The sequence below is a fragment of the Anastrepha obliqua genome, chromosome 4 (genome assembly GCF_027943255.1).
Source record: "Anastrepha obliqua isolate idAnaObli1 chromosome 4, idAnaObli1_1.0, whole genome shotgun sequence".
Lineage (NCBI taxonomy): Eukaryota > Metazoa > Arthropoda > Insecta > Diptera > Tephritidae > Anastrepha > Anastrepha obliqua.
In genome coordinates, this window is record NC_072895.1 from 63,399,270 (window position 1) to 63,503,899 (window position 104,630).

Sequence of the window (104,630 nt, forward strand, 5' to 3'; positions counted from 1 at the left end):
TATACCTTTCAATGAATATGTGTGCGTATTATTTAATTGTTCATCTTAAACTTCTTACTGCATTAATATTGCGCTCATCACAATTATTTTCCCCATTACGAGCATTATTCTCAATATTCACCGGAACATAATAAGCTAGCTACCTAAACTCTTTCCGTTGCCTTTTTTTCTACATCTTTGGCTACGAACGATAAGATTTGGCTGCAAATTTGTTTATACTTTTATGTATAAAGTGGGTGGAGGAAAGGCATATTAACTTACATATTTCTTATAAAGTTCAACTAAAACAACAATTGTTCACGAAATTCGTTAAATGAGTATATACTCAAAAGTAAAAGAAGTCAATTGGCTACTTGCACCGGTTTGCAGTGGCCAATCGGCTGATCGTTCTAAGCGACCAGGTAGAATGCTTGTAAATCATGTAGTTTTATTGTATGTTGATATACGCGTATATATAGAGTCTAAAACTTTCCAATGAAACTATTATTAGCTTCATATATTAGATAGTATTTCACTAGTAACGCAATCAGAAATTTTTGTGTCGAATGAATTGAAAGCAAATTCAGATAAACTGACGATAACTTCATTTATCAAAAATGGTCAGAATGACTTGATTTAGCAGAAATATACCGTAGTCGCTTAGTGACAAATAGAAATATGAAATTTTTTCGGCTATAAATGAATTGTAATATTCAATTCATTTGCAAATACGTTCCTCATTTAGGTGTTTGATCGAACTTGCTTCCAATTGTGTGGTGTGGGTTTTGATGTTGAATCTACAGTTCGATGATAATTGTGAGCTAAGTATACTCGCACCGACAATTTCCGATAATAATGGCAAAACGACATTTTGTTTTCCAATTACTGCTGTAGTAAGTACTGCTTTTCTAAACTGTGAGTTAAAGTTCCTGGAAATTATTTACATTATGTAAATTATTGTGTTTTTTTACTTATATTATGCAACGGTATATTTTAAAACGGTTTCAAAGTCGTGGCCGAAGGTCGCACATTTATGGCCGGCATGCATTTTAATATAATACTTATTTTAATATAAACTTTTAGTCTTTGTTTATATTAAGGGGTTAGGTGGGTTACAGAGGTTCAAAAAAAGGGTATTTTTACTATTTTTTTTTAATATATACAATCATATATTTTATTTAAACAATTCAGCATATCAAAGATACATATTTAAACAGTATTTTGTGAAATTTTTATTTAAAAATTCCGAAAACTCAGCCGTTGGTACCTCATCTCCCTTAACGTCTCACAAAAAAATGCTCTTGCCGTGGACAGCATAACTCATTATTGGTTCATTTAAAATCAAAAAACCAAAAATATTTCGTTAGTACATGGATAAATCTCGTTACTGGACGAAGGAAAAAAAAAAATTTAATTTGAATTTTTGACAGACTTTGAACAAAAAAACACATTTTTTGGTCAAATTTTCGTCATGTGTTGGCTCGAAAAAATTAGTTGTAATAAAAATAAAAAAAAATCCTTCGTTCAATAACTTGATAATGTTATTCCAAAGATGTGTGCAAAATTTGAACAAAATCGCTTCATAACTTTTCGAGAAATCGTGTCCACCGACTTAAAAAATCGAGTTTTGAGATAAACGCGTATACCTGCGAAACGCTGCACTGGCATGGCCTGATGGGCGGAACTTCTGAAGGGTCTACCTCGTAGAATTTTACTCGGATCAATTTGAATTTTTAGGAGAATATTTTAAACATATTATACTATTTAATAAGACAAAAAAAAAATCGATTTTTTGAAATTTTCAAACCCACCTAACCCCTTAAAATGCAGACCGAAAATAACTGGTCCACATTAAACACAATTTTTTTTATTTCTATCATATACCATTTCCTGTTTTTGTTGTTGTTGTAGCAGTATACTTAACCCTGTCACCGGTATTTCGTCTAGCTCATATAACGGTAGGTCCAGGAAACTTGCTGTTTCGGCAGGTTGGGTTCAGAGAGAGAAGCGTGTTGAACGGGTTTGAAGGGGAGAAGATGGTTAGTGTCGTGCGGGGTGCCTTCACATACTAGGCATATGTTAAGTACACCGGGCAGCCGGTTCTACGTTACCGGAATGACTCGGGTTTTTCCCGACCAAGGGTTGCCGCTCCAGTAGACTATATATCATTCAGGAATGTTTTATGCGAGAGATTTTAAATTAAATCACTAACAGAAATAGAATCGGGAACAATAATAAAAAGCAACCGAAATTAATTATGAACAATTTTAGTAGAAAAGGTTAATTTATAACTTTGATTATAGAATAGAGAAATTATACATATGATGAAAAACAATGAAATAGAACAAACTATGAAGAGTAAGAAGTAAAATAGCTTTTATTCCACATTAGTCTTTTCACTAACTACGAAACTTAAATTATTGAAAATCACAACAACAAAATGCAATTCGTCAAAATCTAAAATATTCGAAAAAGTGATTAAAAACACAACCATGCGCTTATAAATAGAAAACAAAATTAATTTGATTTTCGGCCCGCCTTATTCTCTTGAGGTAATGAACTATTCTAATTAGAAGCAGGCTCGTGAAACACTTCACTGTATTTTTCTCATACTTACCTGGATATCGTTTCATATAAAACAAAAAATAAAATAGAAATATTAAAAGCTCTTCATTTAACTCAAACACAGATGGAATACAGATTTGTATGCCATACAAAATTGTTATCGAGAATTTTTGAGAAGTCACAGGGCAAATTTTCAAATCACTCAAAATCAAATAAAATAATGCGACAATTAAAAAATTGATTATTATTAGTTTATGTATTAGCTTATTATGTTATAATTAATAAGTGCAAGGAATAAAACTACCAAAATTATTTTAAGAAAAGTGTACCTAAATCTATGGTGAATTTAGTAAAACATTGGAATTTATATTGGAATACCATAATTTAAAGTTTTGATGTGCTTTCTTATGTACTACAAAACTCTGAACTTAATGGCGGTTGTTGTTGTTGTAGCGGCATAGACATTCCCTGCTGCTGAAGTGACAGTCCTAGGCCGAATATAAATCCAGGTCGTTCCGGTTACGAAGAACCGACTGTCGTGGGAACGTGTCGGTCGTCAGCTACGCTTCAAAGAAAAACGTGACTCACATTCCTTGCGCAGTATCAAGTAAAGGGTCTCTCAAAAATTGCGCCTAGATATCAGTAGTAAATAGACGGTACCGGACGTTATTGAAACTTCTTATGAAAATTATCGAATTTTAAGAGCAACATATCGCAAAATTCGTAATTTTTTAGTAGAAGTAATCGTCGAATGAGTCGACAATTCGAAGTTTGGTAAACAAATTTCAAGAAACTGGTTCCGTCGAGCATAGAAAAGGGACTGGAAGACCAGAAATTGGGCATTCTGTTGAGGATATTTATTTATTTATTCAATTAATAGTCTAAAAAAATTCAGTATTTCTTACAGACTATGAAAAATAGATTAATGCTAAATAATTTAATCAAAGTTAAATTAAACTTATAATTATCTAGTTTCATTGCAATGAATGAAAGTAAAAAGGTGTGTTTTCTTGTAATTTACAGATTTTACAAGATTATTAGATAATACTAAGAATTTAGTTCAACAATTCATTTAATACCCATTTTAAGTGGTTCTTTGTTGAAGAAAAATCTGGGCAATATGATTTGAAAGCGAATTAAATTCTCCCGAAATTCTAGAAATCGCAGCATTGAAGCATAATTACTTCTTACCATTCTTAACCAGAAAAAATCCTGATTCTGTAAGCTTCGCTGAGGAATATTGAATTAATTTGCTCGAGTAGCAATGTGGAGTCAATGACCGCACTTATCAAATTTGGAAAGAAAAGTGATGGAGAGAATAGTTCTTCTAATATCTAGTGGTTTTAGTTTAATAGGCAAGCACCGACTTTTATAGGATGGAATTGGATCAGTAAAATTTAAAGAATGCAAAGCATAATGCACAAAAGCTTTCAGTAGTGTTGCTGAACAACCTTTAACATTGATATCTCGATGTTCTCAACAATTCGGCTTTCATGAATTGACTGCTTGACAGATTTTATCAGTGCGTACTTGACGTGCTTATGAGGGGCATTTAAATGATTTCTATTTTTCACATTTGGATACTTTTTAGAAATGAATAAGAATAGTGAAAGCTGAAAGGATCTGAATTTGTACATGTTTTATTTTAAAACAACATCTAGACGCGTCTTTTGAAAGACCCTTTATAACTGAATGGTTGATACATTTTTTTTTTTTTTTTTCAAATAAAGATGAGTACGTACTTCTATAAATGGTTAATAATTTTTCATGTACTTAATATTTTTCTTTCCTTTTTTCAAATATATTCTGGTTACATGATAGTTTCCGTACAATTCATCATTAAAATCAATTAAATCTTTTTTGCTAATTTTTTTAATTTTTTGTTAAGTTTTGAGCTTCCTAATTATAGTTGATTAGTATTATTTGTAGATAGTTTTTCGTGACTTCAATAAGAAGTAAATCAGTAAATAAATATATATTATATGTAAATAATATCCAAAAATAATTAAAAAACTATGCCATTATTTTTTAATCATTTTTAATTTAATTATTTTGATTAAATTTATTGTTATTAATTTTTTTTTTTTATTTAACAAACTTAACTTGTTTTGAGGGCAATAGCTAAATTCATAATCTTTCCAGCAAATTCGGCACAAACAAGCAAAAACACCAAATTGCGTTTCTTTTAATTTAAATAGATAAAATACTAAAGATAATCGAATATGTTCAAGAGTAACCAAAAATAGTCCCATAATCAGTAAATTGTCAAATTAATACTTCTTTTACCTACTTCTGATTACTTGTTTATAATTATTTATTTATAATAATGGTTATTTCTAATTATAACCGATAACCAATATGGGAAAAATTTATTAGTAATTATGATTAATGAAAGCCCAAGACGATAGGTAATCATAGTTATAATGTAACAGCTCTGGCACGTATGCATGTACGTACATATACGTGTACATAATTCATAGATTTTTTCGCTTAGTATATATTAAATAATACAAAAATATTTGTGATATAACACATCACCACAGCAGTCGGAAGGAGACTAGGAGACTAATGACAATGTCAGCAAAACTGATCTTCCGGAAGCATATCGCGTTGAGACGTGTCCAAACTACGGTTTTTCACAAGCCGCCCGCGAGCCGCCGTTTGTGTATTCGTGCCCGTCCGCGTAAGTCGAAGCGCGCATTCTGGCACTAAAAAATTAATTGTAATTAATCCTTTTCGAATTGCACGCTTTTTTTTCCATACATAAATGCACAGATGTTTATTACGTTAATATCCTTAAAAAATTTTCATCCCAGAGGCGCAGAAATTAGTCAAATTTTTAATTGTTTATTAAAAAAAACTTATTTACAACAACAAAACATCAAGTTTCGGAACAAAAATAACGTTTTTGGAAAATATAATCCTTTATCAGTCTGCAGTTGAAAAATCATTGTAATTGGATACTTACTTTACGAGAAATGTGATAATTATTCAAGCGCTGCAAAAAACTTCGACTGTTAATAAAAGAAAAACTATTTGGAATTTTACAACAAAATTTTCTGAGTGTACTTCTGGATGATAGAACTCAGTCCTGGCTGAATTTCATCGCAAAATATTCACTTTGGTAATTTTGTGGCCCACTTGAGAAAGCCTTACCCATATATTAAATGATACAAGAATATTTGTGAGCTACTAAAAGTTTCAAACTTTTACAAAAACGCGAGTCCAAAAAGCCTTCAAATCCCATTGGATTTATCCCGTAATCGCCAGTAAGCCAAATAATTTTAGAGCCTATTTTAAGTTTTTATTTTTGTTGCTCGATCCAGCTTGTGATAACACGAGAGCGTTTGATTAGGTCTGTTCATGTAAAAATTATTCAGTAACTTGGCAGTACGTTAATTTCCGAGAATTCGCTCTTAAAGAGAAGAATATCAAAGAAAGTAGATGAACGCAAAACCAGTAACAATTTGCAAGTTTCACGAACAGCCAATTAAATTGTTGGCGGGAAATACCACAAAAATGCAGTTGAGTTATCTCGTATTAAATGAAAAAGAAAATAAAGCAAATAAAATGCAAAATAACGAGCTTAGCTATTTTCTCCACAATAATTTGTTCCATTCCATCATCGCTGTCAGATGAAGAACATTTTATTAGCAAATTTTAATTCGAGCTAATTTTTACTTTGCGATCAGCTGTTTTTCTCACTTGGAAATTCTTACAAGTAAAAATTTATTCAGTAAAAATTTGCAACTCCCCTCAAAATGAAATGTCATTTTGTTCTCTCACTTTCCCTACTTTGCAAGTTTTTTGGGTACATGAACACCAAAACCTGATAATTTGTAACAATTGTTACAAAATATTTGCTTCATGAAGAGTGGAATGTTCGTTTAATGTCATTTAACACGTGGATGTCTGCGTGGGGTCACTCGGGCGCCAAAACGAGTTTAAATGTAAATATCTTAGAAAATGTTCACTAAGCTACTACATTTGAGGATTATAATTTCTAGCCCCATATTTGTACAAGTGCTACAAAAATTAAGTTCAGCCGAACGGCGCTGGCGGCAAAACAAAGCATATGTGCCACTTTTTCAGACGCTAAGTGTGTACATGTCATACTGAACAAATATAAATAATAATTCAAGGATCTTTTAAAACTTAAACTAGTGGCAATAGGAGCAAAAAAGAAATATTCATTTGGCGATTCAAATAGGTACGAAATAGTTATGATAAAAAAAAGCTTTGTGATTTTATAAAAAGTGCTGTTTAAATTATCGAAGTTTAATCAATAACCACTGTGTCCACCCTGATTGTCATTCGATTTGGCAATGAATGTATACTCCTACGCCAGGTTTCTATGGGAGTGGAATACCATAGTGCTTGATTTTTTGCCATAAATCCTTCTCATTTTTTAACATTTCCTTCCCGTTTCGCTTCTTTAAATCTCCCCAAAGGTTTTCAATGGGTTTAGGTCGCGTGACTGGCCTGGCCAATCTATAACTTTAACGTTATTTTGTAAAACCCATTCACGTACTAACATTGAGGAGTATTTTGGGGCATCCTTCTTCTTCTTGATTGGCGCGACAACCGCTTAAGCAATTTTGACAGAATTTAACAAAGTACGCCAGTCGTTTCTTTTTCGTGTTAACCGGCGACAAGTGAAGTCAAGTCCTACTCCATCTGGTCTTTCCAACGCAAAGGTGACCTTCCTTCCACCAGCTGATACCGCATGGAATACTTTTGGAGCCGGAGCGTTTGTATCCATTCGGTCGACATGACCTAACCAACGAAGCCACTAGATCTGCACAATGTCAGTGCCGTCGTAATGCTCATAGAGCTCATTGTTTCATCGTCTGCGATACTCTTACGTACAAAGGTCCAAAAATCTTTCGCAGAATCTTTCTCTTAAACATGTCATAGTCCAAGCTTCTGCCCCATATGATGGGACGGGCATGATGAGAGCCTATAGAGGGTTAGTTTTATTCGTCGTGAGAGGGCTTTACTATTCGATTGCCTACTTAGTCCAAAGTAGCACTTGTCGGCAAGAGAGATTCTTCATTGGATTTCAAGGCTAACATTATTATTAGTGTTAATTCTGGTTCGTACATAACGTCTGACATTTCGCCCAGCATCCGTTTCAAATAAATTAGTTTTTGTTTCACCACTCCAAAGTATGTTATACCATTTTTTCATACCTCTGGTCCACACCATGACTTGTGCTCTTGAGCAAAACTTTACCTCTTCCATATATTTGCTGGTTTCAACAGAGGAACTTTACGAGCTATTCTGCCTGGTAGGTCCATGCTGTACAAAAGACGTCATACAGTTCTCACTGATACTGTAGTTGATTTCAGCTGCAATGGCCTTGATGACTAAATTATCAGTAGTGCAAGCCGTTTTCGTTTTGCCAATCAGTAGATTTTTTGGGCTAAAGGGCATTTAAAACAAAGTTTTTGGAGCATCCAAGTGACTCGGCGATAAATTTGTGCGATTGTTTTTTTGTTTTCGATGATCGACAACAAGCCTGCCCTCCTCAATTATTCAATGCTGCGCACGACACATTTTTGAAAGACATCCACTTAATTAGTTAAAATGCCTCTTTTAAAGTCCACGCAAAGTTACAGTTTATGAAAATAACTGAATCTGTGCAACCAATAACGCAACTTAATATAACGACTCTTTTAAATTCACAACGAAGCAGTGATGCCATTTATAAAAAAGCGAAATATCAATAATAGATAGTTTTAAATTTTCCCACAAAGAAATCGATCAATAAAGGCAGCGTACCTATTTTAATGGCAATAGGTGTATGTATGTCTGAAACTATTGTATATTAAGCTGATATCCACTGCTTACAGAGTAATATATTTGGTCGTCGTTGGTGTCGCTGCTGATACTATTTTTGTGTTCGCTATAGTAATATATAGTGATTTGTAGGTGTATATGTGAGGTCGTGATCGCACTAGTTGGCATTCGTTTGCAGCGTAAAGATCGTTTTTTATCTAACGTCAAAAATGTCTACGTTCGTCCCCAAAAAACAGTATTTGCGTGAAGGCATGCTTCATTATTACCTTTTAAAGAAAAGCGGATGAAGACGCATGTCGACATGTCTAACCCTTGATGATATGTCTAAGAGTTGGATGTTGACAGATCAACTGTCGGTAAACGTTTGCATGCGATGGGAATGGTCCTGAAAGCAGGTAAATGGGTGCCACAGCAATTGAAGGAGAGGGATATCGAGAGACGTTTGGTGACATGTGAGATGCTTCTTGAACGGCAGAAAAGAAAAGGTTTTCTGCATCGCATCGTCACTGGCGATGAAAAATTGATTTATTGTGATAGCTCCAAGCGTCGAAAATGTTGGAGCCGAAAAAAATATTCATGTTTCAAAGGAGTTCAACGCAGTCATAACATTGATTTGTAAAAGTGAAAAGGAAACATAAATGTTAGCCAAATTCAATAATAAAGGGTGTTTTTTTTAGAGGTTAGGTTTTCAAGATGAAATGAAATGTATATAATTTAATGTTATGGCCAAGAATTTAGCTTTATTATAAAGATAAGGGTTTGCCATTATGTTTTAAAAATGATTTCGGGCAAGTGACTCGAATAAATTCCAGCCGAGAGGCCCAATTTTCGACCACTTTTTGCAGAAATTGGGGCCGTATGTCAGCAATAACGCGCCGAATATTCTCTTCCAAGACGTCAATCGTCTCGGGCTTATCTGCGTAGACAAGCGACTTCACATAGCCCCACAAGAAATAGTCCAGCGGTGTTATATCGCACGATCTTGGAGGCCACGCCACAGGTCCACGGCGCGAGATAATGTGCTCACCAAAAGGTTCCTTCAATAAATCGATTGTTGCGTTGGCTGTATGGCATGTAGCGCCGTCTTGTTGGAACCAAAGGTCGTCCACATCAACATCGTTCAATTAAGGCACGAAAAAGTCATTAATCATGGCTCTATAGCGCTCTCCATTGACTGTAACATTATGACCGGCTTCATTTTTAAAGAAATATGGACCAATGATTCCCTCTGCCCATAGAGCACATCAAACAGTGACTTTTTGAGGATGTAACGGCGTCTCAGCAATGGCTTGTGGATTATGTTCACTCCAAAAGCGACAATTTTGCTTATTGACATACCCATTCAGCCAAAAGTGAGCTTCATCGCTGAACAAAATTTTCTTCGATGCGTCGCGCGAACCGAACCATTATTTTCGTAATAAATTTGCACGATTTGCAAACGTTGTTCAGGTGTAAGTCTATTCATTATGAAATGGCAAACCAAACTGAGCATAAATCAAGTGACAGCTGTCAAAAAGACCATCTACGAAAAAAGTAGTGCCAACTTGAAAACCTAACCTCTAAAAAAAACACTCTTTATATAATACATTTTGAAATCATGATGTTTACGTAAAGCTGCGAAAACATATTGCAAATTTTCCTTTTAATAGTAAAAATGCATAAGATACGACGCCAATCACGCCAACGACGAAAGTTTTGGGTGTGCGAATTATATTCAGATTGACGAAAACATGGGCACTTTCAGCTTTGCGCAAACTTGCAAGAGACGAGAAACAATTCAATAATGATACAGGGTTTGATTGAAAAGTAATAATTTTTAATTTTTTTTAGCAGTTTTATTAAACCTTTTGGCTTATACAACTAATATCCTTCAAAATAGGACCCTTGAGCGTCAATACACCGCTGGTAGCGGTCCTTCCACTGCAGGAAACATTTTTTAAACTCATCCGCGGGAATCGCGTTCAATTCGACTGTCACAGTTTTTTGGATCGCCTCGAGGGAGTCGAAACGCCTCCTCTTCAGCTTTCTTTTCAGGCGCGGGAACAAGAAGAAGTCCGGAGGGGACAGGTCTTGGCCAATGCAGAGGTGCAGAGGAAGGCGGTTCACATCTTCGTCTGTTTGCGTCGTCGAATGCCTTCCAGATCGCTGTTCGTCTTCGACGTCCTCCTGGCCTTCCTCGAACGACTTGTGCCACCGTTTTACCTGAGCACTGGACAGAGATTGGTACCCGTAAGCCTCCTTGAGTAGCCCAATGGTTTCGGTACTCGTTTTGTTTAGCTTTACGCAAAATTTGATCGAGTAACGTTGCTCCAACGATCGCTGCATTTTCGCCACTGCAAAATCCTAACACACTTTTAAAACAGCTTTCACGTGCGGTGCGATGTTGACTGCACCGCTGTTGCCAGCGAACTGGGACCGGTTTCTAGTGGAAGGGGAAGGTCCAACGATCATTTTCCTCCACCAACCGATTTGGTTTATCGCTTGGCAGACGCTCCGTGCGGGAAGGCTCATTACTTTTCAATCAAACTGGGCAAAAAAATCGTCCATTGCTCTGTGAAAATCATATTCTAGGGATCAAAGTAAGAAACTTTGCCGAAGGAATCATACCTCTAAAACGAATTCTGATGTCCCCCAATTTGGGTCGAACGAAAAATCCCACTTTGACCCATTTAGAGTGCTCCAATCGAATACGATTTTCACATAGGAATGAGCGATTTTTAAATCGACCCGCCCTACTGTATATATAATACATCTATTATTTTCAATGGTATTTATTAAATTTTCTTCAGTTTTGAAAAGCAAATGTAAGTAAGCAATCCTCTACTTAGCCTAAAACTCTCAAATGAAGCTAAACCAAGTCAAATTAAATGAACGACCGTTTCATGTTCAATTCCCAATGTCAAAAGCGCTGCAAATAGAACATTGAGCTATTTGAAACATCGCCGTACTTCAAGCGCTTCAAGTAGAACGGCTATTTGGTCTCATTTCATATACTTGTATTTTAGTATTGTTCTATTCATTTTTGACAGTTATCGAAGCTAAGCATCTGTATTGCGTGTGAGATGCGCTAGCTGTCGAATATGTTGTTGTTGTATCAGTTTAAGCACTGTGAAACTCATCTAACGGTAGGCCCAAGAAACATTCTGTTTCGGCGGGATGGGCCTAGAGGGAGAGTGCTGTTAGATAAGTAAGTTCAAGGGGCAGTAAATAAGATGTTACATGCCGATCATATCTTGAGTATACCTGGGCCCATTCTGGCGAAGTAGTAGTTTATCCTGCAAAAACATCCGGAGCGTAGTTCTGATCTGTAGAACGTAAATCTGTTCGATGGGCCTCATTTAACATATTAAACTTACTTTTCTTTTTTAATGCTGTAAAATTTGTCTAAATTCGAATTCAAAATATTTCATATACATACATATGTATGTAGATATCTATGTAGGTATGCCCTCCGCTTTCGTTCAGTATTAATTTATTTTGTGGTATTTCGACGCTATATAACGACATTCACACCACTATATAATAGTACGTTAGTCAACTTTTTTTAAGACACGAGTGCCAAAAATATAAATACATATGTATATGTGTATGTATGTGTACGTATTATCAAGTTATCAAGCACCTACGTACATCGACTGAAGAAGTTCTGTTGCTACTCCACTTTTTGTTGCGGTTGGTAGTCTAGACATAATAACCGACCTGATTATCTAAAATTTCGGAATACAATAAAAACAAGCGTCAATAATAAATATTCCGCGTTGTACCACGCTGTCTGGACGTGTTTGATCTGCTTTTTTGTTTGGTGCTATATTCATAGGGGGTACAGACGATGATCATCAGTGGCGGCTGAAATGGACTTTTTCAAAATACCGAACACTTATTAATTTAGCAAAATACTTAGTTCGTGTTGTATTTATAACAGTTAATTGTGCATTACTGCAAAAAGTGCTACATATGAGTATACACTCGTATATACAAACAAACATATGTTTGTATGTGGTGAAACCCTGAAAAGAGTACATTTTTTTCAATATCAAAATATTTATTATTACACAGAGAATGTTTCATTTTCAAATTTGTACGGAACCAATTGGATCAAGTTTTCGCATCTTAAATATGTATTTATTTTGACTTTTAACACGAAAACATTCAGAACGTCTTCTTAATATGAAAATCAGTATTATTAAATTAAACTGAAACTTTTGTTTTATATACAAGATGGCATAAAATTAATCATCCAATTTTCGTTCTCAATAACTTTTTTATTAAGTAAAAAAAATGATTTTCAGACAACGAATATGCTCGGCGACATGCTCGCTGTCATTTGCCACAGGCAGCTAGCGGCTCATATGTGGATTTGTGCTGATAGCGTAAAGATGGATAGTAAATACGCGGATGATGCGATGGCATTGTTTGTTATTTATGTCTGTTTAAAAAGAAAACGAGGGATTATCCGCTCCGATAAAGCTGGCCACAAACACGGCACAACTCCCAGCGATTTGTTGCAGTTCGGAGAAAATCCATCGTGTTTGTGGATTTTCTCATTTTTTTTACTGACCGTCAGAGTAGGCGAAAAAATGACAAGTGTTAATATAAAAATTGTATACTCCTCTGGAGCACTCATTTCGATATTTCCTTACAACGTATGTAATATGAGAATGATTGCTCCTATTTTGCAACCATTAATTCATCCAAACCTGTTTTTTTCTTTTTTTCGTTTTTTGCATCATCCGCTTTTTTATTTCGCATATTAATAGTACGACGATCGCAGCGAAATGATGGTTTATGGATTTGTGTACAGTATGTGCTGGGTATTGTGCCCTGTTTATGGCCAACTTAAGATTCCTTGCCCCAGTGCAAAGCTACGAGGAGTTGAAGTTCTTGACAAATAGTTCACCAATTATTTCTGCACGAAAGCCATTTAATCCTATAACTCGCTCAGATTTTCTTCCCTTTTTATTTCTCGGTTTTTTTTGCTAATGCTACCTCGTTTCAGACACTCAATTAACTGCACTATTAATTTCTGGCTCAAGCTTATTTTTTTCCGCCGGTCTGCACTTTGCTTGTCTGTTTGTATAAAGCAGCAGTCTAATTTACAAGTGTTAAATATGATTTGCAAAAATTATAAATCTTACGATAGGGTGATTAATTTTGCGCCATTGTATATTTAAAAACGTCAATTTTAGAATAGATTTGTTTTAGATAAAACCTTATTAGAAAGATTAAAGCTACATATCAGATAATTCGCACTGGCGGAAATGTTTTTTCCTCCATTTATTGGAACTGGAAAAGGTTTTCAGAAAAGTTGGTAGTGCCATAAATGATTTAGCCATTTAACATTTAATATGTCCACTTCAATAAATGAAAAATGAAATGTAAAGATGAAAATTAAAACTCGCATACTCTAGAATGCTGGGTAAATGACACACCGCTGGTACATGCAAGAAAGCCCTGCCTTCATCAGTGCATGGTTTTCTGAAAATTGCACAGCTTGACCTCATCAATTTTAATTTTTATTAACAAATAAGTGGCATTTGAGTTCACGTAAAAATTCTTAAAAATTTAAGAAAATAAAAAACAAAGTTGCAAATAAATAATATTTGGAAAGTAATAGCGATTTTGCCACCTAAAGATATCTCCAAAGAAGCAACACATGAAATGTCCAACGAATAAAGACAACATTGTAAAATATTATATAAGGCAGCCGAATGTCCCAAAATGAACAAACAAAGCTACCTTATTAAATCACCCTTTATTATTTTGCTATGGCAAAAGCATTAAAACGCCATCGAGCTGGCTTTGTGCTAACAATTCAAAACATAGAAAAAAATAAATGTATGCCTGTATGGATGTATGTGTTATATACATATAGAGTTATGAAAGTTTTGGTTTGAAAAGTTTTTTTTTAAATTGTGTTGATACAGTTTTATTTGAAACCTTTTTTTAACACTGAAAAAAAATCCATTATTTAAAAAAAATTGCAAAGTTATGGGGAAAGAACGCAACAACAGCGTTGACAAATGTCTACATACAGACCGAAGTTCCAGGCTTGTCCACTGATATGCTGTGTTGTGATAAGGTAAAGTTCCGTTTTTTCTTTCCTTTCATTATGTTTGCTGCTGTATTAATATGAAATTCAGTTGTGATTTGGACACTTAAGTATATGTTGATGTAGAATTGTATCCATCATTGTATGTATGTATGTAAAAGTAAATTATAATTGCCTTTCCTCCAAGGGAACTCTTCTCTTATAAAAGTCAATGGCTCTAGTAACAATATCTTGTATGAATTCGCCTTGGCAAGTGGCAGAAAGATAGCCAGTTTCGTATAAGTTTGAGTGAGAATGAAATACATAACATCACAACAACGCTTACACCGGATGCTTTGGATTTAGCCGAATCCCTCTTCCTATTTATGGTGTGCATCTTGCTGTTTTTTCACAAAACACAGTTTTATACCATCTCCGTCCGGCTGATGGTTTTTTATGAAGAGCTTTTTCCATTGCCTGCCGCAGGTCGACCCGACCACCATCAGAAAAAACTTTCTGTCTTATGGTATATCATGACCGAGTTTACGAACCGGACATTTGGTCTCTGTTATTCACACATATGATGCAAAATTGCTCAAATTTGGAATAAATGAACCCAAAAAAAAACTATGCCCATGCAAGAAAGGCGGTGTCACGCCCTCGATAACGTCGTATTAAGATTCGCCCAAACTTGGTGCACATATTTCTCTCAACCTCATTTCGATCCCACATAATTTTTATTGAAATCGAATAACCACTGCCAATTTGTATATATTAAAACTAAATTTCCGTTCGTCCGTCTGTCAGATGTTACAAGCTAGAACTTTCATGGTGCCAAAAATTAACAGCCAGCCCAAATTAAATTTTACTAAAATGTGCGAAATGTGTCTGAACTTTTTTGGTTGTTCAACAAGTTTTGCGGTTCGGTAAGAAAAACACAATTAAGGGCTGCAAATTACGCTTCCATTCCATTATCATTTGATGAAAAACGCTTTCCACGCATGAATGTTTTAGGTCTGGAAAAAATGGAATTCGCTAGGGCTCAAATCTGGTGAATACAATGGATGCTTCAACAATTCGAACTTTAATTCATGGATTTTATCCATTGTCAAAATGCTCTTGTGGCACGGTGCATTGTCCTGATGAAATATATTTTTTTTCTTTTGGAAACTGGGTCTTTTTTCACGAATTTGCTCCTTCAGCTAGTCTAAAAGGTTACAATAATAGTCAGAATTTATTGTTTTACCAGTTTGCAAGTAATCAACAAACAAAACTTCTTTCGCATCCCAACTGATGGTAACACTTTCTTGGCCGATTTTTGGATACGAACAACCAGGTTCCCACCACTCTTTAGCCTCTTGTCGCTTAGTCTCTTGTCTGAGAATGTCGCATTCGAATATGTTTTTGTTCCATTGTTAGCGAACGCGGCACCCATTCTGCACACAAATTTCTTAAACTCAATATTTCAGTCAAAATATTGCTTACACTGCCCAAGGAGATGCCTAGGGCTTATACTAAATCTCTTGCAATCACTCGACGATTTTCCAATACGATATTCGGTATTTTTGTACTTTTGCTTGTACGACCTCGTTTAAATTCAGCAATCCATATTTCTACTGAACTAATTGATGACGAAAAGCCCTTATACACTTTCAACATTCGTTCATAAATTTCCTTTGCTTTTGAACCTTCCAAAAAAAAAACAAATACTGTGATATGTCGATTCTAAATGGCTTCTAAACAAAGAATGGATTGACAAATTGAAATGAAATGAAACTTCACCTACGTTCATATGAAGAGTGTAGAAACATAATGAAAAAAATGTTGGCTAGCAGCAATACCCTCTCTTATCCAACCGCAAAACTTATTGAACAACCTAGTATATGGTCCCGGACCGAGTTTAGCCTCCCTTACTTGTTTTTCTCTTACTTGTTTTCCTCAACCCAATGCAGGTAGTTTCTAAACGCCTCGTTCAAAAATTACGTTTACCAACTTTGCGTTTTAAATTTTGTATGAATTTTTGTTAATGCTCATTTTAGTAAGTACAGTGCATTTTGAATACGACCACAATTTGTTGTGCACTTGTACCGACCTTTATCCTTGAAACGAATATAGGTACATTGATAACCTTAATTTTCGAACCTTCGTCATTCGAAACTACAATTAACGAACCTAAGTTTGGCATTAAAACAGCGCGAAAAATATTTCAATTTAATTTCTGATATGTGGTGGAGCTGGGGTGCGAACACATGACCCTGTGTTGCTGATATGTCTCAAGCATGACCAGACCTGTAGCCAGCCACCCGTGCTTTGTTGTTTTTATGTCATAATTGAACATGCACACAAATCAAATTACCACTTAAAAATGTACCAAAATTTGATGACAGATTTCCAATCAAGTGGGACGATGGCTAGACTAGATAGTATCGGCAAAATCGTGGGCATGTTTTTTTTTCATTTTTATCATTACTGCTGCTATTTATTTATTTATTATTATTTTTTGCCCACGCTGCTGTTTTGTGAGCTGAGTATATGAATGCAATAAAACCATATCACCGTAATTTACATACATACATATGTATGTACCGGATCAGGGATCGGCGAGAACTCAAGAATATGTGTGTATGTGCAGTCATGCGCAGAGCAGTTGGACTTTGTCCGTCTAGCCAATTTATTCTATTGCGTAAGACTCATTGGTCATAGCACTTGGTGTCTGACTGAAGCCATCCATGTCCCACATACGCCCTCGCCATTGGTTCGAATCCTGGCCGATTAGATTGTGGAACGGCGATGGCACTACAGCAGCTGGGCTACATTTTACCGCACCGCCAGAATGATAACACGCAGACCGTTGTGAGTCCTTGATAAGCACAAAGTTCACGCGAAGCAGGCGCCCAATACGCGAAGTCAGAAATACCCGACACGTCGATCAGCCACTACTACACGCAACATCACATGTTCATTCCCATGCGCACGTATGCATTTACTCTTATGTACATATGTACGCATGTAGTCTTATCAATGTATTTGGTAATACCACCAGCAACGGTCGGTTGCGGCGTAAATGTTCGCTAGTCGCTATCGTCTGCGAGTAGACAGCTAACCTAATCGTCTGCATATACGCTGGCAGTCTCAATTGCGCCACACCACACTCTACATACTAATTGGACTGTAGTTATCGCTGAGTTGAAGTGCCGGCCATTTAATCTATTGGGATTGCTCATTTCTAATCAGCACACCAGCGAACTACTCCGAACCGGTAGAAGTGGCTGTCTGAGTGATTGTCTATTTATATACTAGCAAATTTGTGGATTTGCGCTAAGTCTGTTCAAAATCGATGTTTCTGCACCAGACGCGATAGGCTGCTTTATAGAATAGACGAGCTGAAAAAAAATGTATATAAATACATATGTATATGTATATGTACATTATTATAAAGATGTACAATGTTAATATGCTTGTGTTTCGAAATTATTGTGAGATGTTAAAAAGATGTCCACAGAAAAGTCTGGGTCCGAGCTTTTTTTGCGCAGCGTAAGATTAAGCGAAATGTTTAAAGTAACACTTTTGTTTTATATGTGAAAAATGAACATGAATTGGTGTTTGACTTCCAACGGGTATTGACGCCAACGGTATAGTAGATTGGACAGACAGTTTGGTATATATATGTATAAGTATTTGAATGCAGGTTCGCTGTTTTGTATTTAAAGAAAGATTTAATGATGCAGAAAAAACAGTGACGAAGCTGTATTAGCATCGTTACTTTTCTGAACTCACAAAAAAATGTTTGGAGGAATAGACAAGGTAACCTGTTCCTTCTGAATACATACTTTCACACAAAGCGCCTCCTTAAACTGGTGAAAGAAAGCCTTCTCCAAACAAAAGATTATGGCTGTACATATATTACAGATGTACCTATGTGTGATTATTATTAATTGCCATTTAATTCAGTTAAAAATTAAAATAAATAGGAACTCCAGCTGTTAGGGCTATCAGCATTATATGTATTGTGCTTCATGATTTTTTCAATCCTTCTCCTACTTTTTCTTCTTCATTTTGTGAGCTTTTACTACTAGTACGATTTCTGTAAATAGTTCGGCTCCAACGTAACCGAGTACTTCCTAACGAATTCAGATTCATATTTTTTAAACAAATTTCTTTTTAGGTAATTAATAATAGAACTCTTATTTTCGCCAAGCGTTAGCAAGTGGCGCAATAATGAAGCAACTGGTATAAATAAACATATCTTGACAGCGTTGGAAAAGAGCTGTCTTAAATTACATTTGTTTGTAAAATAGTGAGTTATACCAGTTTTATGGAGTATAACCATTGCTCGATAACATTGTTGTAGCTTTCACATGCAAACTTTTCGTCAAGTGCGCCAAGCAGAGAGATAACGAGCAGAGAAATGGCGAATAGAAGAGGCCTACCATGATCCAAATCAGCCTTTAAAATGAGTTTTCGGAATATCTCGACCAGAGGGCAAAGTTTTTCCAGAAAGTTAACATATTTCCCGAATATGAACTAAATCGGACCATAAAAACGATTATTATTTATAACTCAATTAAAGCGCCACCTAGGAGCAGGCACAATTTTTCCAAAACTATTTGTTTTTAATACAGGGTGGCTGATGAAAGCCGCTACCAAAAAAAAATTGAATAACTTTTTTTCTTTTTAAGTTATCTATTCCATTTTTGTTTAGTTTGCAGATTGATCTTTAAAATTTATTAAAATGGATAACTGGGACACGCAAACAAGAATTTGGATAGTCCGCCGCTATCACGCACTGGAGTCCGTAGTTTTGGTACAGAGAGAGTACAGGCGGATGTTTGGCGGCGATCCCCCGAGCAGATGGACCATAATGAGACTGGTGAATAATTTTGCTGAGCAAGGAACAGTCGCAAGAAGACCTTATCATCGAAACCCACCAGTTCGGACGGAGGAAACGATCGCTGCTGTAGCTGCAGCTATACAAAGCAATCCAAGGGTTTCAACAAGAAGCTTATCTGCTCAACTTGGTGTTAGCCGACAGTCTTTGCAAACAATAATGCACAAAGATTTAGACTTATTTCCCTACAAAATTCAAATGGTTAACAAACTGAATGCAGCAGACTTGCCGATTCGCTTGGAATTTTGCCAGAAGATCCTGCAAATGGTGGAAGAAGACCAAAACATGTTAAACTGCCTTTTCTGATGATGTCTGATGAGGCCCATTTCGATTTAAACGGCAATGTGAACAAACAAAATTGTCGAATATGGAGTACTTCTAACCCACAGATACTCCACGAGACGGAATTGCATCCTCTTCGCGTGACAGTGTGGTGTGCGGTTTCTTCACGCTGTATTGTCGGGCCTTATTTTTTTGAAGAAAATGGTCACACCGTTACGGTTACTGGAGACCGTTATTTGAAAATGCTGAAAGAATTTTTCTATCCAGAACTACGCCGAAAGAGAATTCCTTTCAACTCTGTGTGGTTTCAATAAGATGGGGCAACGTCTCACATAGCCCAGACTGTTATGACAGAGTTGCGACGAAAATTTCCCAATAAACTGATTTCAAGAAACTCCGAATTTCGTTGGCCCCCCAGGTCGCCTGACCTTACTGCACCTGACTTTTTCTTGTGGGGTTTATGTAAACAAGAAGTTTATAAAACAAAGCCAACAAATTTGGATGAACTAAAACAATCCATTCGGGCAACAATTGCGGCTATTCCTGTCGCAACTCTCAAAGCAGCAATGAACAACTTTTTACTAAGATGCCGCACTTGTGTCAACGAGTATGGGGGCATTTAAATTCAATTATTTTTAAAACTAGTTAAGCTACATTTAATTAAATTTAATGACCTTCAACTTGAAAAAAAATAAATGAATTCCATACACTAAAAAAAAGTTATTTGAGTTTCTTAATGTAGCAAAATTCATCAGCCACCCTGTATTAATTAATTAATTATTAAAAAATATTTAATATATTAAAAACAGTTAACAATCAGTAAGTTTCGCTGATTTGTCACCTTAACGCTAATGTATTTCTTGATAAGAAATTTATTGTATCAATCTGAAGAACTTCTGTATATCTACACGTAATAATAAAAAGAAATCCAATGCTAATCCTCCTCACGAGGGGCGCAGTCTGCGTGACGTACATACCAGTATTTCTTGTTTTCGTGTCGAGTTATGAAAAACAAGATTTAGTGGAGGTTTAGAAATGTTCAGCTACCGGAAAAATTCATCGTCAATAATTTAATAAGGTAGTATAGTTTTCTTAAAAGCGAAAAGCGAGTCTAATATACCTACATACCCTAAATAAAACGTTATCTTTATTTATTATATTGATAAGTACGAGTATCTATCCGTGGCCGTCATAGCTGCGTCGATTTTTTCTGATTACAAGCCATTCAGTCATTAACAAGTACGACACCAAATATGGGCATGAATCATTAAATGAAAAGTAAGAGTTTTAAAAAAGGTGTGACAATTAAATAACGAGACTGACGCTGTTACACAGTTAATTTTGATTTTATATACGTACGGATCGACCCCTTTGCGCGAAATTTTCTCATGTGTCAAAAACCCAATTTTACGGTTTTTTTACTTACCAACTTTATATGTAATTAGATAATGAACTAATATGACTAAAGTAGAGGTTTTCCCTTTAAAATATTATACTTTTGCGAAGAAAACCCAATATTTCGTCTATGAGAAAATATGCATTGTTACATACAATAAAACATTAAGTAAAATTTTGCCGCAAATGTAAGGATTTAAGCTGCAGTATTTTCCATCTGATGCGTTATAAAATGTAGAACAAATTTGCGTTAAAAAGTTAAGGGGGTCTTCTGGTCTCGAGGCCCTGAAATGAAGGGTTTTTTTGGGGATTGATTGTGACAAATCCTGTGAATATTTAAAAAAAAATTTTTTTTTATTTTAAAGGTACATGTCTTGGCTTTTAAAAAATCGTTTTGACTTTGAAAAAAATTAACACCCGCGACCTTGAAATGGCGCTGAAGACGTCCACCTCCAAACGAAACAGGTCTCCATTTTGGTCACGGTTTTTCCACCTGGGTAATCAGAAAGCAAAAATTAGATATGCGTTGTCTTCAGAGTTGCCCTGGTTAAGTTTTCCCGTGACAGATTTTTTTTTTTTTAATTTTTTTCAAAAGTTATGCAACAATTTGCAAAAAAAATTTTTTTTTGCTCATTTTTTGAACTTTAAAAGGTTATAAAAATGGAATGAAAAAAAATTTCAAAAATCGTACACGGGGAAACTTAGCGGTAAGTTTTCCGAACCTTTTAAGACCAAAACCATTGAAATCGGAGTATAACTACTATGAAAAGTGTGACCAAAATGCTTAAAAAACACGATTTTCGGGGAAACGCGTTTAAAGATAAAGTTTATGATAAAACGGCCGGAGGAGGGTACACTTCGGTGCCCAGAAAAATGTGAAAAAATGCGATTTTCAAAAAATCCTTTCTGTGGCGTATTCTCGCATACACATACAACAAAATTATGCAAAAAAAAAATCGATTTTTTTTTCGCTGGAGACCAGAAGACCCCCTTAATATCGAAAAAGTGCCAACTACGATAATTTCGCGAAAAGGGGTCGATGTGTATGTATGTATGGTATATGTGCATACTTACAACAAACATACAACCCAATATGCGAAACTCCCACTGGATGGTTCAACACTTGACGGGGAGCAAAAATACCATCACCTTTTGACAAATTTATGAACGAATGGTGATGGCCTTCTTAATAAAATACCATACGTATGTAAAGCGTATTAAACAAAGTGAAATAATTATTTTTGTGGTAACTTTTATTTAAATGGCGGGAGGAAAATCCACAAAACGCCAGGGTACTCCACCGTCTGGGAGATCACTGGTGTGTCAGGCAATGCTAAAATTCAATGTTAGCTTCTTTAATGAACGAAATCGAATTTAATTTACTGTATACTTTTCATTTGCATGTGATTACACTGATTGAGAGTCTTTGTAGTTATCGAATAGTTCATATTTACACCTTATTGGGTCTCATTTGTTTCATTTATTTCTTGGTTTACTACTTGCCGCGTATGCATAAGAGTTCACCCTCTGAATCGATGGCATGAATCATGTGTAAGTAACTGCCGTCGTAAGTGCTCCCAACCAATACTCTGTTGATAAGTTTTATATCTTTAACATCGAGCTTACAGTTTTTGAACCAGATCTTTGCTGATAACTTTGTGAAAATTTGTGCAAAAAGGTTAGGTCGATTTCTTGCAAATGACAGAAATCCATTGTGCCATTCCGAGAAAATGTTACTGCGAATCATTCTCAAAGCTTCTTCAACAGGGTATTGAACTGCGATGACAGTGCCATTTTCTGCTGCTTCTTTTGCGATTTGATCTGACTTTGCATTAATAAATAAGTATTTTACGTACGCTTATTTGACACCATGACAATATATAAATATATATATATATATTAATTGGCGCGTACACCCTTTTTTGGTTTTTGGCCGAGCTCCTTCTCCTATTTGTGGTGTGCGTCTTGATGTTGTTCCACAAATGGAGGGGCCTACAGTTTCAAGCCGACTCCGAACGGCAAATATTTTTTATGAGGAGCTTTTTCATGGCAGAAATACATTCGGAGGTTTGCCATTGCCTGCCGAGGGGCGACCGCTATTAGAAAAATGTTTTTATTAATATTGGTTTCACCGATATTCGAACCAACGTTCTATCTGTGAATTCCGAATGGTAATCACGCACCAACCCATTCGGCTACGGCGGCCGCCTATGACAATAAACACTTTATTTATTTGTTTACATTAACCCGTACCTGAGGTATCAAAAGCGACTTGTTTTACATATTCAAAATATGTTATACGAGTATAGATATTAGTACGGTAAAATATAGGCAAACATTCCATTCACAAGGTCATAATTATTTTAACAAGTGTTCGGCATTATTTTAACTTTTTTTTCGAAGGAATGCTTTTTTCATTTTAAAATTTAATTATTTTTAAATTTCAAAAATGAAGTTTTTTATTGGAAAAACAAAGTATAAAAGGGTTAAGTCAATGCAGGCCGAATAAAGCGCGATCCACACAAACGTGCCGGTCAGGGTTCTCTACCTATTTAATATATTAGCACGTACGAACCAATGTACGCATTCGTACTATCGGTAACAGTCCCGTTTCACTTCGATCCCGTACCAGCCCCGATTAGTCTCAAAGAAATTTTTGCTTGAGCGAGACCGGACCTGTAACGCATGGTCGTTAGTGTGAATGCCCTACTTTGCCGTTCAGTCAGATTTTACCTACCAAAACGTGCTAATAACGAAAGAAATGTAGACTTTTGAAAAAGGTAAATATACGTCAAATATAGGATGGGCCATGTAAAATTTGCTTTTTGAATCGGCTATAAAAAAAACGAATCAATTTTTTTCAAAATTTTTTTTTTATTTTGAAGATTGAACGTTCTCATTTATGAATGAAAAATAATATCGTTCAAATGACTGCTTTACAGTAGGCCATTCGATCAACCAAATTTTTAAGCACATTTTCGATTGTTTGGGCTCCAATTTCATGAATGGCAACTTCGATTTTGTGTTTTAAAGCATCAATCGGCTCTGGATGGTTCGTATAGCATTTGCCCTTAACGGCTCCCCACAAAAAATTGTCGAACGGGCTTAAATCACAGCTCCGAGGCGGCCAATTGATATCGGAATTTCGGCTGATTATTCGGTTTTCAAAAACCGTAGCCAAAAGCTCGAGTGTAACTTTGGCAGTGTGACAAGCTGCACCGTCCTGTTGAAACCAAATGTCGTCCATGTCATCCTCTTCAATTTTTGGAAACAACTCATTGAGCATGTCACGGTAACGCTCGCCATTTACTGTAACCGCAGCTCCTCGCTCATTTTCGAAAAAAAAATGGCCCGATGATGCCGTCAGACCAAAAACCGCTCCAAACAGTGACTCGTTGTGGATGTATTTGCTTCTCTACAGTAACGTGTGGATTTTCTGAACCCCAAATCCGACAATTGTGCTTATTGACTTAGCCACCGATGTGAAAATCAGAAAAGAAGAAGAAGACTCACCTCTTTGGAAATAGGTTTTCAATATTTCCCAATTTTGTTCAAGCGTATAGCGCCCCATTTCGTAAATGTCAAACCTTTAAGTAAATTATGAACACATTTGACATATCATTTGTGTTACCATTCTCAAAAAAATAGGTGGTTCAAAAAGCAAACGCTATATGGCCCACCCTGTATAAATACGTGTATAAAGAACTTATTTTACTTAAAATTATGTGGATGCATATCCAGTTACAGACTTATGGAAAAAACTACATACTAATTATGTATTTATATTAACTGAAGTAGTCGGAAGTGCGTAGGTTCAAATATCCATGCATGAATCATCAAATGGTAGAAAGATTTTAGTGGTCAGCCAATGGCACACTTCCGAGAGTATTTCTGCCATGAAAAAGCTCCTCATAAAATATATCTGCTTTCGGAGTCGGCTTAAAACTGTAAGTATTTCCATTTGTGGAAAAACATCAAGACGCACGCCACAAGTAGGAGGAGTAGCTCGGCCAAACACCCAAAAAGGGTGTAAGCGTCAATTTTATATATTTAAGTATATATGTACATATATAATTTTATCTTCTTTATCAAGAATGAGAGATATAATAGCTAATTCTTCAATCAGAAAGTTAAACGATACTTTCGGTCGCAAAAAATATGAGCAACCAATTAAAAGACTTTTGTCTTGATGGAGCGAAACTGAACTGTGAAGTGAGTGAGAACGTATACTCGTACTGTGAACGTGATGGCACTTTACCAAACCGAGAATGGACCGAAACCGAACCGTAACCGGCACGATGGCGTGGATCGGGCCTAAGCGTATAGAAAAATTAATTGTCATATACTTATTTCACTTTGTTTAATACACTTTGTATATACAATATGTAAATAAGAAGAACAACAAAGCGGGTACAAAGTACACATTGAAAAAGTTGCGTGTTTCTTAGCCGCATTATGCGCCGGTGTGAGTGTACTATATTGGCGCTGAAGTGCGAGCTAAGCCTAAGTCAAACGATTACTATGATTTGTTTACAGAAGCGAGAATTGCTGCCTTCGAAAGAAAAAGCTTCACCTTAAGCAACTGGCGGTCCCTGGCTTTTGGGCATACGTGTTTCTTCTATAGCTGTCTCAGTTTATCTATTTAAAAGCCACAGCCCTACAAGTGAAAACATTTATTGTTTTATTTAACAATAATACTTCCGATTTATTTTAATCAAAACTTTCCGCTTCGAAACTCGGGTTTAAAATTGATGGTGATTGAATTTGTTTAACTATAATTTAAATGGCGGAATGAAAGTCCACAAAACGCCGGGGTATTCCACCGTCGGTGAGATCAAAAACTGTATTTTGTCACAAAACTGTACTCGTCTGTATCGTTATTACGGCAGCTTCTTCCTATTTGAGTTTATATAGCCCGACGTAAAGATGTATTTCGACATGGAACTGTACTTATCTATGCCGTTACTACGGCATCTCGTTATTTTTATTTCTAGTTTTATTTCAGTTGAGCTGAATTGTTTTTTATTTCAAATCGTTGGTTTGATATATTTCTTTTTCTTGCATTTCGTTTTCATTTATAAATTGAAGTTTCTTTTGATTTTTAAAGTGTTTTTATGTTGTGTCGTGATTCAATTATTAAAGGTTTGCTCACTAGTGACATTCGATTTTTGACACTCCCTTACAAAAGGTATTTAAGAAGGTGAATAAAGTGAAAAATATTAAATCTTTTGTAGTAAAAATGGTACCAAAAAAGAATTTTCTTACTTAAATGGAAACAAACTGCGAATGATTCAAAAAATTAATTTTAATTAATATTTGAATGTAATGAATTTATTAGCGGAAATTGCCAAGTCTAATATTATATTAAAACAAGAAATTATTTCACTTACATAATCCAAGATTTTATTTTGTGAACTAATTTTTAAATTTAAAATCGATCGCAAAGTTGCGAAGTTTCGCCAATATGAAACTATTTTGTTAAAAATAAATAAATAATTGGTTCGTACAATTCTGTTAGGTATTTGACCAAGATCCTGCTCCTATTTGTAGCGCGCGTTCCACAAATGGAAGGGCCTACAGTTTTAAGTCGCTTCTGGTAGATGGTTTCTTATGAGAAGCTTTTTCATGCTGGTACTGTGCTTTGCTAAGCCTCCTCTGCACACTTCATCCATCCATGGGAAGGTGGGCTCATTGGAAATAAGTTCCGTCAATCCCAATTTTTTTATAATAAGGTATGCAATGTTATCGATCGCGTCGGGACTACCCAATTATTCTCCCTGTCGTAACTCTTTGGGAAATGCTAGCTCTTTGCAAAACATAAATTCCGTCTAAATCATCACATCATAAGAAATAAAGCTTTGTAAATTCACCACTCATCGATCTCGGTTAAGCGGTATGTATTCCATGTCATACTACCATAGTCCTGAACATATCGATGAAAACTCTTTAGCGAGTTGTTGCTCGTAAGCAGACCATTTTGAAAATGAAATGTGTCTTCTAAAAATTTTACTTTTCCTCCACTTTTACTCAAAATTAGGGCTAGCTCACTAGGGCTAGCAGCAACCCAGTATCTTGCTAAGGGAGCCGATTTGTCAAGAGAGAACGAGAAAGCTTTTTATCACTGAATCATGATCTTGTCTGAGCTCGGCTTCGAAATTAATTAATTTAATTATTTTTTAACCGATACTTCTCTGCGACCTTCTTATCGAGATGCCATTTTGCGGCTGTGTCGAAAGAACCTTTTAGATTATCGGCCGAACGTCGTTTTGCATGTCAAAACAAGTCTTTGTGGTGGCTTCTACGTCCGAAAAAAAAATAAAATTAAAATAAAACTTTCAGTTAAAAACTTGCTCACAACTTAACGACAATTTTGATGAAAATTTTTCCTTAAATCCTTAAATTATTGTAAATTTTGTACAAAGTTAGGAACTAAGATTTATGAGGTGTTTGTTATATGTACAATGAACTACGTATTTTTTATAAAAAATTAACGAAAGAGCTTAGCATGGAAAGCATGGAAAATATTTAAAAAACGTGAAATGACTTAATTATGTCACCACAAGTGTACACACAGACATAAATACGTATGTACATATAGTTATGCTACAAATGCTCGGTAATCAAGACAACTTTATGGCTGGCGACACACTTGAAACACGCGTGTTTGTTATAATTACTACTATTATTATTTATTTATTAATGTTTTTTTTGGGAGATTAGCATGCGTATCCATGATAGTCGCTATATGACTACAATAAAATATTATGGGGTTAATTCGAATTCAATGACATTGTTTTAACACCAGAAATGAAAATTTATTTTTCAATAAAAAAATATATGAAAAAATCACCGACTGCTTTGCACTTTAGTACCACAGCGCTGAAAAGTTCTATACTTGGGGTTTTTCGCCAAACCATAAGATGGGTGCCGTAATGGCATGCTTGCCGGCTTCATTTCCATATTCATGCATGTATGTATGTGCGTATGAATGTTTATGTTTATGTATGAATGTACCATCGTATCAGTCGGGGGTTGTTATCAGTGGCAAAGTTCAGATCTGGCAGCTGAAAGCGCAATTTCTATAAACTCGCCTGAACCGGTTAGGCATTCTGAAAATACTATAACGGTACCGCATAATCGCAAACAAATAATAAACGCCTGTGCATATGTATGTGCTATTTACAAATTTATTTACATATGTACATATCTATGTGTATATTTTGTAACTTTAATATTACAGGCAGCTTCCTATTAATGCAAATCATCATAGTCATTAATTTATAAAGCATTTTCAATGACAATGCCCAATATGTACTTACATCCACATGTACATGCATGCACTTCATCGCTTCGATGGAATCCATGAACATTAAGATTTTGCTACGAATTGTAAAAGTGGTCTATTATAAATACTTATACATATGTAAATACTTATACAAGTATGTAAAGAGTGATCAATTTAGAGGTATCGGATTTTAAATTAAAATAAAACAATTAAAATTCAAATTATTATTATTTTTGTGTAGAACCATTAATGGCATTCATTTTTTAAAGACAATCCCTTTCAAATGTTGGCCGCAACGGCACCATAATTCGGCCATCCGTAAACACCAATTTTGAATGACTCGTTGGAGGACTTCGGTCGGTATCTCTTGGATAACTTTAGTAATGTTGGCTTCCAATACCTTAATCGAAGCTGGTTTATCCGCAAAGCATTTAGAATTTACATACCCCCACAAATGACAGTCCGAAGGTATGATATGGCACGACCTTGGTGGCCAATCCACTGATCCGAGACGGGAGATAAACTGTTCACCGACACGACGACGCAGTAAATCCCTTGCTCCACTAGCTGTAATGGCAAGTAGCGCCGTCTTGCTGGAACCAAATGGTGTGGAGATCACGGGCTTCAATTTCCGGCATCAAAAAGTCGTTTATCGATTTTGTAAACTATATTATGTTGAGGCGTAAGTCTTTCCATAATGAAATGTCAATGAATACTAAAATAATTATGTATTTAGTTTGACAGTAGTCACGAGTTATCTGTCAAAACACCCTCCAATCTGATCCCCCTTTATAATAAAATCCTTGTCATCGCATCTAAAATTCTCTATTTCAAAACAATCAGTATTGCTGTTATTGGTTCCAAAGGAAAGATGGTATTGATATACTATAGGTGGGCATGGGAATAAGTGGTTCGTACAGACTAAAATCATAAAAGCCTCATTATTGGTGCTCATTTAATAACTGTAGGAAAAATTTCATTTTGGGGTTCTTCTGCATAAATCTTACGTTCCAGAGATTCATTCAAATCAGAGCTGCAAGATGGTGATTACGCAAACATAAACTCATCAACTTATCTTATGGATTTGTTAAGAACCCAACGTGCACAAATGTAAATTATCCGTTACTGCCTATGTATTCTCCCGTTCGCCACATCTATTAGAACAAAGTATGAATAAGTCTCACTTTGGTGGTTAGCTCACCATATAAGCAAGTGAATTCTAATTGCACTTGATTTAAAAAGTCGACATAATTAAATGGAAAAACGACTAATAAATCATCGCATGTGCACATCTCAAAATGGTATTTTTAAAAGTAGTTTTAGTCGAGAAGCCGTTGACACTTAAAAAATACATTCCTACACTTCCAATGCGTACCGTAAGTCAAAATTCTTCTTCTTCTTGATTGCGACAGCGATAACGGCTGAAGCGACTTTAGCCGAGTTCAACAAAGCGCGCCAGTTGCACACACCCAGTGAAGCCAAGTCTTTCTCCACCTTCCATCTTTCCAACGTAAAGGAGGTCTTCCTCATCCTCTGCTATCACCAGCAAGTACTACATCGAATACTTTCAGTGATGGAGCGTTTATATCCATTCGAATGGCATTGCTTAACAAGCGGAGCCCCTGGATTTTTATTCACTGCACTATATCTACGGGCGGCCGCCGTAGCCGAATGGTTAGTGCATGACTACCATTCGGAGTACATAAGTTCGAATCTCCGTGAAGCACCAAAATTAAGAAAAAGTTTTTTCGGTAATATCGGTCGCTTCTTGGCAGGCAAAGGCAAACCTCCGAGTATATCTCTGCCATGAAAAATCTCCTCATGAAAAATCTCTGCCGTTCGGAGTCGGCTTAAAACTGTGGTCAGAAAATTAATTTTATTCTTCCGCTGAACGAAAAGAACGCGACCACCCAATGCGTTTTCGCTTCGCTTCAAGGGCTTGGGATCGACTTGAAGAAAATGAAGACTTTTACCGAAAAATCATATTTTCGGATGAAGCTCATTTCCATCTCGGCGGGTATGTTAACAAGCAAAATTGCCGCATTTGGGGCTCAGAAAACCCGCCACACTCGAAGAAAAGCCGATACATTCACAACGAGTCACTGTTTGGTGCGGATTTTGGTCGAGAGGCATCATTGGTCCATTTTTCTTCGAAAATGAGCGAGGAGTGGCCGTAACCGTCAATGGAGAGCGTTACCGGGCCATGTTGAACGAATTTTTGTTCCGAGAAATTGAAGAGGAGGATGTTGGTGGCATTTGGTTCCAACAAGAGGGCGCTACTTGCCACACAGCGAATGCTCCGATAAATCTTTTGCGCACTGTCTTCGAAGATCGCATTATCAGCCGAAATTCTGATATCGTTTGGCCGCCTCGGAGCTGCTATTTGACGCCGTTGGATTATTATCTTTGGGGTGCCGTCAAAGACCAATATTATGCCAACAAACCAGCAACAATTGATGCACTGAAGAGCAACATACGCGATGTCATAGCTGAAATACAGCCGCATACAATCGAAAATGTGTAGAAAAATTGGACCGATCGTATGGGATGGTGCATGGCTAGCCGAGGCAGCCATATGAATGAAGTTGTGTGCCATCATTAACCGGAAGGATTGTACTTCAAAATAAAAAAAACAGTTTGGAAAAATATTGAGTAGTTTTTTTTATAGCATTTTTATTCCGTAAAGTTATATGGCGGACCCTGTATACACTATATATAGGCATCGCCGTAAGGCTCATACAGCTCATTTTTCCATCGTCTGGGCAAATCGCCGTCGCCAACAGATAAAGGTCCAAAAATCTTCCGCAGAATCTTTCTCTCGAACACTCCAAATCCTAACGCTTCATCTGATGTAGTCATTGTCTATAGAGAGACTTATAAAGTATGATTTTTGCCTGTCGTAAAGGCAATTGAGTAGTAAAATTGCCTACTTAGTAAAGGGTTTTCCAATAAGAGGTGTTATTTTGATATTCAAAGAAAAATGATATTTTTTAATATAAATGATCGGATGTTTATTTCATTATAAAGAGTGGAAAATAATGACAAAATGACCACCACGACCAGGCTTACAGGGCAATGTCCTTTTCATGAAATTTTCCTCAACCGAATTGCAAAGTGGCTGCCCGAATTCCATCTTTGAGGTCTTGAATCGACCCTGTGCTGTTGGCGTAGACCTTCTCTTTCACGTGGCCCCAAAGAAAAAAGTCAAAAGATGTTAAATCACAAGATCTCGGTGGCTAATTGTGATCAGCTCTTCGAGAGATAACACGGTCCGGAAACTTTTCCCGTAAAAGATCAATGGTTTCGTTGCTTGTATGGGACGTAGCGCCTTCTTGTTGAAAATAAACGTTGTCCAGATCAATACCATCCAATTCCGACCATAAAAAATCGTTAATCATCTCTTGATAGCCTTTTATATATTTAAATAACACCTCGCAAGCAATTTCTCCCAAATCTCACTGACTGCTCGTTTTCGACTGTACCTGGCAGCAGTTTTAGCAAAGCGAGCTTGTGCATGATTACCATTTGGTTGGTACCGGTTTCAATGCCCGCTGCAAATATGGAAAATTAGGAATAGGAAGTGTTTCTCTTATAGCAAACGTCACATTTTGGAGGGGAAGCTCGGCCTATTTAAGTCACAATATATTATTCTAGCACTAATACTAAAGATTATCAATTTTTTATTACCTGCCTACTGGTTCGCGAAGCTTTGGTGCTAAAATGGTGCTAAAAATAAGCCAATTTTATATGTCTGCGAAAATAGACGTAGCAATTATGGCCGTCTGCAAAAACAAAACGAGTTATACAAAGAAATTTGATAAGCTCAAGCGCTGGAGACGGTAGACGTGAAATCCAGACAAAAAATCTTGTTTTCTGAAAATAAAATTATCTTTAAATTCCGTGAGAGTGAAAGGATTGAGAGGGTTATGGCAAACCACCACCTGTTGGGCTGACTGATTACATCAATGGGAAAGTGAATGTATGTACATATGTACATACATACATATGTACGACTACGCATGGATTTGCATTTGCATCGCAGAGCGAGAGATATGACTTCGTTGCAATGATTCATTATTAAATCGTACGGAAATTTACGAAATTTAACGAGGCGACACGGCACATATAAACGCAGATCGTATGCGTCGGCTACCAATAACAATCCCCTCAGCCGCAGCTGGTGTTTACTTTCTACGATCAAATACTCCGCGTGGTTCGACTAAGAGTTAAAGCAGACGTATGATAAGACTTCTAGGTTGGTCTACGCGTGTAGCAAACAAACAAAAAACCAGCAATAAAAAAAGTATCAATAAACAAGTGTGCGACTCGCAGGGGTAAGGAGCGTAATGCCAATTTTTATGGTCGGTGTTATTTTATTTTAATATACTGTCTGGGTGGTTACTGGACTATGGCAGCGCGTTGTTCTTGTTTAGCTTTTTGTTGGTAGTTTGTGAATTTCAAGCTCATTGCCGTCACGTAGCGGTGTGGTGTGTTATCGGAGATCAGAGTTACGTTATCGTAGATCAGCATACACAAAACGAACACACGCACGGACCGCATTTCTGCGCTCAACCGCCCGCCACCCACTCGAGCAGACACCCCTATGAATTCCTGTGTTCTAAAAAGTCAAACACAAAAATCAAATGACAGACCCACATACACATTCATACATAGTCTCATTGTAGTCATGTTTGTTACCTTGTCGCCGACCCCTCATCGCTCTACCGTACCAAACCAGCAGCAAAGCTTTAATTTGTGCTTAAAGCAGGCTGAGGGCCCCTCGCAAAAATGACACTAACAACCAATGTACAGCAGATGACAACAACAATGCCAACAGTGACAAAGATGCCAACTTATTTACTCTTGGCCTCACGTAGCGCGATAATAAGCAAAAGCGACCGCACATGCGTATTCATACACGAGCTTGCACAGTTAAATTTGGGTTTATGTACATGGGCAGCCGCCGATAAGCAGATAAGATCGACCCACCATTCGATGCGTGAACAGGTGAATTAGTTTTGAAAGGAATGCGATGGCAAGTGCGTGTAATCAGCTGCCTTTCCCGCAATGTTTTCGCATAAGAGTTCCCGTTAAGAATAGCCATTCACCCCACCCTATTGAATGTCTGCCTGATAGCCATAGTGCTAGCCTCTCGCCACTCGCGCTCCCCCGCTGGCCTGTCTGATTTAATAAACGCTCCATACATTCTCTACAACTACTCGCCGTTCAGTATGTAGAAGGTGGCTGATAAGATGTATGATTCTTATCGCATACGCTCGTGCTTACCCATATATGAGAGCATTCGCTAACAAACGCACTCAGTTGTCGTGAAATCGCCCCACACAACGGTTCTAAGAGTATAGTTAAAAGAAAATCAAATCAAATTAGACTCCAAATCGCAAAAAGTTGAAAACTAAAATAACTAAAAAAATAAGCAAAAACTATAAAACCTGCTACACGATGGCAGTACAAAATTCTCAATTTCCCAGCAGTGGCCTTAACTCTGTCTTCGTGCCAACGAGCGCTTACTACCAGCACCTGAATGCCGCCTCTGCCGCTCTAGCTGCCTATGAGGGTTGGACCCATTTGGACTTTCTGTCGACACATATAGCTCACTCGCCGTCCGCGCCACCTGATGAGACGCTACAAATGCACCACTTAAGATTCCCAACACCGCCAATAACACCACCATATAATATTAGCGCATACAAGCTAGCCACCCGTCCACATACAACGGCCACACGTACGCGATCGGTCATAATGAAAATTGGGCAGGATCAATCGGATAGTAGTATGCCACCAACACCAGATCATGCCGATGATATTGCTGTGGATATTGTTGGATTGGATGACGCCGCTGCTAACACTGAAGCGCTGCACCATGAAACTGGTATAACGATGACGACGTCAACCACTAGCAGCGCCAGCTCGACCCCAAAACGCAGTGAATACGTCTGCGAATGGAGCGGTTGTGACAGGTGAGTTGAAGCAATAAAAGCAACAGTAATAAATTAATCATTTTTCGCTTACTGCACCTTGTAAGAAATTAAACTACTTCCTACACTGATAAGAGTCGTCATTTTTCGACTTATGTATGTATTTACATACAACCATAACCTTACCTGTGCATCGACACACACACTATGTAGTCTGACACACACTACAAAATATTTTTCATTGACGACTTGAATTCCTTGATATGGACTATAAAACATATACATGCAGCTTATGTACATACATATTTGCATATACATATATTTGGATTTAGTCATTCGCCGTTAACTTACACTTTTTTTAATTACATCTAATAAATTCGTCCATTCGCTTTTTCTATAACCAATCCATATTAAAAAAGCTACGTTCCTTTCATATTTCGATATGAATATTTACTGAACCTCAACCTTTTCCGTTCTGCTTATTTTATTACAGAGATCACAGCACCCTCGAAGCATTAGCCGCTCATGTAACCAAAGTTCATGCAGTCGCTTCCCCCGTCGATGGCTTGTACTATTGCCGTTGGAACGGTTGTACACGCATGCGCGGCTTCTCTGCCCGCTATAAGATGCTCGTACATGCACGCACCCACACCAAAGAGAAGCCCCATCAATGCCATCTCTGCACAAAAAGTTTCTCTCGAGCAGAAAATTTAAAGATTCACATTCGTTCACATTCGGGCGAGAAACCATACCTATGTACTTATGAAGGTTGCCATAAAGCCTATTCAAATTCGTCGGATCGTTTCAAGCACACCCGCACCCATGCTATGGATAAACCGTATATGTGTAAAGTGCCCGGTTGCCAGAAACGGTATACAGACCCATCATCGTTGCGCAAACATGTGAAAACTTTCAAACATGCTATACAATTGATTGGTACCGCTGCTGTTACACCCATCAATAGAGCCATTATTGGTGGAGCAGAAACGGCAGCAGCTCCATCTGCTCTACAGACACATAGACCCTGCATAATTCCAACTCTTACACAGAATGCCGTAACTGTAGCAGAAAACCACCATCTGCATTCTGATGCCTATTCAAAAGGTTACAGCGACACGACAATACCGGTTTGCCAACTCTGCGCACCGCCACCACCGCCACCTCACTACTATCTACATGCCATGGAAGAGGATATTTGCAACATCAAGGCAGCTCAACTCGATTACTATTATGCCACAACAGATCATTCTCCGGCCACTAACAGTACTGCATCCAGCAATTGCTGCAGTTCCAATGTACATGGCGATCAGAGTACTGGGTTCCCCATGGAACTAGAAACTCCCCTCGACTTGCGAGTGAATCGAAGTTGAAAGCGAACAAATTTGGATACAATTCGAATTAAAAAGCGCTAACTCTAGTCTAGCAGATTAGTCTGTAATCAAATACACACACACACACATACATGTGCATAAAAGATGGATTAAGGGATTCATGAAATTACAATTTTTAATTCTCCAACAAATACTGAATACTGCTCACATAATACGAGTACTACCAATACTGTTGTTTTGTTATTGCATGTGTTTTTTTATCAAGACTGTTTTATTTTGAAAACAAAATAAATTAAAATAAGAAATTAAATGAAGTGGTTGTACATTTTCTTTATTACAATTTTTGAGGAAGACTAATCCAAGTTACAATAAATTAACAAAGCATTTGTTTATTTGCTTTCATGACACAATGCTTAAACAATCATTAAATTTCATTAGCTATTGAAATGAATCCGCCACAAAACTTTAACACATAAAATAAAACAAATCTGAGCCATGAAAATGCGGCCAAACAATGAGAGATCTCGTTATATCACGAGAAGACATATCTCAACACCATAAAACATTCCTCACAAATTTTAGGAGGAAGGGTGCTTACGTGACAGTCCTTGGCTGCTAAAACACCGGGTCTTTCCAGTAACGTATAACCGACTGTAGTCTGGCTTGCTTTAGTGTTTTAGGTAAACAAAAAACAAAATCACTTCATACTTTTATAAAAACCGAATATCACTATTTGGGGACGAAGCCAAGCCGAACTGAACTCCGACCTATTTTATCGATACTCGGCCCAAGTCGAACCCGATCTTCGGTCGATCCTTACACATTTTCCTGTACTTCACAAACCGCAATAAATAATTTGCTTCAGTGTAATTTAATAAAAATTTTATGTTTTCTACCCTTGAGTTTTCAATGGAGGTAGATGGGTAATGCGGATAATTGCTTGAATTTAATAATTCATTAATGTTAAGATCATACTAAGATAAAGCCAAAGTATATGCGTAAAAGTAGGCAGTGTCAAGAAGGCATTCGAAAAAGTTTATGTGCTATGTATCAAGTTTAGTAGTGTATGGGAGTGTTTTAGATACACATACATATATATTTGAAAATGGGATATCTATTTTCCAATATACACCAAAATGGTCGCAATTTTTCGTTTCAACAAGTACTTATGCTTTCATATTATTTGAATTCTTTGAAATTAATGTTTTGCGGTTATTGTCGTCCTTTGTCATTTTGAATACAGACAAAGCTTGGGCCAAAGCTAACATGAGTGTCCACCTACCATCGTTCCCACGACACCCAATTGTACGTTACCGTAATGACACTATTCCCCCAAAACATGTGGTTGATGTTTTATGATGTCACAACAATAAACCTACTATGGGTCAAGCCGGCATGAGAAACAAGTTTCGAATAGACATGTATTATCACTTACAGGTCGCATGCACTCCTCTTGTCCATATTTTTAAAGTAATTTTTACGCTTTACTTTATTGCTGCGTATTTATGAAGTGCAAGCCATCATCTCTGATCTCCACAGGCCTCTCATTAAGAAAACGCTCGCCATTCTTTCGAAATTGCAGATAAAGCCTGTGTTCCACATTCACATTTGTTCTCAATGCAACGTGACCAGGAGCATTGCCTTCAACTCCACCCATTTTTTTTACACCTAAATAGTTGGTGTCAACAGTGTACGCACAACAGACACCATGGCGCTCACATAAATTTCGTATCCGCTCTACATTCCGCACGTAATGAGTTTGCATACGTATACGGCGCACATATGTGTCCAACCAATAGAAACGATCCAATCCATCAATTGCTATCATTGCACAATCAGAATGTTTCATCAGCAATCCGTCTGCAAATTCCAAAGCTGCATCGAAGTCTTTTGAGCTGTAACAATTCAATAAATGTACCGATTCAAGGGACTTTTCCACCACTTCTTCCAATTCAGCAGTAGTATATTGTTCTCCAGAAGAAATCACCAAACGTTTGATTTGCCGTGCAAAGTGTTCCATATCGAATTTATGTTGTAAATCAATAAAAATAATATCACAATTACGACCACCAAAATAGGTAGGCGTGAGGCAACGCGCCATCAACCTCCACAGAAGCATACTTTTACCCGCTTCCGATGAACCAGAAATTTCAATCAACGATTTGCTGAAAGGTGCGCCACTGGGAAATACCTCTGGATCCATGTCATGCAGCGCTGGTCGCTGATAAGCTAACTCCTCCATACACCCTTCAAAGGCATTAAATATTTTGCAAGCCATTTAAATCTTTTTAATATTGCCGCCTATAAACTCACATACAATGTGCCCAATAATGAAGTCAGCTGTGTTTGACAGCAAACAAAACATAGTGCTTCAGTTTTAAGACATGGCAATAGCAGAGAACGTAAAATTCATGAATTTACGTTCTCTGGCAATAGTTTAAGTTTTGCACAAAAGGTACTATATAAATTGAGGATTTATTGCAGAACTGTGAACTTTTAACAAAAGCAATTAAAGTACGTTCAAATATGCAGTGATTAGCATAACCCACAAAAATTAACCGTTCTCATATGGAAGATTAGACGTCAAGAAATTTGTTTGATAAAATATTATTGTTTTTGGTTTATTTATAATATAGTAATATAATGCAGAGAACACAGGGTCGTACAGCGAAAAGTATATTTATAATCTCGGATTTCGGAAATTTTGTGTAGGTAATGTCGCTTTTTAATTACGGATTGGGAGTTATAGTACGTTCACGTATGTATTAATCACCTATAAATCCACCAAATTAATCTACCCGTTCACATATGGCAGATTACCTGCAAAAGTGAGAATCAGCTGTCATTACTGCTTTGAGAGGTTTTTCTTCATAGAAATTATTTTGGTGGAATATTTCGATGTTTTTGGTTTATTTAATTATTATTGACGATATGAAGAAAAAACACAGAGAAGGAATAGCTAATTTAATTGCGAAATTGGCTGCTAATAATAAACACTTGGAGGAAATCCGTAAACGACGTTTACTGAGGTTGCAAAAAATTATGGCAGCAATGCGCATGGGATATTCTATATTCCATTTTATAATAAGTAATAAGAGGACAAAACTTTTATGGGCACACGCTTTTTTTCTGTAAAATGAATCCATATGTAACTAATAATATTTAAAAAAAATGTATTATAATTATGTTAACAGACCTGTTTTCTTTGCCGGCATCCATTACATTTAGTTTTTATTTTGATGTTTCTCCTTACATTCGTAATAATAATTATGGATAACACAGAAAACACAGCGTTGTATGCCAAAAAGTATCGTTATTATCTAGGATTATTTTATAATCTCAGATTTTGGGACAGAAATTTTGTACGGGAAATCGCGCTTTTTAATTACAGATTTTGAGTTAAGCGCGAAAAAGTAGATAATCTATTAGTTATATGTAAACCTATTATTATGAGGTTTTGCTGAACTTTTATTGAATTGAATTTTTATTAAGACTGTTAAATTAAATATTCGAGAAAAACTAAGTATTTGACTAAAAACTACTAAGTCGACTTTAGTTGTTTTATCAAAAGTACATAAATATATATTATAATTTATACGAATTAACCCAATTTTATAAATTAGCTGTCCCAATAAACTAGAAAAGAAAAAAGTGCAAATAGGAATTTTAGTTAAAACAAAATTGGGGTCCTCGTTGTTGTTGTAGCAGCATAAAAAATTCCCCATATATGGAAAATACTGCTGAAGTGACAGTCCTTGGTCGGATATAAATCCGGGTCATTCCGATAACGTAGAACCGACTGTCGTGGGAACGAACGTGGGGTCCTCATGCCTATTGATGGTTGTATACAGAGAACGTTGATGTAAATATAAACACGTCAATGTTTTCTGGTTCATAGCTACTCAACTTGGTAATACTAAGCATGATTTTGAAAAGTAATGAAATCGGGCAGCCATTTAACAGAAAATTTGATTCATGTCGTCCTTCTGTGACATACAAGTTTTTTTTTTAATGGAACGTATGGTTAAAAACGAAACGCGTCTTCGCTATAATATTAATTTGGCTGGAATTTAGAACAATGCCTATTTTGGAATTTCTGGCAAACTATAATGTTTTTTTTTAATGAAACTTGGTGGAGATGTTAGTGAGGTGTTAAGGAACACTCTTTATAACTTTAAATTAATCGGGAAATAATAATTTTTTAATTATTTACATTCAAAATGCCCTTGGGAACATCAGTATAATTTGCCACATTACACTCTATATTTTTTAACATTTCACTATAAATCACCAAATATACACTCACATGCGTGTTTTTACCGATTTTTATGCTAATATTCTAATTATATCCATTAAAATTAAATGCAAATACATTTGCCTATGCAATCACATTCCAATTTTAAGCGCGAATAAGAAGAAGATTGGAATTACAACAGTATGGAGTTGCCGGATGCCTGCAAATGAAAACAAAAATTAAGTACTTGAGTTTAGTGTTAATGATGGGAATGGGTGTTATTGTGCCTGCTTACTACATACACGCATATGACGTTTTAATTTTGGGTTCAATGGTTTTAACACGGAAAGGAGTTTTACGCAAAAATACTGTGGATTGCGTAGCCGAAGTTGGACTGATGAGGGTTATTTTTTTGAAGCGCGGCCGAAGGCCACCTACGCGATAAAGAGTTCCACGCAAAAATACTGTGTTAATTAATTTAATTTAATTTTAATTACTTTATTATTTTTTGTGATACGCTTAATATCATTGTTTTTAAGTTTAAATGAGTTGTATGTTTTTATTTTCAAATTTATTTCTCAACTTTAAATTACAGCAAAAAATACTGCAGTTTTACAATGAACCTTCCACTGAACATCCCTGCGTGCGAACTTCGTTTTCATTTCAGGTGTATGGCAACACCAACTTTTCGCTAAATTATAGAACTTTAACATTAAATTACTTAAAAACTATAAGCCTCCGGCAGGTTCTGTTTTCAGTTTTAAAATGGGGATACACCCCTCTATCACCCCCTTTTTACCGTTTTTTCCAAAGCGATAGGCATTATACTAAATTCTAGCCATTAATTTAAATAAGGTATGCGTATATATAATATAATGGATTGTTAAACTCAAAACTGTGTTCAGTACCTTGTATAAAGGTGATATTATTGATAAGATGTTTGTTAAAAAATAGGCATAGCACCGATCAAAATTTTCTGGCGCAAAGTCAGCTAAATTTAATAACGCAATATACCTGGTTTCATCATGATCTAAACGAACGAATTAGACAAAAACACCGCACTAAATCTCTCTTAAAGAAGTTTGGTGTTCTATTCACACGCCCGTTTGTACCAGAGTACGCCGGACAAAAATTTAAATACTTCAGCACTTTATCAAGAAGGTTTCAACAAAACGATCTTTTTGGAAACTGCAAGAAAAAAATATTTCCGTTACAATATATTTTAACATTATATAAAACTAAAAAATCCTTTCCAAAACTGGTATAAGGTACGAAAACAATACTTCCAAAAATCAATTTTTTCAAAATAAATCAATGATAGTACTCGTAAGTTGTACGGACTTCCAGTTATAAGTTAAAAGTTAAAATTAACTGACGGTGAATTGAAATAATATTAAAATCCATTAGAAGCATCAATCATAATCTAAATATAATACAATATAATCAGTTATATGTATTTATTGTATGTATCGCATTTTTACATTGTCATTACAATAAGAATTATTTATGTACGTAAGTGAGTGTTTTATATTTTTTATTTTGTTTCTATGTTAATTTATTGTATTGTATTGTATCGCATATACTAGAACTATCGGGAATGTTTTCAATTAGTTCATTGATTACACAAAAAAAGAGTTGTACTTCTACATTTTTGAATTCATATATGTATGTATGTACATATGTACATTTGTACATAAACATTGCAGAAAAGTTATTATTAACAAGATACTGACTGACTACATTTTACGTCCTAACTAAAAATATATATGTAGATATAGGACATATAAAAGTACATATTATTTCATTTGACATCACAAGGAGTGCACTGCCATTTAATGGTAAGACTCTTATTTTATTTTGCACTGCATTCATGGGATTCGGATAATTGTTTGCTGAGCAAATAAATATATATAATATAAAAAATTAGTGTTCAAAATACATGCATTGAAAGCCGAACACACAACAACAAAATTTATAGGTTAATCTGATCATGTAAAAATTCCAAAACAATTCAAAAAAATAATAATAATAATTTTAACATAAAAAGGAACTAATTCACAAAAAATACTTTATACTTAAAATTTTAAACCATCAAAAGACATTGAACAAGTGATTGTTGTTACTATTATTTTACACAATATTAGTGGTTTCTAAAATGTACATCCGGATTTATGGAAAACATGACAGCGGGATAGCAAGGAACGCCCGCTTCTACCATCATACTTTATTCTGTTTTGTTTATTTGAATTTTTTTCGCCATTGCTGCATTCACTTGCTTATGTTTTACTGCTTTTCAATAAACTAAATTCCAGGCAATTTGACTTTAAACTCGGCTATGCGGCGAAGATTGGTGACTAAATTAGTAATGAAAAGTGTATTTTAATGACAAAAACTAACTCTATTTTCAATTATTCCACATCCTCACCATTTAATTACGCACGAAAGAAACGCACCACACGCACAATATACTGACGACAAATAGGACATTCGCTAAGGACTTTTCCACAACTAGTGCAAGTGGCCATGTGTCCACATTCAAGAATAACACACTCAATCGGTGCGTCCATGCAAATCTTACAGAGCTCATCGGTTGGCAACTTATCGACTCCTGTAAACGCAAAAAAATAAGAAAAATATGGAATACATCACAAAAAGAAAAAATTTTAGTCGCACCTGGTGCTGATTTGAGGTTCTTCCATAAACGTTGTACACGATCTAGTAGTTCTTGCTTCTCGCAGCACCCTTTATAGTCAACTCGATTTAGCATTAAAACCTCTTTGAGCTGCTTCACCGATAAGGCTTCAAGGTCCTTACTGCAAAAACCATATTAAAATAATTATCTTATTGCTATGTATTGAAATATATGTATCTACTAATACACTTAATATATAATATAGATATTCCTGTATTACTATATTCTGCCCCGTTATATATATTTATAATAACTTACATAGTTTCGAAGTCATCGAGGTTAATAAAACGAGATGATTGACGTTTGTAATCGCTCATTTCTGTCGTTGAGCCTGCGTACACATGAATACCCTCATTGTTGTCCAACTGATACTCCCAATGTGGCATGCTTGCATCTTCCCACACATGCTGCTGTTGTGATTGTGATTGCTGGTGTTCCGGAGATTGTGTGACATTTCTTCCGCTCAATGATGATCCCACAGTCTCCGTATCAGAGTAATCCATTGACTTAGTGCGCTGCTCAAGATAACTGAGAAAATCTTGGAGTTCTTTTTTAATCTCTGGTTCAGAAAGTTGAGCACTTTCCAAATGCCGCCGCATCTTTTCGACCTGTTTACGCAGAGATGCCTTATGCTTGCCACAACGATGGCAGCTACCAACACCTCTTGAAGTAGTATGTTTTTCTCGCAAATCAGTCTCACCTGCATCATCTGCTGACTCCACAACTTGTTCGTGCAGCGTTATTAGTGCTTTACGTGCCGAGTTACCTGTGGGAGAATCGTCTTCACTGGTTGGCCGCTGACGTTGTCTGTTAAGGTAACTGTCCGAACGACGACGCGTTATTTTCTTCGCGCGTTGAGGCGTAGGAGACTGCGGTGGCGCTTGTTCCTGCCGTAAAAATGGAACTGCCACCTGCAGATCTTTTGATGAATCTTCTGCAGTGTCCACACTAATCATATTATTGTTTGATGCGGGAGCTGTTGGAATACACGCCACCGTTAAACTCTGCTCGCCAACAGGACTTCCCAAGGCTTGGAGCGTAGCATTGTCTAAGATTTGCCATTGATCCATATTACTACTGTTAGTGTCAGTTGCAGCTTTACTCTCATCCGAAATACCACCAATAGCCCCCAATTCTTCGAACGACGATTGCGAAGACATTTCAGCGCAGTTTATGTCTGTACTGGCTCTTGATTTGTTGCCGATGCGTTCATCTGGCTCAACAGGTTTAAGCGTATCTTTATTTGTTACTTCAACATCGTTCTTTCTTGCTAACGAGCGACCACTGAATGTCGCTAGCAATTCGTCATCCGAACATTCACAGTCAGAGTTCTCTTCACCAGCTTCTTGGCGAGTAATTCCAATGCGCTGGCTATTCAAAGACGTAGCAAGCGGATTCTCCACCCCCTCCGCCCGATCAAGTGAGCTAATACTTATTTCAGGACTTGCAGAGGTCTGACTGCTACCTTTGGTAGTTACAGATGATGTGCTGCTACTTACCAATGTGGGGGATGCAGCAGTCACACTAGTTGTTGTTGTTAGCGGTGTTGTCGATGGTCTATTTGTTGTTGTCGTTGATTGATAGTTATTACAGTTATTATGGGTTTGCTGCTGAAAACTAGCATAAGTGGGAATTTCTCTGGTTGACACTGTGGGCTGATCAGAAATATGTATAGTTGCACTGTCTGTTGAACCTCGTCCAGAACGTGAATCACCTCTGGTCTCTTCGCCAACTTTCGCTGAGCTTTTACTGTCGAACGAATTCAGAGAGTCACTAATATTTTCAGTAATACTTGTAAAAAAGTTTTGGCACGTCTGTTTTAAACTATCAAACGAGTTTGCAGATGGATCTGTGGGGCTGCGCGCACCTCCATTATCCGATTTGTCAGCTGTTGCATCAACTTGATGTACATGCGTCAACACCAAACCAACTAATTCATCCTTTTCCACACAGCCAGTTGTTGAAATGTGTTTGGATTGTAGGTAGAAAATCAGATCTTTGGGTTTCAATTGTAGCAAATCCGTGCGTAACAAAGGGCGCTTTGCGAAAATCACACATCGCTTGCACAATTGCACTCCGGAGGAAATATGAACATTGCTGGCTGTGCGACGTTTTGTTGTCGATAAGCAGTTGCTGCAATAAAATCGTCTTTTTGCCGAAAAGATAATTGATATTAGTTATCAAAAATACAATTACTAACTAAAAATAATTATCTACACACTTGCAATCCGCACAGCTACGCTTCCGGCGAAATACCGTAAATTGTACATGACACGACTCACAGGGCATCACTATTGTTGATCCCGAAAATTATTGTATTTTGTTGTTGCAACTTTCGAAAAGCTAAAACTCAATGAAAATTTGTTCTTTTCCTTTAAAAACTGCTTCAAAATTGAGAAATTTACTAGTTATAACTAGGTTATGGATTAAGACTACTAAATTCTGGACTTTTACTCTGATCATAAACCATGAATCACTCCAAATGTATGTGGCTATCGCTGACACTGAAACCATTTTCAAGGTCTTACGCTTGAAGAACCTCCACCCCGCTTGTCTGCTGGAATCTTGTGGAACTATTCTCGACAATTTGAACTATAAAATTAGATCAAGAAACGAATTTGCTGTTTTAAATGTCAATCCCAAGATTTTATTTCTGCAGTTTATGTTGTTTCGATTTAGTTGCAAAAGTTTTCTTTGATAGTGTTTTTGATTGGCGATGTGTTAATCGACAAAATTCCTACGACTAAAACTGATAACTGGCAAGGCAATGCCAGACATATTCCATCTCTGTCAAATTGCATAAAATCGATTAAACACTGCAGAAGTACGAAAAAAAAATTGTTGAATCATATTTTGTAATACCTACATGAGATTAAGGACAAATGAGCAGACATGTATATGTATATATATATATTGGTTTTTTTTAATCATAATAAAACATATGTTTTTATTATACACATTTTGCTGACCAAGTGAAATATTGCATCTATAAAAGTCATTAATAAGTCCATTGAAAATGTTAGCTACAACGTTCCACGGTTGAGGCAAGCAGAAGATTGCGTAGTGCGTATACCCCAACCCGGCTTCACCGAATTTGATATAATCAGCTGATTTGATTATTTAATTACAGAGTTTTGTTCTTTTGCTTTTGTTTACAAACAACGCTATCTATAGGTGCTCTACAGCCAATTGCGTATTACGATCTCGAATTTTAATTGAACATTTTGCTTAATAATTTGTGACCTCTACGTTGTTTTCTATAAAAACTTATTATATCAGGAGCGCGGTATTGAATTGTGGAGGTCAAAAGGAAAGTAACACAATTGCAACAAATAGTGGTAAGCTAAGAAAATAGAAGGATGCTGTGGACAGGAATGATAGAATACGAGATTTCGCCACCTTCTTCACATCGTGTATTGTTGAAATGAACACTCTTGGTGGTGGTGCGCAGGCAATAATAGCATTGCGCACGAAAGAAAAAGAACCGCTGCGGATGTACCCAGAACTTATAAAACACTCGACAATGGTTAAATTAGTTTTAGTCAATATTTGTTATCTATAGCTGGTTTATTAAGTAACTTCAACTATAGCGAAAGCGATCTCGCTAGTCGCAAAAGAAAGAGGAAGACCGTTAATAGCCGGAAGATGTAAAGGGTTTTCCAATAAAAGGTGTTATTCAATGGCTTCAATGGCTGCTGATTACAAATAGTCCCGGAGCCAGGGGTCGATTTTGGACTGCGTTTTTATAGCGTTAAATTCTTGACTATACTTGTGATTTAGATTTCATGAATTTTTCCCCCTCTACGGCGCAACTGACTATTTTTTTTTATTCTAATAAATGTCAACAATACACAAAAAAATTTCAGCCGGTATTAAATGAGTTGTTAAAATTTTTTTTTCGACATGTTTCGTAGCATCCCACGCAAGTACCCACCGCTACTGGACCAGATGACGGTTGGTTTCGTCATCCATTGGATGGCGTCTGCCTTCAGTATTAAAATCAGTCGGCATGAAATGATGAGGTCAAAATGACGCCTGGCTCCCGGACTAAAAGGTTGCATATTAAACGAAACAAAACATTTAAAAATTGAAAACAAAGGCAAATTAATTTGCAGAGTTCTGTTGGGTATTACTAAAAAATTGAAAGTGGTAAACAAATATACTGGGATCCAGTAAATAAAATAACAATAAAAACAACAAATAAAATAAGTCCATATAAATCGGTTAATTTGTGGAGTGAAGACAGAAATTTATACAAGGTGATGTCAAATTGTGCTCTCTCCTCTTTTTTCGAATAAACGAACGCAATTTGATCAAATTTTGTACAAACTTGTGCGAGTTATTTGCTGTTACAAATGCAACTTTAGTTAAAAAAAACTATCGGTAATAATAAAAAAGATCACATCGATGTATTAAATCAGCCCTTAGCAAAAATAAAACAAAATAAATGAATTGAAGTCATTAAACGATAGTTAGAATTATTATTATTAATATTTATTGATCAATACAAAAACTTTAATGGATTATAAAACTGCATACCCAGAAGTTTTCTGAAAAATCTCACTAAAAAGTTTGAAATTTTAATGAACATTTTTTGATTTTTTTTTAATTTTGCTCTAAGTTTGAAATTTCGAATTACACGGTTTTTGGTTGTAGTATGAACTATACCCTTATAAAAAAAATAACTTGAATGATAAATAAATAAAACATTCTTGTGTGATATTCTATTACGCGTAACCACGCCCAATTCTATTGTATCAACCATTATAAGGCTAATGAAAAACTTAATCATTTCGTATGTATGTATATAACATTTTAGAGTTGCTCAGTTTTCGTAGGCGGGTTCGTAGAAACGCGCAGTCGGTGAGATGTTCAGAAGAGGAACAGCACAAAGTTTATGTACATACATACATATATAGGTATGTATGTGGGGCAGCTGCGAGAAGAAAAAATTACCAAGAAGACGAGTCTCCGCTATACCCGAACGTTCAAAAATTTTACATTTGCGAGAAATACCGGTAGAATGCTAGCCAAACTTCAATTAAGATTGCTATAAAATATTAAATAATAATTCAATTCGTTAAAATTTGAAATTTGGGCTATTTATTAATTTCTGCTAACTAGTATAAAATACAAATTTTAAATAGAAGCACAAGCTAGTATGGAAAAAGAAGTGTCAAACGTGTACAGTTTTGGCCGCCAACTTCAGTTCAGAGCATTTATTGATTAATTTAAAACCTTATTATTTTAACCAAACATAAAATGAGTCTAACGAAGCGGGTTTTTTTGCGGTTTAGTGGTTCCAGCGTTAGAAACCTATATATGCCTACATAATTACTTAAGGGGTTAGGGGTAGTCAGAGGCCCGAAAAAATGATGATTTTCACGAATTTTTTTTGCTACTTAATTAATTTATTTAACAAAAATAAAAACATAGCATAAAAACATCATGTTTTAACTTGACTTCACCAAAATTTCAAAAAAAAAAATTTAATAATTGCAAAAGTTATCGCTGTTTGTGTGAAGCCCGTTTCTCCAGAAGTCCCTTGCGGTGAACATCACAAGTCCTTGCAGATTCATCTAAAACCAATCGGACAAGAAAAATTAGTTTTATTAATAGATAATCTTGTGCCTGATCGAAGCTTTTTTTTTCAAAATGAACAAAATGGCGGCCTCAGAAAATTTTTTCCAGATTTTAGAAAAAAAAACCAATTGTTAAAAAAAAATCGAAATTTTTGAGAAAAAAAAATCCTTCGATCAGGCACAAGTTTTTTATGTTTTTCAAAAGCTGTATAAATTTTATTGAAATCTACGTAGCGGTTTTTAAGTTACAGTGTTCACCAGTTTGAAAAACATAGTTTTGAGAAAAACGCATTTAAAGTTTTGCTATCGGCTCCGGAGCGGCCGAGCGCCCTTTGTTAATTGTTGAATAACTTGAAAAGTATTTGTCGGATTCACTTCAAATTTTTACACAATATTTTTAAAACATTATACTTTAAGAAAATGCAAAACAAAAAAAATCGATTTTTTGAAAATTCTGACTACCCCTAACCCCTTAAGGGGACAGATAACTGTAAAATTTCGAAAAAAAAAAATTTTTTCATAAAATGTTAATAGGTACACTCCTTTAAGAATATGTCAAAAAATTTTTAGAACGTAAATTTAAGTATTTCTTATATTATAGATCGGCAACCGTAACGACTCTATTCTTTGCGTTCGAGCGCTGGGAGAGGTACATATGTATATGTAGTTATGTATTCAAACTTTAGACGATTTTTTCTCAAAACTATATTTTTCGAATTGGCGTACACGATAACTCGAAAAGTTTTTGACCGATCGCCCTGAAATTGTGCACACATCTTTTTTATGATATTACTTTCTATGTGAATTTACAATTTCGAAATTTTTCGACAAAATAATTTTTTCGAAGCAAAAATAGTAGGAAAATTCGTCCTAACATTGTTGTTTTTTTGTGAAGCATTTTATTTCGAGATTTTTTTCCCCCATTTTTTTAATTCATATAGAAATTATGACATTAATAAACAAAAAAATTTTTTGTTTTTTGTATTCAGGTCACTGACACCGATGCTACAATGCCGATTGAGAAGCCCCGCTGCGACCTTCCTGGAAGAATTGAGTGTACATCCGCCATTTTAAATGATTAAAATAAAAAAAAAAAAAATTTTATTATTTTAATGTATAAATAAAATGTATGCCAATTTTAAACAAAAAAATATATTGACTTCTTCATTTAAAATAATTTTAATGAACATCAGGGAAAATATGGCCGTTCAGGTATCTGTCCCCTTTAGTGGATATGTATGTAAAAAGATGAGCGCTAACGAGCCTGGAAAGCTAACTCGTTTTCACATGCCTCCTGTGAGGATTGAACTCACGACCCCTGGTTTACAAGACCAGTGCTCTGCCACTGAGCTAAAGAGGCGTCTATTAAAATCGTGCCACATTATACATTTAGCTTATCTGCGAAAAAGTTTCAATCGTTTTTATTCACACATACATATTTAGTTGCACAGTGGCTGCCAAACTATGAATTGATGGTGGTAGTGGAAATTTACAAACCAATAACGGAGAACTTGAAAAAAATGGAAAGATGCAAAAATGTGTAAGTAAAAAAATGTTTTAACTATTTTAAGCTTAAAAAAATTATTTTGTAATCCAAAGTGATTTTAGAATGAGAAAGACGTAGGCTTCCCTGCATGATCCTTTGTTTAACATTTCTTTTTTAATAGGCAAATATGATACTATAATATCCATTAATCTACCTATGTATATAATTTCAATCAAAGAGGTGATGCCCAAAATTGTTTGAAAGTATTTAATAGTCTGCGTGAAAGTAAAACTTTTAAATTAAAATTTAAAGCACAAACATTTTTTTATATCTTATTTATTTACTTTTTGGCCTCAAATGTACATATACAAGAAATTTAACTCAAAATAAAATTCTTTTCTACTCAATTCGGTTTGAGAACTTGAGCGTTTATGCTCTTCATGTCATTTGTTTCCAATTTCGAATTTGCGACCGATTCGATTGTTAAATTATGAGTACATTCACTGGTACACCGTACATTTGGCAAAAAAACTCTATGCGCTAAATTATCTTAAGGCAAGAGGAGTACAACAAAATGAACAGAAAATAATTGGTTGAATAATTATATGAAATAATTATTTACAAACTATTTTATTTTGTAAATTATCCAATAAAAAAAAAATTGTATCATTTCATTTCAATAATTATCAAAAAATGTTAACTTTAAAAATTTCATTTAGTTTATTTGATAAAATATGCGCAGTTATATAATATTTGCAAATGTAACAAGGAATGATAAACAATATCTAATAAAACGCTGTGAACATAAAAGCATTACTTATAAGCAAGCCGTAATATTAAAATTGCCTCAGTGAGGCTGTCCATTCAACTCGGCCTTATGTATGTATGTGTAAATATTTTAACGTTGAGAAAGCGTGTTCTACGCTAACTTGAGTGGCGGAAGCTTCCTGCACTACTTTATATAAATTGTGTAATGCTTTCTGCGTGTATTTCTTTGCTTCCTAATATTCCGCTAGGTTCGTTTTAAATCGCAATTTTAAATAATGCATTTGCATGGCTTGATTCCGAGTGACATGTCTGATTCCAGAGTGCTCCAAGCAAATTGTCGTTGTCGTGAGATAACTGATTGGCAGAATTAGTTATTGAAGACTTTGTTTAATTTGCGTTAAAAAAATGTAATACTAATGCTCGATTTCACTAATCAATATTAAATTAAAATAAAAAAAATAGCAAAGTTTCGTACCGAAATTGTACAACTTTTGAAGATTTATGGGTGAAACTGAGCATAATTGTGGTACAAGGTGGCGCAAAATTAATGACCTTATTGAAGATTTATAATTTTTGCAAATGGCGTGGTACATCAGTCATATTTGACACTTGTGAAGTAGACAGCTGCCGTATACAGACTGACAAGCAATGGAGTGTATTGAGGTCAATATAAATATTTCCATCACTCAAAACCTTTTTTTTTATTTAGTGAGAAAGTTATTTAAAAACAAAGCTGGAAGATTAATTTTGCGCCCCCTTGTATTTTGGAACATCAAATGTTACGTTTATTTATTTGTTGGTTTTTTATATGTATATCATATTGGGTTAAGTAATCATTGAAAATTCTTTGTATTAAGAAAAATTGATGTCACATTATATTCAGTTACAAAACTCGTGCATTTATCGCGCTTATCATTCATCTCTTTTTTCGCGTCGGAAAAGTTGCTGCTGTTCATTTGCTGCTCTCGTTTTCAAAAGCATAACGATGCTTTCTACACAAATAGCTTTTATAATTGGCCAAATGATCCCTTGAATATTTAATAATATAATTATTGGCGCGTATATTTCTGTTAGGAATTTGGCCAAACTCCTCCTCCTACAGTTTTAAGCCGACTCCGAACGGCAAATGGTTGTTTTTTATGAGGAGCTTTTACATGGCAGAAATACACTCGGAGACTTTCTATTGCCTAACGAGGGCAATATTTAGCACTACAAAATTTGGACACAAGCAGCCCATCTGCCAGGACCGTACTAATTCCGTAGTATTAGTGAAAAATTCCAGAAACGTTTTTGTTTAAAATTATTGAAACAAGTTATTTTTGTTGTACATTTAACATTTAATATCATTTAAAATAGCAAAAATGTATTTTTTTATTGTTAAAATTAAAGTTCTATGCAGTCCTACTAAAGGATCGATATGAAAATTTCTTGTTCTCAGAAGTAAATGTGACTTTACTTCGACACATTAGTGATTTTGTTTTGGTATCATATACATACTTTTGGTTTTGTGAAAATGTCTGATTTTATGCCGAATAACCGTCATTTGTGGGAAGTGTTGATTTTCCTCTTTCATTCGAAAAAAACGGTCGCTGAAGCGCATCGAGAGCTACAAACAGTTTATGGAGATGCTGCTTTAAGTGAAACAACGTGCCGAGATTGGTTCCGTCGCTTCAAAGACGTTCATTTTAATGTTGACGACTGTCCGCGTGAAGGAAGGCCAAACACCTTCGAAGACGCTGAATTGGAGGCATTGCTCAATGAGGATCCGTGTCAAATGCAAGAAGAGCTTGTTTCAGTATTAGGAGTTACCCGCCAATCCGTTTCCAAGCAATTGCATGCTTTGGGAATGATTCAGAAACAGGGGACTTGGGTTCCTTATGAGTTAAAACCAAGGGATGTTGAACGTCGTTTTTTCACCTGTGAACAACTGCTTCAGCGGCAAAAAAGGAAGGCTGGTGAAAAATGGATTCATTACAGCAATCCCAAGAAAAGAAAGTCATAGGGACTGCCCGGTCATGCTTCTACGTCATCGCCTCGGCCGAATATTCACGTTGCGAAGGTTATGCTATATATTTGGTGAATCAAGTTGGTGTTATTTATTATGAACTGTTAAAACAAAGCGAAACCAACACTGAGGATCGGTATCGACTTCAATTGTTGCGATTGAGCCGAGCACTGCGCGAGAAGCGGCCGCAATACGCGAAGAGGCATGAAAAAGTGATTCTGATCTACCTGGAAACACTGAAATGGGAAAATCTACCCCACCCGCCATATTCTCGAGATATTGCGCCGTCCGATTATCACCTGTTCCGATCGATGACACATGGTCTAGCTGACCAGCAGTTCCACTCATACGAAGACATCCAAAAATTGATCCGTGGATAGCCTCCAAAGGTGAACAGTTTTACCGCGACGGTATACGAGATCTACCAGAAAGATGGTGGAAAGTAGTAGCAGCGATGAGTAGTACTCTCAATGATTCACTTGTAACCATTTTTTCAGAATAAAATTGTATTTTCATCAAAAAAACAGCGAGAACTTCGTTGCGCACCTAATATTTTAATGAATAAATGTTGTCTAGTTGATTTCAGTTGATTACAAGAGGCTGTATAGGAGCCACGTTTGAGCAGCTGTAGCGCCGCCATTTTTTTTTTTTTTTTCAATTTCAAAAAAATGTTTCTATATTCATTTGAGCATGAATATTAATATATAATTTATATCTGGAGGAACTGCCCCCTTAACAAACGAAATGAAATTAAAAAAAAAGAAAATAAAATTAATAGATTCTTCATAGGTTGGAGTAAACCAAATAAGGAATGGCAAAAAATATTAGCAAGTCATAAACATTCCAATTCATTAGTTTTTGTATTACTTACAGACAATATCAAATACCCCCACGAAAAAAAAAACTCCATTGCGCCTCATCGGAAATGCATCACGATTTGCAGGCAATGCAGCTGTTATCAATGTCAAGAATTTGCTTATCTTTTGGTTGCATTTTAGAGCGCGTTCTTTGTTGCAGTACACAAAATAGATAAATAAAGTGGAACTGGGATTGGATTTATATGTTGACGGTATACGTGAGACAAAAAGTGATAATTTCTAGTTATATGTTAGAAAAAATATTTCAGTAAAATAAAAAAATACTGAAAGCAAATAATTTTTTGGAATAGTAAAATCATATTCCAATGATATATTTTATTTTCATTTTCTAATGAGCCGATCAACTATTCATGCAAGTTTTTGCATAACTTTTTATGGAATTGTATAAATAGTTTTTAACGAAATTTGTTTTAGTTTTAGGCTTTAGGAAACGACGTACAACCACTATTACGCTTGTCTCTATCAAGCCTTCTTTTCACAACTTTACTCCAAAATAGGTCCTTTTTCTTCCATCTGATGAGGACCTTCATCTCATTCTCAGATAGGGCTTCTCAAAAAAAAAAAAAAATATACATATAATACAAATATACATACAAATATACATATAAAATAAAATTGTCTAAAATTTAAGAAATAGTTACTATAAAAATCAAAACAAAAAATGTTTTCTACTCACTTATCTTTGAATATTCTTTGCACTGCAAAAGCAGTTCACGCATCTAGGTGCATTTCCGAAGATACCAAATTTGACATCTTTACAAATATCAAAACTCTGTTTTTTAATCCAAAACCTTTTTTATTGTATCGTAGAATAATCTATAGCGCCAAATGAGGCTGTTTGGTTTTTCAAATGGTTACGGAAAGGAACACCTTTTTGAATAGTAATTATTATTATTGAATTATTACCCAACCTATGTTGAAATAAAGAAAAAATAGGAATAATTAAAATATGTTAAAATCAGGCAGAGATCTTATCCTCTTTATATATAAAAATGAATGTTTGTCTGTATGTCCTCGATGAACTCAAAATCTACTGGACCGATTATTATAAAAAGTGGTATATATGGTATATGTATTTTTCCATTTTTCGAAAAAATCGGTTGAACGTGGCAGAATATGCTCATTGCTGCCACTCGCCACCAGGTGGCGCTGCAGAATAGCAACTTCTGCCACGTTCAACCGATTTTTTCGAAATAAACAGAATCAATAAAATGGTTTAGAATGAATTGAATATTTGTGTACTGATTTTTTTTTTTAAGTTATTTTTCTTAAATTAGTTAGTTGTTGACGTAGGTACAGCTAGTTATCTAACAGGTGGCGCTAAAGTAATCCTCCTATCAGAAAATTCTATAAATTTTGCGATTGGCCCCTAATGTCAGTTCTGTTTTGACATTTGTGTAGTAAACACATGCGAAATACACGTTAATAAACAATGTTACGCTACACTGCTCCAGAACGCGGAATATTGCTGACTATTTATTTGACCAATAATCGGTCGGTGACCAATAATCGGTCGTGAATTTCATCGCAGATTTCCTCGCCGTCCAACGCCTACTGGTGAAACACTGCGACGTTTAGCCGCTCGCCTCGAAGAGACTGGCACAACACGAGATGCTGCCAGGCGTGGCAGACCCCGGAGTAGCAGTTCTGCAGAGAATAATGCTGCTGTAGCCGAGGATGTCATGGAAGCGCCGTCGACATCGACCAGACGACGTGCCACGCAAATGGGTATCAGTCGACGGTCTTTACAGCGAATTTTGGTACAAGATTTGAAGATGTTTCCATACAAAGTCCAGACGGTGCATCAGCTGTTAGCTGCTGACCCCAAATCGCGTCTAACATACGCTCAAGCCATCCTTAATCACCACCAAGAGGAAGATGATTTTTCATCAAAAATAATCATGAGTGATGAGGCCCATTTCCATCTTAGCGGGTACGTAAATAAGCAAAATTTACGCTTCTGGGGCACTGAAAATCCGTGTGTAACCCACGAAGAGCCATTACACCCGCTCAAAGTCTCTGTATGGTGTGCTGTTTTCGCTGGAGGAGTCATCGGACCTTTTTTCTTCGAAGACGTCGGGGGCCAAACGGTTACTGTGAATGGTGAGCGCTACAGAGCAATGATCAACGAGTTCTTTTTGCCGCAACTTGATGAATTGGGATTGGAAAACATGTGGTTCCAACAGGACGGTGCAACGGCACACACTGCACGTGCCACAACCGATATGCTGAAGGATGCATTTCCCGGGCACCTAATCTCCCGTTTTGGCGATTTGCACTGGCCAGCAAGATCGCCTGATTTGACCGCTCCAGACTTCTTTTTGTGGGGCTTTTTAAAGTCGCAGGTTTATGTCAACAAGCCCCAGACTCTTGCAGCTCTTAAAGACAATATCCGTCAAGAATGTGAGGACCTATCGCCGGAAGTTTTGGCCAAAGTGATGGAAAATGCCATAAAAAGGGCTCCAATGGCAATCAACACCAAATAAAAATAATCCACAAGAAGAATCAAAGTTTTTCATTTTTTTTTTAATTACAGCCAAAAAACATCGCAAGGTTACTTTTGCGCCACCTTGTATAAACCGCATTATTTCAATAAATGGGACATCTTTGTGAGAGTTCTAACAAAACCACTAGTATTAGGCTATTTGTTTCAATATAATATTTTGCAACTTAGAATATTAATTATTTTTATTAAATAGAAGGAGTGGCTTCGCTAAGTTGAATTACAATAAAACATTATGCAAAATTTACACCAGCGATTCACTATATTTTTTGCTGTAAACCAACTAAGAAAAATCATCGAAAAAAATTAATTATTTATTATTAAATGAAAAGAGTTCTTTTGTTAAGTTGAATTACAACAATAAAGAAGTATGAGGGTACAACTTTATTAGACTGTTATTGTGTACCCTTAACTAAATGCCTCCTGTGAGGATTGAACTCACGACCCCTGGTTTACAAGACCAGTGCTCTGCCACTGAGCTAAAGAGGCTTGCAACCACTGCCCGTCAAATCTCCCACTTGTTACTATACCTATTAAAACAATGCTGCCACACAAACAAATGAAATCGTTAATTTATCCAATATAATACAGTGCTTGGGCAACTATAAATTTGTAATTGAATGAGATTTTAACACAAATCTTCCTTCTAAAGCTTTTCTAAGCGCTTCAAAAACTTCTGATGTGTACTCAATTATTTATCTTCTTTATATATACTCACAAGAATTCGCATATAAAAGATTGTTCAAAATTTTTAATACCTTTCGCTCGCTTTTACAATTAAATAAATTAAAAATAAATATAAAAAAGGACATTTGAAAAAAAAAAGATTTCGCATTGCCTCCTGTGAGGATTGAACTCACGACCCCTGGTTTACAAGACCAGTGCTCTGCCACTGAGCTAAAGAGGCGAACATAAATATTTTGCCAAAGTGCGTATTTCTCATCAATGTGAGACGATTTAACCCATTGAAAGCCAAATTAACCACGAATTAACTTTTTAAAAATTACCAAATATTTCAATCGATGCATATTCCAAAATAAACTACATATATCATTTTGTCTGTACATATGTATATAATCTTTATTTTTTATTTTTATGCTGCAGTTGTTCTTCTCAATTTTCTTCTCTTAAAGGTTACATTTGTTGTCTTCAAATATATGGTCATTTATTTAATTCAATAAATTCATATCGATCGACTACTTACATACATAATCAAAGTTGTATCATTTGTCATTCCGTCTAAATTTATTGATTTTTTCATTCTAAATAATTGGAGTTTTGAGTGCAGCGCAGAGCTTCACAAAATATGTAAGTAAGAGCGTGCACACATGTATACATATTTACATTCACGTGTCGTGTGTATTTATAGGCATCGAAGTTACATACACCCAAAATCAAATAAAGTACATGCATACATACATACATATGAGCTATTCCATGTAAAGTGAACCAAATAATTTGGGCATTGCCATCAATTTGAATATAATAAGAAGTAACTTACAAAATTTTGCAAAAAGGTACTAGTTTTGAGATTTATTCAATTCGTTCCCACGACAGTCGGTTCTACATTACCGGAACGATCCAGACTTAAGTCTGGCCAAGGGCTGTCACTCCAGCAGCATTTCCCGTACATGTATGGGGAATGTTTATGCTTTTATGCTGCAACAACAACAACAGATTTATTCAATCTTCAATATTTGTTGAAGTGCTTTTTTCTCATTTAAATATTTTCATTTCTTTTTAAAGTTTTTATAAATATGTATATATTTTTTTAATCAAATATATTTCTTAAACGAATTTTTGTTAGGAAATTTCTTTTACTTATTTGCTCAAAGTTAAAAAAAAAAATATTTTTTTTGTAATATATGGGAAATTTGAAAGTTTTTCTTAGTAATCTCTGAAAATTTCATAGTGGGATTCCCATAACTTTTCGAGTTATATTGAAATACGCTCGGCGAATCAGTGAAATATTTTTAAAAATATTAGAAAGGAACGAAGATACATATTTCACTTTAAAAAATTCTCAAAATGTTTATTTTATTTTTTCAATTTGCCTCTCTTCATACTCAAAGTCTACCACTAGTAAACCACTTTTTTTTTTAATTTCCGGCAATGTCTAGAATATTTGTATCACTTGACATGGAGTCGCTCTAATGCATCTAACCAATGGAACACTTGAATTTTTTACACTGAGGCATAATTTATATGTACTGTGTATGTACTAAGCTCAACAATAATTTGGCTATTTACACTTCAATATCCAAGAAACCGGTGGCCACCTACTTTGAAGTCTTCTCTTTAATTAGAGTATCAATAAATTATATGTCAGTATGTACGAGTATATGTGTGTACTATTTAGAAAATGTAATAAAATAATATATTTTCATATACCAAGCATTTTCTATTTAGCGTGAATTTAAGAGCGAATGTTCAAAACTTATGCAATCCGTTGTAGTTATTTTTAATTTAAGGTTTTTCAGGCTATCCTTTTCATTAATCGTTAATACAAAGTCCAGTCAGCTGTTGATGAAAAATAACCCAAATATTTCGACAAAATCTACAACTACATGCAATTAAATTTAATCTTAGTTAGCTTTACGATCATCTAAATATCTATTTAATTATTTGATAAGTACGAATTATTTATTAATTACTACGCTTATATGCGAAAAATCATTTATAAAATGTAAGAATCTATGTAAAGATACATCAAGCTTACATTTTGAGCTTCAATTTGTTAATTATACTTTTTGTTAATATTAGTTTTTTTTTGTTGTTATTAAATAGCTAAGCGAGTTAAATAATTTTCGATATCAAGAAAAAAATTATCAGTAGCAAATGCTACTTAATTTTATTTTTATAGGTACTTTATTTATGTATGCACGGATATACTACATACACAGCGTTTGATTGCGCCTAGATCGTCATAACTCAAAATTTGTTTTTATTCAGATAAGACAACCTTGGAGGAAATAAGCGATTTGTGTATATACTCGAAGAAAAGGAGACCGATTTGCAAATTTATTTTACGTTTTCACTCTTTTTGCCCAAAATCGGCAATGATTAATTAAAGAGTAATGCAAATGTGAATTTGATTCATTGAAAAAGATAGAAGGCTTATGTGCTTCACCACTTCTTTGAATAAAGAACTCAGAAAAAAATGGTTTTTGAAAACGAAATATCGGTTAACCCTTTCGCTACATCTTTTTATTGCGCCATCCAAAAAATCCAAATTTTTGTCTGAGTATTTATTTTAGGACCAATAGCAATACAAATACATTTTTTTTTTTTTTTTGTTGTTGTTAAGTGCTTTTTTTTAATGTTGCCATATGGCAACAAATGTTTTGTGCTGGTTTCAATCGCAAATAAACTGCTTCTGCAATCTAATGCAAGTTAACACCTTACGAGAAATTTGTTGCCATATGGCAACAAGCTTAGTTTTAAAAATTAGCACAGCTTTTAAAGCTGTGAGCGAAAAATATTTATATGCTAAATGACAGATTGAACATTTTTCTATATACTTTATTCAAAAATTGTTGAAAACATTTGCCCAAAATGCTTCAAAAATCTAAAAATGAAAATACAAATTTCAGAGTGAAGTGCTATATGCCAGAAGGCTTTCTTTAACCATTAAACTTCAATTTTTGAAAATATGTAACAAAAAAGTTGATATTTTTTACAAGAGAGTGTTGACGGCCTTTTAAAGTTTACTGTTGCCATATGGCAACAATATCGCGAAAGGGTTAAAGAATTGAACGGAATGACGCGGATTTATATCCCATCAAGGATTAATCGTCACATGCCCCGAAAATGTATGTTGCAATAACAAGAAATAAATAATTCATATTTTTATCCACATTTTGAATTTATGTACAAGTTACAAAATACTCGATAACACTTGTAATAAATAAACCACAATCAGTTGATGAAATCAATAGTTAAAAAGAGTTTTGGAAATCAAACATAATTAGCACAGCTTGAAAAAGAAAACAAAAAAAAAACATTTTTGTTTTAGATGTATATAACCAATTCTTATTTTCAAATTAAATTTGTATTTATGTACAAAACAAAATTAGCCATAACAAAAATTTATCAACATACTATATATGCATTTATGTAAATTAAAATGGGATACATTAATGATCATCTTGTCTTATCTTATCTAAATAAGTGTATGTATGTGGTGCATTCAAATGTACTGCTGAAAACCCAAACATGTCCGTCAAGTAAATTGATTTGATTATTTCATTAAATAAAACGATAAGTGTGCAATTGAAATAAATCAGTTACAACTATATAATTTTGCTATTCAATAGTTTTGGCAAAATTATGCTAATGCACACTCTGCTTTTCAACAAAGGTTGCAACAGAAAGAAACCAGGTAATGTTATTCGTGAGGCACGTAATTTTCTCTTACAACATCTACATATTGACTTTGCTTATATCCCATTTAATCCTAAGTTACTTAGTTGCCAATGAGTCTTATATTGCATTTTCGAAGGTATTGGGAATGTGCCCTACATAATGAAAAGGTGTTGGAAAGTTAAGTAAAACTAGTATATGTGTATGCAATGAAATGGTTTATAGTTAAAACTTACTCTAACGCACCACATTGCTCACTGGAAAAGCGTTATTCGTTCATATTCAAGTCTAGTATGAATGTGCATATAGCACAAAATAAATGAATTATTTGTTCATTATAATAATAATAATAATAAAAGGAGATCTTCGAATGAGCAGTGCGTTAAGCAAACGCAAATGCAAATGTCGTCCTCGAAAAGCTTTGCGGCTATGTAGTTGTTTCATCTTTCTAGCCCTTTGTTTCTCGACTTTTGCTTCATTAAAAAATAAATAAAAGAAGCAATTTTCAAATCATCGCAACATATCGATATACCCGTCGTTCCATGAACAAGTGTTTAATACTATAATATATCATCGTTGGCGCTGCGAACGCCCGTCGTTCCTGTTGTTCCCGCCTTCCCTAATTGTGAATCGTGCGCGTGCATCACATGCTGATGCCCTTGTCGACTAAAATCATCATTGTTGTTGTCATCATCGACATAGGCGGCTGCAACACATGTCTCTAACTGCGTGTTGTCTACAGGTTCACCGACTACCGCAGTCGCTCCATAACCACTATCGACTGCTACTTCGCTTTCTTCAACTTCAGTGAGCGTAGTTAGACGGGAACGTTCGTAATCGACGAAATCGTCGAATAAGCTCGGCCATGCTTCTGTATCGTCGTAATTATTGATATCACATTGTTCGGAGAAATTCAAAAACATATTCCACGTATCCTTCGGTATGCCACGTATGCTGGGGTGCTGCTCGAGGAAATGTATCCAATTTCTGAGCAGTTCTGGCGTATGCACCGTGAACACCAATTTCCAAAGGCTAATGGCCATGTCCAATGAGAGAATGCGCTGATCAGGCTCTAAGCCGAAGCTGCAACGAGAAATATGTATATTCATTTTCTTTCATTCGTTCTTTTTATTTGTATGTAGTAAGTTACCGAAATGTGAATCGATACAGCTGCTTAAACATTTCCGTGTCCACTTTGAGCATTTCAATCGTTTGCTCCAGTCTTATACGTATTTTGTCGATAGTGTCTGCACACATCTTATGTAAGCCCTCAATGAATTCGGACTTGGTAAAGCGGCACATTTGAGATGCATCCAAACACCAGGCCAGCACCAGAATAGCGAATTCGTCCGGCTGGTATTTAAGGTCATGACAAAGGCGCTCAATACCCTCTGTGAGTATCATATCTTCTTCGGGATCTTTATACTCTTCAAAAAGCTGATTAAGTGTGTTGTCGGATACTTCCAGTGTTTCCTTAACGGCTGTAAAAGAGATGAAGAGGTGAGTTATCTTTCATAAGCTGATCTACCTTTGAAAACATTTTATTACAGTGCTTTTTTGTACATACCCGTCGTTATTATATCACTCATTGTGGCGGCGTTTCCATTAAGCAGAACCAAAGACTTCTTAAAACTACTTCGCTTAGTATCACAATTGTTTGCGTTCTTGAGTGGACTTCTGGGCGAGAGCAATTCATCCGTTTCTGAAGCGATGTTAATTTTGTATAAGAATATATATATTTTTTATTTCCTAAAGGATATTAAATTGTTTCACTGGAATTTTGAATTTTGAATGAATATATTTGTTTAATATTTATTTTTTTTTTTCAATCTAATATACATAAATATTTAATTTTCAAAACAAAACCTTCTAACTTTTCTTTATACCAAAAACAATATCACTCTTCTAGTTTTAAATATTCATCCACTTGTATAGATATGAAACCCCGTTCTTAACGGATTATCCTTTTACTTACCTTCAATGTGTGGTTTTTGGCAGGTGGGCGCTGAAGCAGCACTCGGGGCACCCGAATTTTCGGACGTCGACTGGAAGCATTGCAAGCAATTACCCATCGCAGTGTAGTGCTAGTGGGTCGTTAAACGTAGTGACAACTAATATCGTCTGTCTAACTACTTGGAGGCGAATTGGTTAATTGCAATTGGCTACCGAGACCAAAATTGTAATTAAATGCGCGAATGTATGCAAGTAAATATTATAGTTAAATAATCTATTTGTGCAACTGTGGCAGTAAAGATGGACGACGGGCAGTATTTGATTCTTGATGCTTATTAAAGTACATGTGCATTGATATTCTTAATGGGTTGATTACTAGATCCTCGGGAACCCTCCGCTGGGCTGACTCATTGGAAAACTTGCGAAACCGTGGTAACAAAACAGCAAAGTCGTTGAAGCACCCAGCCGTTGTTGCTGTTGCCAAATAGGCGACGAGGGTCGCGTTAAGTAGACAATCTGTCGCAATGTCTTCTCACCAATTTCGTTTTTTTTTGCTTTATTTCACACCTTCGATTTCCTTAACTAGGTGGTGACTGAGCAATATTCATAAGAGTCACAATTATTATTTGTTATTCGCTTCTTCAACCGCTGCTGTTGGTGGTTATTATTGGCGCTGGTTGATACTCCTCCCCGAAAACACAAAACAGCAGCATCAGTGAAAATACTTATTTATCTGTGTATTTCTTTGCACTTTTTCACATCACTCCTTAACATGACCCCACTGGGAGTGCAGTGTTGTATTGTATGTCTTTCTCAAAGTTGACAACAATGAAACCAGTTTGTAAAACAGATACAAATTCTATCGAAAAACGAAAGATTCGGTCGAAAGTTGAAGCAAAGTATTTTTTATCAAATATCTTAATATCTTTCTGAAATGTTTCTTAAGTGTCGTTAAGTATAAAATATAAGTATTTAATTTTGCTATTAATTAGTCCGGCAACACAACAGTTTTGAAGCTTAGCAACTCTGTTTTAACCTTTAGCTGATACAAATTAAAAGTTACCAACTAAATTTGTACAACTAATTGGAAACCAATGGTTTTTCCCCAATCTTGGGACCGCTACTTTCCTCTCAGTGAATTTCGCTGTTTGCTTGACGTCACATTTGAGCAATTTATTCGTTTGATTGTTGTGTAATTTCTTCTTCTTGCATTCTTGTTAGCATTTCCACATTACTCTCGTGCAATTGTACATGACGTCGCTCTTCGCTGATGGGCGCATTCTTGTATTTTATCGTTTTTGTAATGGTTAAAGTCATAATACAGAGTTGTTTTCTAATATTTTTTATATTCAAAAATATATTAAACTAGCATTTCCCAGTGGGCTTCGCACCACCATACATAAAATGTTTTCTTTATATCGCAAGAAATTTTTCATATTAAGTTTTCTTTATAGAACTCGTAAAATGTTTAAACAGTTGAATTAGTTGATTTTTTTCATTCAACATACTTTCTAAAGATGTCACAATAGCCTTTTCTGTACTTTTTTAAAATTTGATTGTGGTGGTCACCTATATACAGGTAAGGTGAAAGAGCCGATAAAAACTTGTAATTAAACTTTGATTCTTTAATTTCCATTTCAATTTTTTACGCTAAATAAATTATGCTAAAATAAATAAAGTTAAAAATGTTTTTCCAGTTCCTTGAATGCTCCAGTTTTTATTATATTTTCGTCCAAAATTAATATTAACATAATACACTTACAACCACAACAGTACAACAGAAACGCTCATAAGCGGCTGTGTATTTGTTGTTGTTTTTCCCATACAGGCATTTCGTGTGAGAGGAAACCATTACTCACATAAAATGTCATAACTCAGGAACGGCTGCACCGATTTCAATCAAACTTCACACAAACCACCTCCTCAAAGATAGAAAAGAACTCTCAACTTTTGTGTCAATCGGTTCGGCGGTTCTTGAGTTATAAGATTACCAAGGAAATGTAACTTCTTTATATATATATAGATAACAAACGACATTGTTTCTTGACGCTGTTACAAAAATGTTATTCATCAGGTTGACAGTTTTCAAAAATAAAGAAAATGACAAAGTACAATGACAAGTTTGCTTAAAAAATAAAACTTGATTATTAAAAAATTTGGTAAAAGTCTAAATGGACGGATTTAAAGAAGCAATTTTTTATGGTGATTTTAGAAGCACAGTATTAGTTACATTATCTAATAAAGAGTTCCTGGAGAAGAACAAACCACTCATCTTTCTATCTCTCTATCTCTCTCTCTGATTTTCTAGTTTATTAATTCTCTGCATTAAACATTTTTCCAATAAGAATTTGCGCAATTTCCCATTGCTCTCCTAAAGAAATATAGAATACAAGATTGCGTATTGCGCAGGTCTGTTATTTTTTTATCAATTGTTCGTAAGGTTTAAATAACAAATTACATTACGTGTATGAGCTCAACAAATCGAATTCATTTTTACGAGTACCTTTCTTGAATAAAATCTGTAGTAATTTAATACAATATTTGCTCGTGAGTTTTGTTATTATTTTGTGATATATTGATGATTAAAAAAATTAAGCGTCCAGTATCCAAGTTATAGCAAAACCAGCTTCTTCGGTTTTATTGAAGTTTTTACAGAGTTTTGGAAATTTCGGAATATGAACTGAAATAATTAAAATTTGATTATGTGTTGATTGCATATACATATTTACAGCGTTGATCTTAAAATCAATAAATTGCCTCGAAACCAACAAAAGGCTGGCCTCGATAAAATGGAGCACGATCGCTCGGAAAATCATTTGCCATAGGTTACCTGAGGACATCCTCGCCACTCACTTAGTGAATCGTGCAAACATACCACACAAGCAAAGGTGGATTATTTGTACCCAGTACACTTATAATGGAGCAATTGCGACAATTCAAAGATATGTTTAATACACATAATGAAGATGATTTACTCATAATTAACGGCTTTTAAAGCAACCTATAGTATTGACGTTGCTAGGTAGCATAAGCTGCATAAACATAAAGTTAAAAGAGTTAGGTCCCGAATGTACATACATAAATATATTTTTAATCGTAAGCTAAATAGAGAAATAGATCTAAACATCTCGCCAAGAAAACGAAAATGTTATATATAATATTATAATATGATACATGAGTAAGTTGCAATGTAAAAAAGATATTTATAATAAACAACTAAATTCCTTCAGGTTACAACTGCAAATCTTCAATGTTATTCGTTAACACTTTGAGAAAATTCAAGCGAAGATACTAGCAACTGAGTTAAAAAATGGAGGTGGAGATGGGAAGGCGAAAATGTTACCGATTAGCATTTTTAGTACAATTGAGTTTTGAAAGAATCTCTAGTAAGGGGTTTTAGCAAGGATGATAGATTTCCAGGTTTGCTTGATAAGTATGGTGAAAAAAAAATTGTGTGGCGAACTTTGGATTCCACGACACATGGAATGTGTTTCACAAAATTTTGCTTGTGATACTGTTTTAAATTAAATTTAGTTATATTTGAGTAAAATCGCGCACTTCATTTAGATCAAAATATAAATTTTAATAAAACAAAACAATTTGCAGCTATGCACATTTGTTTTCACCGTATACGTAAACAAACCAATAAACAAAGCATTGGTTGTGTTGATTTTTATCAGTAGTACAAGCTACATTTTGTCAAACACATCCCAAGTGACGTCAGCTATCTCTCAAATTCGCTCAGAACTGAATAAGGTCTGCTATGTAGTACACCTTTAAAAATCTTTTCACCATAGATTTTTAGAACACCAAGAATATAAGCACCACACTGAGTTTCGCACCACACAAAAATTTAAAGCAACGCACCTCTCCCATCTCAAGACCTCACCTATCAATTTGTTTACTATATTCTTATTTTTGAAACGTTAATCGAGTACAATAAAATTTATTATTCAGATTTTTTTCGATTACAATTTAAAAAAAATTGGCACTATGAATTGAATAAATAAAATGAATGTGTTGTGATGTCTATGCGTGCGGCGGGAATAAGAAATGTATTCACGTCGTTTTTCCTTACATGTATAAATGACCGTACATGCTATACCTATACGTAACGAATGTAAATATAACAGAACTTCTACAAATAACAAAATACCAATATTGTTTGCATTGTGCATCCACAAAACCATTTCAAGCCAATATTTATTTTATATTGTATCCCAATTCATAGGATATATAATATAATATATTCCTCATCTACGCCTTGGACTAATCTATTATTTCACTTTATAAATCGCCATTTTGGTACTTTCTTTTATATACAATATGTATGTTTAATAATATGATTTATTTATGACTCATTCCCGGCAAGAAATCTTTTTTTAATTTTACCGCATGAAATGAGGTGAATCCCTCCCTACCGTGGTGATTAGACGAAATCCCCTCTCAGCAAACACAGTAGCAGCACAGTTGAGTAGCAGCGAAAACTAGGAAACGTACAGTGAATCGGGTGACAGTGCGCCTGATGTTGAAGCTCCGAGCTTGTGACAACACTTAAGGGGTCCCGGTGGTCTAGACCTTGAAAATTTAAGGTATTTTTAGGATTTTTTTTTACAAGAAAAAATATATTTAAATTTTTTAGGCTTCTTTTACATACAATGAATGTAAAAAATTCTTTTTTTTTAATTATAATAATTTAAAAAATGGCGCTGAAGTTGACCCTCCCTAAAAATTGCACCTGGACGATGTTGTCCATTTTGGCTCTTCTATTTATGTGAAACACAAAAACCAAAAAAAAAAATTAATCAGTATGACTGTAGCTATGTCCCGTGCTAGAATAAAAAAACAAACAAAATGTGACAAAATGGCGCGGTTTCGAATTTGACACATTTTTAAAAAATTGTTTTTATTTCAGTTTTTTAATAAAAAAAAATACGAAATAATTGAAATAATAATATGATTATAGTAATGGCGATAGTCATTGATAGTCATATTAAAATTTCAGACGATTCGGTTGAAATTTTTTTTTTGTTTTGGACAACACCAGGCCGAAAAAAGTAGTTTTGAGATAATTGAGTTTAAAATTTTTAGAGTGGATATTTACCATTAATGCCGCCGTATGACGAATCTGACTCTACCCGCTAAATCGACTGAAGAATCGAAAATACTGGGAATATCCTTCCAAAAATTCGACTAGACCACCGGGACCCCTTCATTAAATGGACTCTTGAGAACAACATAACAACTGCTGCGACGTACACTTTGTTAAACAATTTTCAGGACTTTCTTCTTACATTAAGACTCTTAACACTCTCACCGGTGACCCCAACGGCTAGGATTGCAAGAAACACATAATTTGGCTAAAATTAAAAGTTTTAAATTTTCAACTTTATTTACGATATTGCAATAATGTAATTGATATAATGTAGTATAGAATATGCAAAAATATTTTATTTAAATATGAAAAATGTGTTTATCATATAAATTTCATGTGCACATAATATGTTTGGCATACTGACAAATTCATGTTGGCGCCACTGGCAAACCATGTAAAATCGGCGTGGCATTCAAAGTATTAAAAGCACTCCAAAAGAAACACTAAAAGTGAAAATGGATTCAGTTAATATACTCACAAAACTTTCACAGATAGTGTTGCACAAAATCTCTGTTGGAAGGGGATAAGGACAAACCGGCGTGACAGCAGCTTAAAAAAATTTCGAAAAGTCTGCAGCACTTATACATACTTTTCATTTTAATTTTTAGGTGCATTTTAATCCGAATTCCCGCACGCGATAGACATAGATTTCGAGCGTTGTCTATCGTTTTCTTACAGCATGCCAAAGGACGATATCCTTAAAAAGGCGTTCAAAGACAATACAGGGTTTGATTGAAAAGTAATGAGCCTTTCCGCGGGGAGCGTCTGCTAAGCGATCAACCGAATCGGCTGGTGAGGGAAAATGATCGTTGGAAGGGGTCACTACAAACCGGTCCCAGTTCGCTGGCAACAGCGGTGCAGTCAACATCGCTCCGCGCGTGAAAGCTGTTTTAAAAGTGTGTTAGGATTTTGCAGAGGCGAAAATGCAGCGATCGTTGGAGCAACGTTACTCGATCAAATTTTGCCAATCAAACCCTGTATGTACATATGTCTGCAAACTGAGTACTATGCTGAAGTGTTCATTTATCATTTATATTTTGTAAAGATTTTTTTTAAGATTTGATTACGCTTTGAAAACATTTTATTTATGTTTTGAGTATACATACATACGTAGTTTTTTTAGCTTAGCATTTTTTTAAAATGTACCTTCATTCTTTATTTTTAACTTTTAATTTTTGTTAGCTTTTTTTGCTTATAATTATTTTTTGAAATTTTTTTCGACAAGAAATATGATATTATATCTATTTTAGTTAAAAAAAATCTAAAGCATAATAAAACATTTCCATATTTGAAACATATTTAAGTCAAGTATGCGTTGTAGAAAATGTGATATAACGTGAAAAATGTATATGTTTGTATTTATATTTACAAGAGTGAATCGCATCCATATTATACATATATGAAATATATTTGAAATAATAAAACTGCGAGAAGTATATTGTATTGCTTATAATTAGCTAACATCCCACATAAATTTGAAATCCACATTAGAAACCAATTAGAGTTTAACGTTAGAGTACGATTCGATATCCAATCTTTTTCTCGATATCAAGTCCCCTTTTCGTAGAGAATGCTGTAGTTCTCTACAGTTTCTCTAATCGTACATCGTTTTACACAAAAGTCAAATCCTTAAATACATAATACGGCGTAAAATGCTTCGCCTTGAAAAATTTTTAAGGGTTTAGGTGGGTTTCAGAGGTTGAAAAAAAGAAGATTTTGACTATTTTTTTTTAGTATATAAAATCATATATTTTATTTAAGCAATTCACTGTATCTGAGATACATATATAAACAGTATTTTGTGAAATTTTTATTTAAAAATTTCGAAAACTCAGCCGTTGGTACCTCATCTTCCTTGACGTCTCAAAAAAAATGCTCTTGCCGTGGACAGCATAGCTCATTATTGGTTCATCTAAAATCAGAAAACCAAACGGATTTCGTTAGTACATGGATAAATCTCGTTGTTGTACGAAGGAAAAAAAAATCAAAATTTGAATTTATGACAGGCTTTGAACCAAAAAACAAATTTTTTAGTGAAATTTTCGACATACATTGGCTAAAAAAAAATTGTTGTAATTAACAAAAAAAAAAATCCTTCGTTCAATAACTAGATAATGTTATTGCAAAGATTTGTACAAAATTTGAACTAAATCGCTTCATAACTTTTCGAGATATCGTGTCCACCGACTTAAAAAATGGAGTTTTGAGATAAACACGTATACGAGCGAAGCGCTCAACTGACGTGGCCTAATGGGCGGAACTTCTGAAGGGTCTATCTCTTAGAATTTTACTCGGATTGACTTAAAATTTAAGGAGAGTATTTTAAACATACTGTACTATTTAATGAGACAAAAAAACAAAATTCGATTTTTTGAAATTTTCAAACCCACAGTTTTGTTATGCAGGCAATTCCACTTCCGCTTCACTGATTAATTCATTTGAACAATAACTAAAATCAGACTGACAATGTGTACTCAAGGCACTACACTGCGTTATGTAGGGGGTTTTGCTAACGGCAACCGTCAACCGCTATGTAATTGTTTTTTGTACAGACACTTTGTTAAATAACATAGAGGCCTTTGTTATGGAAACTTTACCCATCAACACATTCCGAAGGTTTTCATATTGAAGACTTCTATGATATGTTACATCTATAGAGTATTTTTATATGGACATTTTTGCAACAACGAGGGTTTTTAAGGGAATTCAGCAACAATTTTGTTATATTGAGTTTTTCGTTTCATCAGGATTCATTAAACGAGGTTTCACTGTATTATACTCTCAAAATTTGTTTTAGGAGGCTTCTCAGAAGTGAAAAGCCTTAGGCTTTGTCCTGTTAGCTTATGCTTGCTGCTTGTTACTTTTAATAGTTTATATGTATCTACGTACATACGTAGCTCACATGAAAAAGCGTGCATTTAGAAAATCTCGTCTTTTAGCCATTTTTAACTGAAATACCGTTTTTATAAAGTTCTGAAGGTATTATTTCCACGGTGGATACCGTTTCTGATGTTACAAACAAAGTAATGTATGTACGAGTATATTACCCAATTATCATACTTCTGTACAAGTGTGTGCGGGTATAAAAACGGCGAAAACTTCGAATTGAATTAGTTAAGGTTTTTGTTCGTAATTTTTCGACTCTCACTAGAGCAGGGAAAAGAGCTAAATAAGCACCAGTGTGCCGATAGATAGACGTCTCTCACAGCTACGTGTACGCTCTCAACTCCAACTTTGCAAGCCAAGTTAACTAAGCCCACTCTCTAACACAAAAAACTATGGCCAACTCGCCACAAGTTGCTGCAGTCTTTGTGTGCCACTCATCGCGCCAACAACACCGGGAAAACAACTGATCGCACAATCGGTTGCCAATCGCCACCGAGTGGTAGAAAACTCGCTTGGTAAAGAGTGTTTGAGACGCGTTAAAAAGAAGTTGCAGCTGCGCGTGTTAATGTCCTACACTACAATACACGTAGTTTGTGAATTGTGTACGCGAACGTTGTTTTTGTAGCGTTTTTATGTACATACGCAAACGTTTACTTAGATTTATGCTATGTACATATATTTGTATGTACGAGTGTGTGCTAATTTGGTGATTTTTTGTTTGATACATCCCATTAATGTTTTGCTTTTTGTTGCTACTGTTGCGCATATAGATTAAATTTTTGGTAATACATGTACATACAAAAATGTATGTACATACATATGTACGAATGTATGTGCATTGTAGACAAATATTATAATAAAAATATTACACAAAATTTCAATAATTCCATCGTAGTTCGGTATGTGCATATGTATGTATACTAGGCCGGGTCGATTTGTGGGGAGGCAAAAAAAATCGCCCATTGCTCTGTGAAAATCATATTCTAGGGATCAAAATAAGAAACTTTGCCGAAGGAACCATACCTCTTAAACGAATTCTTATGTCCCCCAATTTGGGTCGAACTTTTTAGTTTCTTTTCTCATGTAAAGGCCAAAAATGGTGATATTTTGAAATGATTGTATGGGGAACCCCCCAGGGGAGTTCCAGGGGGTGTGCCACTGGCATGGGTGGATCGGCCGTCCAAAGTTAGTGGGGGTCGGTCATACATTTGGACTCGATTGGAGCACTCTAAATGGGTCAAAGTGGGATTTTTCGTTCGACCCAAATTGGGGGACATCAGAATTTATTTTAGAGGTATGGTTCCTTCGGCAAAGTTTCTTATTTTGATCCCTAGAATACGATTTTCACAGAGCAATGAGCGATTTTTATATCGACCCGCCCTAATGTATACGTATACATTGTAAGTACATATTTCCACTGCCATTACATTCATCAAATGATCTGCCAACGAAGTTGAGTGAACTTTAAATTACAGCAATAACAATTCTCGTACTCCACAATTCGTCCAATTTGTTTACAAAGTTTATAATATAAACGCGTTCTTTCGAACTAATTCAAAGCTACAAGGGAAGTTGTTGTACGAAAGTGCAAATACATATCTACATTGATATACATACATATACAAGTATGCTCATACATATGAATGTATATAGTTTTGCATTTTTTTTACTTGGTAGCATATAAATTCACTTAATGTTCCAACTGCCGGAAAAAGATAGTTGTTTAGCTTGGAGTCTACGTATTACTGCTTTTCGTAATGTGCTTGTGTTGTTTTGTTTTTTGTGCATTACCAACAAATTCAGAGCAAGGAGTCTTACAGAGAATTGGGTCACTGGAAATAACAACAAATCTATACATACATATGTATGCACCGGAGTATACCATATACAATTTTGATGATTGACAGTGAGCGAATGTTGTAGCCGTTATACGTGATCAGTGAAAAGTTCATTGCTTACCACTCCGATTTGATAAGAAAAAGGCAAAGATTAAGCATGTCTTCCGATCGTTTCCACAAGTGAGTATCTGCATTCGTATATACAAGTGGTACTTGTACATAAATTTAGCATATTTGCACATACATATAATCTACATATGTATGTGTATCTGGGAACTTGTCTTCAGATAATTTTAAGCACGTTGGTAATGGGATTTTTTTTTTCAGCAATCACGTACCGCGGTAGCCACCGAAGCCGAATGGGTTGGTGCGTGACTACCATTCGGAATTCGGAGAACGTAGTTTCGCATCTCCGTGAAACACCAAATAGAAGAAAAAGTTTTTCTAATAGTGATCGCCCCTGGGCAGGCAATGACAAACCTCCGAGAGTATTTCTGCCATAAAAAAGCTGCTCAAAATAATATCTGACGTTCGGAGTTGGCTTAAAACTGTAGGTGCCTCCATTTGTGGAACATAAATTTAATGATAAATATACTTTTCTTGAAGACGCTTCATAAGCAAGTATTTGTCGAAAATAAGCGCTATTTCATTAAATTTTAGCATTATTCAAATCATAGTTTCACGTATCTTAAATTTATGTTTTGAGAAAAGCTTAGAATTTTAATATTACCCTACTTCCCCACCCACCATCGCTACGAAAATCTCTACTCCAAGGACAAGGCCTTTCCGTCAATCCGAACAAAACTACTTTAGTCTTGTTCACGAGAAAACGGAAATTGGATGAATTTAGTCTTCCAGCACTGAAAGGTGTGGCACTTAGTATTGCTGACGATGTTAAATATCTAATATCTCATTAAAAAATTTTCAACAATGCCGAAGAGGCTTTGGGTCTGAAACTCAGGAACTATACAGACCGCAAAGAAGTGTATGTTTAAGCATTGCGGGTACAACCTCCGGCAATGCCCTAAATGCTATGCTTGCTTTTCTCCCCTTGGATCTTAAGATACAGCAGGAAGCAATTAAAACAATGTGTAGATTTCATAGATATGGTCTTTTGTACGAACACAGAACTTCGGGACCCAGAGAGATCTTTAAGATGTTGTCTGAATAGTATCTACTCTTTTTCGCACCTAAAGATGACCTGATACCCATAGTTTCATTTGGAAGGAAATTTGATGTCAGAGATGCGTGAGTAATGGAGCAATCCAGAATGTAATCAGGGAGGTTTGAGGGAAATTTTCTTTATCGATGGGTCCAAGAATGAAATAGGGCCTGGAGCCGGATGGTACTTAAACGATAGTAATATGTATCACTATGTTATGGCGGAAATGGGAACTGTTTTCCAAACGGAAATGTTTGCCATTCTGAAAGTAGCAGAATGGATAATTGAGAGGAAATGGATCGGGAAATAATTTAACAGTCAGGCTGCACTGGAGAATGCAAAGCAAAGCTCAAAAATTGTTCAAGAATGTAAGAAGAAGTTTAATTCTGTTGTAAGATGCAATAAGCTTGTACTTATATGGGTTTGAGGACACCGGGGTGTTCAAGGAAATGAAATTGCCGATGAATTGGCCAAGCGCGGATCAGCGGTTACCGCAGCGGACCAGAGCCAATAATTGGAATTAGTTGTACAGCGATGATGTATGCAATTTACATAAAGAGCGATGACCCAGTCTAGAACGGTGCAGAACTGATAAGAGTTTTGTGACAAGCCCGAATAGAAAAATGTCGAACTTTATTCTGAAACTTGGTAGAATAAAGGTCCGGTTGGCGGTCGGTATTGTTATAGGGCACAATCCATTGGAATCGTTGAGGACTCACTCATTATATTCTATTCTATTTATAGCCCATTTAATTCTAGTAAGTTTGAAGCCGCTCGAAATCGCATTTGTATAGCTGGGTATCGAGGTAATTCCATGGAATCTGATATTTAAATCGGTGAACATTAAGGGTATTTAATTTTACAAATTTTAGGTCTGTAGATGATATAGTGTCGGGAGAGTCAAAGTGATTGAGGTTTTTCAACGTGCAATTTTTCCTGGCCATTGTGTGTGCATATTTAAGCCACAATTTCAAAATGTTCTCAATTGATATTAGAACTGGTCCAAGCCACTTGCAGTGCGTTTACACAGGGCTTTTTGAGAAGGTGGAATTTTCCGATGGACGGACCAAATATTTTGTGAAACTTCGATTTAAAAAAAATTCCATATACGCATCTGTTTGCACTACGCTCATAATAAAGATCTTAGAGTATCATTGGAGTGAAGATTGAGACTGTGCAGATGTTCAACCAGGATGTTACGGGACTTAAAACTAAACAAGAAAGATTCTTTTTTAAAGATAATCCCGCCGTAATTCGGCCATCCGTAAACACCATTTTTGAATTAATCGCTGGAGGACTTCGGTCGGTATCTCGTGAATAACTTTAGTAATGTGCGCTTTCAATGCCTCAATCGAAGCCGGTTTATCCACAAAGCATTTATATTTTGCATACCCCTACAAATAAGAGAACAAAGGTGTGATATCACACGATTTAGTGGCCAATCCAATGGTCCGAGACGAGAGATAAATTGTTCACCGAAAAGACGACTCAGTAAATCTATTGTTTCACGGGATATATGGCTAGTGGCGCCGTTTTGTTGAAACAAAATGTTGTGGAGATCACGGGCTTGAACTTTGGGCAACAAAAAGTCGTTTATCATGGCGCGATAACGTTCGCCATTCACTGGCGTCAGCCTCGTCTTTGAAGAAATATGAGCCGATGATTCTTCCAGCCCATAGGCCACTCCAAACTATAATAGATGTAATTGCTCTTCAGCCTAAATATGACAAATTTGCTTATTGACGTATGTAGCCATTAAGTCAAAAATAGGCCTCATCGCTGAATACCAAAAGTTAGCTTGAGCGTGCGATGAACACTTTTGACAGAGCTTCGATTTTCGTAATACAACTGTACGATTTGTAAACGTTGTTGAGGCGTCTTTCCATGATGAAATATCAATGAATAATTAAACAAATTATGCATTTAGTTTGATAGTAGTCATGCGTGATCTGTCAAAAAATCCCTATTGGCAAAGGCATCTTCAATCTGATCACCCTTTATTTGCAGAATATTTAATAAAATACTTATAAATGTAAGACACAGCCATTAGAGAAAGATTTTTAATAAAGAAACCAAAAATAGTACAGTTAAAGGGACGCAGTCAAAGGAAGCTAACTCTTTTTCTCTCATTCCCCATTCTCCTTTCTCCATTGAAAGGTATAACTGTGGCGCCGAAAAACTAAAAGTTGTAAAAAAATATGTGGTAAAAAGTTGTATGTGTGGGGTCATCTTTAAAAAATAAATGTGATGAATGGTTCTACACAAAAATAATAAAGATGGCCCAATCAATTTGATCAGTTCATCAAATCAGTTGTTTTAATTCAATTTATAATCCGATATCTCTGAATTGATCACCCCTTTCTTTAAAATATACCTAGTACGTTGACATGCATGTGCTTAAATTAATTACAACAAATTATTTTATTTTACCCTTTTCATATGACCCTCCATCTGAAGAGCCGCTAAAGATGGACTGCTCGATGTTCTAAAGGAAGCCACACGCAAGGACGCCAACGCTAAGGATGATGATTCAATGACACCAGTACTATGGGCTGCCTTTGAAGGACGTTTGGATGCGTTGCGGCTGCTCTGTGGCAGAGGGTAATTATTATACATAAATGCATGTACACAAATATACATTAAATTTTTTATAAACGAATAATCGCATAAGTGCACATATTATATATGTATGTGTACCTCCAGTATTAAAATATTCACGCAATTGCTTTTATTACAGCGGTGACCCAGACAAATGCGACCAGTTCGGCAATACAGCCTTGCATTTGGCCTCCGCCAAGGGTCACATGCATTGTGTGGACTTCCTTGTGAAGTTTGGTGTGAATATCTATGCGCTGGATATTGATCGTCATAGTGCCAAAGATTTGGCTGCCATTAACAACCGCGAAGACATCTTGCGCTACTTGGATAGCGCCACTGCAAATTTCGAGGCCAACGAGAAGTAAGAATTTTCATTTGTGCATACATTCGTATGTATGTACGCATTTTAAAAAATATCTAACTCCTGCCATCCATCACAGAAAAAAGGCAAAAGCTATGCGCGAAGTAGCAGAGAAGAATTGTGAAAAACGCATGCGCGAGTACATGAAACGCCAACAGAAGCTGGAAAACGAGCATATCGATGTGAGTAGTAAATCGGTGGCTGGCACATCCAATGGCAATAAGTCGAATATGTTGTCAACGCTTAAACAAAAGATTTGGTCTAGCCAAGGCAATCTGCATAAACCCCCAAGAGAATCCGCGCCTGCTGCAGCGCCATGCCCTAGCATCAGTGGCGGCAGCGCTACTACAAAATTCAGTGAGCTCGTATCACATGCCAGTGGCAGTTGCGGCAGTGTCGGCTCAATTTCAAGCAGCGCTGGTACTATGCAAAAGAAGTTGCGCTGCCAACAGCACTTGCATCATTCCGCCAATAAAGCCGATGAAACTGGCTTTAAGATCGGGGGCATCGAACCGGATGGCAAACGTACAGTAACATCTTTGATAGGAGTGCAGCGCGACTCGGAGGTTTTGTATGTGGGAACATTCAGTTCGAACGAAGAGAGCAGCAAACGCGGTAAAATTAGTGACGTTTTCGAGGTCGATGAGCCGAGCAGTGATCGAGAACGTGAAACTACAAGGCTGGGGTATGGCACTCTTTCACGTTCATTCTCACAACCGGATATACTCGGTGATTCGCTCGCATCCACCGGACGACTTGGTGATGAGTTCGCAATGCAGCGACCAGTGGGGCTCTTCGATCGCCCAATGTTGGGCAGCATATCATTTAGACGTTCTGTAACAGCAGCGCTTAGCCAATTGCAACCAGATAATTACGCTGAACTCGACATGGAAACGGGTACTACGAGTACAAGTACAGTAACCGGACGCCAGGTTGCTGCGACAACTACGACGAAAACTCGTAGCAACAAACAACGTTCTTTCCTCAATATATCCGACTCGGATTCTGAAGGCGCAGACGGGTACAGTGACGATGAGCAAGAGAATAGAGGTAGTGCAATTGCGCGTTTTCTCACCGCCTGGGGCTTGGAGGAGTATTTGGCTGTGTAAGTGTTGTTGTGTTGCTTTCAGAATAGGCTAACATATATAACTAGATTATTTGAACTTTCAGTTTCCAAAAACAACAAATTGATCTGGATACTTTGATGTTATTGACCGAGGCGGACTTGAAGTCCTTGGCACTCCCCCTAGGCCCTTTTCGAAAACTTACTTGCGCCATACAGGAACGGAAAAATGCACTCGCCAATCCTGGTGCAATGACGGACAGCCGTCTTTAAAGGAAATACATGCACAGTTATAAACTTAGTTATACATTTATTTACCAAGTTTGCTCGTTCAAGAGTGATAAAGTAAAGTAAACATTTCGTAAACAATTCGATTTAACAAGGAAAACAAATACTTAAAATACCAATTAGAAAAAAATTATCCTGCTTAAGCTACCTGCTGCATCATGTATAGCTCTGCATACATGCCATTCAGTGCCATCAACTCCTCATGGCTACCCTTCTCGATCACACACCCTTTTTTCAGCACATAAATCAGATCCGCATTACGAACTGTGGTCAGGCGATGTGCAATGGTTAGGCACGTGCGTCCGCTACGTGCCGCATCTAACGCTTCCTGTACCACTTTCTCGCTCTCCATATCCAACGCCGATGTAGCCTCATCCAAGATCAATATTTTGGGATTGCGCACCATGGCACGCGCAATGGCAATACGCTGTTTCTGACCACCCGATAGTTGCGCGCCTTTGCTACCCAATCGAGAGTTGTAACCCTGGGGTAAGGAGCTGATAAACTCATGTATATTTGATTTCTTGGCCGCTTCGATAATTTCCGCCATCGGTATGTCATCGCGGAAGTTGTTGCCATAAGCGATATTCTCGGCGATTGAGCGATCGAATAAAACTGGTTCTTGTGAAACTAGGCCCATGCCAGAACGCAACATATCGAATGAGAATTCTGTGGTTGGAACACCACTAAGATTGACTGTACCCCTGACTGGGTCATAATAACGCAACAACAGCTGAACGCAGGTAGATTTGCCAGAGCCTGAAGGTCCAACTAATGCCACTGTGGTGCCGCCTTTAATATTTAAATTAAGATTTTGCAAAATGGGTAGGGTTTTGCGGTTGGGGTAGTGAAAGTCGATGTTTTCGTAAGTAATGTCACCTTCAGATTTCTTAAATTTTGGTTAAAAATCGTTAGAAGTCGCGAAGCGTATTAGATAAGAGAATACTCACCATAGGCGTGGTATAAGGTTTGTCTACTGGATTGTGCATAGTGGGTACACGTTGAAATAGTTTCAAGAGGCGTCCAGCTGAAAGCACACCAACATTTACATCAGGCGCATAGGATAAGGCCTGACCAAGCATCCATGAGCCGTATATGAGACCTTCGGAAACCCTAATGAAGATGAAGTTATTCAATAAAGGTCATCAGTCATCCACACCTTTTACGCTTACTTTATAATATCCTGATAAGGTACTTCCCGGTCCGCAACTAAAATACCGCCGTAATACAAAGAAATACCATACGATATGAACGGCGCGGTCTGGCCCAAACCAAACACCAATCCACGGAAGCGCACCTTTTGGCGACAAGCGTTATTAGCTTTGTCAATTTGCTCACAATATCGCAATAATACTTCGCGTTCCAGTCCCAAACTTGTTACTGTGCGTATATTAGCGATAGCTTCCACTGCTACACGTGAAGCGTTCTCTATGGCCAATCTCTCGGTGTTCGTACTTGCTTCCATGAATTTTGCTTCGAAATATATAGACACGCACACGATTGGCACCGTCACCAAAGTCACCAGTGCCAATTTCCACGAATAAATGAATGATATAACCACGCCAATGGCAAGGGTGGAGACAGCTTGCACAATAATACCGATGCGCGAACCTGTTGCACCCTGCACATTCGAGCAGTCACCAGCAAGCCGAGCACACAGTGCACCCACCGAATTACGTTCGTCATCGAAATAGGCGACTTCCTGGCTAATTATCGCCCTGAAAGCATCATGTCGTAGGCGAGAAGTCATTTTTGCACCCGCTGCTGTGAACATATAGGATTGCAGGAGGGAGCCAACACCCGCTACTGTGCCGATGACGATAAACAGCATGGAAAACAAAATAGATTGCTTTGTGATATAAGCATCATCGGGGTCGGACATCATCTAGAAAAGAGTAACAAAATCTAATATCTCAATGCTTCAAACGTTATACTTGCACTACTCACTCCAAAAAAATCGCCAAAGAGCACAGCCCATGTGGGAAATGTAGCGCCGTGCAACATGGACGCTATGCAGCCGATTAGAAGGTAACGCCATTCAGGCGCATTCATTTTCATCAGTTGTACAAAAGTGATTTTATCTTTTTCTACATGGATTTTCTTTTTTTTCGATTTCTCTGTAAAATATGAAACGAATTTGGTGTTATTTTCTAACCGCTCCCAAATTATTAGGATTGCACTTACTTTTGCCCGCCATACTCTCAGCGTCTGCTTCATCATAGCTCGATTCACCCTCTTCGTCGGAATCGACCAGTACCTTCAGTTGCTGTTTGCGCTGTCGTACTGCATTCGAGGTATTCGCCAATGCTTCTTCCTCTGTTTTGTGTTTCGATATCATTACCAACTTACAGTACAGTCCTTCTAAGCGCATAAGTTCCTCGTGAGTTCCTTGCTCGACGACAACACCATCTTTTACGAACACAATCAAGTCGGCGTTTGTCACCGTCGAAAGACGATGTGAAACCACAAGCGTGGTGCGTCCTTGGCTCACTAAATCGAGTGCATCTTGCACTCGACGCTCCGATGTGGGATCTAGTGCCGAAGTTGCTTCATCTAAAAGCAATATCTTTGGTTTACGTACAAGCGCACGTGCAATGGCTATACGTTGTTTTTGGCCGCCAGACATTTGTGCGCCACGCTCACCCACCATTGTGTCATAACCATTTGGCAATTTGACGATGAAGTCGTGACAATTCGCCATACGTGCGGCCTGCTCTATCTCCTCTTGCGTAGCTGTCGGCTTGCCGTGACGTATATTCTCGCGAATTGTTGTAGCGAACAGCACTGGTTCTTGACCGACAACACCAATCTGAGAACGCAGCCAGCCTACATTGAGCTCACGTGTATCGCGTCCATCCAAACGCACACAGCCAGTGGGCGCATCATAGAAGCGCTGGAATAATTGGAGTGTTGTTGATTTGCCGCAACCAGATGAACCCACTATCGCAACTGTTTGGCCTGCCTTCACTTGCAACGAGAAACCACGGAGCACTTGTATATCGGGCCGTGCTGGATAACTGAAATGTAAGTTTTCAAAACTTATGTTCCCTGCAACATGTTTCAATTTGTCGCCACTTTCATCGAATGGATCAATTTGCGAAACTCGGTCGATGGTGGCAAAGATATATTGTGCAGCACCTTTTGCCGTTGAGAAGGACTCCACATGTGGCAATGAGAAGCCTAGATTCTGTGCACCCATTACAATACTGAACAACACAATCACTAATGAGGCAGTGGTATAGAGCTTTTCATCCTCATAACGGTACTTTAATATCAATTGGATACCATACCAAATAGCAATTGCATAGGCGACATAAATAATAAACCACATAAGGCCGGCGCCAATGCCAGAATATAAACCCTTCTTCCGACCAGTCAGTTCAGCTGGCACCAATAGCTTGGCGAATCGTTCAGTTTCCTTGCGTTCACCGCTAAATGCGAAGACGGTACGTATGCCCGAGAATACCTCCTCGGCGACGGCGCCAGCATCTGAGTAAGCCTTGAGTTCCTTTTCTGAGAATGTGCTTTGGATTTTGGCAACCAGTGCAGTAGAAATAATTATGAATGGGCCACAGGTAAGTACTACCAATGTTAAAAGCCAGCCATAGATAAAAGAGAAAATAACCCCTGTAACGAAGGTCATTACAAGGAATACGAAAATCGCCAATTTTTCGCCCATGCCATCCTTCATTTTACTCAAGTCCCTGCATTTAAAAAATCATTGTACTTAAGTAAATTTTGTAGAAAACCATTTTATAGGATATTTCAGACTTACTCAGCCATCTTATTGGCGAATGTATTGCTCGAGGAAGTGTCGTACCAAGTCATATCTTGACGTAATATTGATTCCAAAAACAACTTGCGAATTTTCGATATCTACGTGGAGTAGCATGAGAGCAGAGTAGGCGTCATTAATTTTTATAAAGTTATTTTATATGGATTTACACAAACCTGTCTGAGTGCTACACTATTTATGATATTGACTGACAGTGCCAAAAGTATCATCAGCACTATAATCCCAGCGACGGTGCCTAACAAAAAAGCTAACGAATCCTCTCTAACTGCTTGCATATTTTCTTCGAGGCTCGCATCCGTACTAAATTTCCAAAAATTTGTGTAAATTTTAAAATAATCAAAGTGTTAACTATTGCACTTACAGCTTCCTGCCACCACCGAAAATGCTCAAAAGCGGTGCTGATGTGGATGTTCCATTACCAACGTCGCGATCTATGAGCAATGTCGTAAACTCAGCGTAGATGATCATATTGTATGGTATACATATTGAAGCTATTGAGGCTATAACAGTACCGCAAGCTATAAGCAAGCGATCCCATATTGTAGTGTAGCGGAACTGTAAGGAATCAGATGGAGAAGTATGAGAGAATATAAATGCATTAAGAGCGAGTGTACTATCCCAAAGGTGCAAAAAAGTTATTAAATAAAGATTAAAGAACAAATTGCATTCGGAAATAGCAGTGTACTTCTCTCCCGGAGGCAAACGAAACCAAGGAAACTAAAGGTAAGAGCTGGTAGGAAGGTATGTGAAATGGCGAAATAAATACTAGTCTGGCACTCCGCAAGTAGTACTAAAGCGCCGTTTTGAAACCATTATGAGACCTCCAGAAGGCAGATATCTACAGCCAGACCTGTTGATGTAATGGAGAAGATTGATGGGATTGAGATTGGAATACTGCTGCAGGCAGTCGAAGAAAGAAGCAACCTGTGACCTCAATCGTCTAGCTTCCAGACGCGGACATTTACAGAGAAAGTGCTCAACAGTCTCCTTCTCTGGAAGGTCGCCACAGCTTCTGTAATGGGGATTAAATGGTAAACCTAGTTTTTCTGTATGTGTGTCGAGCGTCCAATGACTGGCATTGGAAGTACCTAAACCGCAGAATTTTTAAAGCCATGGCAGGAGTAATATTTTTATAACGGCAAAGTACTTTTCGTAACTTTTTTTCCAAAAAGTGGCTGCAAGTTGACGTTTTGAAGCTACCTTCTGGTTATCACCTTGTACCAGAGCTGTTAGGTGAATGACCATTAACTCGATCTTTTGAGTGCTCCAAAACTCTCTAGTGTGAGCCACTATGTGGGCTTTGTGAAGCATAATTCATCTTCGGCGCTTGGATTTCCTTAATCCTCCGAAAATTTTTGGCAGTCATTTGAAAACGACTGAACAAGCGACCATTTGCTTCGAGGTGCTTCTTCCGCGAACACTTTTTGTTTGGATTAAGCTCGTCTTGAAACACCCAAACTGTTGATTGCTGTTTTGTTTTCGGCTCATATGACGAAGATTTGTCACGTGTCACGATGTCTTAAATGTGCTTTGAATCACAGCGGTTGAATTTTTCAATCGACTCGAGACGTTTTTGGGCAATTGTCAAATTTTGCGGTATCCAACAAGAACAAATCTTCTTTACGACCAAATGTTCATGCAATATTGAATGAATGCCGGTACCACTAATGCCCGAGGATGCCTCTATCACGCGATATATCACAGCATCGATTCTTTCTGGCACAACAACCGTTTTTGGACGACCTTCACGAAATTTGTCCTGCAAGGATCGACGACCACGTTGGAACTTGTTGTGCCAGCGGTTCACACTGGTTAGGTGTCGTGCTTCAACGCCACAAGCCGAAGTAAGTTTATCGATGCATTCCTGTCTCGATAATCAACGTCCAAAATCATAATAAATTATCGCACGAAAATTTTCATAAGTCAATTCCAGTTTTTGGGCGAGATGAAGATTTTAATTCACTGACAAAAGAACAAATAAAGCTCGTAAGTGAAAACGTTTTATACTGAAAATACCAAACTTTTCGATTAAATATCAAACTATAGTTCATTACGCATAGTGTTCCAAAGCTGTTTTATACAAAAAAAATATCACTCGTATGTAGTGAGTCGAAGACACACAAGAACTCCGTCAAGCCAAAAGGCTTATAAGACCTTTTACCTAATAGGGAACTGCATAACATGCGTAAAGCAGACATAAGTGTAGACTCTGTCTTGATGGAACCACGGAGAATACTCGTATTTTGTACAACTGTGTTGCCTTGGCCAAAACAAAACAGCAAAGAAATCAATAATGCTTCTGTTGCTGATATTCTGAAACTTATCCGCAAGGCGAAAGAATTTGGCTTCCAATCAATTCCCAACCTGAGGTAGGGCATATCTAGGATAAATACAACCTCATGTAAGGTAGCAGTGCCAGTCTATAGGATTATAATTTCTTACTTCACACAAAAGATCTTTTAGGTCGAAGTGTCAGCCATTGGACACACTACAGATGCAAAATTATTATTATTACTATGTACATAGTGAGCCGAAGGTGATCTATTTATTCAATATTTTGCACATTTTTTTTGCATTAGAAAGATAGCTGAAATCATCTATTGTATTTTTTGAACTATTTTGCTAGTTTATTGTAGATCTCATATGTGAGTATTGGTTGAAATTCCTAATTAAATTTTATTTGCAGGTTTCCTTCAGTTAGTTTCAATATGGAGTTGGATAGACTGAGGCAGCTTTTCGGTTGGTCAGTCGGTTCTGCTTTGGGCCGATATAATAATTGTTGACTTCTATTTGCGATCGTTATTTTGTTCGACTTGTTTTGTCGCTTTTTTGCGTTACATCTTCAACAATTCCCTTTGGAACTTTGTACCTTTATTACGGGGGGGTTGTCATGGATGGCACTGGACCACATGTTACATTTTGATACTCTCGCTCATTGCTTCGTAGCATTGGCTGCTGTGTCGGCGATGGTGTATGCGATTGTATTTCAATCTTCATCTATCCTAGGTTTATTTCATGCATTCTACCAGCTTGGTTTTAGGCTTTCTACTATTTCCTCTTCGCTTAATTACTTAAATGAGTGCGAGTAAGTCCTACTTCTAGAAATATTTACAGTTGGATGAAGGACACCAGAGTAAACCGTTAAACTAACTAACGAACTGCGAATAAGAACAAATATGTAGTGCTTATAATTAATACTCACCAGCTCCAAGTATGAGTATTTGTTTTGTGATCCGCTATGAAAAGAACAAGAAAATTTAGTGGTGCCTAATTAATTGCCTCTGAGTACATAAACTTACTTCTGTGTTTCAGCCTGAAAGTCCTTCGGACCTGGTAATGGGACCGACTTCTTGAAATTACCCCCTGGCTCTATGGGGCCGTGTTCTGAGACGCTATAGCTGCGGCTAACCATTTTTGTTTTATTTTATTGGGCTCGAAGTATTCTTGTGTTTCGCAAATGTATAAATAAAACTGAAAGAAATTAACAATAAAGCATAATTTAAAAATTTTATTCCGAGAAAGTACGGAGATAAGTAATCAATTCAATATTATAAAATATTTAAATAAAGAATTGCTCTTCTACGCAGCTACTGCAAAGTCAGAGCAGACAGGGAAACGTTACGCTGATTTTTAAATATGATAAATGACTATCATCTGTTAATGTAGATATGTATATCATATACGTATGTAACATAGTCATTTAAATTTATATGTATACAATATATCTATTCAATTTTGCGCCTTCAAGTGTAAAAAATGGTTTAATTGTTTGAAGTGGGTGATAACAAATTTCGAAGAGGCGCGCTTTTGCATTCACGTATAGACGGGCGTACACATTTACCCACACACATTTATACAAATATACAGTATTGAGAAAAACTTAAGCACACTCTTCACAGATTTTTTTACCTAACTTATTTATCAATAGAAAATGTAATATTTTTTATCGGTAACCAAAAAAATGTTAAGAAAAATTTACTACTGTTGAATTTGCGGTATTGACGTCTGCGGAAAAAAATATATTCACTTTCAGCTATAATTGGACGTGCACTAAGAGAAGCACCAACTATAATTTAGATGAAAATCATTTTAAAATATTAAACGTAGTCGATCATATTCCATTCAGAGCACTACAGTGCCAAAATTTGTTTGGCATATTTTGTGAAAGTAGTTCAAGTCGAAGGCGGCCGCCGTGGCCGAATGAGTTGGTGTCTGACTACCATTCGGAATTCAGAGAGAGAACGTCGGTACCAATCTCGGTGAAAGATAAAAATTGAGAAAAAGTTTTTTCTAATAGCGATCGCCCCTCGGCAGGCAGTGGCAAAAACCTCCGAGTGTATTTCTGCCATGAAAAAGCTTCTCATAAAAATACCAGCCGTTCGGAGTCGGCTTGAAACTGTAGGTCCCTCCATTTGAGGAACAACATCAAGACGCACACCACAAATAGGTGGTGGAGCTCGGCTTAACACCCAAAAAGGGTGTACGCGCCAATTATATATATATATATATAGATGTATATAGTTCAAGCCCAATGAAATGATTTTCAAAAGGATTTGTTTATAAAATAAGAGAGACTTGGGAGAGTGAAAATTCATGTGAAAGAAAGTTCGAGTTTAGATGTAAATGCCCTCTAAAGTTCAATTAAAAAATTAAATTGTGGATTGAATAACAAAATCATATCGTAAATTAACTAGCACTTAATAGTACTAGAGTTTTGTTAATTATTATTTTTTTTTTTAATTTTACGAAACGCGGAATTCAAGTTTTTTGTTTTTGTTACTTATTTTTTTATTTACCAGTACTGTATTTTGTCGCTGTTATTATTCGTAAGAGAACAATAAAAAACAATAGATCACTTAAGTCTTTGGTCATTTAATTGCCAAGCAATTACATAGTATATTTGAGCGCATCTATGCATGTGCATGTGTATATAAATATTTACTTTTATTGATACGCAATGAGGCGTACTTACATATGATATCTCAGTAAAACGTACTAAATGTTTATTACTTAATTATAGGGTATACAAATTTACATAGTTTTATAATGTTTTTCAAAGTTGTTTGCTGGGTTTATAGCTTTCTGCTGGGCAGCTCATTAATACCGTTTAGTAGAAAATAGCACTAATGGACAGAATTTGTGAAAATTCACTACCGAAATTGCTATAATTTTGCGGATACTCTTAGAAAATATTTTTTGATTTCACACTGAAAGGAGAGATTTATGCCATTATCTCAAAAACATATATGTACTGAACTGAAAAACGAGATTTACACAGCTAATTAAATTTAGCCGACACTTTGCTGTGATCGAAAATTTTGTCTAAAGTGTCAATGTCACAAGGCGGCTATTTATTGAGTATGGCGCTCAGTAGATAATCTCCATATCTACTTATATAAGTTTTATTATATAAAAAATATCAACTGAGTTTTTTTCTACATACCATACTAGACGGAATCAATTTATAAGTATAGTCATGTGGGGTAGCCTATAGTTTGTTTATTTAATGAAATGAAGGAAATATACGAGTATCGAAGTATTACTTACGTGTGCGACTCAAGTAACTCTTAATGCACTTTTACATAAAACCGAACCTTCTTCTCCACGATAGATTTATTGCAGGTAAATTAAGGGATATGCTCCAGAACTACATTTAAAATTAGTAATTAAGGTGGTAATTAAGGTAATTAAAATTAGTAATTTCAAATTCGTCAAAAAAAATTCGTGCTAAATACACACTTTATTTTAATACCAAACACTTTTATTACAAAAAAAAAATTTATTTTTATTACAAAAAAAAAAATAACTTTTAAAACAAAAAAATGTTTGTATGATTTTTGAATTTTTATTGCAAAAAAATTAATTTTTATTACAAAAATAAAAGATGTTTTTTAAAAAATTAATTTTTATTACCAAAAATTTATATAAATTTAAAGTTCAATCCATAAATATTAGGGCGGGTCGATTTAAAAATCGCTCATTGCTCTGTGAAAATCGTATTCTAGGGATCAAAATAAGAAACTTTGCCGAAGGAACCATACCGACTAAAACGAATTCTGATGTCTCCCAATTGGATTGGGTCGAACGAAAAATCCCACTTTGACCCATTTAGAGTGCTCCAATTGAGTCCAAATGTATGACCGACCCCCACAAACTTTGGACGGCCGATCCACCCATGCCAGTGGCACACCCCCTGGAACTCCCCTGGGGGGTTCCCCATACAATCATTTCAAAATATCACCATTTTTGGCCTTTACATGAGAAAAGAAACTAAAAAGTTCGACCCACATTGGGGGACATCAGAATTCGTTTTAGTCGGTATGGTTCCTTCGGCAAAGTTTCTTATTTTAATCCCTAGAATATGATTTTCACAGAGCAATGGGCGATTTTTTTGCCTCCCCACAAATCTACCCGGCCTAATAAATATGTACATATAAAAGCTTAAATTGAAGTTAAGAATAAAAATCTGCTTCGCGACTATTCACCGTTACTTGATGGCAAAAGTGCAAGTATTTTGCGTACTGGATTAAAATGTTGATAAGTCAGATGCTACTATATGTCCGATATGTCCAGCCTAACCGTTGAGTTTCATTCAAATGAAGGATATCGTGCACTATAACGGTTTCGTTGGTCTTTTCTCTGTTATTAGCTACTATTTTTTGGTTTCTTTCGTTGGTTATATTACGTTTTCACCAAATGCACATTCAAGGTTTTCAGATTTTGGGTTCGAGTTGAGTTTTGAATTGTCAACTGTTTGCACTGCATGTTTGGAAATTCTCTTTAAACTGTAATTCATTTACTATATTTCATTCTTGTGTATGTATATTAAAATTTTAGGCGCCGGCAAGCTGTAAAACATTGTTGCTATGTTTCGATTAAATTAAAATGCATTAATAAAATAGCAAAAATAACTTAAATGAGCGCTATTGGCATCATTTAATGTTACATTGCATGAAAAACCAACACAAACACGCTGTGCAAGATGGATTTGAAATGGGTTTGGGTTATGATAAGATAGATACATAGATAAGAGTTTATAAAGTAGTAAAACGTTGCAATATTTACGTTTTCGCACAATTTACAGAATATAAACCTTAAACAGAGTATAAACATTAAGTCTACATCATTATGTTTATATATTTATCACAGCTTTCGGGTTTTTAAAAGATTTTTCGAGGGGAAACTACTATGAAAAACTAACTGAAAAGCTAACATTAATTTGTATGCCTACCACGGCCTAGTTGAACACTACGAAACTTCGGCATTAGCAGATTGTACGAAAAACTACAAGGAATTTTAAACCTTTCAAATTTTGTACTAGATCTGATAAAGTCTTAGTTGTTGGCTTGTCGTGAAGCTTGCGGGTGGAGAAATCCAATGGGATTTTGTATTAGCATCATTTTAAGCACCTTATTTTGGCAGATTTGGAGTTTTACAATATGCAACTTTGCTGGACTTTATTCCAGGCTGGCTAGTCATATGATATTATTGGCTGAAATATAGACTTGTAAATTATGAATTTATTTTAATTGCTTAAGCTTGAGCGTCTATTTATTAAGGGATAAAATAATAAGGCAATTCATATGAACAATTTATTAATTTTGGAAAATTAGAGCAATAAATAAGGTATAGTAAAGGACCAAGAACCGATCTCCGGGGAACTCCAGCGGGTAGCTCGATCGTGTCGAGTAACAATTTTTTAAAAAGCCATTTACGATTTTTACCAGAGGTAACGGAAATTTTAAATTTACTAATTTGTAACTCACATGAGATTTCCGCATTATTTTACAAATGTTTTGATTGAACTATACAATAACAAAAGAGCAAGAATAACTTAAATGAATACATACATGCAAACCCAACACAAACAGGCTGTGAAAAATGGATATTGTTTAGTTTGGGTTCGGACATATGTATGGAATTTGACCAAACGGCAGAACGCCCAAAAGAAAGCTGTGATGGAAATGTTATACAAAATTAATCAGCCTATCAGAAAATTTATGATTTTCGTAAATGGCGTGGTACATCAATCATATTTGACACTCGTGAACTAGACAGCAGCAATATAGAAACAGACAAGCTATGGAGTGCGTAAAGATTTTCATCGCTCAAAATAATTTTTTTGGTTAGTAGAAAAGTTATTCCAAAACGTAAGTGATGTTCCAGTCAGACGTTGGTAGTTCTAAAATATACTTTTAATATCTTTCAATGTATATGTAAAGGATTTTCCAATAACAGGTGTTATCTATCGCTATCGAGAGATGATTAACGATTTTGTATTGTCGGAATTGGATGGTATTGATCTGGACAACTTTTATTTCCAACACGACGGCGCTACGTGCCACACAAGCAACGCAACCATTGATCTTTTACGGGAAAAGTTTCCGACCCGTGTTATCTCTCGAAAAGGTGATCATAATTGGCCACCGTGATCTTGTGATTTAACATTTTGTGACTTTTTTCTTTGGGGCCACGTGAAAGAGACCTGGTCGATTCAAGACCTCAAAGATGGAATTCGTGAGGCTATCGAGGGCGAGGACATAGGGCAGCCACTTTGTAATTCGGTTATGGAAAATTTCATGAAAAGGATATTGTCCTGTACGCGTGGTCGTGGTGGTAATTTTCCTGATGTTATTTTCCACTATTAACGGCATACCTCCATCTTTATAATGAAATAAACGTCCGATCATTTATATTAAAATATAGCATTTATCTTTGATATCAAAATAAGACCTTTTATTGGAAAACCTTTTATATGTAACATACGAATGTACAACAAGAACAATTTTTACTTCATAAGGCATTATTTTGAGAATTGTGGTTTTTAGGAACTAATTTTGTTTTTCGTATAAAAGAGTTTATTGGTGAACCGTGCGTGGTAGAAATTCGCGTTTTCAATAAGAATATTTTCCTGAAAGTATTTAATATTATATAAATAAATGAAGTTTCAATTGAAACTGGCCATGATAAAAAGTAGAACTTGATTAATGTACTTTGTGATGTGGCATCATTTGGAACTCCTTGGGCTGTTAGCAAAAATCTCTCAACCTAATCTGGCCGAACTATTCATCAATCTGAGCCATACGCAGCTTATAAAGAAACATTTGCACCTCTTGTTAGGAACTGTTAAACGTGTGATGAAGCGACTCATTGGCAACATTTGTGATCATTATTGAGTTGATAATTTGAGTTCGATTCTTGTTATCAAATATGTACATTTGTTGTTTATTAGTCTAAATTATTACTGTTTTCAAACTAACATTACGGTGATGGTGGGTATGATTAACCGATTTAGTACATTTGGTAGCCCAACTTATCGACTTACAGTCTGTCTAATAGAAGCGTGATCGCCACAACTTAGAAACTATTTTACCAATTCGATTCTAATAAACTGGATTGTATTTGTATATTTATTATACGTAATATATTCAATATATAAGCCAGCTCTATTTGCTTTGACAACTATTTGACCGGCCATATTTGCTTTCATTTGAGTTTTTGCTTAACTATTGCCCAAACATTTTCAATAGGGTTCGCATCAGACGACTGTGAAGGTAAATTTAACATTTTAATCCCAATTTGCTGTTTTTACTCTACACATTTTCGGCGTCGCTGCTTGGGGTCGTTGTCGTCTTGTAAAATCGAAAGTTAACTAGTTCTCCCATATATCTTCGCAGCCTACGACAATAAGGTTTATTGGTAAAATTTATTTAACAAAACTGCATTCAAGTTGGCGGTAAACGCAAATAAAGGCCTAAATTCTTTTTCGGAGAAGCACCCCCAAATATAAGTAAACCTTAAGGGGGTGGTAGGGTTTAGCGCTAAAAAAAAAAACACTTTTTTTTGAATTTTTTACAGAAATATGGCTTAAGATACTTCAATAAAATCAGTTGCATGTTATTGTACATCTTTTCAATAAGTTTTTAAAAAATATTAATAATAAAATATTGGCAAATAAGCCCATGACAGAGTTTTTTTGGGGATATGTTTTTCGAGAGGTGCTCTGCGGTGCCAATCGGCATTCGTCGTAGAATCATCTGAAACTAAAAAAGTCGAATTTTTCAGTTAAAGTATGACGTAATGCTCCCTCCCCCCCCCCATTAATAAAATTTTTTTTTTTCATTTTTGTAGTTTTGGTGGCAAAAAAACGTAAAACGAGCATTTTTGGCGAAAAATTTCGCCATATTTGTAAGTCAAAAACAACCTTAAAAAAAAAAAAAATAAAAAAAAACAGTGTGGGGGGAGGTATTTTTGATTTAGAAAACGTGTGCCAAATTTGAAAAGAATCGGTTGAATAGTTTCGGAGTCGTGATTGGCACCGACTTTTAAGAAGTCGTTTAGGGAAAAACGCGTTTGAAAAAATGACTCTGAAAAATTATCGATGCTCCGCATTCGAGGTAGAGTGCCTACAAAGGCTATAACTTTGAGAGTTCTGCTCCGATCCACTTAAAATTTTGACACAACATTCTTGAAATGATTTACTATAAGATGAGTGAAGAAAAAAAATTTCGATTTTGTGACCCTACCCCCCCCTTAACTGAATGCTTAACAGTTGCAGTGGTCGATTATCAGCAGAACCGACGTATGCAACTATTCACCCAAAAGGAAGATTTGTGCGATTGCCCAATTCCGTTCTGAATTTGTGTTAGCCCATGCGAGCCTTTTTTCCATGTGTGATAATGAGTGCAGCTGTTTTTCAGTGTGCCCCGGAATTTGAGGTCTCTACACGTAAATGTACTCGAATCGTGTATTTGCATACATTAACACCACTTTTCCTTAAAACTGCTTTTGCGTCACAAACAGATCAATGATCTTCTGATCTTGCTATGGAAAGGTTTTTTTGGCCTCATCCGGGGAAGCCGTCAACGTTTTTAACTTCGGTGTACCATTGCACCCATTTATTTCTGAACGTCTTCCACTGCTTCAAATATATTGCTGCAGATTTTTTGACATTTTTGGACCTTTAGGGTGTGTACATAGGAATACTGTTTCAAATGGTTTGTTTTACGCGTAACTCCTTTTGAAAAAAAAAAAAATCGCACAAAACTAACTTATTGCACAACGCGTATTGCGAAAAGGATACGCGTATTTAGCAGCACTTAATTTTTTTATAACGAAGCTCTAAGTTTGAATTGTGCCAGTCACGGTAGACAGACTGTATTTACACCACGGAAATTTGTTTGTTAATGTTCAATAACTTCTTACAAAATTATAACTCATTATGCTTGTATAACAAAAACCGCAAATATCCAATTTTAAAATTTTGTACAAAAAAAGATTTTTCATCAAAATTTCAAACTTTTTAATCAGAATCCCTACAAAAATGTTTGGCATGCAGTTTTATAGCCCACTAATTTTTTTTATTATTGGAAGAAAAAGGGCAACATAGTCAACAAAAAACATATCAAAAATCAGAACGGGAAAAATGGAAATAAAGTTGATTTCCAGCAAACCAGCTTTGACAATACAAAGCAAATTTTCGGCAAGGCTCTCCAATTTCTTTGATTGTGTTTGTTTGATAATCGCAGCGATTGATTAGGCCTGGTGCCATAAATTTTAAAGTATCGCTGGTAAAGCTGGTGCCATAAAATTTAAAGTAAAGATTTTCATCACTCAAATAATTTTTTTTATTTATTTAGTAAAATCGTTGATGATTATATTGTATTTACGTTTGTACAAGCGACTTAACAATGTGCTCGTATGTATGCATCTATTAACTATGCCCAGAATGGCACTATATCATCCTATTGGATGTTGCTCTTATTCTTGCAAATAGCGCCAGTTGCCATTTTGACTTATTTTCTCAAATCAAGAGCATTTAATTTAAAATGGGTCATAAACATTTTCGAATAGAACCGTTTTTAACAAAAGCTATGGCATTTTTTTTCACACCACTGTATGCTATTATTGTTGAGTTGCAAAAAATTAAAAAAAAAAAATGTATGTTTCTACAATTGTTTTAAGCCGAACAGCGTTTAACTACACAATATTAAGGTGTTAAAAACGTGTTAGTAAGCGTAATATTTTTCTATTATTCTGCATTATTCTATAGAATGTGAAGTTCTCCAGATTCAAATAAAACGTCGTTTTTGGTTAGGCAAAAGTTGCATTTTAGTATTTAAATTTTTGAAGGAAACACTGTATTTTCTGCAAGTATGTTTACTTAAATATTTTATACAGAATTTTACAAATGTGCAATAGAATTGTACCACTGAATCATTTTTTGCTGTTGAATTTCACAATATTTTCTACATTTTTCCAACTTTTTTCTAGACAATTTTCTGATACACATACATACATACATAGATGATTTTAGTCCACAATCTTAAGTAGAACTTGTCAATTCACATTTTTGTGTTTTTTTTTTTGTTTTAATAAACACTTACACGTTTTTAATAACGGATTCTTGCGCCCGTACTTTGTGGCCGGAATACTGGATCCTTCTATTCTATTTTCTATTTTAAATATTCGAAACCACTCTTATATACTCGGATTTTGCGAAAAGCTTCACTCAGATAAGCGATAGATAAAGAAATTCGAAGGGTTGGTGTAGGATAAAATGTAATGCCAAATCGTTTCGAGCCACTTAACTTCGTTTATGTTTAGAAATGTTATTAGTATTCTTATCGCGCCACTCCAGTTTTAACGCAAATTCTATTTTATTACCGTTGCTCAGTATTTTATTTTGCTAACACGTGTACTCGTTATAAGCTCCCAAAGTCGACTGAAGCAGGCACTCTATTTCAATTGAATGAAATATTGATATATTATATTTCAACAATTTTTTGGAATAAGACACAGCAGCAACGGTAATGTGGCCCACAGACACGCAACAAATCATAAGAATCGGTTGAAATTGCAAAAGATCGCCACAAGGCACATTCATGAAATCTGATGGTATTCGACCAACAACAACGTTTTAGAACGTCATGTCAAGAGAAAATGGAAAAGAAAAAGTGAGAACTGTGTGGAACAGCCGGCATACAGTTATAGTTAGAAGCATATGACACGTCGATGGTGCGAATGGAACGACTTTTGGTCATTTAATTTTGTGCTGGCCTCCTTATGTACACGGCGAAAGAAAAAAATAAATAAATCAGCTGGTCTACTGATATCAGCAAAATCTAAGTTCAAAAGACTGCTAATTTTTCCTAACTTATGCCAATTTCCGAGTGATCAGCCATATGCAAAACTCATTAAATTGATTTTTATGTGACAGTTTAGAATGTATGTGAAGATTTGTGAAGCATGCATAATCAGACCTTTACTCAGCAGCAAACCCACAGTGTGTGATGAAACGAGTCTCAACCGATTGTTATGATTTGTTGCCTGTTTGTGGCCCCCTTAAAGCTGTGTAGCTTGTAAAGCTTTTTCTTTACATACATACATTGGTATGTATGTACATACTAATCAGGAAATGTCTACCCCTTTTAGATGTATTTCGCGCATAAAATGCTTATCGCTACAATATAATCATAAGAATACTTGCATCTGATAATATAATATGTATTAGAAAAGATGACCATGGATCGAAGATATCCATTGCGGGTGGGGAGTTTAACTAACATCGAAAAAAAAAACATACGGATCTTTCAAATTTGATCTGCATATAAGGTTAAGAGTTAAATATGGGCGTTAAGTCAAATAATTCAAATAAATATTATACTTTCTTTGAAAAAATAAAAAAATCAGTTGTGAGAGTGCGTATCACTTTTTTTATGTTAATAATTCATTTTACAAATTAATATAATTAAATTTATATAATTGGCGCGTTCACCCTTTTTGGGTGTTTGGCCGAGCTCCTCCTCCTATTTGTGGCGCGCGCTTTACGTTGTTCCGCAAATGGAGGAACCTACAGAAGCCGACTCCGAACGGCAGATATTTTTTAAGAGGAGCTTTTTCATTGCAGAAATACACTCGGAGGTTTGTCATTGCCTGCCGAGGGGCATATTTTTAATAAAATATACGTAGATGATTGTAAAAATGTATGCTGAATCATTTCTACGGCCTCGAAACTTTGTCGCTTTTTTGATTTATTGAATAGCCAGAAAAAACACTATACAAAATCATATGAATACGCTGGTGGCATGGGCGCACGCAAGGGGGGCTTTAGGGGTTTTTATTTCTTTTTATGTGCATGCACGTAGTTATGCACTTGAATATGTATGCTAGTAAGGTGGAGTGATACTCGACGTTTTTGTAATGGAATAGCATGGAAGAGTAGCCTTTATAAGAGTTAATAAAAAACACTGACACTTATTAGCTGTCATCAAATACAACAACAGCACTAAATAGCGTTATAAGCTTCCTTAGAAGGTCACTGAAACATATTGAAATCTAAAAACTAACAGCAGCCAAGACTGAATGCAAGTGTACATATATGTATTTATATAAATGTATGCACGTCCATAATTCTGGGAAGTAAATAAGACTTTGCACCCTTACTTTTGGGCTAGAAAACCAACATACTGCAGTTCTGTCCAAAGCGATTTAAAAAACAAATTTACCTAATATATATATTTACCTATTTAATATATTTTATAAGAGGGAATTTTATAAAATACCAATATTTTACAATTGAATGAAATAAAATATACATACATAAAGGCGAATTGAATACTGAAGGAGGCCCTTACTTTAGTGTTCGCTATTTTGACAAGTTGACGTCAAGCCCCTTTCCAGTACAAGCCAATCGAACAATACAAACAAAAGGCAGCGAGCTAAACATGCAAGTTTGAAAAATGAAAGTTTAGTGAATGACTTGAAAATATTGTGATTTAAAGATTTAAATTAAACAAACTAATGAAGGTGAAGTGCTGCGTGTTAAACTCTGAAAGCGCAAATTAATGTGTTTTTAGACGAAAAATGCCATGACAAGAAAATGTGTGTGTGTTTGTGCATAATTTCTTGTGTTTAGTTCTTTCTATTGCCTTCGCTACTCTTCCTCTACACAAACCAAATCCCCTTTCTCTTTGTGTATTTATTCATGGAGCCTGACGACACCGCGGATTCGGAAAGCGGAACCTTGTATTCTATCACCCTTGAATCAAGGCCATTTATGCTATTAAAATTTGTTCCAATTACTATTGTCATTTAAAACCATTAAAATATTCTCTATGGCGCAGCACTGTCAGTATATTGAATCGAAACAACGGAATACGCAAGTGATATGGCAGCCACAATGGGTCCTTGGCGTCTGTTGCGGCAACGCTTTTGACTGACGTGACGTATAAAGCGTACTGTGGTGCCACAATGAATGTATTGACGCATATAAGCAAAAAATAACATAACACAAAAGGGGTGAAAAGACTCGGTCTAACACATAGACTACACCCTGTATTCATCTCTTTTTCAGTTCGAATATATACATATAATATACATATATACTACATATAATTTTAGCTCACACCCTTTTCAGGTGTTTGGACACAAATGGAGGGACCTACAGTTTTAAGCCGACTTTGAACGGCAAATGGTTTTTATGATGAGCTTTTCCATCGCAGAATACGGCCATTGTGGCCGCTTTTTCTTCATTTTGGTGTTTCACGGGGATTCGAACCTATGTTCTCCAAATTCCGAATGGTTGTCACGCACCAAACCATTCGGCTGCAGCTGCTAATTAACACACTTTTATTAGGACGGGTTGTATGTATGTATGTATGTATGTATGTAACGGAATCTTTGAGCTTAATTTTCACTGGCTTCTAAACATCTGATCGACTTGAAATTTTGCACACCTATCAAGGACCGATGACAATGCAATAATTTGATAAAAATTTTCCTTTATCCTTATTGGGATTGCCAGGATTAATATTTTCTTTTTTTACCTGTGGGCAAAAAGTAAGGTGAATTTGGTTGTAAAATGAAAAATCGTCATTTATTCTTGTAAATCAATTTCATCCCCTTCAAAATAATGCCCTCTCGATGAAATACACTTATGCCAACGAGTTTTCCAATCCCCGAAACATGCCAAATAGTCCATTTCCGGTAGTGGTCTCTTGAGTTTTGGGAATAGCCAGAAGTCACACGGAGCCAAATCAGGCGAATACGGTGGTTGCGGAACGATATGCGGGGAATTTTTGGCGAAATAGTCACGAAGAACGAGTGCAGTGTGAGACATGTGAGATAAATTTTCCATTATCCTTATTAGGATTGCCAGGATTAATATTTTATTTTTTTAACACACTTTTATTAGCTCGGGTTGTATGTATGAATGACTGTAACGGAATCTTTGAGCTTAATTTTCACTGGCTTCTAAAAATCTGATCGACTCGGAACACACAACATAGATGACTAGATGGGAAACTCTTTTTCTCGTGAGAGCGCTGAAAAATGTGCATTTTTTATAACATTTGCCAATATTGCCATACCGGTAGAAACATGAATTGGGTATTTTTTTAAACAAAAATTGGGAATTTTTAGTTTCCACACCACCATCGAGGTTAGTATTTAGTGTGCGGTTGTGTAATAGTATATTACTCGTATACATTTACATATACTAAAAATAAAAAATAGTTAAAAAAAAACTAAAAAACACGCTTTTATTGCTAATCGAACTAAAAAGTAGAAAATAAAATATAGCTTAAAAAACTAAAAAACACGCTTTTATTGCTAATTGAACTAAAAAGTAGAAAATAAAATATAGCATTTTGCTTCACTTTCATAACCTTCTGTACATAGGTAGTTGCCAATAGAATGATTGTAATATTTACTATATCAGGCATCCCACGCTTTTAACTCTAATTTGAATTACTCTATTTGTATCTTAATTTTTGTTATAATTCTGTTCTGAGGTAGTTGACTATGACTGATCGTTCGATTTGCTATTACTTCATTATAGGTCCCTTTGTCATTAAAATTTATTTTCTACTTTTTAGTTCGATTAGCAATAAAAGCGTGTTTTTTAGTTTTTTTAAGCTATATTTTATTTTAAATTCATGATATTCTATAATTAGTTCGTGGGTTATTGTGCTTCTTAATGGGAAAAAATACTGTTAAAGCGAAGCAATTACTTGAAACAACATTAAAAAGATGGTTTGCTGACTTCAAAAATGGTCGTAGAGATACCGATGATGCACAGCACAGTGGGCTTCCAAATGATTACCGCCTTACCAGAAAATTTCAACAAAATCCACAAAATCGTTTTGAATGATCGAAAAGTGAAGTTGCGTGTGTTAGCTGACATCGTAAAGATATCAAAAGAGCGTTTTGACTTTACTATATATTGCATGACAATTTGACTATGCGAAAGCTCTGTTCAATGTAGGTGCCGCGTTTGCTCACTGTTAGTAAGACAACGCACCGTGTCACAAGTCCATCAAAACAATGACAAAACTACGTGAATCGAACTTCGAATTGCTCCCACATCCGCCGTATTCGCCAGATTAGGCTCTCACCGACTACTGGCTGTTCGCAGACCTAAGAAAAATGCTCGCCGGTAAGAAATTTTACTCGAATGAAGAGACTGTTGCTGAAACTGAGGCCTATTTTGAGAAAAAAGATAAATCGTTCTATAAAAGGGGTATTAAAATGATAGAAGGTCGCAGGAATGATTGTGTTGTTTTTGATGGAAATTTCAGTGATGAATAAAACCAATTTTGAACAAAAAGAAAACGTCTTTTCTTTGCTAATCCTGGGACTTTTCAGCCCATGTGTTACGTTCTTTTAGTGAAGGCAAATATTATGTTTCTTTGTGCTGCGAAATGGTTTCTGTTGGCTGTGAAATATGTTATAAAATTAATGCTTATTGAAACCAAAGAGGGTTTTATTCGAAATTTTGGGAGTTGTAGACAGTGGATGCGATCATAACTTCGAGATCGGGACGCACATTCATTTTTCAGGACAACTTAGTTAAGTCTAACCTTTATTGAACAGATAATGTAAAATTTGAATTAACCTAATCAGTTTAAATCCCATTTATTTTCTGCATTTACTTTGATTTCATAAAAAACAACACCGATAAAAATTTACAAATTTGTTCTTCTTTAAATAGTTGCCATATTCGCTGCACTTGCCGTACGGCAAATGTAGATAATTGCCAGTTTTCCTACATCGTATCATAATTGTCTCATCGCTCTCAGATCACGTGATTAACGTAACTTAAGAATCCAAAGTCAACAGTTTTATAAGTTTCTTAAGGCTGGAGTAATATTAATTAATACCATACATTTATTTGAGATGGCAGCTTTAAAAACTATATGTGCAGTATGTTGTAAAGTTATTAGATTCAGTCTAATTATAAACGATATATTTACCGTAAAGGTATATCTTCTAATCCTAGGTAAAAGGTATTAATTTTCTTACTTAATCTATAAGTTAAAAAATGTATAAGAAAAACTGAAAAAATCAACAAAAATAGGGACATAAGGAATTTATGTTATTTTACGTTAATTTATGAGCATAATAAAAAAATCGAATTTATAATCACCTATTTTTTTGAGAATGGTAACACAAATGACATGTCAAATGTGTTCATAATTTACTTAAAGGTTCGACATTTACGAAATGGTACGCTATACGCTTGAACAAAATTTGGAAATATTGAAAACCTATTTCCAAAGTGGTGAGTCTTCTTCTTCTTTTCTGATTTTCACATCGGAAAATCCACACGTTACTGTAGAGAATCAAATGCATCCACAACGAGTCACTGTTTGCTGCGTTTTTTGGTCTGGCGGCATCATCGAGCCATTTTTTCTAAAAAAGCGAGGAGCCGCGGTTACAGTAAATGGCGAGCGTTACCATGACAAGCTCAACGAGTTGTTTTCAAAAATTGAAGAGGATGACATGGGCGACATTTGGTTTCAACAGGACGGTGCAACTTCTCACACTGCCAAAGTTACACTCGAACTTTTGGCTACCGTTGGACTATTTTTTGTGGGGAGCCGTTAAGGACAAATGCTATGCGAACCATCCAGAGACGATTGATGCTTTAAATGAAATTGGAGCCCAAACAATCGAAAATGTGCTTAAAAATTTAATTGATCGAATGGCCTACTGTAAAGCCAGTCGTGGCAGTCATTTGAACGATATTATTTTTTATTCATAAATGACAATGTTCAATCTTCAAAATAAAAAACAAAAGTTTGAAAAAATATTGATTCGTTTTTTTTTTATAGCCGATTCAAAAAGCAAATTTTACATGGTCCACCCTATATGAGGCTGTACAAGTAAATTCATTTGACAGCTTGAGTAAACGTCTTTACGTAACCCAAGTTATATTTCCGTTATTACAATATGAGTCTCGAATATTCTAATATAATAATAATATACCATATAAGACGGGTAACGCTTATTTATCAAGTTGACTAAGTAGTCACTCTCACTTGTGAACCTTCCTTGACAATTGGTTTCCTTTTTTATTATTGACTGGCTGTTGGCTTCCTATGTTCTGGTCGTGGGAAAAAGCAACTAATTTCCCCACCCCATCAGGTGTGGGTGTGAAGCTTTAGCGCCCTTCGTAAACACACATATTGGTTACACAACATGAGCGCCGTTTGTTAACAGCAACCTGCTCGTTCAGTTACAACGCTGTTGGCTGGTTGTTATGACTGCTGTAGATTTTAGCATTAGCCTGGTTTGTTTCTCTTTTGTTAGTAAAGGTGGTACTGGAGTTACCAAGAATTCTAGGAGGCTACAGTCTTGGTAACCACCTCGGTACCTCAACTTTAGGTGTTACCCCAGAGGCTATAATGGTGTTATAGTAATTTAAGTTCTTGGTAACCTTTTTTCCATAACAATCCTTTTGAAATAAAAAATTACTTTTGAAGTTTTAATTTTTATTTTTACTAATTTTATTTTTATTATTTGTTTCTACATGGAATTGTAATTGATAACAAACTCAGATTTGATTAAGATATTCAGTTAAATAAACAGGCTTTATGAAAAGAGCTAGTAAATTTATAGATAAAGAGTTTAAAATAATAATGGTCCATAACACACTTGCTGAACCTCACTCTACTTATTGCTTATTGATTCTATTTAGAGTATCAAATACAAAATATATAAGCTCCAGATATAAATCTTAATATTTTATAGAAATATTTTAGCGGAAGTCTAAAAATATAATGTCTACTAGATATCGGTGGAAAAATCACAACTTTTATTGGTGAGGCACCCAATACATAATATATATTGTTTACAGGTAACTTGTAGTACTGAGGTGTGAACCTTTCAAGCGTATGGACAGCTCAATATTCCAAAATAAATGACATTTTTTAAAATAGTTAAATAAATAAGCGTTAATTAATTTTAAATGAGTTGTTATCAAACGGCCGCTTTTAGCAGTGTCCTATTCTTGAACTGCCATCTGTCATTATTAATTTTTTTGAAAGCGGGTTTTTGCAAATCATTACAATGCTCAAGAAATCAATTTCTGTCCTGCAGCTTAAACTACCATCCCTAATACTAGATAATCGCCTTGATTTGCTATCAAATGGATAACGTCTGATTTTTTAGCTATTATCTTTTTAATCAGTTGGTTTAAACAGCTGACGCATGTTTCGTGTTTAGCTTCACTGTCAAACATCTTCAGTTTGGTCTATAATTTAACCATGAATTGTCTTACAAACGAACACCGCTTGCAAATCATGGAATTTTATTAAAAAAATGCGTGTTCTGTTAAGAAAGTTCATCACGCACTTCTTCCATTTTATGGTCAGTTTAATCGACCCACTGAAGCGGCTATTCGACATCAAACCACCAACACGCTTACGTAGAGTGCGAACTGAAGAAAATATCGCAGCTGTATCGGCCAGTGTTAATGATCCATGACGATCAATTATCGATTCGTCGCCGTTCGCAGCAATTGGGTCTCTGTTACTCAACAACGCCCTTGCGAAAGGACTTAGGTGTGAAGCCTTTCAAATCTACAGCTGGTGCAAGAATTGAAGCGGAACGACCTACCGCAACACAGAATTTTTGGTGAATGGGCTCTTGGAAAGTTGGCCGAAAATCCACTTTTTTATCGAAAAATTGTGTTCAGCGACGAAGCTCATTTTTGGATCAATGGGTACGTAAATAAGCAGAATTGTCCATTTTGGAGTGAAGATCAGCCAGAAGAATTACAATGGCTACCAATGTATCCAGAAAAGGTCACAGTTTGGTGCGGTTTATGGGCTGGAGGTATCATTGGACCGTACTTCTTCAAAGATGCTGCGAATCGTAACGTAACGATGAATGGTGAGCGCTACCGTGAAATGGTATCCAATGCAAGAGCTTGACTTGCATGACATGTGGTTTCAGCAAGACGATGCCACATGCCACACAGCACGCGTAACAATGGACTTTTTGAGAGGCGAGTTCGGTGAACATTTTATTTCACGTTCGGGACCTGTCAATTGGCCACCCAGATCGTGCGATATAACGCCTTTAGATTATTTTTTGTGGGGCTATGTTAAAGCTCATGTCTATTCAGACAAGCCTGATTCAATTAACGTATTGGAAGACAACATTAAAACATTTATATGTGAGATACCGGCCGAAGCATTGGAAAGAGTATGCCAAAATTGGACTAAGCAGATGGACCATTTGAAGGGCAGTCGCGGTCAACATTTGCATGAAATAATCTTCAAACATTAAATTATATGGACTGTACTATCGATTTAAATTAAAATTCCATGCATTTTTCTGAATTTTATAGTACGTGTGTTTTTTTGAAAAACTTTCCTATAGCTATTAAAGAATCACCCTTGCATTTTATTGTGCATTGTTGGCTCAGTCTTAAGAAGATATCAACCCTTGTAAGATATAGATATGGTATAGATATTATATATATTAATTTTGTATATGAAAATTTTTAGGTGTAATTCTGTAAAATTTAACGCTGTTAATCCACATCGCTGTTATGTTTCTCTGAACCGAATTGGTAAAGGAATAATGTCGGCCGGTTTACATTTGCTATAACTTAACAAAGCTTTCCTTAGTGCACCTACTGTTGTTTTACATACCAGTAGGAATGCGATAAAAAATATGAGTAAATTCGCTTGATGTGGAATATGTATGTATGGTTTTTATCTCAAAACATTAATACATTTTAAAAAATTGCATAGTGGTGGGGCAAAAACCATAACTTGTTGGCTTTTGTCCATCGACTACGTGGAAAATTTTAGGTAGGAATCTTGGCTTAAGGGGGTCTTCTACCGTCACGGTTTGAAAAAATCGATTTTTTTTTTTTTAGATTTTTTAAAAGCTACTAATGTTAAGAGTATGCTATAAAGAGGGTTTTATGAAAAACATGTTCCTTCATGAGCATTTCGGGGAGAATACATGCATGCGCGTGGCATTTTCGAGCGTTTCTGTGGCGTGACTTTATCTTTAAACGCCTTTTCCCGAAAGTTGACTTTTTTCAACTTTCTGGTCACACATCTACTATAAATATCTGTCGAATTCATTCCATCTTTTTTCCAGTTATTCAGTGAACATCTCGCTATGTTTTCCCAGACCACTTTTTTCAATTTTTGATTAGTTTAATTTTGCGGGCCTCTAAAGTGTAAAAAAAAGAGGAAATTTTCAAACTTTTTTTTTAAAATCACGCATTTTTTACAAATTTCAAAATATTTAAAATCGCCACTGGGAAAACATAGCCAACGCTACACTTTATGATAAAAAAAAAATTTTTTTTGATTTCAGATAAGTAAAATGGTCGATCGCGTGCCACAAAGTCGCCTAGGACATTTTTACAAGGGCAACCTCGAGGACGGTTCAAGGACACAGGGCCAAAGAATTCGATTTGAAAAATATATTTTTAAATAGTGCAAACTTGTGCAAATTAAATAAAAAAAATCTGATTTCATTATCTCAAGTGGTTGCTTTGTAATTAATTCCCAAAAATAGGCCCGAGATTAAGGCGCGACGGTAGAAGACCCCCTTAAGTGCTGTCAAATACAGCTCGTGCAAGAATTGAAGCCCAATGATCATCCAGATTTATTGGGAAAAGTAGTCAATAATTCCACCGATCGAATGGACCACGTAACTCGTAGCCGCGGCTGACATATGACGGATATCATATTCAAAAAATAATTGCCATGAAATTATGTACCAGATTATAATAAAAAAACATTCCAAAATAAGTAAAACACCCTCTACATACAGACTACATCTCATTTCGCGTAAACTTTTTTTCTGACAGTTTTCATCCCATTCACAGTCGTTCGTACTCTTATTCTGAATAAGTTATTCAAAATAATTTTCGTATTCGTGTTCGTATTCGATTTGTATGCAAGACAACAGCAGAGCACCAAAGTAAGCTCTGTAAAGTTACAGCGATTTGCATTGAAAGCACAGTACTTACAGCATAAACATACATGAAATGAATGTCGGTTAATTCTGCATCACAATTAACGGCCATAGCAATTGAAAACTTGTCATATTGTCGCAGAATTTTATTTTTATTTTTTATTATTGAATGGATTTATTTGAATTTTACAAAGCGGAATACGTAAAAATTAACAGTTTTACATTTATCATAATATATTAAGCAAAAAAAGGTATGACCTTCATAACTGGGTTCTAAAAAAGCCAAAATAGTTGCCT

The 104,630-nt window shown here is 35.8% G+C and overlaps 6 protein-coding genes and 3 non-coding genes across 12 annotated transcripts; 2 read left to right on the top strand and 7 right to left on the bottom strand.

Moving 5' to 3' along the window:
* The first annotated feature begins 33,025 nt into the window (after window positions 1–33,025).
* On the top strand, window positions 33,026–35,806 carry LOC129244660 (zinc finger protein GLIS2 homolog). Its single transcript, XM_054882413.1, has 2 exons — window positions 33,026–34,202; window positions 34,654–35,806. Exons 1-2 carry the CDS (start codon window positions 33,685–33,687, stop codon window positions 35,528–35,530), a joined length of 1,395 nt encoding a protein of 464 aa, XP_054738388.1. The 5' UTR covers window positions 33,026–33,684; the 3' UTR covers window positions 35,531–35,806.
* LOC129244661 (DNA repair protein XRCC2) lies at window positions 35,797–38,048 on the bottom strand. Its single transcript, XM_054882414.1, has one exon. It carries the CDS (start codon window positions 37,767–37,769, stop codon window positions 36,981–36,983), a length of 789 nt encoding a protein of 262 aa, XP_054738389.1. The 5' UTR covers window positions 37,770–38,048; the 3' UTR covers window positions 35,797–36,980.
* A 3,113-nt stretch (window positions 38,049–41,161) lies between these two features.
* Window positions 41,162–45,142, bottom strand: LOC129244848 (serine-rich adhesin for platelets). 2 transcript variants are annotated; one of them, XM_054882734.1, is made up of 6 exons: window positions 44,872–45,142; window positions 44,639–44,760; window positions 42,676–44,565; window positions 42,399–42,538; window positions 42,151–42,333; window positions 41,162–42,079 (listed from the first exon to the last, which is right to left on the bottom strand). In XM_054882734.1, the coding sequence occupies exons 2-5, from the start codon at window positions 44,704–44,706 to the stop codon at window positions 42,158–42,160; spliced, it is 2,274 nt and encodes a 757-aa protein (XP_054738709.1). In that variant the 5' UTR covers window positions 44,707–44,760; window positions 44,872–45,142; the 3' UTR covers window positions 41,162–42,079; window positions 42,151–42,157. The 2 variants fall into 2 exon arrangements, with proteins under 2 accessions (XP_054738709.1, XP_054738708.1); XM_054882733.1 differs by having other exon boundaries at window positions 44,639–44,798.
* A 4,145-nt stretch (window positions 45,143–49,287) lies between these two features.
* Trnat-ugu (transfer RNA threonine (anticodon UGU)) lies at window positions 49,288–49,359 on the bottom strand. The gene has a single exon. It is a non-coding gene; the product is annotated as a tRNA-Thr (tRNA).
* A 6,697-nt stretch (window positions 49,360–56,056) lies between these two features.
* On the bottom strand, window positions 56,057–56,128 carry Trnat-ugu (transfer RNA threonine (anticodon UGU)). Its single transcript has one exon. It is a non-coding gene; the product is annotated as a tRNA-Thr (tRNA).
* A 346-nt stretch (window positions 56,129–56,474) lies between these two features.
* Trnat-ugu (transfer RNA threonine (anticodon UGU)) lies at window positions 56,475–56,546 on the bottom strand. The gene has a single exon. It is a non-coding gene; the product is annotated as a tRNA-Thr (tRNA).
* Window positions 56,547–59,687: 3,141 nt separating this feature from the next.
* Window positions 59,688–62,739, bottom strand: LOC129245571 (DCN1-like protein 3). Its single transcript, XM_054883824.1, has 4 exons — window positions 61,977–62,739; window positions 61,569–61,703; window positions 61,152–61,482; window positions 59,688–61,084 (listed from the first exon to the last, which is right to left on the bottom strand). Exons 1-4 carry the CDS (start codon window positions 62,071–62,073, stop codon window positions 60,562–60,564), a joined length of 1,086 nt encoding a protein of 361 aa, XP_054739799.1. The 5' UTR covers window positions 62,074–62,739; the 3' UTR covers window positions 59,688–60,561.
* A 9,110-nt stretch (window positions 62,740–71,849) lies between these two features.
* LOC129243922 (ankyrin repeat and SAM domain-containing protein 4B) lies at window positions 71,850–77,338 on the top strand. Its single transcript, XM_054881375.1, has 5 exons — window positions 71,850–72,013; window positions 75,453–75,596; window positions 75,733–75,954; window positions 76,034–77,059; window positions 77,125–77,338. The coding sequence occupies exons 1-5, from the start codon at window positions 71,991–71,993 to the stop codon at window positions 77,288–77,290; spliced, it is 1,581 nt and encodes a 526-aa protein (XP_054737350.1). The 5' UTR covers window positions 71,850–71,990; the 3' UTR covers window positions 77,291–77,338.
* Window positions 77,306–93,828, bottom strand: LOC129243921 (multidrug resistance protein homolog 49). 3 transcript variants are annotated; one of them, XM_054881373.1, is made up of 11 exons: window positions 93,768–93,828; window positions 84,401–84,572; window positions 84,304–84,337; window positions 81,463–81,656; window positions 81,257–81,401; window positions 81,081–81,181; window positions 79,490–81,009; window positions 79,253–79,422; window positions 78,478–79,190; window positions 78,256–78,418; window positions 77,306–78,194 (listed from the first exon to the last, which is right to left on the bottom strand). In XM_054881373.1, exons 2-11 carry the CDS (start codon window positions 84,511–84,513, stop codon window positions 77,445–77,447), a joined length of 3,903 nt encoding a protein of 1,300 aa, XP_054737348.1. In that variant the 5' UTR covers window positions 84,514–84,572; window positions 93,768–93,828; the 3' UTR covers window positions 77,306–77,444. The 3 variants fall into 3 exon arrangements, with proteins under 3 accessions (XP_054737348.1, XP_054737347.1, XP_054737349.1); XM_054881372.1 differs by lacking the exon at window positions 93,768–93,828 and adding an exon at window positions 93,488–93,754; XM_054881374.1 differs by lacking the exon at window positions 93,768–93,828 and adding an exon at window positions 93,396–93,479.
* Window positions 93,829–104,630: the final 10,802 nt, after the last annotated feature.

What these genes read in the sequence shown, in the direction of transcription:
- LOC129244660 (XM_054882413.1), top strand. Translation starts at nt 33,685, where the DNA reads ATGGCAGTACAAAATTCTCAATTTCCCAGCAGTGGCCTTAACTCTGTC. An exon ending in GAATGGAGCGGTTGTGACAG is followed by an intron (nt 34,203 to 34,653) that starts GTGAGTTGAAGC and finishes ATTTTATTACAG; the next exon opens with AGATCACAGCACCCTCGAAG.
- LOC129244661 (XM_054882414.1), bottom strand. Translation starts at nt 37,769, where the DNA reads ATGGCTTGCAAAATATTTAATGCCTTTGAAGGGTGTATGGAGGAGTTA.
- LOC129244848 (XM_054882734.1), bottom strand. Translation starts at nt 44,706, where the DNA reads ATGCCCTGTGAGTCGTGTCATGTACAATTTACGGTATTTCGCCGGAAG. An exon ending in CTCGATGACTTCGAAACTAT is followed by an intron (nt 42,539 to 42,675) that starts GTAAGTTATTAT and finishes TGGTTTTTGCAG; the next exon opens with TAAGGACCTTGAAGCCTTAT. An exon ending in GAACCTCAAATCAGCACCAG is followed by an intron (nt 42,334 to 42,398) that starts GTGCGACTAAAA and finishes TTGCGTTTACAG; the next exon opens with GAGTCGATAAGTTGCCAACC.
- LOC129245571 (XM_054883824.1), bottom strand. Translation starts at nt 62,073, where the DNA reads ATGGGTAATTGCTTGCAATGCTTCCAGTCGACGTCCGAAAATTCGGGT. An exon ending in CCAAAAACCACACATTGAAG is followed by an intron (nt 61,704 to 61,976) that starts GTAAGTAAAAGG and finishes ACATCGCTTCAG; the next exon opens with AAACGGATGAATTGCTCTCG. An exon ending in CTGTATCGATTCACATTTCG is followed by an intron (nt 61,085 to 61,151) that starts GTAACTTACTAC and finishes TTCTCGTTGCAG; the next exon opens with CTTCGGCTTAGAGCCTGATC.
- LOC129243922 (XM_054881375.1), top strand. Translation starts at nt 71,991, where the DNA reads ATGTCTTCCGATCGTTTCCACAA. An exon ending in AATTTCGAGGCCAACGAGAA is followed by an intron (nt 75,955 to 76,033) that starts GTAAGAATTTTC and finishes CATCCATCACAG; the next exon opens with AAAAAAGGCAAAAGCTATGC. An exon ending in TTGGAGGAGTATTTGGCTGT is followed by an intron (nt 77,060 to 77,124) that starts GTAAGTGTTGTT and finishes TTGAACTTTCAG; the next exon opens with TTTCCAAAAACAACAAATTG.
- LOC129243921 (XM_054881373.1), bottom strand. Translation starts at nt 84,513, where the DNA reads ATGGTTAGCCGCAGCTATAGCGTCTCAGAACACGGCCCCATAGAGCCA. An exon ending in AATACTCATACTTGGAGCTG is followed by an intron (nt 81,657 to 84,303) that starts GTGAGTATTAAT and finishes GATTCCTTACAG; the next exon opens with TTCCGCTACACTACAATATG. An exon ending in TTCGGTGGTGGCAGGAAGCT is followed by an intron (nt 81,402 to 81,462) that starts GTAAGTGCAATA and finishes TTGGAAATTTAG; the next exon opens with TACGGATGCGAGCCTCGAAG.